Raw genomic sequence first — 144,179 nt, 5'->3', positions numbered from 1 at the left:
CCACAGACAGCAGCCCACCAGGCTCCCCCGTCCCTGGGATTCTCCAGGCAAGAACACTGGAGTGGGTTGCCATTTCCTTCTCCAATGCATGAAAGTAAAAAGTGAAAGCAAAGTCGCTCAGTTGTGTCCAACTCTCAGCAACCCCATGGACTGCAGCCTACCAGGCTCCTCCACCCATGGGATTTTCCAGGCAAGAGTACTGGAGTGGGGTGCCATTGCCTTCTCTGAAAAAAAAATTCATATAATTCACTAAATACTTATTACGGGCCAGACACTAACCGAAAAACACTTCTGCCAGCATTATTTTTGTTTCATCCTCAAAAACAAACGCCATAATTCGACACCCCCTCCATATTTGTAGGGAAGAGCCATGTTTTTAACTAACGTTCATTCCCCTTAGTTTGGAAACACCACCAGTTTCATTGAAAGACCCACTTCTCCCTTATACTTACTCCTTGGGGTGTCTCTGGCTCTAGCCTTGGACTCTGGTTCCTTGGTCATACATTTGAAATTTCGGTGGCGGTCCCAGATTCCTGGTGGTGCCTTCTGTCCTGGTTTGGCGTTCTCATCTCATCTAATGCATGGTTCCCACATTAGCCAGCATAAGGATCCCCTGGAAGACGTGTTAAAACCCAAGTTCCTAGACCCCGCCCCCAAAGATTCTGATTGGTAAATTCTGGCTTTCAATTTGCATTTCTAACAAGCTCCCAGCTGATGCTGATGCGGCTGTGGCCTTAGGAACTGAGCTTGTTAACCATATACTAAGGCCCAGAAACTATCTTATTTACAATCCACATTTACCCAAATGGCAACCCACTCCCGTATTCTTGCCTGGAGAATTCCATGGACACAGGAACTTGGTGGGCCACAGTCCATGGGGTCGCAGAGAATGGACACGACTGAATGACTAACACATACACTCATGGGGGAAAAAAAACAAACACTGAGGCTGACAGTTACCCCATTTTATTGGACCTGGAACTGCCTGACTCCCAAACCCAAGTTCTTTTCTATGCTGGGTTCTCAATCTGATGGCACATTAGAAACACATAAGGAACATTTAATTTACACAAATCTCATCAGACTAAAGGAATCTAGGTCTCTCGGGTGGGTTTGGGCATTTATTCATTGTTTTTACTATTCCCCATGATTCTGATGCATGTAAGACTAAGAGCCACTGTCTCACAGCATTGTTTCTCATATATACCTATTTTTTTAAAATTAGTATTTATTGGAGTATAGTTGCTTTATAAATGCTTCCACTGTACAGCAGGTGAATCAGCCATATATTTACATGTATTCTTTCCCTTTTGGGCTTTTCTATTCAGGTCACAGCAATGCATTAAGCAGAGGTCCCTGTGCTATACAATAGGTTCTCATTAGTTAACTATTTTATGTAGTATAACTATATATTTTATCTAGTACTGATAACATGGTATCAGTGCTATATATGTGTCAATCTCAATCTCCCAATTCCTCCCACCTGTGTGGCAGTCCTAACACAGGTTGGAAAAGAATTTTCAGACACAGAATATTGCAGAAAGGATTGAGTTTATTAAGAACAAAGAGCAGAAATAATGTGGGCACTGCTAGTGCAGTGGGCTGACACCTCCTGACAGGCCAGGGAGAGTCGATGTTTTTCCTGGATTCCTTGAGGCTGCCAATTTTTATAGCCTCAAGCCAAAGAAAATTCCTGCTGGCAGATTGGCATTACGTGATTGGTTATGGTAATAGGGTGAGTACCAGGATGAGAATTTTTGCCTAATTTGGGGTCAGGAAGCTGGCTGGTAAGGATAGGGGAGGGGGGTGGGGCGGCAGGGGGGTGGTATTTTGAGCAACAGTTACAAAGGGGTTTGCTCAGTTCCAGAGGTGGGCTCCTCTGGAGCCCTCTGGTTTGTTCTTGGCTCCATGTCTGTGGCCTTGGCGCAGGACTCCGTATCACCACCATCCTTTTCCCCTTGGTATCCATATATTTGTTCTCTATGTCTAGAAAAACACTAAAGGTGATCTTACTCGCAAAGCAGAAATAAGAGACGCAATCATATATACCTATTTCTGAATTCCCTTTTCCTTTTTCGGTTTTAGCAGAATCACTTTCTTCTCCTTTTGTTACCTCTCCAAAGTCACCCCTAAAATTTCAGATGGTCTGGAGTGTGTTTAGCCAGAGCACAGTAGGGACCAGGTACATGATGACAGGACATTACATCCAGAGACTAAAATGCTTTCTCACTGCAGAGAGGAATAATGAGGAATGGTATGAAAACTGTCTTTTCAGAATGTCAGAGCAGAGTGTGTATGAGTGCAAAGGATAATGACACAGTTGGAAGGCCACTGAATCAGACAGCACTGTTGAATGTGGTTAGATGGATGTTTCCTTATAATAGGCTTTTCTTTTGGTTGACAGAGATGGAAAGGAAAGATAGTGTATCTTTGTCCTCTGGGAAGTCCTGATGACCTCTGAGAAACGGAGTTCCAGAATTGATGAAGGGGCCCCATGGGTAGTCACGCACTGCAACCACACTTGTTCTAACAAAGACTGTGTCTTATGTGCAATGAAGTGGACACTCTCAATACCCCCAATATGTACCCATTGTCATTTTACCACAATCGGAATAATTCATAACACAGTGAAGAGAGAAGTAGTCAATGATTTTAGAAGCATATGAAATAAACAATTTTTCAGTTAGGATACATGATATTTTGCCAATCAAACGTATTTCTAAGTATTTCTTCCCTTTCACCAAAATATAAGATTCTTTTTTCTAACAACTGGTTATTTCCAAATAGCAAAGTGCTCAAGGAATAAAGTTTGGAGCTATGTATGTGCTATGCGCTGTGCTGTGCTGAGTCACTCAGTCACATCCGACTCTTGCAACCCCATGGACTGGCCCATCAGGCTCCTCTGTCCATGGGGATTCTCCAGGCAAGACTGCTGGAGTGGGTTGCCATGCCCTCCTCATGTATGTGCTACATTGGCAAGCAAATTTAAACAGTCCCTATTTTGTCACACAATAAAGAAACAGTGTGATACTGACAGTCATGAGTTAGGAAGGCTAGAGACCCTGGAATACGGGTGATTAAAATAATAGAGTTCATTCCATCCAGTTTGATTCATTCATTCATTCACTCACTCACTCAACATTTAGTAAGGACCTAGGTGCTAGAAATGACATCAAGCACTACTGGAAAACAAGGGTAAAATAAAACCGTCGTCTTTGAACTTTAATCAAAGAAAAGCCTGGTGATAACTAGCGTGTAAAGGTACTTTATGAGGAATCGATGAGACATACAAACCCTAGTAGTTCCCTGGTGGGATAGTGGATAAGAATCCACCTGTCAATGCCGAAGATACGGGTACGACCCCTGATCTGGGAAGATTCCACATGTCAAGGGCCAGTAAAGCTTGTGTGCCACAAATACTGAGCCCGCACTCTAGAGCCGTCAGGGTGCAACTCCTGAGCCCACGTGCTGCAAGTGCTGAAGCCTGTGTGCCTAGAGTCTGTGCTCTACAGCAAGAGAAACCACTGTAATGAGAAGCCTGTGCACTCCCAGGAAGGGTAGCCCCCGACTTGCAACAACTAGAGAAAGCCTGCGTGTAGAAACAAAGACCCAGTGCAACCAAAAATTAACTTACTTTTAAAAAAACACTGAATTATTCTAATCAGGGATGCTACCTACCTGCCCAGATGTCTGGGCTTGCCATCATTCTAACAGGCACAAACATGGACAACATATGCTAACAACAAATATGACTCTTCTAAACATCCATGCGATTCCCAGATAATTTCCTTTCATGGCCTGCTCTTCCTGAATACAGAAAACTTTCTAAGTGCCAGTATGGACATTGTTACATCACACAGCTAAACAGCACCACGCTCATATTGCTCACCATGTAAAATACTGACATTTGCTAATTCGGTTTTGGAGATTAAATATTTCATTACCTAGGGATTATCATTTTCACATCAAGTTAAACAAAGTATCATTGTACAACAGTTACAGAAAATGATGATCATTTGGAAGATGTATCTTTTCAGGATTTACTACCTGTGGAAAGGTTTAGATAATTTGTAACTTTTTGACAACTGAAAGGAACAGATGGTATTTTTCTGACTGCATCAGGGAGTGGCTAATGAGCATGAGCAAACTGGCAGAGAGCCACTTTGGATTCATTTCTAGGACAAAAAGAAATGAAACATTACCACCCAAAGAGCTTGCTGGTAATTTTTTTTCCTTTAAAGAAACTGGAAACAATTCATACATTTTTTTTTTCTTCTTCTTTAGCTGCTCCTTTAAAATATTCAGAGCACAGAAATATATTTTGTTCAATTCACTTGGTTGTATGACTAATTCATGAATAAAAGTATGTATTGTACACCTGTTGTTCAGTCGCTGAGTTGTCTTCAACTCTTTTACAACCCCATGGACTACAGCCCACCAGGCTCCTCTGTCCAACTGTAGTGGGTTGCCATGGCCTACTCCAGGGGATCTCCCTGAACTGGGGATTGAACTTGAGTCTCCTGCATTGGCAGGTGGATTCTTTATCAGAGTCATTGTATGGTAAAGAATGTACCACTGGATGTACCACTGGGAAGTCCACTGTATACTTTTGTGCAATACTTTTTAACAGTTTTACTGAGATATAATTCACATAGCACAATTCACCCATTTAAAGTGTACAGATTCAAGGATTTAATATGCCCACACTGTTGTACATCTAATCACCATAATCAACTGTAGAATATTTCATTACTCCAAAATCCTGTACCCCTTGCCTCCATCCTCTCACCTTTTCCAGCCCCTAGGTATCTACTTTGCCTCTATAGATTTGCCCATTTTTAACATTTCATATAAATGGAATCATACACTATATGATCCTTTGTGACTGGTTTCTTTCACTTAGCGTATTTCCAGATTCATTCATGTTGTAGTATGCATAGGTATTTCTTTTTATTGCCAAATAAATTATATGGATATTTTTATATATATATCACATTTATCCATTATCAGTTAATGCACATTTGGGTTGTCTTCACTTTTTGGTATTACGAATAATCCTGCTATGAATTTTTATGTTCAAGTTTTGTGTGGGCACATGCTTTCATTTCTCTTGGGGATATACCTGGGAAAGAATTGCTGGATAATACGATAATGCTATGTTTAAGCATTTGAGGGATTGCCAAAGCAGCTGCACCATTTTACACTCTCACGAGCAATGTATGTGGGTTCCAATTTCTCCACATCCTTAACAACACTTGTTATTTCCTGTCTATGTGATTATAACCCATCCTAGTGAACGTGAAATGGCATCTGATTTCCATTTGTCTTTTCACTTTCACAATGATTTTATTTGGGCTATTTTTATATGGGAGAAGAAGGTTGTGAAAACTTCTCATTATCTTTAAAGATTACCCTCATATTCAGATGTGATTTTTTTGCCTGATCCCTCCTCACCTCTCTTTATAATAGTGTCCCATTTTTCCTTTGAGGAGGACTAAACCTTATCCAATCTCAGTCTATACAATTTGAGTAGAGCTGACCCCTTCACCTCTAGCTCCAGAATGAACACCTGAATCAGGCCTGGCTAATTGGAACCCTTAGACTGGGGACTAGTTGGGAGAGAAAAACCACACCAGTCATGTGAAAGAGATAATTTAATACAAACACATATTAATCAGGTATCAAGTTGTTAACCAGGACACTAAACAGTAGAAAGAGAACCCTAAAAATTCTGGAGGTAGCAACTGCAGGAACCAACTTCTGCCCTTAAAGCAAGGGGATAGAGTGAAGAGGTTAGAATTATTAAAACAGGACTTCCCTGGTGGCCCACTGGATAAGAATCCATCTGCCAATGCAGACTGGGGACATGAGTAAATCTCCAGTCTGGGAAGATTCCACGTGCCTCAGAGCAACTAAGCCTGTTTATCACAATTGCTGAAGCTCTCGCACTCTAGAGCCCACATGCTGCAACTACCGAAGCTTGCGCTCTACAATGAGAGAAGCCACCGCAACGAGAAGCCCACACATCTCAACAAAGAGTAGCCCCTGCTGGCCACAACTGGAGAAGGCCCACACAAAAAGCAGCGAAGACCCAGAACAACCAAAAAAAATTTTAAGAAATTTTAAAGATTATTAAAACAGAACACGGAGAAGGAGCCCTTGGAGCTGAAACAGCTGAGAAGGCAAACTCCAATGTCTCTCAGCTCAGAATGGGCTCCAGCCAGCTAGTGCCGGCTTTCTGGTCAGGGGTAAGGGGTGCAGGCAAGAAACTGCAGCAGCTAGAGTGAAGAAGTGGCACTCTCAAGAACCCCAGGCACTCAAGGAGTCTATAGTAAGTTCACAGGAAGAAGCACACCCTTTCTTCTTCCATGCTCCTTCCAGGTCCTGCCTTAGTGCCCCTCATTGGCAGAATCTAAGAGAAAACTGCCACCAGACAACTGTGGTTTGCAAAGCTCCAGCGCCACAATACAGAGCACAGAAAGGTGGACTTGGAGCTGCCTCACCTTTGGCTACTCAGCATTCATGTGTACCCTTCTTTACACTTTAAATTTTCATACAATAATTCAACAACTCCCAGTTGTATGATGCAACTGTCCTTCATACAAAAGAAGTTATTCTCACACTTCACAAAATCAGAAGATGCAAAATACTAATGGTCATTGCAGCTACACAGGCTATGCTAATTACCCCTTAATTTCAATCTCAGTCCCAGCTGAAATTCTGTTACCAAAAGATTAAATGGTAAAGTTAATCTCAAATAAGAAAAACTTGTAGTGGGTGGGAGAGCAAGGGCCTGGGAGTTTGGGGTTAATAGATGGAAACTATCACATATAGAAAGGATAAGAAACAAGGACCTAATGTATAGCAGATGGAACTATAGTCAATATCCTGGGATAAACCATAATGGAAAAGAATATTAAAAAAGAATGTATATATGTGTAAAACTGAGTCACTGCTGTACAGAAGAAATGAATACAACACTAAATCAACTGTACTTCATTAAAAAATAAATTTAAAAAACATGTAAAAATTAATTAGGAAAAGGAAGAGATAGTATTATGTGTGAATGTATGATTCTTTTATATATATATTGTACATTTATACATAATGTATATGCACATATATTTATATATGTATAACATTTATATAATGTATGCTACTGCTAAGTCACTTCAGTCGTGTCCGACTCTGAGCAACCCCATGGACTGCAGCATCCTAGGCTCCTTCGTCCATGGGATTTTCCAGGCAAGAGTTATATAATGTATATGTGTATGCATATTATATATACATATACACATATAGTTATTGGGCTTCCCTGGTGGTTCAGATGGTAAAGAATCTACCTGCAATGTAGATCTGGGTTCGATCCTGGGTTGGGAAGATCCCCTGGAAGAGGGCATAGAAACCCACTCCAGTATTCTTGCCTGGAGAATCCCCATGGACAGAGGAGCCTGGTAGGCTGGCTACAGAGTCGGATACGACTGAGCGACTAAGCACATATAGTTCTAGACACATACACACATAACAAGAAAGAAAATACTCATAGCTGTTAGAGGCACAATTTATGTAACTGGTCACAAGGTCATATTTGATATTTTAAACTTCATTATATTAGTTGTTTTGCTACATAACAAACTATTGCAAAATTTATTTGCTTACAACAGCAAACATGTATTTCACATAGTTTCCATGGGTTAAGAACTCATGAGTGACTTAACTGAGTGGTCCTGCCTCACATGAAATCAGCCAAGATGTTAGCTGAGGGCTTCCCTGATGGCTCAGTGTTAAAGAATCTGCCTGCCAATAAAGGAGACACGGGTTCAGTCCCTGATCTGGGAAGATCCCACATGCCGTGAAGCAACTAAGCCCACGTGCACCACAACTACTGAGCCTGAGAACTCTAGTGCCTGTGCTCAGTAACGAGAGAAGCCACTGTAATGAGAAGCCTGCGTGCAACGATCAAAACCCAGTGCAGCCAAACAAAAATAAATGTTTAAAAAAAGAAGCCCCCAAATGACCTGGTGGCAGTCTCATCTTCCAAATTAAGGGAATTATTGTTCTTCCCTTGGTAGAAGCATTTCTCCTTTGGGTACTAGACCCCCCCAAGCCAGCAACGCTCAAAGTTTGAGGGCAAGTAAAAATTCTGAGTGGGTTATAAAACATAATAGTAAGAGGAAGTACTCCGACTTCCATTCTTTAATTTCTGGACCCATATATTCTAGCTATGGAAGTGACACACCATATGTTGACCTCTGGTTCAAATCTTATACTGTGTCTTGTAAGATATTCTTCTAAGAGAATATCCATCCTTTCAAAGTCTTGTCTCCAAAATAGCATTACTTACATAATGACATATTAGAACAAGACCACTTAATACCACAAATTCCTTGATCAGAAGCAGTGTTGACAGAATACCACGTTGGCAAATAAGGCATTTTGTTAAGTGATACTGACATAAGCATAATGGGAAAGAAAAGAAGATTCATATATAGAATAGGCTCTATTCCATTAAGGATAAATTTCTACTCCATCCATGATTGAAAGGATCCAGTGTAATCAACCTGCCACCAGGCAGCTATGACTGGTTCCTTTTAGAAACGGCTGTAGCGCTTTGAAAATACAGGGAATATAGAATCTGAAATCTGGCAAACTTCAGAGAATGCAAAAGCACATGTATTTTATCCCCAACAACACAAGTTGCTAACCTGTAAAGAGGTTCTTAACATTTTCTTTTCCAAACCACAAAATGGATTATATGTGCGTACTCCTACGGCCCACCACTTCCTTCTCTAATTTGTACAGAGAAATAAAGCAAGTAGCACTAGCAATTTTCAGGTGGTGGCAATGGGTAATATTCACTGAAGAACTAGTACAAAGATATGAGATCCTTTTGTTACATTTAGAGTAAACTTTGCCAAGAAAAAATACATATGACTAATCAAAGTTTTAAGATATTAAATGTTTTATAATGCATTGTACTTTTTATATTTTAAAAATTACTATTTTATAAAAATGACTTGACTTTCCCAGCTCACCAACCCACTCCAGTACTCTTGCCTGGAAACTCCCATGGACGGAGGAGCCTGGTAGGCTGCAGTCCATGGAGTTGCTAAGGGTCGGACACGACCGAGCAACCTCACTTTCACTTTTCACTTTCATGCATTGGAGAAGGAAATGGCAACCCACTCTGGAGAATCCCAGGGACGGGGGAGCCTGGTGGGCTGCCATCTATGGCGTCACAGAGTTGGATACGACTGGAGCAACTTAGCAGCAATCAAAATTTTAAGATATTAAATGTTTTATAATGCATAGTACTTTCTATATTTTAAAAATTACTATTCATTAAAAATGACTTGACTTTCCCAGCTCACCAGTTCTATTAATAGGCAATCAAACCTTGTTAAAAAGAAAAATACCTAAAATTTATGCATTTGAGAACGTTGAAACAAGTATTATCAGTGTGCATTTCACTTGCTTTATCAGTTTGTCTACATTTAGTAATCTCAACTCTTGTCATTACTGACAAATGTTTTCTCCTCACAAAACTATAGAACTATATTCACCTTTTTCTAGTACTTTCGCTTTCCTTTTAAAAAAAATGTTCCCACATAAACAATTTAAACAGAATCATGAAATGACAACAGAAAACACTCACCTGGCTTGAGAGGTAATACAGCCTATGTGGTGCTCCTGGTGTAAAGCTAAAATTCCACTTTCCATCAAAAAAGCATCTCTGAATTCAACTTAGAATATTTCTATAGGAATAAATTTGAATTGTCTCATATTTTTAAAGTCATTTATTTTAGCCATGAATAAGAACTTATTCATGAAGTACTTCATACATGATCATGATATTATAAGGATACAGATTAAGAACCACTATTTGAAGGTATCACAGACTCTTAAGTCAGGAACTACTGATTAATCTAAGAACTTCATACTTCAATCTTACAGTGTAAAAACATTTTAATTTTGGCCTGATTGATGATTGAAACAATTTGGGAGGGGCCTAAAAAAGAAAAGTTAGATTATTCAATTCCTAATTGAACTATTAAGACATTTTAAAAACAATATTTAAAGCCAATCTGAGAGAGTATTATTCCAAGAATGGAAGAGAATTCTTGTCATTGAAGTGAACATGTATACCTGAAAGAAAATCATCCTCTCCACTGGACAAATGGAACTCGAAATGAGTAAAGGGATTTTTCCCCCTAGGGTCTTATAAACAATTAGGAATAGAGAATTCTTTATCTTGCTAGATTATTGGTACAATAAATATAGGTTTAGACACACTGGTTGAGCCTCAAAAAATGTACCTCCTGCACACTCTATGCTCCACCACAGAAGAGGAAACCAAGAAGAATCTAGGCTACAGAATAGATTCTCTGGATAAGGACAGGAAATACCTAGGTGATAGCTGAGGAATATACCTGGCAGAAAATGTTTCCACATTGGAGGTCAGAGAGCTGGCTCCAGAAGTATCACCAGGGGAAAGAAATTACCTGATATTATGGTTTTTCCAGTAGTCATATATACACATGAGAGCTGGACCATAGAGAAGCTGAGCACCAAAGAACTACACCCGTGGCAGATTCATGTTGATGTATGGAAAAATCAATACAATATTGTAAAGTAATTAGCCTCTAATATTAATAAATAAATTTATATTAAAAAGATACTTTCTAATCATGGTGCTGGAAAAGACTCTTCAGAGTCCGTTGGACTGCAAGATCAAACCAGTCAATCCTAAGGGAAATCAACTCTGAATATTCATTGGAAGGACTGATGCTGAAGTTGAAGCTCCAATACTTTGGCCACCTGATGAGAAGAGCCAATTCATTGGAAAAGACCCTGATGCTGGGAAAGATCGCAGGCAAAAGAAGTGGGAGGCAGAGGGTGAGATGATCAGATAGCATCACGGACTCAGTGAACACCAATTTAAGCAAATTCCAGGAGATAGTGAAGGGCAAAAGAGCCTGGTGTTCTGCAGTCCATGGGGTTGCAAAGAGTCAGACATGACTTAGCAACTGAATAACAACAATCATATAAAAAATTATGAGATCCTTTCCAGAATTATTGAATATGGCAAGATCAAGTCAGATGCTAGAAGAAAATAAGCCCATTATTAACTTCTGAAATAACAAAAAAAGTAATATAAGAAATAACGTCAACCACAGCATGCTACTTGGTTCAGTAGTAAATTAAGTTGGTAGTCTTCATAATGAAAATACTGAATTTGGGATGTAAAAATACTGAAATATTAATATACTAGAAAAATGGTTAAGTAAAATAAGCAAAATTTTCACTCTTTCTAGTAGAAAGTTAATAAATAATCAGCAGATCAAAAGATAGCAACATATTCATATTATTTGGAAACATAAATTCTACAACCACTATATAAGTTGCAAGAGTAAGTTGCTTCTGTGAACATGAAAGAAGGATGAGAAGGATTACCTCTTTTTTAGTCACAAGCATTTTGGTACTATAAACCATCTCCACATAATGTTGGAGGGTGGGGGACAGCACTAAGACAGAAAAAGATTAACAGTTTTACATTAAAAAAAAAACCCTCTAAGTTCTGTAAGAAAAGTAAAAATGATTACACCTAAATACATCCACTGGTTTTTAAAAAATAATTTTATAAAGGCTTGTGGGTCAATATTCATTTATAAAAATAAGTACTTTCAGTTTCTAAAAGAAATTTATTTTCATATTTGAAAGTCTTTAAAAGTAACCAAAGGACTTATTACCCTTCTGCATTCTGCTTCTCAGAAAGTACTTTTGAGGTAGATCTGTTTCGGATTCTTTTTCTTTTCCTTTTCTTTTCCGAGGCAGATGAGTTCGTATCCTGTGTTTTTTTCTTTTTCTTCAAACAGCTAAGAGGATTGGGGCCACTTACTTTCTTGCGCTTTTTTCTTCTTCTCTGTTCTGGGTCTTTTACTAAACCCTGTTCCTCTTTGAGTTGCCTGATACTCTGTTTCTCATGCACTGAGACAAGCTGACCGGACTCTACTGCTTTAACAAACGCGATCGTTTTGGGAGAAGGTTTGTCCAAGACTATAGTGTTCTGAATAATAAACATGAGAGGAATTCCAGGCTTTTTCTTTACTTTCATAGACAAATTCTGATCCTATTAAAGAGAAAAATAGAATTATTTAGTTCAAATATAATAATTAGATACCTTAAATAGATTTCTAAGAACTTAAAGAGGACTATACTAAAAATAAAAGATCACCGGTTTTACTTCTCAAATCAGTATGTCCCCCTAACGGTAGTATATTTTATGACAAAAGAAGAAAAACATAAAAACTGAGCACAGTTAAGCATCAACAATGTGAACTGGAATTATCAATATTCTATACTGATCAATATTCTAAGACCACTAATTTTCTAGGACCTCAAAATACAAACTAATGCAACGGTAAATATGTTAAGTGATATCCATCATTCCTACTCTGATACATGTTTCAAGAAGGCTCACAGAGATCGAAAGAATAGAAATAAAGTAGGAACTAGCTGACTCAGATTCTTCACTTAGCTCTGCCTCTAACTGTGTAATTTTAATATTCCACAAGCATATTTAAGGAAATCTGTACGTATGTGAACTTATTAATATTCACCCAGAGAGTCTCTCCTCCCCTGCATCCCAGTCTTTAAAAGCCTGAAAGAGTTCCATACTGGTGGTATGGTCTTAAATAATATGAAACACAACTTTCTGAATATATGTATTCATATGTAAATATGAATACACATGAATATATAAATACATATATACATAAATAGTATGAAATATAGACACATGAAAAAACATGTATAAACATAAAATGTAAAATCTTTGCTCTACTTACTTTCCTTTTAAGAGCCCTAAAACATATCATCACATCTCTATGTCAATAATTTTTTATTTAAAAGGATATTTTAGTAATGAAGAAGAAAACCATTATGCTTAATCCATCTAATTTCTTCTAATGACAAATAGCTCCACATAAAGTATAAACAGAGATGATTAAAATTGACTCTGGTTTTAAAACGTGTCACCTGTGTTGCCAGGAAATAATGGTGAGGATTTCCATCTTCCACCATGGAAAGCAGACATTCTGATCCACTCACTGCATTCTTGAAATGGGGACAATTTCGAACCTGGCATTTCTGGGCAATCAGCTTTGCCCCATATAAGTCCTTTCCCAATGTTTCCAACTCTTTTAACACACATCTGGAAAATAAAATGTTATTAGCAGCTCACAATTATAACAGATGCATATCAGTTATTCACATAAAGCAAGTATAAAAAACAATCTCAGTTCTTTTTCAAAAACTACAAGCCATACAGTAACCATTTCACTCTCAAAAGACCTGGAAAAATGCATACACCAAGTAGAAGGAACTTAATGAATAGCCGAAATGTACTGAGCATTTATCATATGCAGGCAGCATGCTAACTGCTCTTGACATAAATTCTCCCTTATCTCAAAACAGCCCTACAAAGTCGGGCAGCTTCCTTTAAAATTATCCTTATTTTAGAACAGCTCACTCTGGGAGATTTCAAGTAACATGCCCAAATTCAAACAACCAAAAGTGGTAGAGTGAAATGTGAATCTAAGTAGTTTGACAACAGATGCCCCAACCAGAGTGCTAAAGGCTTCTGTTTCAAGTACAAATCGATAAACCTTTAATTTAAAGTATTTTCAGCTCAGAAAAGTAAACATTCTCAACTCACCAGCTTGTTTAAAAGCAATCACAACTTTCTTTCACTTTGCATTTTCATATTAAGGTGCTGTTTTTCAAACTGTTACCAATGTGTGTGTGCTCAGTGATTCAGTCATGTTCAACTCACCCATGGACTATAGCTCACCAGGCTCCTGTGTCCATAGAATTTTCCAGGCAAAAATACTGGAGTGGGTTGCCATTTCCTACTTCAGAGGATCGTCCTAACCCAGGGGTTGAACCTGCGTCTCCTGCACTGGCAGACGGATTCTTCACAACTTTACCACCTGGGAAGCCTAATTTCTCATCCACAAATCTGAACCTCTTATGGAGGAGTCAAATATTAGCATTTTAATAAGATCCTCAGGTACTTCCTCTATCCCACTTAAAAATTATGAGAAATAGTGAGTCAAAAGGTTCTTCAACCTGAGCCAACCCTTGCCTGTCTCTACCTTGCCTCATCCCTTTTATCATCCCATTTGAAGAGATTTTGCTTTCTACAGTTACCCATTTTGAATGCTATTCTGAATTTCAGGAGTAAATTGGCAAACATTTACTGAATATTTCCCATGGATGGCCTACCATCAGCTCTTCATCAAATTCACTATGTCTAAAATCAAACTACTTTCCTGTCTCCAAACTTCTCCAGGGCTTGCTAATGCTTTGAATTTATTATCTTCTCAGATACCTTGTTTAGAAATCCGAAATCCTATTTGATCTTCGCTTTCTCACTCCCACCTCTACCCTGTCCCATAGGTGGGTAGTTCTATCTCAGCTTGGTATTTACTTCTGTGACATCTCCTTGTAAAACCCTTGGGTTCCTGCCTTTCCTCTCTCCCATTAGTTCTTGACTAGACAACCAAAAAATGGGTTTACCTGTTTTCATTCTCTTGCTTCTCCAACTCACCCCTTACATAGCTGCAGTTATCTTTTCTAGAAGATATTTATCATGTCTAATGCATTTACCTCTTGACACACACCAAGAATTAACAGAACAATATGCTTTAAAATAACCTATCAATAAGGTTAAGGGGGGGTGGGGGAAATAAATGAGTAAGAATAGTCATGTCAATAACTGCAAAAGCTGGGTGGTAGATATTTTGTCATGCTATTCTATTTTTGTGCATGAAATATTCCAGAAGTTCAGAAGCTAAATTCTTTATGGGGAAAAATGGAGCAAAATATAATTTCACCCACTACTTTTCAAACACATGTATATTACAGACTGTATTAAAAATATTAATATTTATGACAGACAGAGCTAAATGGACAAGGTTTGTAGACAAAAGAAATCAACTCTGGAGCACAGGCCATTAGGATCTGGCAGTCCTGAAGGAAAAGGGGATCAAAAATTAAGGATATCTATGTCCCATCTGAAGCTCTCTAACTGGATGAAATCTGTATGAAGTTCTGAATACAGAAAGCTGTTTATGGAGTACTATTAGGTGAGAAGCGGAGAAGGCAATGGCACCCCACTCCAGTACTCTTGCCTGGAAAATCCCATGGACAGAGGAGCCTGGTAGGCTGCAGTCCATGGGGTTGCTAAGAGTCGGACACAACTGAGCGACTTCACTTTCTCTTTTCACTTTCATGCACTGGAGAAGGAAATGGCAACCCACTCCACTCTTCTTGCCTGGAGAATCCCAGGAACGGGGAAGCCTGGGGGGCTGCCGTCTATGGGGTCACACAGAGTCGGACACGACTGAAGTGACTTAGCATAGCATAGCATTAGGTGAGAAGGGCAGGCCATTAATATCATATGCAAAGTAAGAGCCCATTCTTATGTGTGTGTGTGCAAAGAACTGGATGAATGACAGTAGTAAGTCACTGGTGTGGTCTTATAGTCATTTAAAATTTCTTTTTTCACTTTTTAAAGGAAATATTCTACAAACGAAAAAAAAAACTACTGTTTATGAATAGTAGTTCTTTGTTATGCAGCCTCTATCTTCTTCCCAGCTTCTTTCCTGAGTATACACTGTGCTCTAACCTCTTTCCCTTTCATTTCACAACTTCACTCCTTCGTTCAAGAGTTCTACAAGGGATCTTTCACTCAAAAAATGTCCTTCCCTTCAGAACTGAACTGTGACTGAGCTCAAGTCACTTCCTCTATGAAACCTTCCTTGATTCCACCCTCTCTCTAAACAACCCCACATGGTTTCATCTTACATGCTTCCACACTTTGAGGAAATGGGGAAACTACACTTGGAGTCAAACGTATCAATTAGCGGTTGATTTATGCAACCCACTCCAGTATTCTGGCCTGGAGAATTTCACGGACAGAGAAGCCTGAGAGGATACAGTCCATAGCGTTGCACAGAGTCGGACAGGACTGAACGACTAACACTTTATACACTTAGCTGGCCATTCGGTTTGGGAGATCATCCTGTTCATCCAGTTATCCTCTGGCTAGAGCAGTGCCTGGCATATTGTTGGTGCTCAAAAAAGGCAGCTGAATAAACAGAGGACCTTGCACAAAGTTCTTAACATCGAGTCTGGCCTTATCTTTCTGGGAATCGAAGATGTTACACCATGAGGCAGTTGTGAAGCTTGAAAAATTCTTAAACTGGGAAAAGCTTTGCAAACAACCAGCAACCACTTCGAGAAGATAGGTTTTGAGATACCAATAAACGATCCCCAAATACTATACCTCGTCAGACTTCTATAGCAAATGTATAAGTAGTTACGAGCTTTTTTTTTTTTTTTTTTTTAACAGATGAGTAATTCTAGGCTCAAGAGATTAAATAACTTGCCGGAATCACAAAACCGGTAGCACTGGGGTCGGAAGCCAGGTTGAACTGCAAAGGACATGCGCTTGTCCTCCAGACTAACGACAAGCAAATACCCCCACGACACTACCATCTGTCTACACGGTAGATACTCGCCCACCCTCCTCCGCGTCCCGGCTGAACGGTCAGCTCCTACTGGGCGGGGCGCTTTGCCCCTGCAGGGCTCGCAATGGATGCCTGCGAGCTGCGGCCCGGCTGCTACCGCACTCGCGGGTCCCCCGCGCCTCCACCCGGACCGTCCAGGCCCACCTGGTGGTGCACAGCTGAGTCTCCGCCATGAGGTAGCGGGGCAACTGCTCTCGCAGCTGGATGCGGCCCCGTAGAGCCGCCTGACAGAAAGTGCCGTCCAGCAGTATCTGGTATGGCTCGCGGACTCCAAAATTATTGCGGAAGAAGCCAAGATGCTTCTTCGCATGTTTCTGCCTAGTGATCTTCATGCCTGGCTTCCCGGACCCAGGCCACCCGACCAGGAGGCAGCTTCGAACCAAAAAACTAACCCACGACCGGCAATATCTATTTCCCCGGAAACAAATACCCTTGGCCCCGGAAGCAAACGCCCTATCTGTCGCCCCGATTTACGTCACACCTAGTCGAGCGCGCGCTTCATCGTGGTGCCCGCGCTCTAAGGGACACGCCCTCGGAGGCGGAGCTTGCACTTAAGCGGGAAAACAACTAGATGTGCGATTAGGAGCGAGCATGCGCAGTCGGGTGTCAGACTAAAAGTACTACACGCTGGTGGCGCTAGTGGTAAAGAACCCGCCTGCCAGAGTGACATGAAGACCAAGGGAAAAGAACCAAGAAAGAAGACACAATCAGATGCTACAGGATATCAAGAGGAACAAGAAAGAGTAGAAAGCAGAGTTGTAAACAGAAAATAGTACTGTACCAACCTAGAGGGGTGGGATAGGAAGGGAGGTGGGAGGGAGGTTCAGAAGGGAGGGGATATATGTATATCTATGGCTAATTCATAGGTTTGACAGAAAACAACAAAGGTCTGTAAAGCAATTATCCTTTAATAAAAAATAAATTAAAAAAAAAAAAAAAAAAAGAACCCGCCTGCCAATGTAGATGGATGTTAAGGGACGACGGTTCAATCCCTGGGTCGGGAAGATCCCCTGGAGGAGGACATGGCAACCCACTTCAGATTCTCAAGAATTTGCCTTGAGAATCCCATGGACAGAGGTGGGCTACAGTCCATAAGGTCGCGAAGACTCGATCACGACTGAAGCGATTTGGCGCCCGCGCGCGCGAGCACACACACACCCCCCCTCTTGCGTGTTATTTGGTGCAGCAGCTGAAAAATTGGCGTTATAGTAATCAATGAAAATATTGAGACTTAATATAGCCTAGGCACTGTTCTAGATAAGTTACTTTGTATTTCCTCCTTTAATGTTCAGTTCAGTTAAGTCGCTCGGTCGTATCCGACTCTTTGCGACCCCATGAAACGCAGCACACCAGGTCTCCCTGTCCATCACCAACTCCCGGAGTTCACCCAAACTCATGTGCATCGAGTCCGTAATGCCATCTAGCCATCTCATCCTCTGTCGTCCCCTTCTCCTCCTACCCTCAATCTTTCCCAGCGTCAGGGTCTTTTCCAATGAGTCAACTCTTCCCATGAGGTGGCCAAAGTATTGGAGTTTCAGCCTCAACATCAGTCCAATGAACATCCAGGACTGGTCTCCTTTAGGATGGACTGGTTGGATCTCCTTGCAGTCCAAGGGACTTTCAAGAGTCTTCTCCAACACCACAGTTAAAAAACATCAATTCTTCGGCACTCAGCTTTCTTTATAGTCCAACTCTCACATCCATACATGACCAATGGAAAAACCATAGCCTTGACTAGACGGACCTTTGCTGGCAAAGTAACGTCTCTGCTTTTGAATATGCTATCTAGGTTGGTCATAACTTTCCTTCCAAGGAGTAAGCATCTTTTAATTTCACGGCTGCAATCACCATCTGCTGTGATTTTAGAGCCCCCCAAAATAAAGTCTGACACTATTTCCACTGTTTCCCCATCTATTTCCCATGAAGTGATGAGACCAGATGCCATGATCTTAGTTTTCTGAATGTTGAGCTTTAAGCCAACTTTTTCACTCTCCTCTTTCACTTTCATCAAGAGGCTTTTTAGTTCCTCTTCACTTTCTGGCAGAAGGGTGGTGTCATCTGCATACTGAGGTTATTGATATTTCTCCCGGCAATCTTGATTCCAGCTTGTGCTTCTTCCAGCCCAGCGTTTCTCATGATGTACTCTGCATATAAGTTAAATAAGCAGGGTGACAATGTACAGCCTTGACGTACTCCTTTTCCTATTTGGAACCAGTCTGTTGTTCTATGTCCAGTTCTGACTGTTGCTTCCTGACCTGCATATAGGTTTCTCAAGAGGCTAATAATTCTCAAATGAGGGAAGAAAGGGATCAAAGTGTTTTGGATGACTGTGATTGGGCCGGTTTGCAATGGTTACCTTCCTATAAAGAAGCTGAGCCTGAGTACTAAGGACACCTGGTCCTATAGTGTCAGAACTACCAGTGGAACCCAGGTCTCCTGACTGAAGTTCAAGTGTTCTGGCACCCCTCCACATCTCCCCCATAAGACCACTGTCTCTAAAGAGGCAAATGTCAGGGCGGAAAGTACTACCATTTTGCATTTCTTCTGGAGACCATCCTAAATGACTTGCAAGGAACGTTTCAGGAGGACTTCTCAAGAGCTTCCTTTTCCAAGAGTCAGTGTCCCTAACTAGAGTTCTCATTCTTTCCCTAACCCAAGTTATTTGACCTTGAGCAACTCCCCACAAAAGCTGGGTTCAACTTCCTCACTGGCAAATAGGTCGGCAGGACTAGATGACTTTTAAGAACCTCTTTTATGTCTATAGTCTCTAAGGTAGGAAGATTACCTACTGGGCTACTAACAGAGAGGTACGAAGCAGACCAAAAGTTTAGAAATTACTTGGTCAACTTGATTAATGAAGAGGGTGAATCTGAAAATTTTGAGTCCCGATGACTAATTGCTACATATCTACTTCAATTCTAGGCAAAATAATTAGAGAGTGGGAGTATGGGATTTTGCATTTTGACCTGGATCTGTCCCAGATCTAGTTCTAGCTGAAGATTGAAAGAACCAACGCAGAAGAATAACTTACAAAATGATAGAGATGTGTTATTTGCATTTGCGGTTTTATTTGAAGACACAGGTTTATGAAACTGAAATTGAAATTTATAATGCAAACCCTGTCTTGATTCCCAGTACAACATCATTTAAATGGCTGCATCTTTTAACCGAAAATAAATCTAGGAGTTGGAAGCCATGAAGAGTTACTGTGGGACTGGAATCACAGTTCTTGAGTAGAATTCCTCATGACCTTTCAATCTGAATACTCTCTTTATCCCTGTGTGCCAACAACCCCACTCTGACTATAATCCCACCACAGACAGAGAAAATATACTATCCCAGTCCTGCAAAACAGTTAAAACAGTTTTAAAAACAGACTCACAGATTTATCTACCATCCTGTTGGCCACATTTCACTAGTAAGAAATATGTGGTTCAGGACTAGGGTTGAGTCATATTATTTTTTTGTATTTTTTTCAATTTAGTAAACTGTAGCAATTTTTTTCAAGGTCTGTGTATGTGAGTGCTATTTACACAACCATCCCTTATTTCACAAGCAAGAAGACAGTAGATACTGGTGATTATCAAGTTTAAAACGGAATTTTCTGTTACATCAGTGTTTCTCAAAACATGATCCTGGGACATGCAGAAAGGCTGCAAGTATGCTTGTTTAATATGCCCATTTGATTCAGAACAAGTATTGAGGGAGAAGGATACTATTCAGAGAGGAGGTGACATTTATTACAATCTCCTGCAAGTCATTTATTATGCATATTAGTGTTCCAGAAGGACTATCTTCAGTAAAGTGTCACTGTTTGCCCAATGGGACGTTTTCATTAAGTGGTCTACTGAGTATGCTGCTGCTGCTGCTGCTAAGTCACTTCAGTCATGTCCGACTCTATGCGACCCCATAGGCGGCAGCCCACCAGCCTCCCCAGTCCTTGGGATTCTCCAGGCAAGAACACTGGAGTGGGTTGCCATTTCCTTCTCCAATGCATGAAAGTGAAAAGGGTAAGTGAAGTTGCTCAGTTGTGTCTGACTCCTAGCGACCCCATGGACTGCAGCCTACCAGGCTCCTCCATCCATGGGATTTTCCAGGCAAGAGTACTGGAGTGGGGTGCCATTGCCTTCTCCGGGTCTACTGAGTATATCTTTGCCTGATACCAAATGACCTAGTATTGAAAAATCAACATTTGGCCACAACAAAGGCAGGAACCAAATATTGCCATTATTGGACAAACTATTTGGATATAAGTTTGAACCTGAAATTTTACTTTGAAAATTATTATAATATTATTAACTTTTAAAAATAATTATTGAAAATTCTCTTGAACTTAGAGTGCAGGAACAGTAATGTCTCAGCATTGCTAGCTGCTGTTTTTTTTTCCCCCTCAGGTCACTCAAACACTGGACATTTTCCAGGCCAAATAGACATTCAGTTGCAGTAGGGGATTAATTTATTTTTCTTTATTTTTTCATAGTCTTCATATTCTTTATTACACCTGGATCAAATATAATTTATATGTTGTTGTACACAATTGTGAAGCTCTTTCTTCATGAAATTTTGATGAAGCCAAGTTGACATAAGTATGATTTATTCTTGCAAGCTATGACTAATTCCCAAACCAGACTTTTCATGAAAGATTCATGTCCTAAATGGAATTAAATAGGTAAATATTAAATACAGTTCATAAAGCTTATTTTGTTTAATTTCATAAATGCTCATATTCCAATAATTCAGCAAAGATATCTGTCATGATATTATTCTTCCTTATATTCATATTTAAATATTTACAAACATTTGTTAACATCCATTAGCTCCAAAGGAATGCAATGTTCCCCTACTTTTACCCAGCTAACATATTCCTTAAATAAGTAATTTCCCAAAATAAATAATTTAAAGCAACTCAGGTAGACTGGTTTGCATTGAGAGACTATTAGTCCTTCACTAAGATCCTCTAAACTCCATCTGGGACCTGCTTACTGTGAATTTTTATATATAAAGGAAGGTGTTACAAAGGTTGGTTCTGCTGCCATATTTTAAAAAAACATTTTATGGTTTTCAAATTATAAAAATAACACAGGCCTACTATAACAAGAGGAACAATAGAACAACACAAGACAGTCATCTCCTCTTCCTTGCCAAAATAATACATAATAATCTACTGGGTACCCTTCTGTGACTTTTTTCATATTCACATACTCATTTGCATGTACACTGCATACATATTTAGAGATTTTTGTCACTTTGCTATTCAAAAATGAAATCATATTTTATAACTTCTGTCTATTTTAGTTTTCTCACCTAATGATCTTCGTAAAAATCCTCTCCACGCATATTCCAAGTTAATTGGCATAGTACTTTTTCATTATTTTTAATGACTGCATGAAATTTCCCACAAAATCCCACATGTAACATAATGGATGTGACACAAATTGTGAATTGACAATATCTCTTCTCTTTTCTTTAGTAATAGGATCCTAATTTCATTCTGGACAGTAGTGCGCCCAGAAAAGAGAATCCATGTCCCAGACTCTGTGGAGTTAAGTATAGTCATAGGATTAAGTTTTAGCCAAAGATATGTTAAGTATAAATGTTACAAGGGACTTCTGGGAAAGCTGCTTAAAGGAAATTGGTTTCATTTGGTGGTGGGCACTTCCGTTTGTTTTTTTTTTCCATCATCTTTCTAACCACTCCCAGGATTTGGATGTAATAAAGGGGACTTTGTAGCCTATTTTAGAGCAAGAGGTAAATGAGAGGATGGAGCCCACGTGCTAAGCTAGCAAAGTAGAAAAGAGAAAGAGCCTGGGCCATCAGTGACTATGAAACTGCCTTTCCAAATCTAGCCTTTTTACCTCTGAGCTTGTTTTACATAAGAAGAAAAATAAACTTATATTGTAGTTTAAAAATATTATTTTTGATTTCTTTTCATTTTTGAAACTGTATTTTTTTTTAGAGCAGTATTAGGTTTATAGCAAAATATAAAGGAAAATACAGAGATTCCCCATGTAGCTCTTGCCTCCACACATGCAGAGCCTCCCCCAGTATCAATACCACTCACCAGAATGGTACATTTTTTTCACCCAAGAAGAACCCTATATCGAAACATTTTTTCTTTTATATACAGCCATAACCAAACATTGACAGACTAAGTTAAAACTTAGTTAAACCAAGTTAAACCTAGTTAAACTAAGTTAAAACTGTGTGTGTACTCAGTCCCTCAGTCCAAATGGACTCTTTGCCACCCCATAGACTGTAGCCCACCAAGCTCTTCTGTCCATGGGATCCTCCAGGCAAGAACACTGGAGTAGATTGCCATTTCCTTCTCCAATGCATGAAAGTGAAAAGTGAAAGTGAAGCCGCTCAGTCATTCCGACTCTTAGCGACCCCATGGACTGAAGCCTGCCAGGTTGCTCCGTCCATGGCATTTTCCAGGCAAAAGAGTGCTGGAGTGGGGTGCCATTGCCTGCTCCGGTTGTAAGGGCATGCAAGTATGCTGTTGTTTGTTGTAGCTGTTGTTTAGTCACTAAGTTGTGTTCGATTCCTACGATTCCATGTACTGTAGCCCTCCAGGCTCCTCTGTCCATGAGATATCCTTGGCAAGAATACTGGAGTGGGTCGCCATTTCCTTTTTCTGGGGATCTTCCTGACTCAGGGATCGAACTCCCGTCTCCTGCATTACAGGCTGGTTCTTTTACTTTTACTGAGCCATCACAGAAGCCCAAGTTAAAGCTACTTGCCAGAATCAGAGAATTTTATCTTGGCAGATGTCTTTGATGAAATTTCGATGTTGGTTAGTTTTTGCCAATATAATTACCCTTTCTTTGAACAGTTTCAAAATCCTAGTTTATAAGTTTTTTGTTTTTGAAATGTAAAATCACTTCAGTCCAGTTGCTAAATCATGTCCAACTTTGTGATCCAATGGACTGCAGCACACCAGGCTTCCCTGTCCATCACCAGCTCCTGGAACTAGCTCAAACTCCTGTCCATAGAGTTGGTGATGCCATCCAACCATCTCATCCTCTGTTGTCCCCTTCTCCTCCTGCCTTCAAACTTTCCCAGCATCAGGGTCTTTTCTAGTGAGTCAGTTCTTCGAATCAGGTGGCCAAAGTATTGGAGTTTCAGCTTCAGCGTCAGTCCTTCCAGTGAATATTCAGGACTGATTTCCTTTAGGATAGACTGGTTGGATCTCCTTGCTGTCCAAGGGACTCTCAAGAGTCTTCTCCAACACCACAGTTCAAAAGCATCAACTCTTTGACGCTCAGCTTTCTTTATGGTCCAACTCTGACTACTGGAAAAACCATAGCTCTGACTAGATGGAACTTCGTTGGCAAAGTAATGTTTCTGCTTTTTAATAAGCTGTCTAGGTTGGTCATAACTTTTCTTCCCAGCAGCAAGCGTCTTTTAATTTCATGGCTGCAGTCACCATCTGCAGTGATTTTGGAGCCCAAGAAAATAAAGTCTGCCACTGTTTCCACTGTTTCTCCATCTATTTGCTGTGAAGTGATGGGACCAGATGCCGTGATCTTAGTTTTCTGAATGTTGAGTTTTAAGCCAACTTTTTCACTCTTCTCTTTCATTTTCATTAAGAAGCTCTTTAGCTTCTCTTCACTTTCTGCCATCAGGGTGATGTCATCTACGTATCTGAGGTTATTGATATTTCTCCCAGCAGTCTTGATTCCAGCTTGTGCTTCATCCAGCCTGGCATTTCGCATGATGTACTCTGCATATAAGTTAATAAGCAGGGTGACAGTATATAGCCTTAACGTACTCCTTTCCCAATTTGGAACCAGTCTGTTGTTCCATGTCCAGTTCTAACTGTTGCTTTTTGATCTGCACACAGATTTTTCAGGAGGCAGATAAGGTGGTCTGGTATTCCTATCTCTTTCAGAATTTTCCACAGTTTGTCGTGATCCACACAGCCAAAGACTTTGGCATAGTCAATAAAGCAGAAGTAGATGTAAATGTAAAATACTTTTTCAAATAAAATAAACTAAATCTTTTTACATTCTATAGAGGCTATCTTGACATTTGCTTATTTTGAAAGTATAAACAATTTGATTTGAACTAAGAGTGTCAGTGGGATGTATCTCCTGTTTGGAAAAGTTAGCTAAATATGAAGACCCTTAGCTGCTTGGGCAAGAAACATCAAGGAAATGTTTGTGTCACCCAGCTGTCAATTAAAGGAAGCAAGCAAAATTTCTGTCTGTTGGCCTAGCTAGTACCATGGACTCTTCCTGAAATGATGAAGGAGAAACTGTGTCTTAGAAAAAAAATCACAAGGGATTGCTCTTTGTCAAGGATATTTCTAAACCAGACAGTGATCAGCACATAATTCACCATTGGTTATCAGATGGCTGTTGTCAGGTGGGTGTAAAATTAGACTAGCAAATTTGCTTGCTAAATAGTTTATTTGAATGAAATTATACAGAGAAAAAATACTGCCATGTGAGGTAAGTTAAAAGGAATTAAGTATTTCACAATAGGTCTGAATAATGCTCTCCACTGGAGTTTCACTAACAAAGTGTTCAGTGGTATTAATTAAAGTAGTAAAAACATACAATGGGAGAGAAAAGCAAAAAGTTGAAAAGCGGTAGCAATGTGCAAAATGTTGTACTTTGATACATGCGTAATAAATAAACCATCATTTGAAATTTAATGAAATCATAACTGAAACTGCCAGAGAACTTCATGCTGTATGGGGTCATTTTTTTTTAACCTATCAAAGCATTTTTAGAAGATTAATGAATCCTTATAAAATTACTCTAGGTAAGCAAATATTATTACTATTACCTAAAGGAGTTTAAAATTGAGAATTATGTCAAATATGGCATTAAAGGATTTTCTAAAAACATTATCTATTTATATTAAACAAAATTTTGAAGACAACCCTTTCACTCACGGTTTAGTATATATTTTTAAGCAGCAGGGAGACTTCAGGGCAGAAACTGAATTTCTGGTGGCAAGAAATTAAACAGGCTTTAAATATTTCAGTAGAATACTATTTCAAAGTCTTGTATTTATAACTGAATTACACCAATACAAGGTATTAATTGCATGATATTATACCAAATAAAAGTCACTCTTAGAATCTGTGCTAATGTTTTCAATGGGACTCATTTTCTTTTAATATTAGTTGGTAGGTCATACATCAAAATACTGGGATGAGAAGATCAAATATCATTTAAAAAACTATTATTATTTTAACAAACATATAGAAAATACCTACATGCTGATTCATAGGTAATATAATTCATAGTATTATTTTCTTTTCATTGGCTCTCTCTTTACCCTCTCTATTGTGACTTTTCATAATACTGAACAAACCATTTGGTTCTTCAAAGTATAACCTCCCTTAATCTCATTCCACATAAGTATACAGAAGAAGGCATATGATTTAAATCAATCTAAGATTAAAGAGAAAGACTTTTTTCCCCATAGTTGGGGAATAGGTTTTCTTTTTCTTACAAGAATTATAAAAATGAAGTGTACTGTGTTCTTTAGTACTAGCAGCTATTTTGAGGTTATAGGGGTGGCTAGCCAATTCGTGTTGTTGTTCAGTCGCTGAGTTGTGTCCAACTCTTTGAGACCCCATGGACTGCAGCATGCCAGGCTTCTCTGTCCTCTAATATCTCCTGGAGTTTGCCCAAACTCATGTCCATTGAGTTGGTGATGCCATCCAAACAAGAGATCCTCTGTCATCCCCTTCTCCTCTTGCCTTCAATCTTCCCTAGCATCAGGGTCTTTTCTAGTGAGTTGGCTCTTCCCATCAGGTGGCCAGAGTATTGGAGCTTCAGCCAGGGTGTGGACAGAACCAAAACATGACAGAAGACAGACAAGAGACTCATAAAAATGTAGAACTGGAGTCTTTATGCTGCTTCATTTGTAGTGTGCATACCTCTAGACATTTAATTGTGTGGCAGAATACATCTCCTTCTTTTTTAATTAATTTATTTTTTAATTGAAGGATAATTGCTTTACAGAATTTTGTTTTCTATCCAACATCAGCATGAACCAGCCATAGGTATACATATGTCCTTCTTGTTTAAAATAATTTAAACTGTTTTTTGTTTACTCATTTATTTTTGGTTGCTCATAGCCCAAACCGATGGGCTAACCTAACTGATGGACTGTTTGTTAAATCTAGACAACAAAATCTATTTTTAAAGGAAAAATAATACTACCTGTATAATGTTTTACCTTAAAGACATTTAGGATGTTCTGTATATGTTCTTGTTTTATCCCAGATACCATCGTGAAGAGGCTGAACGCAGAAGTGTTGCTATTAGCTGTTTTCAAGTATCTCCCAAAGGCATCTTTTCCATTCTAGTTAAATATTAAGCCAAGTGTTGAGCGTTTTAAGCCAAATGATTTTCTTCGGTCAAGCAAATATTTATGAACTTCTAAAGAGTGTGTGAATTTAATTCACAACTTCAGTTTTGCCCCATTTGTATGTTTTTTTTTTTCTGGCTTTGCTTACGTTTGATTTTTGTTCCCCGGGCCTTGTTCAATTGTGATGGAACTATGTGTTCTTTTAGAGGGGAGGAGATGAGACAGCGCTTGCCCTTTCCTCTCATTTCCAGAGTAGCGTGTTTCTGATCCTTCCTTATAACTGAGTAGTGTTAAAGTAGACTTTCTGTTTCTCTATATACCTTCTTACTTATGACACCCTAACAATGGAGTTAGGGTTAAAAAGCAGAGACGTTACTTTGTCAACAAAGGTCCATCTAGTCAAGGCTATGGTTTTTCCAGTGGTCATGTATGGATGTGAGAGTTGGACTATAAAGAAAGCTGAGCACCGAAGAAGTGATGCTTTTGAACTGTGGTGTTGGAGAAGACTCTTGAGAGTCCCTTTGACTGCGAGGAGATCCAACCAGTCCATCCTAAAGGAGATCAGTCCTGGGTGTTCATTGGAAGGACTGATGTTGAAGCTGAAACTCCAATACTTTGGCCACCTGATGCGAGGAGCTGACTCATTTGAAAAGGCCCTGATGCTGGGAAAGATTGAAGGCAGGAGGAGAAATGGACGACAGAAGATGAGATGGTTAGATGGCATTACTGACTCAATGGACATGGGTTTGGGTGGACTTGGGGAGTTGGTGATGGACAGGGAGGCCTGGTGTGCTGCGGTTCATGGGGCCGCAAAGAGTTGGACACGACTGAGCGACTGAACTGACTAATCTGATATTTGGGGAGAACTTGTAACCATCCCGTAACAGGGGATGAAAGGAGAAAAGGAGATTTTTCTGTTCCTTTCCTAGAAAATAATCTACACAGATGAGATAAAAGCATACACCCTTACAGGCTCCCACTGAAAATTTTATTAAAAATGGTGGTTTCTTTGTTCCTAATGGTTACCAAAGAAGAACCATCCTTCACTTGTATGTCATGAGCATATAGTTACTTCCCAGAGAGACAGTAAATAGAAAGGTCAGAGGACTTTCTACCCTCTTCCTTCAAACCAGGGCTGGAACCGATGCTAAGTTGGCTCTATAGAGGTTGCCTAAAAGCCCTTGCTCAACTCAGACTGTCAAGATGTCCAAAGGAAACTTGCCTTCCGTAGAGGGCTGGAAAAAGCCAACAACTGAACAGGAATAAATTGACGTTCAAAAAAAAAACAACAACAAAAAAAAACACAACCCTTTGGCTCATCCTAATACTGAGTAGGAATAAAGTGACATTTTAAGAAATTCTTTGCTTCAACTTTGGTGTCTATTTTATTGCATTGAAGGGTATTTAGGTAAGTCTTAGCCAACTGAGAGGAAACAGCTCTAATACTGTATTAGAAACAGCTCTAATGCTGGGTCTAAGGCATGGACTGGTCACAGTCTGACATTCACTGGGCTGTGTTTTCTGAGTGGGTTGAGTTACCATGCCACAAAAGCAGACCCAGTCAGACTGTTTATTTTTTCATTTTTTCACTCATGTATGGCAGGCTCTCCTTTGGTTCCTGTCCCCATGTGGTAATCAACCCACAGCTTGCTTTGGAAGGTCCTTGCCATCCTCTCTCTGTGCCTCTGACTAAATCTGAAATATTTCCAGCAAATATAGAACTTTGCTGAAAACTTTAATTCCTTGGATAGAGAGAATGAAGAACATACTGTTGGGAATATAGGGTAAATTTGTCTTTTCCAGTATATGAATATCCATAGTGAAAATAACAACCACAACATCAAAACTGCCTTTTGGAGGGCTGCAAAAGTACAACTGAATGGTTGTGAGCAACCTTCTTTGGATGATCAAATATGTTTAGTGTTGTTTAATTTCTTCTGCATGTTGCAGGCTTGTTTTGGTCTTATTTTTTTAGGATCTTGAAGAGGAAGATTAGGTTATTGATTTGAGATATACCATCTTTTATAAAGTTCAGTTCAGTTCAGTCACTCAGTCGTGTCCGACTCTTTGCGACCCCATGAATTGCAGCACACCAGGCCTCCCTGTCCATCACCAACTCCCGGAGTTCACTCAGACTCACGTCCATCGAGTCAGTGATGCCATCCAGCCATCTCATCCTCTGTCGTCCCCTTCTCCTCCTGCCCCCAAGCCCTCACAGCATCTGAGTCTTTTCCAATGAGTCAACTCTTCTCATGAGGTGGCCAAAGTACTGGAGTTTCAGCTTTAGCATCATTCCTTCCAAAGAAATCCCAAGACTGATCTCCTTCAGAATGGACAGGTTGGATCTCCTTGCAGTCCAAGGGACTCTCAAGAGTCTTCTCCAACACCACAGTTCAAAAGCATCAATTCTTCGGTGCTCAGCTTTCTTCACAGTCCAATTCTCACATCCATACATGACCACTGGAAAAACCATAGCCTTGACTAGACGGATCTTTGTTGGCAAAGTAATGTCTCTGCTTTTCAATATGCTATCTAGGTTGGTCATAACTTTCCTTCCAAGGAGTAAGTGTCTTTTAATTTCATGGCTGCAGTCACCATCTGCAGTGATTTTGGAGCCAAAAAAAATAAAGTCTGACACTGTTTCCACTGTTTCCCCATCTATTTCCCATGAAGTGATGGGACCAGATGCCATGATCTTAGTTTTCTGAATGTTGAGCTTTAAGCCAACTTTTTCACTCTCTTCTTTCACTTTCATCAAGAGGCTTTTTAGTTCCTCTTCACTTTCTGGCATAAGTGTGGTGTCATCTGCATACTGAGGTTATTGATATTTCTCCCGGCAATCTTGATTCCAGCTTGTGCTTCTTCCAGCCCAGAGTTTCTAATGATGTACTCTGCATAGAAATTAAATAAACAGGGTGACAATGTACAGCCTTGACGTACTCCTTTTCCTATTTGGAACCAGTCTGTTGTTCCATGTCCAGTTCTAACTGTTGCTTCCTGACCTGCACACAGGTTTCTCAAGAGGCAGGTCAGGTGGTCTGGTATTCCCATCTCTTGAAGAATTTCCCACAGTTTATTGTGATCCACACAGTCAAAGGCTTTGGCACAGTCAATAAAGCAGAAATAGATGTTTTTCTGGAACTCTCTTGCTTTTTCCATGATCCAGCGGATGTTGGCAATTTGATCTCTGGTTCCTCTGCCTTTTCGAAAACCAACTTGAACATCTGCAAGTTCACGGTTCACGTATTGCTGAAGCCTGGCTTGGAGAATTTTGAGCATTACTTTACTAGCGTGTGAGATGAGTGCAATTGTGGGGTAGTTTGAGCATTCTTTGGCATTGCCTTTCTTTGGGATTGGAATGAAAACTGACCTTTTCCAGTCCTGTGGCCACTGCCGAGTTTTCCAAATTTGCTGGCATATTGAGTGGAGCACTTTGACAGCATCATCTTTCAGGATTTGAAATAGCTCAATTGGAATTCCATCACCACCACTAGACTATCCCCGTTGAAAAGAAATGCAAAAAAGCAAAATGGCTGTCTGGGGAGGCCTTACAAATAGCTGTGAAAAGAAGAGAAGTGAAAAGCGAAGGAGAAAAGGAAAGATATAAGCATCTAAATGCAGATGTATACATTTAGCTATAAACTTTCCTCTCAGTACTGTTGTAACTGTGCGCCATGAATTTTGACATTTTATATTAATATTTTCATATTCATTCAGTTTCCTCTGAATAAATTCAGTGTGTTTTAAAAGTTCCCTTAAGATTTCCTCTTTGATCCATGGGTTATTAAAAGCATGTTGTATACAATGTTATAAAGCAGTTATCCTTCAATTAAAAATAAATTTTAAAAGAAGCTTTTTGTATAGTTTTCAAGTATTTGGAAATTTTTCAGTTACCTTTATATTTTGACTTCCAGTTTGAATCCATTCTGCTTGATGAACATGCTCTGAATGATTTTTTGAATAATTTTAATTTCTTTAAATTTGTTGAGGTTGGTTCCTCATTCAGGATATGATTTCTGTGTTCCATGGGGTTCTGTGTATATTGTTGCTATTGTGTGGAGTGTTTTATAAATGTTGATTAGATCCTTTGATTGATGATTTTGCTGAATTCCTTTATATCCTTGCTGATTTCCTCTGTAGTTGTTCTATCAATTGTTAAAAAAGGAGAGTTGACATCTCTAACTATGACTGTGAATGTGTCTATTCTTTGAGCTCTATGAATTTTTTCTCCACATAGTAAGTTCAGCTTTGTTGCTAGAACATACACATTTAGAATTGCTGTGTTTTTGGTGATTGACCATTTCATCATTATATATGTTCCTCCATCTTTGCTGATTATCTTAGCTCAGAATTCTCTTTATCTGATATTAATACAGCCAGTTCTGCTTTCTTTTGATGAATGATATATTTTTCCATCATTTTACTGTCAATGTGCTTATATCATTATATGAGTTTCTTTTAGACAGCCTATTAGGTTGTTTTTATCCATTCTACCAGTTTTTTTTAAAACAATTTTTCTTATTTATATTTGGCTGCTCCAGGTCTTTATTGCTTTGTGAGGGCTTTCTCTAGTTGTGGCGATCAGAGGCTACTCTTCATTGTGGTGCATGGGCTTCTCATTGCAGTGGCTTCTTTTGTTGGGGAGCATGAGCTCTAGGGCCCACTGGCTTCAGCAGTTGTGGCGCATGGGCTTAGTTGCCCTGAGGCACATGGTATCTACCTGGACCAGGGATTGAACCCATAGCTCCTGCACTGGTAGGTGGACTCCATCCACCGTGCCACTCTATCAGTGTTTTTATCCATTCTTCCAACTCAGTTCAGTTGCTCATTTGGGTCTGACTATTTGTGACCCCATGAACCGCAGCTTGCCAGGTCTCCCTGTCCATCACCAACTCCTGGAGTTTACCCAAACTCATGTCCATCGAGTCAGTGATGCCATCTAACCATCTCATCCTCTGTCGCCCCCTTCTCCTCCTGCCTTCAATTTTCCCAACATCAGGGTCTTTTCAAATAAGTCAGCTCTTCGCATCAGGTGGTCAAAGTATTGGTATTTCAGCTTCAACATTAGTCCTTCCAATGAACACCCAGGACTGATCTCCTTTAGGATGGACTGGTTGGATCTCCTTGCTGTCCAAGGGACTCTCAAGAGTCTTCTCCAACACCACAGTTCAAAAGCATCAGTTCTTCGGCGCTCAGCTTTCTTTATAGTCCAACTCTCACATCCATACATGACTACTGGAAAAACCATAGCCTTAAATAGATGGACCTTTGTTGACAAAGTAATGTGTCTGCTTTTTAGTATGCTGTCTAGGTTGGTCATAACTTTCCTTCCAAGGAGTAAGCACCTTTTAATTTCATGGCTGTAATCACCATCTGTGATTTTGGAGTGATTTTGGAGCCCAAGAAAATAAAGTCAGCCACTGTTTCCCCATCTATTTGCCAAAGCAGAGATATTACTCTGCCCAGCGTTTCTCTTGATGTACTCTGCATATAAGTTAAATAAGCAGGGTGACAATATATAGCCTTGAATTACTCCTTTTCCTATTTGGAACCAGTCTGTTGTTCCATGTCCAGTTCTAACTGTTGCTTCCTGACCTGCACACAGGTTTCTCAAGAGGCAGGTCAGGTGGTCTGGTATTCCCATCTCTTGAAGAATTTTCCACAGTTTATTGTGATCCACATAGTCAAAGGCTTTGGCATAGTCAATAAAGCAAAAATAGATGTTTTTCTGGAACTCTCTTGCTTTTTCGATGATCCAGCGGATGTTGGCAATTTGATCTCTGGTTCCTCTGCCTTTTCTAAAACCAGCTTGAAATTCTTCCAATAGTTGTATTTTAATATAGAACATTTATATTAATCTAATTATTGATATGTTTAGGCTTAAGACTATTTCATTTTATTTATTTTTTAAGACTATTTCATTTTAAAAATAATTTTGTTTATTAATTTTTGGTTGTGCTGAGTCTTCACTACTGCCTGGGCTTTCTCTAGTTGCAGCGAGCAGAGGCTGCTCTCCAGTTGCCCTTTGAGGCTTCTCATTGTGGTGGGTTCTCTTATCATGGAGCATGGGCTCTCGGGCACCTGGGCTTCAGTAGTTGCAGCTCCCAGGCTCCAGAGCACAGGGTCAATAGTTGTGGCACACAGGCTTAGTTGTCCTGCAGCATGTGGGGTCTTCCCGGATCAGGGATGGAACCAGCGTCCCTTGCATTGCAAGGTGGACTCTTAACCACTGGACCACCAGGGAAGCCCTTGAATACATTTTTAACATGGAGTTTACACAAGCTTCCAATGAATCACTGGTCGAGTGTGAAGGATACAGAGGAGTCAAAGATGTCCCAAAAGCTTTGTTCTTATCAAGTAGAAGAAAAGAACTGCCATCTAATGACTGGAGAAGATTGGGGAAGAACATTTTTTTCAAGAGGGGGAGGTATCTGGAGCTCAATTTTTGAAAGGTTAAGTTGGAGCAAGTGCTTGTGGGACATTTAAGTGAAGATGTTGAATAGATAGACATGCCATTGTGGAGTTGAGTGGAGAGGTCTGGGTAAATATAAATTCAGGAATCGTCGGCATTGCAGGAGGAGTATTGAGATACAGAGTAAAGATAAGGGAATGAAGATGTACAAGGGCTGAACATGCTCCAGTTCTTAAATTAAAAAATTTAATTAAAATTAGGTGTTCAAGTGAAGGACATGTCATTCCTTCTGAAACCCGTTAGGCGTCAGGGCTCCAGAAGAGCTTCAGTCTCACAGTCCTTTATGTCTCAACGCAGAAAGGAATTTATCGAGAGGCAATGTGATAGATGAGAGGTGATTTATTTGAATAGGATGCTTGTAAGATTCACAAGCATGCAGGCAAATGTTGCACTGCCCTGAGTGCTCAGTGGGTTACATTTTTATAATGAGAGGAAGAGGAGGGGGAGAAGATCTTTGTTTTTCTTAACTAAGCTTCATGTTTGGACACCAGTTCCTACCTGGGTAGGGCAGGGAAGTTTATTTGTCCCTCCCCATATGGTCAAGCCAAGACTGTCACAGCGCTTTGGAAACATATTTTTAGGTTTCAGTATATTGGTGACTTTCATTTTGAGAACACATCTTCCCATAAATGATTTTGTGTGTGTGTGTGTGTGTGTGCAGATCCTGTTTTGGAAGTCATTAACTTGATAGCACTGGACAGATTGTAGTTATTTTCTACAATTTTTTTATTATTTGGGGGGAATGGCACAAAGAACATGTCTTAGGGGCCAAAGAACAATGTTTTGGGGGGTTATTAATTCCCTTAGCTTACTGGGCAGGATGCAGGTCTCATGGCACCATTGTTTTATTGTTTTGGGGCATGTCTCCTGTTTTTGTTGCATGGCTTTGTTGCCAGCAGGTTAGCTTGATTTTATCGTTAAGCAAACCAATCTGACTTTGATGCTAAGTGACTTGCTTTGCTTTATGATTCAAGTAGGCTCACATTGTTTCAGAAAGTTTTCCATTACTTTCTTGAGCAGTCCTTAGTCTTACTGTAGTCTCCCAAATCCCCCTAAAGTTCCCTCTCTATCTACAATTCCCTAATGGGGTTTCTAAGCTAACTATTTGTTCATCTTATTGGGCTTCCCTGGAAGGTCAGCTGGTAAAGAATCCACGTGAGATGCAGGAGACCCTGGTTCAATTCCTGGGTTGGGAAGATCTGCTGGAGAAGGGATAGGCTACCCACTCTAGTTATTCTTGGGCTTCCCTGGTGACTTAGCTGGTAGAGAATCCCGCTGTAGTGCGGAAGACCTGGGTTCAATCCCTGGGTTGGGGAGATCCTGGAGAAGAGAAAGGCTACCTACTCCAGTATCCTGGCCTGGAGAATTCCATGAACTATCTAGTCCATGGGTTCACAAAGAGTTGGACATGGCTGATCGACTTTCACTTTCACATTCTGTCCCTGAGCTTCCCATGTGGCGCTAGCTATAAAGAACCCACCTACCAACGCAGGAGATGTAAGAGATGTGGGTTGGATCCCTCGGTCGGGAAGATCCCCTGGAGGAGGGCATGGCAACCCACTCCAGTATTGTTACCTGGAGAATCTCATGGACAGAGGAGCCTGGGGGCTACAGCCCACAGGGTTGCACAGAGTTCAATAGGACTAAAGCAATTTAGAACACACGCACGCATTCTGTCCCTATCACTTCTAGGCCCTTTCTAGTTAGGGTTAGATTACAAAAACCCAGTGGTAGGGACAGAATGACAGGATAAAATAGGTGATTAAATAGTTAATCCCACTAGGGATTTTCTATAAGTAGAAAAATATGGGAGACCCCTGTAAGTTAATGATTACTTGAGAAAGCAGGTTTGCCTCACCACAAAACCAAGCAGGCTTGCTTAGCAAGAAAACCATGCAGGAGAAGCATGGGACACACCAACAAACAATAAAACAATGGTGGCAAGAGACCCACATCCTGCCCAATGATCCCTCCGAAATGCTCCCTGCATGCATAAAAAGTAATTTGTGGACCTAGCTTGACCACACAGGGACAAGAAAAACTCCCCTGCTCAGCCTAGAGGAGCTAATGATGAAAACATGATGTCTACTCAAGAAAGACAAGGGAGGTTATCTCCTCTTTCCCTCTTTTCCTTTGATTATAAAGCTGTAGCCAACTAGTTCTTGGGGCATGGCATTTCTTGCCCACCTGCTTGTAAGCCTCACAAGTGTTCTACTCTAACAAATCACTTTTTATCTACCACTTTGCTCTTGTTGAATTCTTCTGTGTACTGAGACATAAAGGACTATAGTACTGGAGCTCTTCAGAGCCCCCCTGAAATGACACCAATCAGTTTCACATGTAGTGTGATTAACATACATGACTGGAAAATCTTAGATATTGCCAAGGACAAAAATTGGAAAGAAATTAAAAAAAACCTTCAATATAAGCTCGCCATTAATGAACAGAATGACGTTTGACAAATCATGTCTCAATTGCCAAATATGCTATTGAAGTAAGTACAGCTCTTCATAGTTTGTCACATTGGGACTACCGATTAATTAAAAAAATTAGAAGTGAAAGCACTTTATACGAATGACACGCTACATGAATGCTAGCTATAAAGCAATTATGATTCACTACCTAGTGAATACCGATTAAACATAAAGGGGAAAACACTTTCAAAAATTTCTTTTTGCCTTTCTTAAAGTTTTCAATACGAAAGAAGCCCCCAAAAGCACAATGCACATGCGCAAGGCGTTCCACTGCCGAAGAAAGGCTGGAAAAGAGAAGGGAGCGGGGCCTGCCCCGCCGGCCTTTCCTAACAGCCCCGCCCGCCTTCCCTAACAGCCCCGCCCGCCTTCCCTAACAGCCCGGCCCGCCTTCCCTAACAGCCCCGCCCGCCTTCCCTAACAGCCCCGCCCGCCTTCCCTAACAGCCCCGCCCGCCTTCCCTAACAGCCCGGCCCGCCTTCCCTAACAGCCCCGCCCGCCTTCCCTAACAGCTCCGCCCATCGAACGCCAGACTGCGCCTGACGTCAAGTGAAACTTTACTTCCGCTTCCGGCAACTCACGTTTCTCTTTTCCTGTCCGGCTGGAAAGATGGCGTCCCGCAAGGAAGGCACCGGTTCATCTGCCACCTCTTCCAGCTCTACCACCGGCGCTGCAGGCAAAGGCAAAGGCAAAGGAGGATCCGGAGATTCAGCCGTGAAGCAAGTGCAGATAGATGGCTTGGTGAGTGGGGTTCCTTTTCTCCCGGCCCACGTGGGGAGCTCAGTTCCCAGCCCGGTCTTGCCAGGCGTGCTCTCCGGCAGTCTCCCCTCTGGGCTTGCTGAAGCTGGGCCAAGGATTTCCTGTAAAACCTTCTGTCTTTATCTTCACTTTATGTTCGGAAGACGCGGCCTCCTTCTCTGCCGTCTCATCGGGGAGTTGAGGACTCAGAAAGTGGACCTGGGCTCGGGTGTGTGTGTGTGTGACAGATTTCTTGGGGGCTTGTTTTGAGATGCTTGGGACAGGGTATTTGGAGAATGACTATTCTGGGAGGCAAGTATGTGACGGAGGTGTCGATACGGATATAGGGCTTTTGGAAGGGAAGAGTAAACTTTGTTTCCCTGTTGGGATCTGACATCTGTAACTTTCCAAGTGGAGATTAGTTTGTAGCCACTTTTGAGCCTGTGGTTCAGCGGTTACGTGAAACCGCGTTATTGGAATAAATACCTTATGTTGACTTCTTTCCCTCTTTGTGAATATTGGAGTGCCTTGGGATTTGGGTTTAGGCGTCCTTCCACCTGGTCTCTGCTTGACAAAGCAGATGAAAGCGCAACTTTGATGTCAGACGGCTTGGCTTGAAATCCAGCGCTAAAATTAGCTGAATGACGTCGGGCATATTATTAATCTCTTTGTGCTTGGTAAGTTAAATGGTAAAAGGTGTTAACATGTACTTTTAGCTGCTGCTGTTACATTTGCAACAGTTATAGTAGTAGACTTTCTTTAAGGCCCTCTTTTCAAGATTTTAAATATTAAATTTGTATTCTGATAACTCGTAGGTTTATGTTTCTTGTCAGAGGTGGTTCTTGAATGCTACTCTTACGCATCTTGCTGTCACTGTTAGGATATCTCATAGGAACTTCAAACTTAATGTGTCCAAAATAAAATTTTTGACTCTTGCCCTGCTTCTCTTCCACGCATCAATCTTACCTCACTCTTTCCTATCTTAGTAAATGGAACTGCTATCTACCTGTTTGAAAAGTCAAAACCTGAGCATTAAGGTATGCTTGTTCTTATTTTACCCTTGGCGTCCAGTCCCTCAGCAAATTCTGTTGGTTCTATGTCCAAAATATATCACATTTCATTTGCTTTTCTTCTAGATTCCACCAACCAGATCCACTTAAAATGTAGTATTCTTACTCAGTCTTCAAGGCCCTGCTATTATTGTCTCTTTCTTCAGACTCACCTACTTTCTTCTAAGCCTCAGTCACAGCCAGCTTTCAGTGTTTTATTTTCTCAGCCTGAAATACTGTCTGAAATATATCTTCCTACTCCGTGGCTTTTTTTTTTTTGAGCCTTTAAGGTATTGGCTTAAGTGTCAGCATCTCAAGAGAGGCCTTGCCTAACTACCGTGTAAAACATAGCTTCATTCCCATTACTCTCCATTACATCACCTTCATTTCCTTTATAGCATTTTCCACTACTTGCAATTGTTTTGTTTGTTTTCTTGTTTTTCTCCCCCAGTAGAATGCAAGCTACTGAGGGCAGACAGGTATTACGACTTTTCATCTGTTATGTTCCAAAACTGAATTAGTTAATTGAGATAGATAGGATAAATTGATGAAAAAAGTATTTTAGTTTCTTTTTGTAGTACTTCCATTTCATGTTCTGATATCTTTTTCTGTAGATTATTTTCATAGCGTCTTTAATTGTTCTCTTAGCCTGCTTCAGTCCATCCTTCATACTTTTATTAAAACATGCACTTTAATGTGAAAGTTCAGACATGGTTAACTTCCCTCTTGAAATGTTTTTAGTGCCTTTGCAATGAGTTCAAGGCTGACCAAGATGTCCTTGGCTTTTGTGTTCAGGTTAACATGCCACTATTCCCATGCTTCATAGGAATGGCTCATTCCAGCCACCCAGGACTAATTTGCTTAGTCTGATGTTTAATCACATTTGTTTCTGGCACCTTGGTGATAGCCAGGACCAGATTTCCTTTTCTTCTTGAGCCTTTCTTTTCGAACCTTTAGTTTTGTTTCATCAATCTTTACTTATACCTTTCTCTTAATACGTGGCGATTGTCAGGCTTTTCCATATTAAAATGTCCAACCCTGTCTCTTTTTACTTAGCACTTTGCATTCATTCTTGGGCTTCCCTGATAGCTCAGTTGGTAAAGAATCCATCTGCAATGCAGATGCAGACGCAATGCAGAATTGAACCCTGGTTCAATTCCTGGGTCGGGAAGATCCACTGGAGAACGGATAGGCTACCCACTCCAGTATTTTTGGGCTTCCCTTGTGGCTTAGTGGGTAACGAATCCACCTGCAATTGTGGAAGACCTGGGTTCGATCTCTGGGTTGGGGAGTTCGCCTGGAGAAGGGAAAGTATGCCCACTCCAGTATTTTGGCCTGGAGAATTCTGTGGACTGTGGAGAATTCCATAGTCCATGGGGTTGCAAAGAGCTGGACACGACTGAGCGACTTTCACTTGTGTTCATTCTTAGTCCCCACTTCTTCTTTTTTTTTTTTTTTCTTTTTTTTTTTTCCCACTTCTTTCCTTTGATGTCAGTGGTTAAATAATTCATCTGTATTTGTGGTCTTCCAATCTTTCTTCAACTCAATGCTACTAGAATCTGCCATCACCAGTTTCTTGATTTAGTTTTTAATAAGATCATTGGTAACATTAGTAAAAAACTGTAAAACAACAGGATATACATGTAAAATAATGTCTTTAATACATAATTTAAGTAATCACAGAATAAATATCCATTTACCTGGCTTTTAACTTGAGAAATAGAATTTTTAGTCTCTATGAAGTCCTTTCCATTTCATGCTTTTCTCCCATCCCTGTTTTATACCTGTAATCACTCTTGTGAGCTTTGTTTCAGTAATTTTTTGGTTTTCTTTATAGCTGTATCACACAGAGTATCCCCGAATGCCTTGTTTACTTTGGTGTGTTTATATTAATAAAAAGGATGAAGTGTTAGTTAAATCATATTGCATGTTCACCTGTTTCTTGAATCATAAATATATGTATCTCACACCATTATCTTGAGATTATTCTGTTCCAGAGTGAGGAGCTCTAATTCATTCATTGTCATTACTACTTAGCATTTCATTGCATGCGTAGAACATAATTTTCCTCTTCTACAAGTTAATGGACAGTGAGATGACTTGCTTTCCTTGTGTGAAATGGTATCCCTCGGTAATGTTAACTGTCCATTCCAATAGACTTGACAGCCTGTTTTTTATGTACGTTGTGCCGTCGGTACTCAGTGTATCCTTATAGAATGGACGAGTTAATTGTCATTGTAGTCAGGTGATCTCTTTATTCCTAGGTAAGATCAAGCTAATTCTTCCTATTGGACTTTTCACGTAAAAACCCTCTTTGATCCCCCTAAACCAGTCTGAATCTTAACCTTCCTTATGTATATTACACTTTTGATACTCCAGGTCTGGTCCAAGGACCAGCAAGACAAGCAGAATTGGCCTTGCCTGGTAGCTTGTTAGAAAGACAGAAACACAGTATCTCAGAATTTCTCTTGATCTGTTGTTTCAGGTGATTTATAACATTTAATATTTGAGCAGTGCTGCTCTGGGCCACATCAGTCTCTTCTTTTCTCTGAACTTTTTATTTTTATGGTGAGAACTTGTGTTACTCATCTTGGCATGCGATCATATGGTGTTAATGAATGATCTACGTATGTTAAGGAGAGTCAGGAAGAGTACTAGTTCAGTTTAGTTGTGTCCGACTCTTTGCGACCCCATGGACTGCATGCAGCATGCCAGGGTTCCCTGTCCATCACCAACTCCCAGAGTCCACCCAGACCCATGTCCATTGAGTTTGTGTTGCCATCCAACCATCTTACCCTCTGTTGTCCCCTTCTCCTCCTGCCTTCAGTCTCTCCCAGCATCAGGGTGTTTTCCTGTGAGTCAGTTCTTCACATCAGGTGGCCAAAGTATTGGAGTTTCAGCTGCAGCATCAGTCCTTGCAATGAACATTCAGAACTGATTTCCTTTATGTACTGGTTGGATCTCCTTGTAGTCAAAGGGACTCTCAAGAGTCTTCTCCAACACCATAGTTCAAAAGCATCAATTCTTCAGCGCTCAGCTTTCTTTATAATTCAATGCTTGTATCCATACATGACTACTGGAAAAACCATAGCTTTGACTAAACTAACCTTTGTTGGCAAAGTAACGTCTCTGCTTTTTAATATGCTGTCTAGGTTGGTCATAGCTTTTCTTCCAAGTGTCTTTTAATTTCATGGCTGCAATCACCATTTTGGAGCCCCCCAAAATAAAGTCTGTCATTGTTTGCACTTTCCCCACCTATTTGCCATGAAGTGATTGGACCAGATGCCATGATCTTAGTTTTCTGAATGTTGAGTTTTAAGCCAACTTTTTCACTCTTCTCTTTCACTTTCATCAAGAGGCTCTTTAGTTCTTCACTTTCTGCCATACGGGTGGTGTCCTCTGCATACTGAGGTTATTGATATTTCTCCCGGCAGTCTTGATTCCAGCTTGTGCTTCATCCCGCCTGGCATTTCGTGTGATGTACTCTGCATCTAAGTTAGATAAGCAGGGTGACAATATGCAGCCCTGACGTACTTCTTTCGTAATTTGGAACCAGTCTGTTCTTCCATATTGTTCCATGTTTCTTCTTGACCTGCATACAGATTTCTTAGGAGACAGATCAGGTGATCTGGTATTCCCATCTCTTTAAGAATTTCCCACAGTTTGTTGTGATCCACACAAAGGCTTTGGCATAGTCAATAAAGCAGAAATAAATGTTTTTGTGGAACTCTGTTGCTTTTTCGATGATCCAGCGGATGTTGGCAATTTCATCTCTGGTTCCTTTGCCTTTTCTAAATCCAGCTTGAACATCTGGAACTTCTTGGTTCATGTACTGTTGAAGCCTGGCTTGGAGAATTTTGAGCATTACTTTGCTAGCAAATGAGATGAGTACAGTTGTGTGGTCGTTTGAACTTTCTTTGGTATTGCCTTTCTTTGGGATTGGAATGAAAACTGACCTTTTCCAGTCCTGTGGCCACTGCTGAGTTTTCCAAATTTGCTGGCATATTGAGTGCAGCACTTTCACAGCATCATCTTTCAGGATTTGAAATAGCTCCACTGGAATTCCATCACCTCCACTAGCTTTGTTTGTAGTTATGCTTCCTAAGGCCCACTTGGCTTCACATTCCAGGATGTCTGGCTCTAGGTGAGTGATCACACCATTGTGTTTATCTAGGATGTGAAGATCTTTTTTGTACAGTTCTTCTGTGTATTCTTGCCATCTCGTCTTAATATTTTCTGCTTCTGTTAGGTCCATACCATTTCTGTCCTTTATTGTGCTCATCTTTTCATGAAATATTCCCTTGGTATCTCTAATTTTCTTGAAGAGATCTCTAGTTTTTTGCATTCTATTGTTTTCCTCTATTTCTTTGCACTGATCACTGAGGATCTTTCTTACCTCTCTTTGCTATTCTTTGGAACTCTGCATTCAAATGGGTATATCTTTCCTTTTTTCCTTTGCCTTTAGCTTCTCTTCTTTTCTCAGCTATTTGTAAGGCCTCGTCAAACAACCATTTTGACTTTTTGCATTTCTTTTGCATGGGGATGGTCTTGATCCCTGTCTCTGTACAGTGTTATGAACCTCCATCCATAGTTCTTCAGGCACTCTATCAGATCTAATCCCTTGGATCTATTTGTCATTTCCACTGTATAATGGTAAGGGATTTGATGTAGGTCATATCTGAATGGTCTAGTGGTTTTCCCTACTTTCTTCAATTTAAGTCTGAATTTGGCAATAAGGAGTTCATGATCTGAGCCACGGTCAGCTCCTGGTCTTGTTTTTGCTGATTGTATAGAGCTTCTCCTTCTGGCTGCAAAGAATACAATCAATCTTGTTTTTGGTATCCACCATCTGGTGATGTCCATGTGTAGAGTCTTCTCTTGTGTTGTTGGAAGAGGGTGTTTGCTATGACCAGTGCGTTCTCTTGGCAAAACTCTATTAGCCTTTGCCCTGCTTCATTCCGTATTCCAAGGCCAAATTTGCCTGTTACTCCAGATGTTTCTTGACTTCCTACTTTTGCATTCCAGTCCTCTGTAATGAAAAGGACATCTTTTTTTTTGGTGTTAGTTCTAAAAGGTCTTGTAGGTCTTCATAGAACCGTTCAACTTCAGCTTCTTCAGTGTTACTGGTTGGGGCATCGACTTGGATTACTGTGATATTGAATGGTTTGCCTTGGAAACAAACAGAGATCATTCTGTCGTTTTTGAGATTGCATCCAGGGACTGCATTTCGGACTCTTGTTGACCATGATGGCTACTCCATTTCTTCTAAGGGATTCCTGTCCACAATAGTAGATATAATGGTCATCTGAGTTAAATTCACCCATTCCAGTCCATTTTAGTTCACTGATTCCTAGAATGCTGACGTTTACTCTTGCCATCTCCTGTTTGACCACTTCCAATTTGCCTTGATTCATGGACCTAACATTCCAGGTTCCTATGTGATACTGGTCTTTACAGCATCGGACTTTACTTCCATCAGCAGTCACATTCACAACTGGGTGTTGATTTTGCTTTGGCTCTGTCTCTTCATTCTTTCTGGAGTTAGTTTCCACCGATCTCCAGTAGCATATTGGGCACCTACCGACCTGGGGAGTTCATCTTTCAGTACTCGTAGGTATCCCTAAGTGAAGTTACCTGCCACATGTAGGCAAACCTAAGTCCATCTGACTTTTTCATCTCAGGTTGCTTTCAAGACTTGGATGACCCTGCAGACATCCTGGCCATAGTTTCTTGCCCTTAAGGTCAGAGAGCTTGTTGAAATCCATTGCCTTTTTATAAGGTTGCTTCTCTGTCTTGGCTAGTGTCAGTAGTGTTGCAGTGGAATTTTTTTTTGGAGTGTAGTTGCTTTACACTGCTGTGTCAGTTTCTCCTATATTGCATAGAATCAGCCATATGTATACATACACATGTCCCCTCTTTTTTAGATTTCTTTTCCATTTAGGTCATCATGGAGCCTAGTAGAGTCCCTGTGCTATTCAGTGGATTCTCATTGGCTGTCTATTTTATATATACTAGTGTATATATGGGTTCTCAGGTGGTGCTAGTGGTTAAGAATCACCTCGATCTCTGGGTTGGAAAGATTCCCTGGAATAGGAAATGGCATGGCAGTCCAGTATTCTTGCCTGGAAAATTCCTTGGTGCAGAGCAACCTGGTAGGCTGTAGCCCATGGGATTGTAAAGAGTTGGATGTAACTGAGGGACTAAACGCAAAGCGCAAGTGTATGTACGTCAGCCCAATCTCCCAATTCATCCCACTGCCCTTCTCCTTTGTTATTAATAAGTTTTTTGTCTACATCTGTATGTCTGTTTCTGCTTTGCAACTAAGGCATCTATACTACTATTCTAGGTTCCACATATATGTGTTAATATGTAATATTTGTTGTTTTTCTTTCTGACTCTGCTTGTATGACAGTCTCTAGGTTCATCTACTTCTTGGCAAATGACCCAATTTCATTTCTTTTTATCACTGAATAACATTCCATTGCATGTATGTACCACATCTTCTTTATCCATTCCTCTGTTGATGTCTGTTTAGGTTGCTTCTGTGTCCTGACTGTTGTAAATAGTGCTGCAGTAGACAGTGGGGTGCTTGTATCTTTTTTTGCAAATAATTTTTTTAAAATTAGTTTTAATTGGAGGATAATTGCTTTAAGTGTTGTATTGGTTTTTGCCATACAACACTGTGAATCAGCCAGAATTATACATATGTCCTCTCCCTCTTGAACCTCCCTCCCAGCACCTCTCAGGCCCCAGCCATCTGACCCCCTAGGTTGTCACAGAGCATCAGGTTGAACTTCCTGTGTTATACAGCAATTTTTCCAATGGCTATTTGTTTTACATATTGTAATATAAAGCATTCTGTGTAACAGACTTTAGGTTCATCCACCTCAGCTCAGCTGACTCACATCCATTCCTTTTTATGGCTGAGTAATATTGCATTGTCTATATCTACCACAGCATCTTTATCCATCTGTCAGTGGACATCTATGTTGCTTCTGTCCTGGTTGTTGGAAATAGTGCTGCAGTGAACATTGGGGTTTATGTGTCTTCTTTTTAAACGTCTTTTTTGAATTATGGTTTTCTCTGGGTATAATATGCCCAGTAGTGGGAATGCTGGGTTATGTGATAGTTCTGTTTTTAGTTCTCCATAGTGGCTGTATCAGTTTACATCGCCACCAACAGTATAAAAAGGTTCACTTTTCTCCACACCCTTGATGGCATTTATTGTTTATAGAGTTTTTGATTATGGCCATCCTGATTGGAGTGAGGTGATACCTCATTATATTTTTGATTTGCATTTCACCAGTGATTAGTGATATTGAGCACCTTTTCATGTGTTTGTTGGCCATCTGTGTGTCTTTGGTGAAATCTCTCTTCACATCTTCTAAACATGTGATTTGGTTGGTTGTTTTTTTTTTTTTTTTAATATTGAGCTGCGTGAACTGTTTGTGTATTTTGGAAATTAATCCTTTGCAATGTTTTTTCCCATTTTGAGGGGTTTCTCTTTGTCTTGTTTATGGTTTCCTTTGCTTTTAAGTGCAAACACTTTTAAGTTTAATTAGGTCCCAATTGTGTATTTTTGTTTTTATTTTCATAACTAGGAGGTGGGTCAAAAAAAGATCTTGCTGTGATTTATGTCAAACAGTGTTCTGCCTATTTTATCCTTAAAGAATTTTAGAGTGTCTGGCTTTATATTTAGATCTTTAATCTATTATGAGTTTATTTTTGTGTATGGTGTTAGAAATGTTCTAATTTCATTCTTTTACATGTAGCTGTCCAGTTTTCCAACCACCACTTATTGAGATTGTCTTTTCTTTGTTCTTCTATTCTTACCTCCTTTGTTATAGATTAAGTGACCATAGGTGTGCAGGTTTATGGCTGAGCTTCCTAGCCTGCTCCACTGATCTTTCTCTCTTTTTTTTTTTTTTGTGCCAGTACCATGCTGTCACGATGACCGTAGCTTTGTAGTACAGAGAGCCTGATCCCTCCAGCTCCATTTCTTTCTCAAGATGATTTTGCTGTTTGGAGTCTTTTGTGTTTCCATAAAAATTGTAAAATTTTCTGTTCCAGTTCTGTGGAAAATACCATTGGTGGATTCATAGGGATTGCATTGAATCTGTAGATTGCTCTGGGTAGTACAATCATTTTCAGAATATGGGTTCTTCCAGTCCAAAAAGATGGTATATCTTTGTGTCATCTTTGATTTCTTTCATAAGTATCTTAATAGTTTTCTGCATAGAGATCTTTTGCCTCTTTAAATAGGTTTTTCCTAGGTATTTTGTTCTTTTTGTTGCAATGATAAATGGAATTGTTTCCTTAATTTCTGTTTCCAGTCTTTCATTGTTAGTGTAGGAGTGCAAGACATTTCTGCTTATTAATCTTGTATCCTGCAACTTTACTGAATTCATTCATTAGCTGTAGTAGTTTTGTGGTAGCATTTTTAGAATTTTCCGTGTATACTATCATGTCCTCTGCAAACAGTGACGGTTTTACTTCTTTTCCAATTTGGATTCCTTTGATTTCTTTTCCTTCTTTGATTGCCGTGGTTAAGACTTCCAAAACTATGTTGAATAGTAGCAAATGTGGCACCCTTGTCTTGTTCCTGATCTTAGAGAAATGCTTTGTTTTTCACCATTGAGGATGATGTTTGCTCTGGGTTTGTAATATAATATATGGCCTTTATTTATGTTGAGGTAGGTTCTCTCTATGCCTACCTTGTGGAGAGTTTTTTTTTTATCATTAAATGGGTGTTGAATTTTGTTGAAAGCTTTGTATGCATCAGCTGAAATGAACATACAGTTTTTGTTCTTCAGTTTGTTAATATGGTCAATCACATTGATTTGTATATCTTGAAGAATCCTCACATCCCTGGGGTAAATTCCACTTGATTATGGTAAATGATCCTTTTAATGTGTTGTTGGATTCTGTTTTCTAGTATTTTGTTGAGGATATTCGTGTCTATGTTTATCAGTAATATTGGCCTATAATTTTCTTTTTTTGTGATAGCTTTGTCTGGTTTTGGTATCAGGGTGATGGTGGCCTCCTAGAATGAGCTTGAGAATGTTCCTCCCCCTCTGCAGTTTTTTGGAAGAGTTTGAGAAGGATGGGTGTTAGCTTTTCTCTAAGTATTTGATAGACTTTGCCTGCAAAGTCTTCTGGTCCTGGACATTTGTTTGTTGGAAGATTTTAATCACAGTTTTAGTTTTATTACTTGCGATTTATCTGCTCGTATTTTATATTTCTTCTTGATTTCGGTCTTGGAAGTTTGTACCTTTCTAAGAATTTGTCCATATTTTCGAGGTTGTTCACATGTATTAGTCTCTTATGATCCTTTGTATTTCAGTCGTAACTTTTCCTTTTTCACTTCTAATTTTATTGATTTGAGTCATCTCTCTTTTTTTCTTGATGAGTCTGACTAAAGGTTTATCAATTTTGGTCATCTTCTCAGAGAACCAGCTTTGCTATTGTCTTGTTTCTATTTCATTTATTTCTGCTCTGATCTTTATGGTTTCTCTCATTCTTCTAACTTTAAGTTTTATTTGTTATTTCTCTAGTTGCTTTAGGTGTAAGGTTAGATTGTTTATTTGAGACTTTTCTTGTTTCTTGAGGTAGAATTGTATTGCTATTATATAAACTTTCCTTTTGGAACTGCTTTAGCTGCATCCCATAGGGTTTGGTTCATTGTGTTTTTTTGGTCGTTTGTTTCTAGGCTTTTTTACATTTCCTCTTTTGATTTCTTCAGTGATCTCTGGGTTGTGTGTGTTTGTGTGTGTGTATGTTAGTCACTTAGTCATGTCTGACTCTTTGCGACCCCGTGGACTGTAGCCGGCCAGGCTGTTTTGTCCATGGGATTCTCCAGACAAGAATACTGGAGTGGATTTAGTAGCATATTGTTTAACCTCCATGTGTTTGTGTTTTTTACGGTCTTTTTTCCCCTGTAATTGGTTTCTAATCTCATAGCAGGGTGGTCAAAAATGATGCCTAATATGATTTCGATTCTCTTAAATTTACTGAGACTTGACTTGTGACCCAAGATGGGATCTGCCCTGGAGAATGTTCCATGTGCCCTTGGGAAGAAAGTGTATTTTGCGTCTTTCAGATGGAATGTCCTCTAAACATCAATTAAGTGTATCTGGTCTAATGTGTCTGTTAAAGCTTGTGTTTCCTTATTATTTCTTCCTGAATAATCTATCCATTGGTATCAGTTCAGTTCAGTCACTCAGTCGTGTCCAGCTCTTTGTGACCCCATGGACTGCAGCACTCCTAGCTTCCCGGTCCATCATTAACTCCGGGAGCTTACTCAAACTCATGTCCATTAAGTCGATGATGCCATCCAACCATCTCATCCTCTGTCATCCCCTTCTCCCGCCTTCAATCTTTCCCAGCATCAGGGTCTTTTCTAGTGAGTCAGTTCTTCACATCAGATGGCCGAAGTATTGACGTTTCAGTTTCAGCATCAGTCCTTCCAATGAATGTTCAGGACTGATTTCCTTTAGGATTGACTGGTTGGATCTCCTTGCAGTCCCAGGGACTCTCAAGAGTCTTCTCCAACACCACAGTTCAAAAGCATCAATTCTTTGGCGCTCAGCTTTCTTTATAGTCCAACTCTCACATCCATACATGACTACTGGAAAAACCATAGCTTTGACTAGACTGACCTTTGTTGGCAAAGTAATGTCTCTGCTTTTTAATATGCTATCTAGGTTGGTCATAGCTTTTCTTCCAAGGAGCAAGCATCTTTTAATTTCATGGCTTCAGTCACCATCTGCAGTGATTTTGGAGCCCTAAAAGATAAAGTCTGTCACTGTTTCCACTGTTTCCCCATCTATTTCCCATGAAGTGATGGGACCGGATGCCATGATCTTTGTTTTCTGAATGTTGAGCTTTAAGCCAGCTTTTTCACTCTCCTCTTTCACTTTCATCAAGAGGCTCTTTAGTTCTTCTTCACTTTCTGCCACAAGGGTGGTGTCATCTGCATATCTGAGGTTATTGATATTTCTCCTGGCAGTCTTGATTCCAGCTTGTGCTTCATCCAGCCCAGCGCTTCTCATGATGCATATAATCTAAATAAGCAGAGTGACCATATACAGCCTTGACGTACTTCTTTCCCAATTTGGAACCAGTGTGTTGTTCTATGTCCAGTTTTAACTGTTGCTTCTTCACTTGCATACAGATTTCTCAGGGGACAGGTCAGGTGATTTGGTATTCCCATCTCTTTAAGAATTCCCCCAGTTTGTTGTGATCCACATAGTTTAAGGCTTTGGTGTAGCCGGTAAAGCAGAAGTAGATGTTTTTCTGGAACTCTTTTGCTTTTTCGAAGGCCCAGAAGATGTTGGCAATTTGATCTCTGGTTCCTCTGCCTTTTCTAAATCTAGCTTGAATGTCTGGAAGTTCACGGTTCACGTACTGTTGAAGCCTGGCTTGGAGGATTTTGAGCATTACTTTGCTAGTGTGTGAGATGAGTGCAGTTGTATCCTTTGGTATAAGTGGAGTGTTAAAATCTCCCAGTGTTACAGTATTACTGTTGATTTCCCCTTTTATGGCTCTTACTAGCATTTGCCTCTTGTATTGAGGTGCTCTCCTGTGTTGGGTACATCAATATTTATAGTTGTTTTATCTAATTGGATTGATGTTTTGATCATCATGTAGTGTCTTTCCTTGTCTCTGTAATAGTCTTTGTTTTAAAGTCTGTTTTATCTGACATGAGTGTTGCTATTCCAGCATTCTTTTGATGTCCATTTGCATGAATTATCTTTTTCCATCCCCGTACTTTCAGTCTGTATGTGTCCCCAGGCCTGAAGTGGGTCTCTTGTACACAGCATATATATGAGTCTTGTTTTTGTGTCCATTCATCCAGTTTGTGCCTTTTGGTTGGAACATTTAACCCATTTACACTTAAGGTAGTTATCATTATGTATATTCCTGTTATTGGAGGAGGAAATGGCAACCCACTCCAGTCCTCTTTCCTGGAGAATTCCAGGAGCCTGGTGGACAGAGGAGCCTGGTAGGCTGCTGTCCATAGGGTCGCACAGAGTCGGACATGACTGAAGTGACTTTGCATGCATGCATTGGAGAAGGAAATGGCAACCCACTCCAGTATTCTTGCCTGGAGAATCCCAGGGACAGAGGAGCCTGGTGGGCTGCTGTCTGTGGGGTCGCACGTAGTCAGACACGACTGAAGCGACTTAGCAGCAGCAGCAGCAGCATATTCCTATTATGATTTTGTTAATTGTTTTGGGTTTGTTTTTGTAGGTCTTTTTTTTTTTTTCTTCTTGTCTTTCCCACCTGGAGAAGTTCTTTAGCATTTGTTGTAGACTACTGGTTTCTTATCTTTTGCTCTCTTGTCACCTTTGGCTTCAACCAACTCTGTTATGATCAGAATTTCTGATCTTAATGTACACGATTTCACAAGGTTATCCAGCTGTTTTCAGCCTTGGCAACCCTTTTTTGGGCCTTTAGCCCCAATGTTGGGAAGAAAAGCCTCTATAAAGTATTAGGCTTTGAAGAGGGTGTTTGTCAGTTCTTATTTTTTGTGGTCAGATTCTCTTACCTTACCAAGCTGACTTTAGATAGTCTTCTAGATAAAAGTTTCTGATTTTGGCACTCACATAAAAACTTGGTTGCATTTGCTTTTCTCTGGGTAATTAGTTCATAATTTTCTTGTAAAATATCATATTGACTCAGATGGTAAAAGCATCAGCTTGCAATGCAGGAGACCCAGGTTCCATCCCTGGATTGGGAAGATCCCCTGAAGAAGGAAATGGCAACCCACTCCAGTACTCTTGCTTGGAAAATTCCATGGATGCAGGAACCTCGTAGGCTACAATCCATGGGGTAGCAAAGACTTGGACAAGACTGAGCGACTTCACTTCCACTTATCATGTATACCTGTGGCCAATTCATATTGATGTATGGCAAAATCCATCACAATATTTTAAAGTAATTATACTCCAGTTAAAATCAATGAATTAAACTGTGTAAAGTGAAAATAAAAGAGAAAAAAATAAATTGTGCTACTTGAATATTATTTCATTTGGCTCGACATGGGAAAATAGAGAATAGCTTATTTTTTTCTCTGCAAACTACTGTTCGTACAAGATCATTCTATAAAATGGTTATCTCCTGTAAAGATTAGACTTGACAGCAAAGTATAGTATAATTTACAAAGCCATCTATTTGATGAAAACTACTTGTTTCATCAAAACTGAAAGGGCTAAAGTGATACTGGTATATACAAGCACCGTATTCTGGAGTTTATTGATTTTGGTATCAAGCCCAAGCATACAAGAAAAAAAAAATGAATTCAGTGAAATAGTGGTAACTGAGTATTAACTTAATAAAAGTATAAAGCTTTTTCACTCTTTGGGTCTGAATATTAACCGTATTTTGACATAAAATTTTAAGGATTTATTTTTCTCTCAAGTACCTAAATGCTATAGGTATTCATTGTATCCTGATGATTAATATGAAACTTTTTTTTTCTCAATACCGTTACCTTCTATCCTTGTCTCCAGCTAGTTTTCATTTGATACAAGTAGCAGATGTTTGTTGTATATATGGGATAGCAATAATTACTAACATTAGATGTTAGTAAAAACATATGTTCATAAAAATCTGGAGAAATATAAAAAACACAAAGGTAATTAGTTTATAAGCTCATAACTTGAGGGTTGTTACACCATTAAGAGTTTGTAATTTAACATTTCTGTTTTTCCAATGCTTTAATAAATTGGATAAAATGAAATACCTATAAAAATAGGTTTTTAATAAATACCTATCACTGAAGTTAATGAGTTAAAGAAGGTTATGCATGTTTTTAAGCATAGTAAGCACGTTGCCAAACTGCTCTCTCAAATAGTTGTGTGGTTCCGTGTGCTTTCCTACTTACAGAGTATCAAGTGCTGTTGCTTGGCACCATTGCCAACTGAAAGTTATGATTTCTTAATCCTTCTTTTTAAAATTAAATATGCCTGTTAGTATGCTTGTTACAGTGTGATTCATCAGTTCAGTAAATATTTCCTGTCTGATAATGATAACACTCACATGTATGCCCAGGTCACCCAGTCTTCTGGTGTTATCTTTGTCCCTTAGAGTTTCCCTTGGATTCTCTTAAGATCACTTACTTAGTAGCAAAAGCCCTTTGGAAAAAAAACTCATTATACAAAATAAAATCAAAACTTTACTCTTTATCTTTTGTTTACAGCCTTCAAACGAGGACTTGTAGGTATACTGCTTTCAAGTTTGGTTTAATGGTAACCTTTAAAACAAGACCAGCATCTTTTTCTTTGGGATAGAAGAAGACCCTTTTTACATTTTGTACAGAAATGCATCATCTTCAGTTTTGTTCTGTAGGACCTCTTGAGGATAAAAAGCATAAATAATCACCTCCTCCTGGGGTTATTGTGGTATACTTTTTATGCTGGAAAATTGAAGTGTTTTTAATGTATTAAACCTATTTCATTAAACAGCCATTTTGCTGGGTATGCATGGTTCACAAATCAAAAGGCCAAAAAGAATAGGTAGTGAAAAGAAATTGTCACTTTCATTTCCTAAGGGAAATCCTATTTATTCTTTTTTAATGTTTCTTTCTGGACCTATTTTAGCAAATATTGCATCCTGTTAAGGAAGCAGAAATAAACTATTATAGAAGCACCTAAAGATCACCTTAAGGCTTGCTGATGAAGCAGTGGTTCATGCTTCTGAATATAATAAAATTAAACTGTTAGGAAGCAGACAGCTTATAAGAACTTTGAAATTTTTTTTGTTTTGTATGAGAGGAAATTTTGTTCCATCTAAGCCTTTTACTTTAGGAAAACTATCTTTTAGCTATATGTGGGGAAATTTGCTGATTGGTTATATATATTGAGTTGGTAAAGTATAAACTTAATGTTATAAGTTAAACATCCTTATCAGTTAACATTTAATTGAAATTATACATTTGTATGTTCAATTGCATCATTGTACTTTCTCATGACTCGTTTTTATGATGAGAGCAGAGCTGCTCTGTTGACTTTCTTGAGGTTGCATTGTCCTTCTTCCCCCTTGCCCAACACTTATTAGTTGATTTAACTTTAATACTGTGGGCCATCAATGAACGTAGATACAAGAGAATAATTACAAAATGTGTTTTTTCAACTTCAGTATTATAAAAATGATATTGATTAAGTGTATTGTAATGAATCCCATATGTGTCAGGAGCAAAATATCTTTTTTTTCTCTTACTGAAGTTACTTGAATTTCTTTCACATCAAAACTTAACAGCAGTGATTTAAATCCTATTTATTATTTGACTCAGCCCTTTATGAAATAGAACCCCATCCCACTTGAGCCATAAAATGTGTTAAATTTAAGACTAATGCTGCTTTCTGCTTTTTGAATTTACATTTTGGCAGTAACTACCTTCTTTGTTCAGTGCTAGAAAAAAATGATCCAGGCTTAACCAAATAAGAAATCTGCCAAGTTCACAGATCAGTCAGTGAGAGAAGCCAGAATTAAATGAAAGTCTAGATATTGACTTTACTGAATATGCTAAGGGGAGATTCTGTGGCATTACAATTTCTCTGAGACTTAAATTCTTTTACTGTAATAGTTGTTCTTTGACGGTGATTGATGTGAGAAATTCAGGCTGTGGACCTTACCTCCCAGAATCTTCACAACTGGAATAAAGCCAGCTAAGAATCATGCATCCTGTCTGACCTCTTCTGTCTGGCCAGCAACTGGAACAGTTTGGACTTTGCCTTTTTTGTTTCAAACTTTTAAGAAACTCTAGTAGTGGATCTAGTATGTATTTTTAGTGGGGATAATGATGTTTTTAAAGAAACTTAACATCTGTTCATACACATACACGTAGACGCAATATTTTGAATAAATCAGTTTAATCAGACCATTGACTTTTTAAAGCAGATTAAAAACAGTATTGTCCTGAAACCCTGTGGTATTGATTATTATAAGAGATGGTTCCAGGTACCATTGGACAGAGGAGCTTGTCAGGCGACGTCCTTGGGATCACAAAAGAGTTGGATATGACTGAATAACAAACAACAAAGAATAAAGCTCTAGGTACAAGTGCGTTATAAGTCTTAATAGAAAATGGAAGTTTGGTGTCGGGTGGCTGATTTTTAATAAGTCATATTTGTTTCTTATAATGCTGAAAAAGATCTCGAAGGAATAGACCAAACATTCTGAGGAGACAAGTGTAAGCATCATGAGGATATTTGTCATATTCTAGTCACTCACTAAGTATTTGTGGGATAGATGAATGGATGAATGAATGAGATTGGTTGAAATATTTATTGTAATAATAGTAATTATAATAGTAGCTAGCATTCATTGAGCTTTAGTAGGCACAGTGTTGGAGAAGGCGATGGCACCCCACTCCAGGACTCTTGCCTGGAAAATCCCACGGACCGAGGAACCTGGTAGGCTGCAGTCCATGGGGTCGCACAGAGTCGGACACGACTGAGCGACTTCACTTTCCCTTTTCACTTTCATGCATTGGAGAAGGAAATGGCAACCCACTCCATGCTCTTGCCTGGAGAATCCCACGGTCAGGGGAGCCTGGTGGGCTGCCGTCTGTGGGGTTGCACAGAGTCGGACACGACTGAAGCGACTTAGCAGCAGCAGCAGGCACAGTATGCTAGATATTTTGGCTGAATGACTTTTTGGTCCTCATAAGGATGCAGGGAGATCAAACCAGTCAATCCTAAAGGAAATCAACCCTGATTAACTGGAAGGACTGATGCTGGAGCTGAAGCGCCAGTACTTTGGTTGCCTGATACTGGGAAAGATTTGAGTGTGGGAGGAGAAAGGGGCAACAGAGGATGAAATGATTGGATAGCATCACCAACTTAATGGACATGAGTTTGAGCAAACTTCGGGAGATAGTGAAGGACAGGGAAGCCTGGCTTGCTGCAGTTCATGGGGTCTCAGAATCAGACACTGAACAAAGGATGCTGTGAGATAGGTACTGAATGACTCATTTATCTTCACAGGAGAGGTGATGAATGAAAGTGAAAGTTGCTCAGTTGTGTCCGACTTTTTGTGACCCCATACCATGTAATTCTCTAGGCTGGAATACTGGAGTGGGTAGCCTTTCCCTTCTCCAGGGGATCTTCCCGATCCAGGAATCAACCGGGGTCTCCTGCATTGCAGGCGGATTCTTTACCATCTGAGCTATCAGGGAAGCCCAGGTAATAACCTGGGCACGATACAATAACCTGCCTACGGCCCCAGACCTGGCATTCAAATTTAATTTTGAATTCTAGTGCTCAGGCTTAACTATGCTGTATGATTTTCCAGTTTGTACAGACCAGAAACTCACATTTGTGTGTACTTACAAGAATTAAGTTTTAAGCTTTTACGAAAGTTTTCTCTCTCACTTGAGCATTATTCTTTTCCTGACAAAAATAAAGATTAGTTCTAGAGTTATTGTGTACTAGACAATAAGTGGAAGACAGCAGATCAAGGTTTGCACATTGGGGCTTCAGCTGGGCTTACGCAATAATAATTCACTATCTTAACTCTGTCTTACAGAGCATGTGATTCAAAGTGGGCTTCTGCTGCTGAAATGAGTTTTTTGTTTTTTACCTTTCTTAAAAAATACAATGTTCGGAATAGAATCAAAACTAAGGGTAGTGGTCAGAACCCAGCAGGTGCTTGTCTGCTTCTGTAGCAAGCAAGAGTTGGGGAAAGCTATGAATTTGATAGCTACACAGTTTAGAGCTCATATCTGTTGAGGTGCTGTTATATTTTGAGAGACTTCATTATCAGTGAGGTAAATTAGGAAGTGTTTGGTTATAAACTCTGAATGTTCCACTCCTGAAGTTGGGAGAGAACTGTACCTCCTAATGTTACAGGGCCTGTAAACCAGTGCTGTTGGAAGGTGTGAGGTGTGGTCCCTGACCTGTCTGTCCCTGGTCTGCCTGAGATAAGCATGGGATTGAGACTCGGTCTTTAGAAGCTTTGACAGCAGTTTAATATTGTTATGTAGCCAGGCTTGTGATCCCTGGGCTTGTATTCTCTTACGTCTGTTAAATTTGTTTTCTCTTTCTAGTAAATAATTTTTATTCTTTGACTGAAATTTTGGTCTGAGGTGGACTGGAGGAAAATGAATTCTTTGCCACTTGTAGTTTGAGAAGCACAGTTATAAATTAGTGACTTTTATACCTATTCTATATAATAGCATCTTCCTATAACCAGCATGTCAATAATATTGTAATTGCTAAATACCACTAGATTTACTTTTTATGATTCGATTCCATGGTAAACCATTTTAATGTCAGCATTTCTTGGTCTGTGAACTCTTTTAACAAGATGAACAAGTGGATTCACTGTTGACTCTAGGTGCACAACACAGGTTGCAACCTCTGAGCATTCTTTATGAGCTTAGCTTTGTAAAGGAAGGTTAAAAATGATCGATGGTGTAGTTCCAACAATTTGAAACTAGTTTGGTCCCGAATCATTTAAACTGGGCTTTCAACAGATCCTTTTTATGTGTATTACAAAGACAATGGGAAACCTACTGCTTTTCCTGGGGAAGAGTTATTGTGATAAGTTTGTGCAAAGTTTGAATTGATATTTTGCTGATTTATAACTGGCTTAGGTTAGACTTCTCTTAAACAGATCTCTCTGCTTGTTGAAAACTGGTCTATATATCTAGAAGTTACCTCTTTCGTCTTGATAGCATGTACATATGGGTATTTTCTGGTAATTTGTATATGTGTGTGCAGCGACATCTGTGAATTGAGTTGGGGAGTAACTATATCAGCAAGAGATTAGAATTTAAAGTCAGCAGGTGCTCAGGCTTATAGTGTGTGGATTTTTCCTTTTGCTCCCTTTTTCAAAGCCACTTAACCATGCTTCATTCAGTTCATATATTTTTTTAATATACCCTAAAGAACATACTAAAATCAAGACATACCTTATGTCCATAGCATTCCATCAACTCAGTAGCACTGTCAAAAAAGGAAATTAAATCAGTTCTTTGTGCAACTCCATGCAGTAAATTGCAATGATTGCTATAGATTAAAATCTTTTCCCTTAATTATTTCTTTATTCGGTGTTTTCTGAATTAAAAACAAATACTTGCTTAGTACTAAGTAAGTAATTAGAACTAAATAAATAAAAGTTCATAAAAGGTATGTCCTTCCACACCGTTGTTCACATAAACATAAATGCATAATGGCATATATATATAATACATTTTTAGTACTACTTAATTTTTAAAACTCTTTCTAACTTTTTGTATGTCTTGGGCCTCTGGGAATCTGGCAAATGCCATGGATTTTTTTTCCAAGAACATGCCCTTAGGTACATACACACAAAATATTGCATATGACTTTAAGAACTTCTTAGATCTCTTTTAGTTATTTGCAGCCTTCAGGTTTGAATGTTTGCTTTTAGTGTTTATGCACTTGGAGAAGTATACTTGTTAATGTAGAATTTTGGGTAGTGTGGATTTTAGACGTCTTTTTTTTTTTTGATGGGGCATGTGTGCGTGTTTGTAAACACTTAAATATCCAATTTGTGGTGAATTAGTTTTTCCTAAACAGGTATTTTTGGGTAACTGAAATAACATATTAATTACCTAATTAATCTTATTAAATTCTAAAATACTTTAAAGGAAAATGTCTAAATATTTACTTGGCTTCTAAAATAATACAGATTTATTTTGATTATTTAGACTTATTATAAACTTGAGCTTATATTTTATATGTGTATATATGTCAGAATGTAGCAGTGGTTCTTAATCTAATTTCTTGGACCTTCCTTGGGATCTTTGAACTCTGAAATTAAGAATAAAATTTGGAGTGGATACATACGAATTGTTTCTTCATCAAATAGGCTTTGTAAAAGTATGTCCAGTTTTTTAAAGTTAAGGTGTTATTTATACATGATAAAACTCACTCATTTTAAATTAACTTTTTATGTATTTATGTATGGCTTTGCTGGGTCTTTGATGCTGTGTGCAGGCTTTCTCTAGTCGTGGTGAGCAGGGGCTGCTCTTGTTTGCAGTGTGCGGGCTGCTCATTGTGGTGGCTTCTCTTCGTGTGGAGCAGGCTTCACTAGGTGTGGCACGTGGGCTCATTAGCTGTGATACATGGGCTTAGTGGCTCCCCGGTATGTGAAATCCTCCTGGACCAGGGCTTGAACCCATGTTCCCTGCATTGGCAGTCAGATTCCTGTTTACTGTGTCACCAGGGAAGTCCAAACCCACTCATTTTAAATGTAAAGTTTGATGAACTTTAGTGTTAATAGTTGTAAATAAATTGTATTATGGGCACCACAGTTATACAGTTATTAGTGCCCCTTTGCTCTCAGTATCTTCCCACTCACCTTGGCCCCAAGGCAACCACTTGTCAGCTGTGGTTTTACCTTTTCTAGAGTTCCATATAGGGAGAAGGCAATGGCACCCAGCTCAAGTACTCTTGCCTGGAAAATCCCATGGATGGAGAAGCCTGGTAGGTTGCAGTCCATGGGGTCGCTGAGGGTCGGACACAACTGAGCAACTTCACTTTCACTTTTCACCTTCCTGCATTGGAGAAGGAAATGGCAACCCACTCCAGTGTTCTTGCCTGGAGAATCCCAGGGACGGCGGAGCCTGGTAGGCTGCCATCTATGGGTCGCACAGAGTTGGACACGACTGAAGCGACTTAGCAGCAGCAGCAGCAGCAGCAGGATTCCACAGAATGGATATGCAGTTGTTTATCCATTTGTGTTTAGTAGACCTTTGGTTTGCCTCCAGGTTTTGGCTATTACAAATAGTACTGCTGTGAACATTTGTGAGCATATCTTTGTGTGAATATTTTTTATTTTTCTTGGGTAAATTCTGAGGAGTCAGAATTTGGGTTATATAGTAAGTTTATATTTAATATTAAGATACCGCAATTACTGTTTTCTCCCTTCCCACCAACAATTTTTAGGGAGCTCTAGCTTTTTGGAAAGATCTCAGTTTCCACTTTTCTGAGTCAAACAAGGCCAACACCCCATTTCCTGACCCAGGACTGAAACTGGGCTGCAACCCAGCTCCTTGCTCTCGGGGATTGTATCTAAGTGTGATGTACCTATGGATATTGCTGTATTAACTCAGAGAGTTAATGCTCTGGTTTGTGAGTTCTCTCTTCTAGCTTGGTTGGCTAGTTAAGCTTTTCAGAAACGCAGTTTATTTCACATTTCTACCTGCACACAGGATAGAGAAGGTTGAGGTACTTCATAGGCCTGAAAGTTCCAGAGACAGTTCTTAAATTGCTTCTTAACTCTGAACTTCAAATTGCCACTTTCATTAGAGGAATCTTGGGTGGTAACTTCATAGACATATATTTACCAAGTAAAATAACCTTGACACTGCTCTTAGAAATACTGCTGATTATAAAAGTCATGGCAAACCTTTTCTGAAAGGATTTTATTAATATATTGACTCATAATTCATCAACAAAAACGATATGAAATTATTAGTTTTGACTTATGCAGTAGTATCTGTGTCTGCCAGCAGATTGGGTTTCTTAATGGTGTAACAGTACTTTTAGCAGAAGCCTGAGAGTGTATTCCTGCTGCCCTCCTGTTCGTCTATCTTTAGGCCCTTTTGTACCCTTAAAATACAACTTGTATATTTTATGAAAAGCAAATATTAGTATTCTTTGAAACTAGTATTTTTTTTATCTCAGTTTTATTTATTTATTTTACTTTACAATATTGTATTGGTTTTGCTGTACATTGACGTGAATCCGCCTGAACCCCTCTCCCACCTCCGTCCCCATCCCATCCCTCTGAGTCATCCCAGTGCACCTGGACTGGCGATTCGTTTCACATGTGATAATTTACATGTTTCAATGCCATTCTCCCATATCATCCCGCCATCGCCTTCTCCCACAGAGTCCAAAAGATTGTTCTATACATCTGTGTCTCTTTTGCTAAACTAGTATTTAAAATCATAGTTAACACATACTCTCTTCACTCAGGTCTTCACAGGGCTGAGTGCTTATTCATCAGCCCTCGGCGGAGGTGTCATCTGAGAGAGGCCTTTACCAGATCGCCCCAGCTTAACAGCACATTTCTCTGTCTTTTTCTTAGTGCTTTAAACAATCTATAAGCACATTAACTTTCTTAATTTTCATTTTAAAATAGTGGTTTTTAAAGTGTGAACCCCCAGCAGTCTCTGAGGTTTAAACTATTTTTGTAATAATGAGTAAACATTATTCATCTTTTTTACTCTCATTCTTTCATGAATGTCTAATGGAGGTTTTCAGATGCTCCATTGTGTGTTATATAAGAGATTGAATGCAGAAGCAGAATGAGAAATCCAGTTGTCTTTTATTAAAGTAGACATTAATAGAATTTACAAAACTATGAACAATGTCATTCTTTTATCCTGATTAAAATTTCTTTTTGAAAAGGTAAATGGTTTACAGAAGTGTGAAAATGTCGTAATTTAAGTTAGTGTCTGATGCATTTTTTTAAGTGAATAAAGTATTTTGAACATTTTTTTGGTTTGAATTTCAGTATGAAATATCAATGTAAAAGTTCTTTGAGGTCCACAATAATTTTTGAGTGTTAAAAGGCCCTTTGACCAAAAAATTTGAGAACTGGTGTTCTTAAAAGTCCCATGGAAGTAAAAGACCTTATGTATTTGATTTGGTTTCATATTCATAGGGCCTGGCAGAGGTAAAACTGGCCTGTGGAAATCACTGAAGTATCTGGGTGAACAGATTATGAATGAATGAAAGAAAATGACAGTTGTAGAATTCTGGTGATTCTCCGCAGGGCTTTCAAGTTTTTCTATAGTAACTGGTTTTTGTAGACATCATATTTGATAGAAAATTACTCCAGTTCATCAGAAAGCATAATCTTTATTTTGGCCAGGTTTAATTGTTCCCTGATATGGAACTGAAAGTTTTTGATGTGATTTTGGTTAGAGATTCTGTTAAATGTTCCTTTTCTAGGAAGGATGGAAGATTTTACCCATCATGCTTATTAACTAACTCAAAGTTTAAGTTGATTGACTTCTAGTATAATTTATTTGGATATTTTAGATTGTTATTTATATTTTATCTTATAAAATACTTTCTGTATTTTATAATAAATACAGAATACTTTATAATAAAAATATTTTCTGTTATGGAAGTTAAATCCTTTGTTGCTTTTAGCCTTTGGACAAAGGTTTTCATTTTTTTTTTAATGCCAGACACTTAAATAGTATTTTGTTCATTGTAGATTACAGATAGTCTGTTTTGCTTTTTCAGATTGCCCACACTGAATAATAAATGATAGTAAGGAAAAAAAAATTTATTCCTTACAGGTATTTTCAGCAGACAGGAAATCTGTTTACTGTCCTGCAAGTTGGAATTCTTTACTAAGATTTGCCCATCCTGAGAAGATGCAGACTTCAGAAAGCTAGGAGATAGTTCTAAAGACTGCTGACCTATTCCAAGAACAACACTGATTGTGGAGGTCACATCAGGGAAGTTATTTATAAGCATTTAGACCCAGAATATGACAGTGTTAGGGAGGTGTAGAAGAATTTGGTAATTTCAGATTCCGCTGGTTAGTTTGTTTCTGCCCCTTAGGGCATAATTTATAGAAGACTTTTCATTTACCCACTGATAAAAAGGATAAAGTAACCTGGCCGGCACAAGTTCATAAGTAGTTGTAGATTAGGGGGTCAAGCTATAAAGAATAAGTCTTAACTCTGATAGGGCACTTGGGTGCTTCTCAGTTGGACTGCTCACTTTATCTTTCCTCTCATTTCTTTACTGTGGAGATCCTTCCAATTAGGGCTTAAGTTTCTCTTTATGCTTTTGTAAATAAAAGGTTCATTCTTGGATCTGTATTTCTCAGTGTACCCAGTTTTTAGCGACACAAGGAGTCTTAAACAAAGAAGGAGACTTGTGGTTTAATCATTTGAGTTCATTGCAATCACCTGAGGTGTTAGAACAGAAACAAAGGCTGGTCCATGCTACCTCATTAAAAATTAGAATGAAGTAGGATGTTAGGCGGAGAAGGCAATGGCACCCCACACCAGTACTCTTGCCTGGCAAATCCCATGGACGGGGGAGCCTGGTGGTGGGCTGCCGTCTCTGGGGTCTCACAGAGTCGGACATGACTGAAGCGACTTAGCAGCAGCAGCAGGATGTTAGAATCACCTGGAGAATATGAAAATGAAAATAGAAACCACCCCCCCCCCAAAAAAAAGAAATCCCACATCCCCCCAAACCCTAAAATACAGGATAAGGAGCCCCAGGCCAGGTTAATTACCTCTGATTTTCAGAGATTGGGTTTCAGGCATCTGTATTTTTTAAAATACTGATGGCTGTAATATGTCACCAGAGTAAAGACCTCTCTTCACTTATTAAAAAAAACTCCCCTGGTCATTTTGATAAGCTAGGAACAAATGATATAGAGCTCCTGAGCATGTGGGATCATTTGTGACACTTATAAACAAAATAGAGGAGTATGCTTTTGTTTGGAGAGCTATTAAACTCCCGTGTATCTTGTTTTTAAGAATAGGGAGCATGACATCAATAAGCAGGGTTAATTAAAAGTCTGTCAGCACTGTTTTGTGGACAGAAGCATATGAGTGGTTAGGGGGAGAGAAAATGAAAGGCCAGTAAGCAGGACTAGAGCAGGACTTGTGTGGTGGAACGTTCCCATCTTGTGGCTTAGTGAGGACAGTGCCGCTGAAGTACAGAGCTGAACCTCACTTAGTTATGGAAGGATTTACACAACCAGTGGCAGTTGTTCATGCTATCAGACGTCTCGTGATTAGGGCACAAAAAATGTGACCACCAGCACCATTCCGTCAGTCTTTTTGCTGCCTGTCCCTGTAAACCCTTCACTGAACTTTTTTACTCCATGTAGTAACCCTGTTTCTACAACTTTGTTATGGAGACTTCTTCTGGAGCTGTTGCCACCACATTCTGTTTCAGCTCTGTTACAAAAAACCTATTTGAAGCCTCAAGTTACTCAGTTATTGTGAAGTAATTAAATATACCTTGGTGTCGGAAGTCAGATCTCACCTCCCTGCTATAATAAATCTATGTCAGATTATCTGTTTCCTCTTCTGTAAAATGGGACTATAATATTACTGACTCTTTAGAGGGATTGTGAGGATTTAATGAGTAACTGCATTTGAGGCACTTAGTGGAGTGCTTTTGACAAAAGTGATAGACCGGTATTTACCATTCATTCCTTTAGCAAATACATTTTGAGTATCTAGACCATGAGCAGTACATGGATTCTGTCTTACTCATAAATATCGATAATCTATGGAATGTTTTTCTAGATACAGTAAGTTCTTCATTATTTGTATAGAGTAGCAGAAGCCTATGTGTCTATGGGTTGCTTCTGCTCAAGAATTTCCTTCTGACATCTAAATGTCCTCTGAAGTTTGTAATGCAATTCCACTACTTTTTTTTGAACTAAAGAATTGAGATGTTAGTGTGTATGTGGGAAATAGGAAGGCTATAAAATGTCAAAATGAAGAATGAGTTTGCTTAGTTTTGTTAAAAGTTTTTTGTTTTCTGAATGCTTTATTATATTCGACTTTATTAAATTGGCAAGATCATAAATGTTAGAGTTGGAAATTATTTTAATGATCACTAGGACTTTCCTATGGCTTTCTGTTTTGGTCACCCAGAAATGCTAGAGAGAATTCATCCTTAAAATGGATACCCTGTTTCCTGAAACTCACCTGTGGTCCTTACTTTGCTTTTCAAAGTAAGACACATCCTCTGCTGCCTCACTGTTTGGACAGTGCTCTTTGTGATTGTCCCCAGCCTGTAGAGAGAGTTTAATTCATTGAACTGGTTCTCATCACAGGGTTTTAAACTTTCTCTCTTATAATTAGTCCTTTAGGGGGTACACTTATTCATGTTGATTGTCTTTAGCCAATGAAGTTAAACCACTGCTTTTTCCATTACTCAGGTGAATACTGTTACTGGTAACTTTTCTCTTGGTCATTGTAGAGAACTGGCTGTAGCAGGTCAGTGATGCAGGAAAGAGCGGGATGATAATCTCTCTTACTTGGAGGACTGCGCTTCCGTGGATACTGTATACATTGCACTGATTCTTGGGGCAGGCATACCAGGCTGCCGTGCCGTTCCATTACTTTGCTCTCAACCCCTTCCCAGTTTACTTTGTTTAAAGTAAGACGGTGTTTCAGTATAAGCTATTTTTGAACTATGCTAATTCATTTTTAAAGATAATAATTGTTTTTTCTCACTTCTATTTTCTTTATAAAGGGAAATAAAGTTATTTTGGTCTGGCTTTTGGTGAAATTGTGCTGGGCCCTAGTCATCAGTACTCCGTTTCCCACATGTAGGAATCAGCTGTTAGGAATCAGTTGGTGCAGAGATATACACTGAGCTCAGATATCTTCTAGCATCTCTCATTTACTTTGATTTCAGCTGTGGTTCATTAATAGGGTTCAGTATTCAGGAAACTAGGTAACCTGGGCAAGCTGATAGGTGTGTTTGTAATAACTCTTTATCAGTTTTGTTTAGCCCTTCTTAGTCACCGATGTTTCTTTTATTTTTTAATTGTGAAAATGGTTGTTGTTGGTAAAGTTAAGTTGAATGGGAATTAAACAGTTTTCTTTTTATTGATAAAGTCAATAATATTGATTATTGAGCATTATTTCAGGGCAGATCCTGTGTGACATCTTTACTGTACAGTTTTCTCATTTTTAATAGTCTTAAGTAATGCTGTGAAACAGTTCCATTTTGCAAGTCAGAAATCTAGGACTTGGGAAGATTAAATAGTTTTCCCAAGGTCACAGCTAATAAATGCTAGAGCTGGAAACCATTCTTCCTCTTCCTGCATGACCCCTAGAGCCTATTTTTGTGCCTTTCAAGAAACGGAGAGGTCTTTTATACAGAAATGTGTAAGGCTTATGCACGTTCTCCACTTCACAGTGTTGAAGGTCTGCCAGTCTAGTTGGTGTCCTTCTGTGTTGAGCTCTTCCCTGCTGACTGCTTGCTGTTCTTAGGTCTGGATCTTAAACTGGTGTAAAGTCTTTCTGAGTCCATTCATCACAGAGTCTTTGCTTCATGTCTGTTCCTAACTCATGGTTTTAATGATTAAGCTGCTGATATGAGAATCATCTTGTTAAAATATGCCCATAAGCTTTGGAGTTTAAATCTTGGTTCTGCCATTTCCTGGATGTGTGATCTTTAGCCATTTACTCAACTTTTCTTTGCTTCAGCTTTCTTATTTGTAAAATGAGTATAATATAGTGCTTTCTCCTAAGGTAGTTACAAGGATTACATGATTGATAATACAGGTATAATAATTAGAATACTGCCTGGTACATGATGTTCAATAATTGTAACCTGTATTATTAACTGGTTACTGATGATTTATTTCTATCAATAATATACTTGTTTTAAGTTAAACACTAATCAGTAAAACTCTAATTCCCATTTTGTTATTAGACTTATTTTTCCCTCTGATAGCTTTCCACTGTATTTTAGACTGTATTACCCTTTAGTCTCAGGCCATATCCTTGTACTGAATAATACAGACTACTACTGTTAATACTACTATGTGCCAAGCACTGTTCAAAGCCCATTAATATATTAAGAGACTCATGTTGTAGGAATTATTATTGATTATGACTGTTACTGTGAACTTTTAATTGCCTATTCAGTCATGCAGTGTACCTCTTCATTTTAATGGGAATATTAAAGGAGAGAGTAAATAGAAGAGCTGGCTATTCCATTAGAGGTTATTTGGTATATCCTTATTGTTGAGAAAAATTAGGTAGTGCTGGTGCCTGGGCTGTCGTTATGTTCTCTGTTACCAAGCAAGTTCTTGGATACATGTTCCTGTTGTTGCTTCCTCTGATTAATGAGATGCTCTGTCCAGGAACCGTCTTGAGGTGTTGAGAGTATGTCAGAGGGTTCTGTATTTAGATGTTCAGATAATTGATATCTTTATCTCTGTGTCTTACTGATATTTTTATCTTTTGTGACAGGATATTGCTGTTAACAAAGGTTAACGGGGTCACTTTCTCTGTAATAGTCTCAGGTTGAAGTGGTAATGTTAGATTCAACTGAAGGAATTCTTGGATGCCAGACCTTTATGCATCTTTGACTTAAAGGTTGTGAGTGTTCTACATGGACTTTTAATTTTATTTGCTTATTTTTAATTTATTTTCGGCTGTGCTGGGTCTTTGTTGCTGCACGGACCCTTCTCTAGGTGTGGTGAGTGGGGGTTACTGTCTAGTTGTGGTATGGGAGCTTCTCATCTCAGTGGCTTCTTCTGTTGCAGAGTACAGGCTTTAGGGCACGCAGGCTTCAGTAGTTGCAGCTCTCCAGCTTAGTTGCTCCATGGCATGTGGGCTCTTTCTGGATCAGGGATCGAACCTGGGTCTCCTGCATAGGCAGGCAGATTCTTTACCACTGAACCACCAGGGAAGTCCACATGGACATTTTTGACACATCTTCAAATTCTAAGAGTTTCAGGTGTACATTTAGACTATGTAAGATTTTTTTTATGTAAGGGTAAAGGAAATGGTTTGTAAGAAATTTGGTCAGTTCTGTCATATAACTGTGGGTTCATCAGTATAGTTTTATTTTGTCTTTGAAATAAAGGAAGTGTAAACTATAAGAGTGATATTTAAACTTCTATTTTTTTCTTTTAGGTGGTATTAAAGATTATCAAACATTACCAGGAAGAAGGACAAGGAACTGAAGTGGTTCAAGGAGTGCTTTTGGGCCTTGTTGTAGAAGATCGACTTGAGATTACCAACTGTTTTCCTTTCCCTCAGCACACTGAAGATGATGCTGACTTTGATGAAGGTAAGGGTACTCACACAAATGGTTATTGATCCAGTGTTCACCATAACCTTTCATAATTGTTACCAGGAGTTCATCAGAGTAACCTAGTTCTCAGTCTCTTGAAAAAGATTCTACAGATTCTCTGAAATGAAGTTATATTATCAAAAACTTGATTAGTTTGGCCTTTAGTTATTCGGGATTTGTGATTCTGATAATTTGGATAGGAGCTGTGCTGATTTCTCATTGTGAAAGCAGCTTACCAATTACAGTCTGAAGGACAGAAATCGTCGCTTTGTCCCACACCCATTTCCTTCTGTAGTTTTTTGACTTACTGTTTAAGAAGAGATGAGTTGTCTACTTGAGAAAGAAGATACTCCTTAAGCATTTCAGAATGTTTGTGCTGCAGGTGTAATTGCTTTGTTAGCAAAGGCCAATAGTAGTTAAAAAGATCCTACCAAAGGCCAAGGTCAGCATCCTAAAGGATTTTTTTTTTTTAAATCTAGTTGAAAATTAGGTTGTCTGAATTCTCACATTCTTGTCAGCATTTGTTGTCTTGTTGATGATGGCCATTCTGACAGGTGTGAGGCAGTCTCTCATTGTGGTTTTGATTTACATTTTCTTAATATTAGTGACGTTGAGCCCCTCTTCATATGCTTGTTGGCTGCTTTTATGTCTTCTTTAGAAGGTGAAATGTCTTTTCAAGTCCTTTGCTAATTTCTTGGGTTTTGTTGAAGGAGTTCTTTATATATTCTGCATATTTACTCCATATGGTTTGCAGGTATTATCTTTCACACTTTTGGTGTTTCTTTTGTTGTACAGAAGCTTTAATATAATTCAGCTTGTCTATTTTTGCTTTTGTTTCCTATACTTATGGTGTAATCTCCAAGAAATCATTGCCAAGACCAGTATTTTGAAGGTTCTAGTATTACAAAGCTTCTTCCATATATTTTCTTCTAGGAATTATATGCTAGTGCTGTACTCTTTTGATTATTGTTGCTTTGTAATATGTTTTGGAATCAAGAAGTGTGAGTCTCCAAATTTGTTTTTCTTTCTCAACATTATTTTGGCTATTAGGGTCCTTTGAGATTCCATAAGAATTTTAAATAGTTTTTTTTCCTATTTCTGCAAGGAAAAAAAAAAGAAGTGCCATTGGTATTTTGATAGGGATTGTATTGAATCTGTAGATCACATCGGGTATTATGGACAGCGTAACGGTATTAAATCTTCCAGTTCATGAATACTTGATGGATGTCTTTTCCTTTTGTTTTGTCTTTCAGCACTGTTTTGTAATTTCCAGCATACAAGTGTTTTGCTGCATTGGTTAAGTTTGTTCCTAAGTATATTATTCTTTTTGATGCTATTGTAAATGTGATTGTTTTTTAAATTCCTTTCATTCATTGATCACTTTTAACTTTGGTAAAATGTTATCTCATTTGACTTCATGTCCTCATAGTACCTTGAACGTGTAGTAACACAAAGTATATTCTGAATGAGATTGATACCTTGATATTGCAGTTTGGTCTGCACATCTTTTTTTAATTGAAGTAGTACTTTTAGAAACTAACCAAGGCTGTTTTATTCTAGGCACTTAAGTATTTGAATTTTTTAAAAAACTTTTTTTTTTCATCTTAAGCCAGCCAGAGTCTCCCTGTTTCATTTGAACGGCTATAATATGCCTATTAAATGTGTGTAAAACACAAGATTATGGTTGGGATTTCTCTTCAGTCTATTCTGGCAGTATTTGGATATCTCTATTCCCAAAGAGTCGGACATGACTGAGTGACTGAACTGAACTGAACTGATAGGCTTCTTAGTTAGGCTTCTTTAGTTTTGACAGATATTTTTAATCCTTTATTAATAGATTTCAGGAACTAAAAAGCCTCTTGATGAAAGTGAAAGAAGAGAGTGAAAAAGTTGGCTTAAAGCTCAACATTCAGAAAACTAAGATCATGGCATCTGGTCCCCTCACTTCATGGGCAGTAGATGGGGAAACAGTGGAAACAGTGTCAGACTTTATTTTTCTGGGCTCCAAAATCACTGCAGATGGTGACTGCAGCCATGAAATTAAAAGACGCTTACTCCTTGGAAGGAAAGTTATGACTAACCTAGATAGCATATTCAAAAGCAGAGACGTTACTTTGCCAACAAAGTCCGTCCAGTCAAGGCTATGGTTTTTCTTGTGGTCATGTGTGAATGTGAGAATTGGACTGTGAAGAAAGCTGAGTGCCGAAGAATTGATGCTTTTGAACTGTGGTGCTGGAGAAGACTCTTGCGAGTCCCTTGGACTACAAGGAGATCCAACCAGTCCATCCTAAAGGAGACCAGTCCTGGGTGTTCATTGGAAGGACTGATGCTGAGGCTGAAACTCCAATACTTTGGCCAGCTGAAGCGAAGAGTTGACTCATTGGAAAAGACCCTAATGCTGGGAGGGATTGGGGGCAGGAGGGGAAGGGGACGACAGAGGATGAGGTGGCTGGATGGCATCACCGACTCAATGCACATGAGTTTGGGTGAACTCCGGGAGTTGGTGATGGACAGGGAGGCCTGGCGTGTTGTGATTCATGGGGTCGCAAAGAGTGTCGGCCATGACTGAGCGACTGAACTGATTCCCATATTCACCACCCTATCTAGAGATGAACAGTTATAATTCAGTAATAACTATTTTAGATTGGAAGACCATGGCTTGCTAGCATACTTTCTTTGATTTATAAGTGAGCCTAAGAGGTTCATTTGAAGTGAATTATTCAGTTTCTCTGTTAGTGGCACAGTTGGAAGCAGAATCCATTCCTGGATAGTTTACATTGTCTCGTGGTTTTCTCAAGTAGTTAATTTTGTTTTATAAAATCCTCAGTTTATTTGTTAATGAATTCTTCTTGGCTGCACTGGGTCTTCATTGCTGTGTGTGAGCTTTCTCTAGTTACACAGAGTGGTTGTAGTGTGCAGGCTGCTCATTGTGGTGGCTTCTCTTGTTGCAGAGCATGGGTTCTAGAGCACAGGCTCAGTGGTTGCGACCCCGTGGCATGTGGAATCTTACCAGACCAGGGATTATACCTGTGTTCCCTGCATTGGCAGGCGAATTCTTAACCTCTGGACCACTAGGGAAGTCCTAAAATACTTAATTTGAAATGTGAGCAAGAAATAATGTTTAGTGCAATTATGTGACCAGGCATTGTGGAAAGACAGTGATATGAGGCCAGAAAACTCAGGTGGAAATCTCAGCTCTATAGTTAGGATCTGTGTGACTCTGAATAACTCACTTCTGAACCTGTTTTTATCTGATTGATCAAGCACATATTAATTGCTCACTTACTGAATACTCGGAACATAGCTGAAGGAGAATTTGCATTTGAGGTTAACATTTTGGGTAGTGCTAAAGTGGATTTATGTTACAATAAGGTGATTCAGAAAATAAGAAACTGTTGGCGTGAAGTTTCACTCTTTTTTTTTTTGGCATATGTGATAACTCTCATTTGAATGGTTTAAATCTTGATACACTTTTATGTTACAGAATTTACTTTCTAGAGAGATAATGTGCTCATATTAGAGAATATATGATTTTTAAAAAATTAAGTAGGAAAACTCATATTAAAATTCCCATTAGGGGGCACTATTATCAAGCTTAGGAGAACTAGAGACTAATTTGTTTTCTCAGACACGCAACCCGAGGCTTGCTAAAAGGGAAAAATATTTTCATCTGATAAGATTCAGATACTTTTTATACAATCAAATTCCTTAAATATGGTTATAAAGTGCAGTGAATTAAACACAGATCCAATAACTCACTGTCTTGTTTTTCAGTCAACTAAATCAATATAATATTGCAGGTGATATAAGAAGCTTACTTTATTCTGAATCAGAGCCAAATCCATAATTTTCATATTTAGAATAGACAATTTTGAAAATTTTGCTCCTATTAAGTCAGTCACAATGGATGATCCTTGGCCTTCAAATAAGTTTCTTAGAGAAATGAAGCATGAAGACTATTGTGCTACTAAAATGGAGTCAGGGGAGTGAGCTGATGCCTAGCTGAGACTGTACTGACTGTAATTACTGAAGTCATTTCACACAGTGAAGCAGTGTGCACACACACAGAGCTCTTAACCTTTCTGTTTATTTTCAGGCACTTGAAAATTATTTTCTTTTTTGTTATTCAAGTTTAGTGTTAGAGCAAGAAACACTACTTAACACTGTGCCGTACACTATCACTTTATCATCAGGCTTCCAAAAGAAAGGTAGTAGTGTAGCCTTCAACAGACTTTTTAAAGACTAAAGTATGGATTGGCCAAAATGTAATTAAAATGAAATGTAATCACAGTAATTTTTCATGGCATAGGTGTTATTTTGGTATCACTGGATTTGGAGAGAGTGGGTTTGTATAGTTACATTATTTTCCATACTTTCTACCTGGCTAAGCCGCAGTTTACATTGGAGAAAGTCTCTGCTTAATTACTTGCTTCCTGAAGTCTCACCTTCTCCTTTGCTTGCGGCCCACACGGTGAGGGCAAAATGGCTTTAAACCTAGCCGGTGGTTACTGCTTCAGCTGTGTATTGCTTTTGAGTTCAGGAAAGCACTGAGTCAGAACAGAGAAAGCCTTTCATACTTTCTCAGACCGATGGGGACATTCTGTGAAAAGACATGATGTTTAGTTATTATTTTGTATTATCTTCTATCTGTATGAACAGTCAGCGATCACTGTGATCTGTTTGACAAATTTAGTTTTTTAAAAAAACCCATTTCTTTTATTGCTTTATTTTTTCTCCCAAAGAACTTTTCTTAGTAGAAATATTGAAGGTTTATGTAGACCGTATTGGAATGTGTTTTGAAACTTATTGGAGAAGTAGGAGCAAATTTACTTTGTGGCCTCAGATCATTAAGTGGAGGAGGTATGATAAAAATGTTTCAGATATCTTAGGAAAAAATTTCTTTTCAGCTTTTATCCAGCAAATTACATTGAGTGGGTGGTGAAAAAGATACAGATACGAAATCTAGTTACTGCTTTGAAAGATTTTAGGTGGGAGAGACAAGTGTGTAAAGAATTGTGAAATAGAATTGATGTAAGTTTAGAGTGAGAAAAGGAAAAAATGATGGCAACACTCAGATATGAGCTACTCATTCCTTTTGGGGGAAGACTTTACAGTTACAGGGGAGGTAAAGTTGATTATCAGTTGCATTTTAAGTAATTTTTAAGGGAGTTATGTCTTCTGAGTTTGTTTAAGTTATTCACATTTTGGGGCCCTCATATATAACACAAGCATCTCTAGAAACAAAGAACAAACTAATATATATTTAATTTGGCATCTTTATTATTCAGAGCTGATTATGTCCCTTGATAGTATTTTTCAAATTTTGTTGCTGATTTTCTATCAGGTAGTGAAGTTGTCTTTGACATCTAGGCTCTTTTAATACATAAAAAGATGCCTGACGGTAGTTGAGTGCTTTGTTTATAGAAACTCAGGACCCTTGCTTCATTTAGCTCTATTTAAAATATTTAATAGGTATTTAAATAGAATGCTTAATAAATCTTAAATATTTAATAAACTATTTCATATATGTGTCATTTTCAATGAAATACTGTATAGTCAGGTAACTGGAGAGACTCTGTCCTCTGACTTACGCCGCAGTTCTCCAGGGTACTGATGCTTGGTGGTTATTCACGGTGGTGTTTTGAAAATGTTAAATCCTTCACACTGAGTGATTTATTGCTGAATATTCAGGGTAATGAACTTTAGATTATTGCTTACTTAAATTATTTTGATCACTCATAAAGCTATGGTTTGTGATTTGAAACTAACTTAATAACCTTAACCATATTTTATATGTTTAGTTTTTTTGGCTTATTAAGGTGATTAGAATATGAGAAGTAAAATCCAGATATAAAGCCTCAATCCTGATGTTTGTATGCCTTTTTCGTTCTTCTAGTTTGGGTGTCTGCAGATTTTAAAATACAAGAGTAGGAGCAAAGTCTGCTTCTTTTTAAAAGCTTGAAAAATATTTTTTGTGTTTACTTCGTGTTTTAAAATTTAGGATTTTCCCCTCGCTTTTTAAGTGAATTGAGAAACTCCTGTGCGTGGAAGGATATACTATTGAAAATGTGGTCAAGGGAAAAGATTTTTCTGCTTTCAGAAATTAAAGCGCTTTACACTGTACCCTCCCTTGGTCCCTGAAGCGTAAGTGCTATGGTTTGGAGAGAAGCCAAGTAAAACCTGTTCAAATTTTGTGCAGACTTAAAGTAATACTTTAAGATTTGAAAATTACAGGTGGATACAATACTTAAATAGTATTTAAAATTCCTGTTTCCCAAGTCTAAAAATGTAATCCTTAAATTACTATTCCCAGTGGTTTAAATTTTAATTAAATAAAAATAGCCTTACTTTTGAACCACAATGACATTAGGTATAGATATTTGAATTCATTATTAAACTTTAAGATAATAACCATTAAAAATGAACTGTCTGGGCACTAATTAAAATGTCAAAAAGTCACAGTTAGTGTGTAACCAAAGATCCTTGCTATTTCTGTTTTACTAAAAATTGTCCTAATCATCACATTTAAAGCTAGCTTTCTATCTTACCCAGGAGAAGTGTTACCTGGCTTCACTCCCCCAATTCAATATATTATCTGACCTGCAAGTTTTGTAGATTGATAGATTAATTATAGTTAGGTTTGATGTTTTGGTGCTAATATTGTATTTTGCAAACTGCCCTTTTTATTAAGAGTGAAGTGTTCTGTTTGTTTTGTATTCGTCTCTCTAGGTGAAACTTTCATAGCTCTTGAAACTTTTATCTGTTTGAGATTACTCTCCAAGACTTACCTATTACCAGTTTTAGATTGATCTTTTCATATCTTTATCCCGTTTCAACATGAGGATTATTTGCTGCCTTTTTTTTTAATCAGCAATTTTTACTCAGTACATTTTAGATGCTTTCTAATATTTCTGAAAACAAAGGCAATATTTATTTCGACTTAAGTAACAGTATAATGGCTGAGTTTATAATGCAACCCTGCATCGCCCCTCTTTTCACCCTCTGCACATTCACCCTTTGTTTTCTCTAATATTTAACCTACAGACATTTTAATGTACAGACAACCTTTCTCTCCTCCTTGAATGGTGAGAGGATTATAGCTATTTCAGTGGTCTTTGCAGAAATATATCTGTCTTGTTTCTGTTTTGTAGAATTGGATGGGTGAGGACCTTGAGCACATAGTTTTAGGTGGCAGGCTACTAGTCCCACAGGCAGCAATAATGGTCGTAAGAGTCCCGCAGCAGAGTCCTCGTGGGGGCTTTGGGCTTGGGGCACACGTTAATGACCCCAGCAAGCAGTAAAAGGCGGCAGCAGCAGTTCCTCCGCAAATAGCATTTGTCCTCAAGCTACTGTAGCTTCCAGGCTGCTCTGTTCTCACTTTACCTTCTCCTTTTCTTTTCTTTCTTTATCCCTTTGTTATTCACTCATCAAGTCAGTATTTCAGGGGGAACTATGTGCCAGGCATTTCCAGTGGCCACTTCGTGTCTATACCTGCTAAGGATATTTTCTGCGGTGTTCATTATTTCAAGAACCTAGCTGTTCTGAGCAATGTTTGTGACTTGAAGCATGGGGAGATTTGTTAGCACATTATTTAGTGAAATCAGATTGTTAGTATACTAAGTGAAGATTATGTTGCTATTCAGGTGCAAGTCTCTGGAAGGTTTTTGTGTAGTTGAAGAATAGCTTAGAATTATAAATATGTGTCTGTAAATCTACACATCTATGGATTTGCGATTCAGGGTAATTCCATTATTTTGTAAAATAACATGGTTCCTCAAGATTTGTAAATTACCATGTTTTTCATTTTTGTATTAGAAATATTTTATATTTATTTTTGATATCACTTGGGTGGGGTTCCCAAATCTGTAGGTAAAACTTCCTCTGTCAATAATTTAATCTGTAAACAAAAATACTCAGTTTTAAAAGTCTGTGAGCAAGACTTGCTAAGGTGAATTATTTCTCCTTAATTTAGAAATTTCTTCTTTTCCTCCTCATACCACTCTTACCACCATTCCTACTTTGAAACACAGATAAAATAAAACATTGCAAAGATTCATTATTAGAAGAGGGTGAAGGGTTATATGAAGAGTGGTGACATAACACCTTTGTGGGTATTAGCCATTTTTTCTGACGAATGAATGAGGAATGGGATGGTATTAGACATACTGTGAACTGTTAAAATCACTGTAAGCATGTCTGGGTTACTTCCCTGCTCCTTTAGGAGATGTTTGACATGATTAACCATGAGACTAATGTATTGCTAGAATCCAGATTTGTATTTCTTTGTTTCTTGTCTCCTCATCCTATAGGCAGCTTGATAAAAAATAAGTTGCAGCCAGTTCCACATGTGTGGAAATGGTGTGTGTATACATTTACCGTTATAGCTCTTGGTTGAGAAAAATTTTTGAATCATTTATATACAGACCTTGCAAACGTTCTGAAAGACATAAATTTAGATGGAGTTCTGGTAAAGTTCTGGTTTATTACTAATTGTAATCATGGGTCTCTAGTCTCAGTTTTCACATTTGCAGAGTGGATCACAAGAGGAACTTTTGTGATTGTTTTTGTACACTTTGGAAGCTGAAGCCTAGAGAGGCCCAAGTTTAGAATAAGTGGCTAATCTAGAGCCTGAAATTCCAACCTGCTCATCTATTATGTTAATTCACCACAGTTTAGGAGGGTTTTCCATATTCCCAGTGTTTTGTTGAAATCGTTGTGAGTGAGGGAGAGATAGATGCATGTAGTTGTGACATGTAGGCATGACGTATTTACTTAAAGGCGACTTTTTGGTGTTATCATTACTATTAGCACAGCTGGATTGTTGAATTTAACACTAGATTCAGAAAGTTTCTTAAGTCTGTGCCTGTATACGAGGTATTAAATAAAAATGAAGGGCAATTCTAACCTTCAGGTCAACAGAAAATTAGTGATGGTTGAATATATACAGTCAGCTCAGGCACTCTTAAGCCCATTTCAATGCTAAAAGGACCTAATTAAAAGTATAAATTGATCTGGTTAGGTTAAGGGAGGGAAAATACATTCTTATTAAATGCTGTCAAATGCGGTTACAAACAATAGGTTGAATAGATGGTTTAATTTAACTTTGGAGATCAATCTGTGACTTGACACAGGAAGACTTTCTGGAATACATCGCTTTGTAGATGCCTTAAACAGACAATACTGATAAAGCCTGTCATGTGAATTTCCTTCTTTACTGAGTACACAGTATGCTTAAGTGGTATGCTGTGCAGTGCTTCCAATCTGCTGTGCCTGCCATCTGCGCAAGCAGAGTGAAAGAGAAGAGAGTGTGGAAAGGAAATAGATCTGTGAGTTGTAAGGAATCTGTGTGAACACTGGGTGCCACTCATGAAACGCTGAGTGGTGAGTGGTTTTTCTTTGTACCCAGTACAGCCAGCTGTCTGTAAACCAGAGGCTTGAAACACATTCAGCTCTCAACTTCACCTTTTGGATATTGTGGTACCTATGCTTGAGACCAAGTAGAAAATCCAAAGACAGTAACCATGATCTTGCCACCCTGTTATATTTTTCTCAATTTTTTTGTGGGGAGGGGGATAGAATCTTTATGCTGCTTTAGGGTTTGACACCATTGTTGAGGTAGATGTAATAATGCTAGCATTTTTACTTTGCCTAAATGGAATCTTTTTGGAAAGAAATTATACTATAAAACAAGTTTCCTGAGAAACATTTAAATACTCTTTTAAAAGGTCAGTAAGACCTATAAATGGGAAAATTGCTTTAAAATCTTACAAGTTGTAACCATGTGAATGATGGAGAAGTTGTATATGGGTAAGAGGAATTGACTGGCAGAATCTAACCTATATAGCTTTGTCAGTAGGTAAATCTCTTGTTTGAATCTGAGGCTTAGAACTTGTAAAGCCGTTCTTTGCGTATGCATATGGTTACCTTTTTGATGTAAACATAGGAGCCCTTATAAAACTGTGTTAATCATAAGTCATCTGGTACCTCCTTAGGAATTAACATAACCTTATATAGATGACTAATAATACAAAGCCACTGTGGTTTCTGTGGTTTTTACCAGCCATGGCTCTAGTTCTGAAACATTTAAAATGAGACTCGCTCCCTCTTTTAAAAATTTTTTTTGGACAAAGAGCTGTCTTATCAGAAAACTGCAGTAACTTAAGCAGATCCATAACTGGAGGGAATTAATAACAGAAAGTTTTTGTTGACACCAGGAAGTAGATTAAATAGTGCAATTGTGGTAATGAGTACCATATATGATAAGCTTGAGCCACCTGGGTTTTATTAGGCTGCTTGATACTTTGATCACAATATTATTTCAAGGCTTGTCTATTTAAATTGCTAAGGTTTCTTGTCATCTTTGTGATTTAGACCATAATTTCTTTCATTGCAGAGAGATTTTTGAAAAGAAAGGCCCTGGCCAAGCTGAGCAAGTTCAACAGCTCAGCAATCCTTAGAATGAGAAAAGCTTTTAAACAAAATTAAAAGCTTGAAAGTACAGCAGTTGAGTATCAAGTTCATCTGACTTTGCTTCTCTTTAGATTTTTACTTGGATCATAATTACACTTTTGTTTATCATATAGTAGTGGGGCACTATAATGCTGTTTGGCATAATTCAGTTAATTATTGTTTGATATAAATACGTGCATTTAAAATATATATTTCATGTTTTGAGAATGTGGTACTGCTATTGGTTTCCCTTCAGCTGGTATTAAGTGGTTTTGATGAACATCTTTGAGAATTTATGGAAAGATTTTTTAACTACTTCACCCATAATGAATAAATTATACTAATCACAGAATTTGATAAATTGTCTTGCTTTTTGTCTTTGAACTTGAAAAGTTAAACTTTAGTTAGCCTGTTGATATAGATGAATGAAATTTTTAGTCATTAAAATCAACAGATATTCCTTCTACTAATTTTAGAAATAGTCTTTCACAAGTACCTAATAGTATCTTTGTTAAGTACCATCGTTAAGCAAATGTTTTGGCCTAGGGACATAAATATTCATTTTGATTAGTAAAAAGAAGACAGGGGAGATTTAATAATTTAAGATATTATTGTCCTTAGCATATTAAAAGTGCTGTTTTGAAAGTTTACATGTAAAATGCTTTGTACATTTATTGATGTGCTCATTAATTTTCACTGTCTTGAGTTTTGAGTACTCTTACAACTGTTGTTAGCTTGGCTTGAAGTTTCCATGTCCCAGAATAACTTTTAAGCCTTAAGTGGTTAAAGGCACTTAAGAATATAATGGTCTTCTTTTACTATACCTGATTTGCCCTTGGTATTGAAAGAAGCGTATGGAAGTGTTAATCAATCAACAGCCTTTTTGTTTTCCATGGTAAGACAAAGGAAAAACTATTAAAAATAGGAAAATATTTGATCATTGGAAAAATTGCTGACCAAGAGCTTTGTAACATTCTTATTTTAGAAAGTAGGGTAGTGCTTTTAAGTTTTAGAGGTTTGTGACTCATTGATTGAGGAAAGGTGAACTCATAAAATGCAGAGCCATAGATTTAGAAACAAGCAGGTGATACAAGCAGGGAAATATGAGGCCTGTCACTTAGAACAAAGACTTAGTTTGGGGGAATGGTCTGAAATAATAATAGAGTCAGATTATGGAAGACAGAATCCTTGAAAAAAAAGAGGCTTAAACTTGAAGCAGTTGTGTGTCATTCTAGGTTCCCCAGCAGGGGTGTGAGGATATAAAATCTGTCTGTCTATCTTGGTCTAGAAGCAGGAAAAACAGAATGGATAATGGAGGTTTGAGTGAAATGTGGGCAGTAGCAATAAGAGTGAAAAGGTGATACCAGAGAATTGGAAGAAATGGCAAAAGGTTGAGTTCAGGTTTATACACACATTTTGAGGGCTTGACCTCCTGTATCAAATAGCTTTAGTATCTGACATATTCTAGAAGAATTCAATCCTGTTTGTCATCCCTTTTCCTCTTGCATAATTTGTGAAAAGCATCTGTTCTTAGATACTGGTGTGTATCACAGAGCAGGTGGGTAAGACAAATGTGAGCTGTTGATAACCAGCAGGGCATAATAAAAGCTTTACTAAAATATTAAATATTTTTCAATTCAGGGAGCTTTGGGGGGCATTTTGAAAAGTACACATGTTGTTTGGAAGAGTCAGTGTGATATAGCTATGGATTGATATTTTCAGGGCTGTCTTAAGAGAGGATTAAAGCTCCAAGGGACAGAACTATGATCTACTAAAAATAGAAATAAAGAGTAAAGAAGATTTACTTCACTATTCTGACAGAACTGTCCATTCATGGGATGGAATTCTTTAGACAGTCATGTCCTGTCTTGAGAATAGTTTTTACAAGTTGGTAGATTCATTCATTCATTCATTCAAAAGATATTTACTGAGTCCAGCTGTTTCAGGAACTTTGCCAGATATTTAGAGACAACCTAGTGAACACCTAGAGGAGAGAAACATAAGATAGTTAACCAGGTGAAATAATTATACATTGTGTTAAGTAGAGTGGAAGAAATGAACAGATACTTTAGCAGTTGGCACCCCACCTTAAATGGGTCCCTGGTCCTGAGATGTATTCAGCTGTTTGAGAACCAGGACTAGAAGAAAACCAAGTGCAAAGGCCATCTCTGAGGTGGGAATGAGCTTGCCGTTGTCTAGCAACTCTCAGAAAGCTTGGCTATCTGAATAAATCCTGCTGAGTGAGAAATAAGGGGCTCTGTCATTTAGAGCCTTATAGGAATTTGGGTTTTGTTCAGTAAGTAGTAAGAAGTTACTGAACTGAAGAGTCTTAAGTTAATGTAGTTGAGTTAATGACTGTCATGTTCTTTATAATACTGTGACTTAATCTCAGATTTTTCTTCTTGGTGGTGTATTTGAAATATTTATGAAACTTAGCTTGGTGATTGAATGCATTAGTGATAGTGTTCATTCCAAGAAAGTTTATCTGTGGCTACTGGATAACTTTTTTTTTTTAACTTTTTGTTTTGTACAGGAGTATAGCCAATTAACAATGTTGTGATAGTTACAGGTGAACTGGGAAGGGGCTCAGCCATACATGCATGTATCTGTTCTCCATCAAACTCCCCTCCTATCCAGGCTGCCACATAACACTGAGCAGAGTTCCATGTGCTATACAGTAGGTCCTTGTTGGTTATCCATTTTAAATATAGCATTGTGTACATGCCCATCCGCAACTCCTTAACTGTCCCTTCCCCCCAAGCCCCCCACACCCCTGGCAGCCATAAGTTTGTTCCTAGATAACTTTTATAAACAAGTTCTTCTGGAGTTTTAATTTTTTTTTATTACATTTTTTATTTTGAAATAATGTTGGGTGTACTGAAAACTTGCAGAGATAATTTAGAGAGGTTTCTATAGACCTCAGCCAGGCTTCCTCTAATGTTATCATCTTAACATTCCTGTGGTACATAAGTCTAAGAAACCAACATTGGTGCATTACTGTTAACTGAACTCCAGACTTTATCCAGATTCCACCAGTTTTTCCATCAGTGTCCTTCGCTTTTCCAGATGCGGTCCAGGATCCCACGTGACTTTTGGTCGTCGTGTCTCCCGTAGTCCTTTCTGGTCTGTTCCATTCCTCAGTCTTTCGTTGTTTTCCTTCATCTGGGTAGTTTTGAGGAGTACCAATTAAGTGTTTTGTAAAATGTCCCTTAGTTTAGGTCTGTCAGATATTTTTCCATGATTAGACTAGAGTTTTGAGGAGAAAACCCAGAACGGTGAGTGCTCTTTTTACTGCATCCTGTTGGATTAGAATGTTATCCACATGACATCACTGGTGATGTTAACTTTGGTCACTTGGATAAGGTGGTATCTGATACCCTTTTTGAATTATCACTCTATCTTGGAAATCTCTATAATTTACAGAAACGATAGAACATTGATATTTCAGCTGAAAAAGAGTTTCTCTCTTGGAAGAAACAACTCAAGTTAACTTTGCGACTTTACTGTCTACTCCTAATGGTTTAATATCTAAGCAACATGGGCAGAGTTGTATATTATGTGCTGTAACTTTTCACATAAGTTAGATAAACTTTTTTACTTTTATGCTGTGCCATCTCAGACATACTATTGAGTATCTGAATTCATTCTGGCTGATTCAGATTCATCTCTTAATGGAATATGAATTGGGTGTTGGAGAATATTCATTATAGCCCACCAGAACTTCAATATCAGGAGTATTTGATGCAGAAATTAACATTTTCCCATGTGTGGTCCCACACAGTATTATTGGCAATAGTTTGTATACACTGCAAAATACCTTGTGTACAAAGGACCTCTTCAAACTTTCACATTTGGTGTCAACACAACTTTGACCACCAGCATAGCGTATACTACCACTGTGCCACTGTGAGAGCTTCACATGGACATACAATTGGTAAAATTAAGAGATGAAGAAAAAAATGCTTGAAATAATTGAAAACCAGCCTTAAATAGCTTGTTTTTTTCTTTGGGATGTTTGAAACATTTCAGATATTTAACTTCCCAGTTAAGAAAATAAGAAAGGATGTACGGCTGTCCCTTGGTACCCAAGGGGGATTGGTGCTAGGGCCCCTGCAGTCAGTGAAGACCAGAATCCACGGATGCTCACGTTCCTTATCTTTTATATTCTTATTTTGGAACTTTTGGAAGTTTTGTTTTCCCTTCCTTGAATGCTATCAGTCTGCAGTTGATCATATGTGAAACATGGGAGATTTGGAAGCTTGATTATTTTGAAATTTCGGAGACATCCCTTTGATTTCCTCATTCTGCAGTTCTTAAAGTTCTATTTGATTGTTGACTCCAAATATCTCTTCATATCTGTTGACTAACTTTATTATGGCTCTTTGTATGGGGAAAAAAGCAATTGTACATCAAAATTTTGCTATTATTAATAAAATAGGTATTTTTCCTAGCTATTAGTAAGCACATAGCAAGAAGTTTTTGTTTTTCTCTTTTTAACTGGGAAAGATCACTAAAAAGTAAAAGTCTTGAAAACTAGCCATGGGGAGGCAGTAATCTTTGAATATTGTCATTATCATCGTCATTGTCGTCATTATTATTGTATTGGTGATGATAACATTACAACCTCAGTCGTAATGGTTAACATTTTTTGAACACTTATTGTGTTGAGCACGTGGCTACTTTATGAAGTTAAGTTCTTTACTATTCCCAGGTGGTGCTTGGTTATGTACAATTGGCTGTATAGGAAGTGATTTCAGAAGAGGAAGCCACTTAAGCACTAGGTTGTAACTAGTTGTAACTAGTGGGATTTGAGCTAAATCTTGAGGATACGTGGTTCCTGCTTTTCTCTCTTGCGACATTACCCTCAATTCCTGCCCCCGCCCCCCGCCTTAATGCCAGCTTACTGAACCACTTGTTTTCTACCCAAACCAAAATCTGCCTTGTTCCTGGATAGTGGATTATTCTCTTCTCTTAATTTGAAATAATTTTAGATTTATAGAAATTGCAAAGAGTCCTTGTTTAACCTTTACCTAGTTTCCCTTATTATTAATATCTTTTATAACCACGGTGCATTTGTCAAAACTAAGAATTGGCACACCACCATTAAGTAAACTACAGATTTCATCTGTATTTCTCTAGTTTTCCTGCTCACATCCTTTTTCTGTTCAAAGGTCAGTTCAGGATACCTGTTGCATTTAGCTGTCACGTTTCTTTAGTCTCCTGCAGTCCACCTTTTCCCTGTTTTTCCTGACTGGCATTTTGGAAAGTATTGTCAGGCCTCTTGTCCACTGTCTGTCAGTTTGGTCTGTGTGTTGCCTTCTCATGATTAGATTGAGGTTATGGAATTTGGGGAAGAATACAGGAGAAATGCCTTTCTAATCACATCATACTGGGAAGGACATCATCTCAACATGTCTTAGTACTGGTGATACTAACCTTGGCCACTCAGTTTAGGGGATGACGGCCAGGTTTCTCCACTGAATAGTTACTATTTGTCCCTAGAAGTAAGTTACTGCTTAAGGGGAGAGTTAAGTTCTACCTCCTGGTGGGAAAAGTAGCAAAGAATTTTTGGAGATAAATGAAAATGCTTCAGTAACTAGTAAATATTATGAGGACTGTCAGACTTAATCTTAATTACCTCTTTCTCTTATTCACTTTTATTAGACTGGTTGTTTACTGAGCTCAGGAGCGAAGATGTATTGTTTCCCTTATATGTAGAATAGTGACACAGGGTAAATGCGCAATAAAATGTTTGTTGAATGGCTAGAACCAAAAAAGGGAGATTGTAAATTACATACAAAGCTAAATTAGTTTAAGTGATCCTTTAGGTAGTGGAATAGTGTTAACAGTGTTTGAATAATGTAACAAACATTTTTAGTGTTTTAGTTTCCTTAGTTTTAGTTTTGTGATTAAAGAATATATTTTTCCCTGATTTGAACATATTTAGAAAAAGTATTTTTTCTTCTTAGCTTTGAAGGACAACTGATTAGAATAAAGAAATTTAACAAAGTAAATTTAGACCAGAAGTCTTATTATATGATTAAAGGTAGCTGGTTGAATGTTTTGAGCATACTCTGTATTTAGAAGGGTGGATTTAACTTGGGAAAGCATGTAATTTCTAAGTAAATTAGCAGTGATAGAAAAATCCCATCCCATTTCTCAAAAAAGGTGTTTAAAAGTACCAGTGTTATGTTTAACCTAACTTTTACCTTATAAATGGACTCTCTGAACTCCAAGCATGCTAAATTTAACTTGCATATTAGATTCCAGTTTTACTTATGGATGCTCTGGCTTCCCTTCAGACTGTATAAGTCTTTTTTTTTTTTTAAGAATGTTGGTTGATTCACTAAAAACAGGAACAATAAACTATACTTGCTTTTAGCCATTGATGTTTTTGCTAAGTAGTGACTAAAAAGTGAAGAGGAGTTTTCTTTAAGAAGTTGAAGGCTTAAGGAAATTGATAGTTGGTTTTAGTCTTTTGTTTTAGCTGCTGTTGCACCATCCTACTCAGGATGAGTTTTGTTACCTTCTAGACAGTTAAGCCGGAGAAGGCAATGGCACCCCACTCCAGTACTCTTGCCTGGAAAATCCCATGGATGGAGGAGCCTGGTAGGCTGCAGTCCATGGGGTCGCTAGGAGTCGGACACAACTGAGCGACTTCCCTTTCACTGTCGTGCATTGGAGAAGGAAATGGCACCCCACTCCAGCGTTCAGCTTTAGTTTCCACCTCTGTAAAGTGGAGACAGTCGATACCTACAACACAGGGTATATTAGTTTTGATCATTTTGTTGAAGAGTTTGACCTTTGTACCACTGACAGTGGGCAACTATATAAGGTTTTTGTATTTTAACAATATTCAGATCTGGTTTAAGAAAAAATATTAAACTGCAAGAAGACCCGTTTGAGCATTGGTAGTGGGAATGACCAAAGGGATAGAGATGAGAAGTTTGATGTCTTCTGGGTAATTTGCATTAGTGAGTGACAGCTAAGTCTAAACTTGTAGACTAGACTTACATGATGATCTAGAAAATTGCACCTTAAACTCAATTTTGAATTAAATGTGTAGGAAATGTATAGGTTTACTTTTTTGAATAATCAGCCATGTCGAATTTATTTTATATCACATCGATCAACATGTTAAAGCTACGGTAATAATAACTGCTCTTAGAATTATTTTGCATGTGAAACCATAGATACCTACTAGCCATGATCATACCTCTCTAGTATAGGGGTTCAGGGATAGGATCTTGCTGCAGTCGAATGTGATCTGCTCTTGACTGTGGTGATACCATCTACCTTTAGGGTTGTTCTGGGGATTAAGTAAGAATGCATGTAAAACATTAAGACAGTACCTGATTCATAGTAAACACTTAATGAGTGGTAGATACTGTATTTTTCACAAAAGCGTAACTCTGGGTACATTTGGGGTACAATTTAGAGTTCATTATAGCTTGGAAGCATATGAAATATGTAAAGTCTATCTTCTGTGGTAGCATAATTTAACTTAATCAGTTGCGATTATGTTTATTGCATTTCAAGATCAAGCCTTGTTGAGAGGTCTAATTTGCATTGTATAATTCAGACTAATCAGGGCAAGTTGAAATTTAGAAGATTTTTAAACAGTGTGATATTTAATAGGAACAAATAAAGATGTAGGCCCTGAGGGAAGAAACATAAACCATTAGTACTAATTCAGTGTGAGGAGGATAGGCTCAGAAAGAGGTTCCTAGTAAAGGGGGTAAAAATGTAACCTAATGCAGAAGGAGCCCCACCTCTTTGAAGTGGTGCTGTAAGGAATAGGGAGAGTGACTTATGTATGGACAATAGAGGGCTGTGGGCATTCTGTGTACCTGCCTGTGCTGTGTGCTCAGTCATGTCCGACTTTGTGACCCTGTGGACTGTAGCCTGCCAGGCTCCTCTGTCTATGGAATTTCCAGGCAAGAATACTGGAGTAGATTGCCATTTCCTTCTCCAGGTGATCTTCCCAGCCCCAGGGATCTAACCCATGTCTCTTAGGTCTCCTGAATTAGCAGCCGGATTCTTTACCACTGTGTCACCTAGGAACCATCCTGATTCCAGTTTAATTCATAAAGCTCACTGGTAGAGTAAAGCCCCATATTGTTCCCAGTCTGTAGCAAGGTATTTACTGGTAGTAGAACAAAGGAGGAAAGTGAGCAAATTTGCCAGCCTTTGGGTTGGTGAAGGCAGCAATAGATCTTCAGTATCCAGATGTCTTCAGTATTCAGTATCCACCAGGGCTTCCCTGGTGGCTCAGTTGGTAGAGTCTGCCTGCAAGGTGGGAGACCTGGGTTCAATTCCTGGGTCAGAAAAATCCCCTGGAGAAGGAAATGGCAACTCACTCCAGTATTCTTGGCTGGAGAATTCCATGGACAGAGGAGCCTGGTGGGCCACAGGCCATGAGGTTACTAAAAGTTGGACACGACTGAGTGACTAACACACACATCCAGGTGTATATAAATAGGCATGCATTTTTTTTTAAAATGCTTTTCTAAAATCTTAAAATTCTATCCTTTTTTAATTCTTTCTTATAAAAAATTTTCATCCAGGTTAAGCATTTCCCTAGGGGTGATCTGGAACTCCTTGGAAAAGCCACAGTGAGACTACTGTGTCTGTACCCTTATTGTAACACAGGGAGGCTTGGTATCCTAGCCTTTTTTGTTTGGCTGCATATGCTGCCTTAACTGTTCCTGTTTTGTTTCATTTGCTTTGTTTTCTTTAAAAAGGTTTTTTTTTTTTGTTTTTGTGCTTTTCATTCTATTTTTGGAGCAAGGGTGTTCTGCCTCACATATTTTATAGTCAGATTTACACTTCATTAATTTTACTCTTAAATTATATGGATTTTTTTCCTCAAGAAGACTAAGCAAGATACAAGGATTAAGCATGATATGTAGTAGAAATTTGGTATCATGCTAATATCACCCCAGCCCTCTCCATTGTGTAAGTATTCTGAAGCCCTAGTCATTGGACCCTGTATTTCAGGCAGAAATAATAAACTATTTCAGAAACAATTTGTATAGTGCTTTGGGATCTCATTCTTGATGTAGTCATTGAAATATGCTGATCTTTTATCAGGTCTTAATTATTAATTATTATATCAAGTCTTTATTATTATTATTCATGACTATTGCTTATTGGGCTTCGCTGATAGCTCAGTTGATAAAGAATCCGTCTGCAGTGCAGGAGACCCCGGTTGATTCCTGGGTTGGGAAGATCTGCTGGAGAAGGAATAGGGTACCCACACCAGTATTCTTAGGCTTGCCTTGTGGCTCAGCTGGTAAAGAATCTGCCTGCAATGCGGGAGACCTGGGTTTCATTTCTGGGTTGAGAAGATCCCCTGGAGAAGGGAAAGGTTACCCAGTCCAGTATTCTGGCTTGGAGAATTCCATATGCATATACGACATGTGTATGCTATTCAATACATGAATATGAATATGGAATTTTGTGGAGAATTCTACCGACTGTACAGTCCATGGGGTTGTAAAGAGTCAGACATGGCTGAGTGACTTTCATTTTCAAAAACCAGGAAGAGTGGTGATGTCAGAGGTCATAGGAATGAGAGGTACTCATTAGAGTCTCAGAGCTACTATATAAGATGTATATTCAGTGTGGGTATCAGGTAAAGGACTTTTTGAAAAACAGATAGTACTTTTCCTGAGTCCTCCTTAATTGTGGTGTGGAATCCTGTCTTGATTCTTAGTCATTTATTATACCAATACATTCTCTAAATGTTTTGCCTAAGTTCCACTTAGGTTAGATTTTAAAGCAATATTTACTTTTAGTACAAGATAATAAGTGAGGTGGTCTTTTCTATAAATCAGCAATTTAATTGGCCCTTACTGCATTGATGCCTTATATGTAATTGAAGTCCTGAAAAAGTACATAGTTTGTATGTTTGCACATCTAACAGTCTTTTCGAATGCACTGAGAATTTGCCATTAAGAGGAATCTTGGGTAAGTTTTATGAAGGGAATTGTTCTTTTCTCCAGTTTCTATTAGTTTATTTCATATTATTGACATCATTGTAAACTTTTATTGGATTTTGAGAGCCTTTCAAAGTGTTTGCACAATTATATGTTTTTATCTTTCTGTGCTTTTATCCCTCTAGTCCTTTAGATTTAGTTCAGTCCAATAAGTAAAAAGGGTGGTGTCAGAGTGGGATGCTAGGAGGATTTCTTCAGTTCAGTTCAGTCGCTCAGTCGTGTCCCACTCTTTGCGACCCCTTGAATTGCAGCACACCAGGCCTCCCTGTCCATCACCAACTCCCAGAGTTCACCCAAACTCATGTCCTTCGAGTTGGTGATGCCACCCAGACATCTCATCCTCTGTTGTCCCCTTCTCCTCCTGCCCCCAATCCCTCCCAGCATCAGAGTGTTTTCCAGTGAGTCAACTCTTCGCATGAGGTGGCCAAAGTATTAGAGTTTCAGCTTCAGCATCAGTCCTTCCAATGAACACCCAGGACTGATCTCCTTTAGAATGGATTGGTTGGATCTCCTTGCAGTCCAAGGGACTCTCAAGAGTCTTCTCCAACACCACAGTTCAAAAGCATCAATTCTTCGGCACTCAGCTTTCTTCACAGTCCAACTCTCACACCCATACATGACCACTGGAAAAACCATAGCCTTGACTAGACGGACCTATGTTGGCAAAATAATGTCTCTGCTTTTCAATATGCTATCCAGGTTGGTCATAACTTTACTTCCAAGGAGTAAGTGTCTTTTAATTTCATGGCTGCAATCACCATCTGCAGTGATTGCTGCTGCTGCCGACTCTGTGCAGCCCCATAGACGGCAGCCCACCAGGCTCCACCATCCCTGGAATTCTCCAGGCAAGAACAGTGGAGTGGGTTGCCATTTCCTTCTCCAATGCGTGAAAGTGAAAAGTGAAAGTGAAGGCGCTCAGTCCTGTCCAACTCTTAGCGAAACCATCTATTGCAGCCTACCAGGCTCCTCTGTCCATGAGATTTTCCAGTCAGGAGTACTGGAGTGGCTTGCCATTGCCTTCTCCAATTATGGAGCCCCAAAATATAAAGTCTGACACTGTTTCCACTGTTTCTCCATCTACTTCCCATGAAGTGATGGGACCAGATGCCATGATCTTTGTTTTCTGAATGTTGAGCTTTAAGCCAACTTTTTCACTCTCCACTTTCACTTTCATCAAGAGGCTCTTTAGCTCCTCTTCAATTTCTGCCATAAGGGCGGTGTCATCTGCATATCTGAGATTATTGATATTTCTCCCAGCAATCTTGATTCCAGCTTGTGCTTCTTCCAGCCCAGCGTTTCTCATGATGTACTCTGCATAGAAGTTAAATAAGCAGGGTGACAATATACAGCCTTGACGTCCTCCTTTTCCTATTTGGAACCAGTCTGTTGTTCCATGTCCAGTTCTAACTGTTGCTTCCTGACCTGCATATAGGTTTCTCAAGAGGCAGGTTTTAGAAAGCACTACTATGAACAAAGCTAGTGGAGGTGATGGAATTCAAGTTGAGCTATTTCAAATCCCGAAAGATGATGGTGTGAAAGTGCTGCACTCAGTATGCCAGCAAATTTGGAAAACTCGGCAGTGGCCACAGGACTGGAAAAGGTCAGTTTTCATTCCAATCCCAAAGAAAGGCAATGCCAAAGAATGCTCAAACTACCACACAATTGCACTCATCTCACACGCTAGTAAAGTAATGCTCAAAATTCTCCAAGCCAGGCTTCAGCAATACATGAACCGTGAACTTCCAAATGTTCAAGCTGGTTTTAGAAAAGGCAGAGGAACCAGAGATCAAATTGCCAACATCCGCTGGATCATCGAAAAAACAAGAGAGTTCCAGAAAAATATCTATTTCTGCTTTATTGACTGTGGAGGATTTCTTAGCAGGTTGTTAATTTAGAAAACAGGACCTTGTCTGCCAGTGTTAAAAAGTGAGCACTGGGAAGAGGGAATTTTCTATTGGTGATTTCACTAGCTATGAGAAACCTTTGTTCCAAGAGAAATAATGTCAAAAGTAATTGTGTCTAATCTCCCAATGTCCAGTTCTATTCTCTCCCTTCTATTTTTAATAGAAGGGCATGTCTTTTGTAGCCGTTAAAAAGTTTGTTTTTAATAAAAGTTCCTGGTAGTAGTGTTCTGAAGCAAAATTAAAATTCAAATAACTGAAAAGTGCATAAAGTGTGGCAGGCAAGAAATGCAAGATTATTTAGTACATGTTAAACAACCAAAAGAAAGAACACTTGAATACATTGTTCGGAGTGCCCTTGGGGCTTTTTAAGCATGTGTCTCCCTTCTCCCCCCTCCACCCCGCCTCCCCCAACCCCGACTACCCATGCTGGGTTTGTAGGGAGCGGAGAGGGAGTGATAGTCAAAACCAAAAGGTGGCATTTGGTCTTGAACTGGAGTCTGCTCTGTGCACTGTTAGCAGCATTTCTTTCAAAGTGTGGTATGTATGTGTATCGTGGATGCAGTTGTTTAAAATAGAAAATGAAAGTTTTGCTTGTACCTCCTAACTTAAATATTTGCTCTCATTAGGAGCTGCCATCAAGCTTATTATGTAATAAGTCATGCTTGCACTAAGATTGTTTATTAAGTGCCTCTTGGGCATTACTTTTCCAACAAAGGTCCATCTAGTCAATGCTATGGGTTTTCCAGTGGTCATGTATGGATGTGAGAGTGGACAATAAAGAAAGCCCAGTGCTGAAGAATTGATGCACTTGAACTGTGGTGTTGGAGAAGACTCTTGAGAGTCCCTTGGACTGCAAGGAGATCCAACCAGTCCATCGTAAAGCAGATCAGACCTGGGTGTTCATTGGAAGGACTGATGTTGAAGCTGAAACTTCAATACTTTGGTCACCTGATGCGAAGAACTGACTCATTTTAAAAGACCCCGATGCTGGGAAAGATTGAGGGCGGGAGGAGAAGGGGACGACAGGGGATGAGATGGTTGGGTGGCATCACCAACTCAGTGGACCTGAGTTTGAGTGAACTCCGGGAGTTGGTGATGGACAGGGAGGCCTGTCGTGCTACAGTCCTTGGGGTCGCAAAGAGTCGGACATGACTGAGCGACAGAACTGAACTGGGTCTGTGAATACTAGGCAACAGTGTTTATCTGAACAGTGAACATTGGGGTTGACTCAAAGATACAACACTGTCACTAATTTGGGTGTAAATTCCTTGCCTTAGCTATGATACTTGTTCATATCATTCTCACATTTGTCAGAGCCATTAATATGTTAAGAATGGTGGCTTTCTTCTTAGTCACTTGCTTAATTTAGCAAATATACTTAAAGCATTTTCTACCTGTATTTTAAATTTTCTTTAATGTGAATACATGGAGCAGAACTAATCTTTGAATATTTGCTGCATCTATTATGTTAAGACATTTTTCTTTTACACACTGAGAATAATAAAAGTAGGTTATAATTAGACCCTAATATAAGTTAACCTAGAAATGGTAGTCAGAATCAAAAGTAATGTTAACAGCAGTCGGAAGAGTTAATAATTTCAGTACACCCTTTCCTGGGCTTCAGTGTCTGCAATACTTAGCAAGCAAAGTAAGTTGCCTCTGCTCAGTTAGAACTTCTTTTCAAATTTCTTGTCCCCCTGAACCATTTTGTATTTTAAAGTGCTGTCGTGGTGGAGTTCAGGGATAAAGAAAGAGATGAGCTATTTTTCTTTTTAGTTATATTGCCCTCCATCTGATTGTTTCAGGTTGCTGTGTTTTCAGAATATAGACAAATGACTTCAGTAGTTAGTGATGTGTCAGAGAATTGTCAGCTCCAAGTTTCTAGGCTGACTTTTTGCTTCTAGGAAACAACAACAAAAAGGAGTGGGGGCCAGTAAGAAGAAGGTCCTGCCTGGGCTTAGTATTTTCTAAGAACTAGTAAGACTGACTTTTAGTAGTAATTGTGAAAATAGAAATGTTTTCAGCAGTTGTTAAAGTGATAGTGATTATTTTAGGTAGAAATATATTATCACATGTGGGAGGAGTAGATTCGGCATTAAGATGTCAGACCCCCCTGGATTTTCTGAGATATGTTCATGTTATGTATACTTTGCTACTGGTGTGATTCATTTTACCTGTAATAGTTTTAATTAAAATACAGAGAATCCTGCTTTTTAATGTGATAGGGCCTCTGGCTGTATTTGAGTTTTTAAGAATATGTACAGTTTTAAAAGCCTGTAGAAAGGCCCTAGATTAAAGAAATCTCTCCTAGCCCTTCTAACGTAAAAAAACAATTAAGAGCCAAGTAGAAAATACTTCATAAAACTCATCAAATGGCTGGGTCAATTTCTCTTGAATTCCTACACCTATTTGCAGGAGAAGTACATAAAACAAACACAATTTGATGAACAATTATAGAGCAAACATCCACGGAACTGCTACTTTGGTTAAGAAATATGATATAACCCCTCAAATCTCCCTGATCACAACTCCCTTGCGTTCCCCCTAGAAATACCTAGGATTTTGACTTTTCGTGAAGCTTTATCTTGCATAGTTTTACGTGTTTTTATGTATTATTTATTTGATTTTGTCTGTCTTTGAACTTTATAAATGTAATGACAGTTACGATTTCTTTGTTTTGCTTCTTTTAGTCAGCCTTATATTTCTGAGGTTCATCCTCTGTTGCTCATTCATTTTTTAATTGCTATATCCTATTGTGTGAATATCACATTTTATTTACTCATTCTGTCCTCAATGGGCTATTGAATTGTTTCCAATTTCTATGTAAGATGTCTTGGTTTTTAAAAGCACTGTATCTGTCAAAGTGTTTTGTTTGCTGAAGTTGGCCGTATAGGACCTTTCCTTAAGATATGGGTACCAGAGAGAGTAGACACCGTTCTGTGTTTAGAGCTAGTACTGGAGCTCATTCAGAGAAAGGCATTTCCCTACTCTCTCACATATTTATGGTGAGTTTGATGTTGCTTCTTTCAGAATTTTTGAAACTTTTCCCTTGGTATTCAAATGTTTCTTTAGTTTTTCCAAGTTATGTGACTATCATACAGATAAAAGTGAGGAAAATTATGGGTTAAATTGGGCTGACTAAATATAGTATTTATTTATTTATTTATTGCTTTGCATTGACAGTAACATTTTCTTGTGTTACATTTAAGCTGTGGTCAGAAGGTGTCTCTTGGCTTTCTGAAGCACTATATTTTTAACTAACCTTAACTTGTGTTATCCTCATAGCTCAGTTGTAGAGAATCTGTCTGCAGTGCAGGAGACCTGCGTTCGATCCTTGGATCGGGAAGGTCTTATCCCTTGGAGAAAGAAATGGCAGCCCACTCCAGTATTCTTGCCTGGAGAATCCCACAGACAGAGGAGCCTGGCAGGCTATAATCCATGGGGTTGCAAGAGTCGAACGTGACTTAGCGACAAGAGAGAGAGAGAGCTTGTAGTATAAGTATGTGTAGGCAGTAGTCAGGCCTGATTCCTGCCAGATTGGTGTCTTGGGCATTTTAGGTTTCTTACTTGAATGAATGATAGATTGTTTTTGTGACCAAGTTTTTGTTACAAGTATCTTTAAAAGGAATCATAAAGTACATAAATAACTTTGCAGTCCTCATTGTTAGAGATTTTTGTAAATTTAGGTGATTTTCAGTATATTTGAAAATCATTCCAGGAATGAAAGCAGTCATGGGAAAAGCAGTTTGGAAATGATGCTGTTTTAAAACCCTGTAAAAATGCCCCAGATTAAACAAAGTTCTCCTGGCCCTTCTCACTTAAAAGGAAAAAAAAAAAATTGAGCCAAGTAGAAAATACTTCGTAAAACCCATCAAATGGCTGAAACAGTTTCTCTTGAATTTCTACATCTATTTTTCTCTAGGTAGTATAGTATAGTAACAAATAATGTAATTACAAATTATAGCAGTTATTTATTTGGAATATTTTAGGCTGCACTGTTGATTAATGTATTTTGTGATAACAGTTGGTAATTTGTGTCTTTTACTGGAATGCCAAGGTTGGAAAAGGCACAGTGTGTATTTCTAGTCCTTTTCTTGAATGTGTAAACTTTGATTCTTACTAATTAAATTGTTTTGCAGTGTTACTTTAATGCAGTACACAGCCTAAAATGCCTTTTGGAATTTTGATGTTTTACTTGGTGGCTCATGTAAACTTTTTGCACAAGCCCCTTTTAAAGTCAACATGTAAAGTTGTTGAGCATATTCCATTTTTCATATTAACTACTCTATCTACATTACTACCTAACTTCGGGCTTTCATTATCATCTCTTGCTGGAATTATTGTGGTAGCCTTTTAACAGGTTTCTTGCCCAAGTTTTTCCTTTTTAGTCCATTCTTCCCTCCAGAGTGATACCTTAAAAAAAAAAAAAAAATCTTGAAGTCTCAGAGTGTCACTTTCCTACTTTAAAACCGTTGTTTGGCGCCTCTGTACCCGCAGAGTAAAGCCCATGTCCCCCTGGCCTGTGACACTTTGAGATTTGGCTCAGGTGTGTGGTTTCCACCTTATTTCTTCTTCCTTTCCCTGTGCATATTATATAGTATGAGATTGTTTATAGAGCTCCTTAAAAATTTGGAGTCTTTTATACTCTATACCTTGCATGGTAGTTTGCTCAGGCTCAGCTATAGCTCTTAACTTTTTCTGCCTGGCAAGCTCTTACCCATCCTTCAAAACAGCACAGGTTTTGAACCTCTGTAGAAAGTTTTCTTTGCCCGTCCCTGTATTCCCCTTTGTGTTAACTCTGCAACCCACACACCTTCAGTTTATCGTGTGGTATTGCTAATGGGATTTCCAGGTGGTGCCAGGGGTAAAGAATCCCACCTGCAATACAGGATATCTGGGTTCAGTCCCTGGGTCGGGAAGATCCCCCGGAGAAGGCTTGGCAACCCACTTAAGTATTCTTGCCTGGAGAATTCCGTGGACAGAGGAGCCTGGCAGGCTGCAGTCTATGGGGTCCCAGTGAGTCGGACACGACTGAGCGACTAACACAAACATTTCTAATGTGGCTTTCTTACTTACTCTGAGCTGCTTTAAGTCAAGGACTATGTCTTGATTTAAAGCTGGCTGTCAACTTTTACCTTTGTATCTGTGAATTGAGATAGGTGCTCAAGAAATAACAGGCGGAAGTCATCTGGAACTGGAGAGCTGGGATTCACTCTGTAGTGATGTTTGAGTATCTTTTCACATCCTTCTATTTTTAGTGTATTATGGATGATTTGAGCCCATTTGGTCACACATCTTTTATTTTCCAGGACCTGTAGACTTTGTTATCCTTTCTGATTAGTAGGTAGTCAAGATATTTACAGAACCATCACAATAATATGAAATTCCCTCCATAGGGCTTTATCATCGTCTTTGAACTTGGTGTAAAATCAATTCCTGATGTGATGCTAAATGTTTTATATTTTAAGTAATATGTTTTTAATTCAGAATACGGAACCCTAAACAAGCTTCATAAATAACACTTGTAAACTCTTCCCTAAGGCTTTTGTGATTCGTTGTTTAGTCCAGTAGAGAAGCGGCTGAAATGGGAAGTTTAGTATTCATTTTCTTCATTGATGACTTCCTGTGTTTAATAGTAGGATTAGTCTGTAATTGTGTTCTCTTTTCTACTGTCAGTAAAGTTTATTGTATTAAAATGCTGAGTAAAATCCATGTCCCTTTCCTGGATACTAATGGAAGTAGCTGATAGTGTGAGGTGATGGAAACATTTTATTTCTAAACACTTTTCAGTTTGCATTTGATTTCTGTTACTCGAGGGGACTGATCCTTCACAGCTGTTAGAAAATGTAAGTGGGTTCCTCTCCTGCTGTGCAGATCTTTCCTTGTTTGGGAACCTTTGATGGCACAGTAGGGGCTTTTAAAAGTGTCACAAATGTAAGGCAATTTATATTGCAGTAAGTGTAGAATTTTGTTGTTGCTGTTTATGGCAGAAAATTGAAAGTTAAAAGTAAATGGAGGAGGAAGGCTACTGAGCATGGTGTGCTCGTGAAAGCGGCTCTTTTTCGAATTAATAATGCCATAGCTCCTGGTCACCTGGACTTTCTCTCAGTTTTCCTCTTCCATTTCTTCTCTGGGTTCTCTTATTGGTGAATTGAAAAATAAAAGCAGAATAGATTGATGGATCACAGACAAGAAGTAGCACACATTTTGACTTGATTAATGCTGAGGTTAAAATATGTGGGAGAGGGATGCAATCAGCAACCCCATGGTGAAAGCAGTCTATTGAATGGTCTGTGTTTTGAACTGAAGGGTGTACTTATTACAGAAATAGTTCTCCGAGTACTCTGTGAGGCCCAGTTGTTAGCACATTGCTGAGAAAAAGAACGCACTCTGTGGTTGAAGAAGATGCCTCTTCAGTACGTGAGGCTTTTACCACTTAGCGTGGAGATGACAGCCATCACATTGGAATACTAACCTTAGCAGCAGATGAGATCCTGAAGCATGTACACATTTTACCAGATGTTCCATTTCTCTTTAGGGCAAACTTCTGGTTAGTTTCTTATATCAGTCACTCTTTAAGAAATCAGAATTTGAAGTTCATTTTATGCAGACTGTGGCTATTTATAAATAAGAGAAGAGGCACAGGCATTTATAACCTGAAAGACTGGGTGATTTGCATAATATCAAATAAATTGTCCTACAGCCACATTTTATACTTTTGTCATTGATACTGTGTGTGTATATTCTGCACGAAAAGGTTTGGGAAGATGCATATTTCAAGAATATACTTCTTATGAAATGAACAGTAAAGTAGTGTTCTTTGTTGGTTGTGCAACAACTATTTATGATTTACATATTCCTTCCCAAAAAGTATTTGAAGCAAATATGAGTTTCTTGCTAATTTGACAATTTAAAACATTTTATAATTGAACAAATTGTAGATATTCTTAATCATAACATCTGCAGGATGTTGATTTATAAACACTATAAAATGTTTTCATGCTATGCATACTTCCTGTAGTGTATGCTTACAGTTCAAAAGAATTATTTTCTTATCTATTTCCTTCAATCTTTGAATTTTAGCACTGGTCATAATTCTGAGTCTGGAAAAGATTTCATGATATTCCAGATTTCTGTGTTTTTCCTTCCCATCCATAATGGTTTAGCAGTTTTATGTTAATGTTAGGAGTGTTAACTTTGTAAAAGTAGTGATCATGTTGAAGAATGCATCATCTTGTTTCTTTGGAATAATATGAATATAATAGCTGCAAGGTAATTAAAAATGAGTATTAATTGAAGAAAGGGAGGAATCTGGCATCTTCTCTTTTGGAAACTTTGCTTTACTCGTGTTCATTCTACATCTTCACTTTAGTGGGGGATCCAGCAAGGACAGTTTTATAGTGCATTTAAGAAGATACACTCTGTTTCTTCCTACTTTCAATCAAATATTTTGGAAAAAGCCCTCATGTCTGCAGGACTTCCATCTGGTGAAAACTTGATCCTTTCTGCCCAGTTTCATCTTGGCTCTCTCCAGTGGTTGTAGCATAATAGCTTCTCTTTGAGATTAAAACACAGAACAAAGACAGGCTCTTTTTATTAATAGTTAAGTGAAAGGTTACAGATTTGTGAATAGTCCTTTTTCCAGATAGAGAATTATTAGAGACAGGTTTTATTTTCTTCTTTAAAATTCTACATTCTAAAGTTGTGCTACCGTAATGGACGGTTCTTAAACTTTCCTTGTCTGTAAAATGGGGATAATAATACCTACACCATAGAACTGTTGGGATGGCTACTAATAAATGTAGACTATTATTATTCATCTTGTGGCTTCGGAAGAATAAAGATGGCAAAAATTAAAAGAATTCAATGTATGTAACCTGCTTGGGTTGTATAATCATTGAGCACTGTTTTGACCAGAGCATTTACAGAACAGCATCTTAGTGATAATCAGAGATTTTATTTTTTGCTTCTGCCCAATTTTGGTATTGTTTCCTTACAGTTCTTTTTATGGATATTAATATCAGTCTTTTTTAATAAATTTTTTATGATTTAAATAAACATTTTTGCATTTGTCATACATCCCTATCCACACGCACCATTTACAAATTGAGAAATTTAAATAGACCTTGTTAGGGACTGAATGTCTGTGTGCCTCCAGAGTCCATATGTTGAAACCCTAACCCCTGTTGTGATGGTACTTAGAGATGGGGCCTTGGGAGGTAATAGGTTAGATGAAACCATGAGGGTGGGACTCTGGTCTGATAGGATTAGAGCCCCTATAGGAGCTTGCTGTCCTTCTCTGTCTACCATGTGAAGGCCCAGGGAGAAGGCTGGCAAGCTAGGAAGAGAGCCCTCACCAGGAACTGAATGAGCCAACACTTTGATCTTGGATCCCCCGGCTTTCAGAACCATGAGTAAGTAAACTTCTCTGGTATTTTGTTATAGCAGCCCGAGCAGATTAGTACACAAGGAACACTCAAAATTGCAGAAGTTATGTAAGGAAGTAGGCTGATCTCTGATACTAAAGAGATAAATTCGGTATTTAGGGCATTGTGACAATGTCTGGAGTATGGCCCTATCTGTTCTTATTCCTGATAGGAGAGCAGATGTGTATTGAAATTTTTATTTTATGACACCGTCTGTAAGATGTTACTGTTTGTGGATGGTAGGTGTTCTGAGATATTTTTGACCTTCAACAATCATATGAGTGTAGTTGATTTTCTCTGGACAGGCACTTAGTGTACTAGTCATAATTCAGTGTCAGATGATTATCATCTAAGCAGAGGTCCTGGGGAAAGTTTGTGCATCACAACCATAGCAAACAGCATATCAACATTTCGTTTTTATATGTTCTCTTGATTAGGTTGTTGAATCGAAGTAACTGGCAATTGGAAGCTAAGACTTATTTCCAAGAAATCAAACATTTCCTGCTCAAGTGGCTTCATGCCACCCTGCAGGTCTTTAGTAAAATTCCATTTTAATTTTGTAGGAAAGGTAAATTTATTAGATACAGACCAAGCACTTAGAATAATGTTCGCTATTTACTTATTGCAGGTAATTTAGTCAGAGTATGCATCGTCTGCCCTCTTAAATGTGACCTGTAAAGTGTTTTGTGAGGGCATTTGATCCATGGTGCTTCTGACGACAGGGATGTCTTTTTTAAAAGAGTTTTTTCATTTGGTTTTGAGAAATCCTGGAGAAAGGATCGTAATATTACTTGATCTATAGAACAGTAAAGTAGAAGAGAGATGCTTAGGGAGAAAGAAGTAAAGTAAAGCTTCTACTGCTTTTTTGGCAGTAAAAACAAATAAAATGAATATTTGCTAATTACTGTTGGTAACTTAAGTTTTTTTATGGCCTCAAATGAGACTCTTCTGACCTCTGTGCTTGGACCCCATTGCGGAGCTTCCTTTTCCCAGTGACATGCTCGAGGAAGCAGTCTTCTCATCTTTGCACTGCTTTCCTACTCAACAGCCTTCGGCTGATTTTGAGTTTTGCTGAGAGCTTAGTGTGACTTGATCCCTTCAGTGTCTTGGACAATTCTGTAGCAAATGGACCCTATTTTTATGCTCTTTGATCTGAATGTAGCCTTTGACATTATGAATTTGTCTGGTGGACCCTCTGCTGAAGTTCCATAGTAGGAACATCTGGTTTACTTCTTGAAATGCTTCTGTTACTGAACTCAAAATCTTGCATCTCTTTTTTGCCTTTTCTCTTCCTATCTTATCTATATCTTTAAACTTAACTATCACTTTTGTGAGCATGCAAATTTTGTTATGAATTAGAGAACAGAATGTACTCTATTTGAACTTTCAGCCCTTGCTAAGTTTTTCTTGTTTTAAGTACACTCTTTGAATTGTAAAAAATTAATAGAACAGTATTTCAGAGAGTTTGGAAAAAGGAAAAATTATCCATCTTATATCTTTAATACAGTGATAGTTAATAATTTGGTATATTTCCTTCTAAGGTTTTAAAATGTGTTTAACATTTTTAATTTTAGAGTGTTTTTACCTTTTTTATCTTTCATATTATATTACATTAAATTCCTAACCCAGGGATTGAACCTAGGTCTCCTGCATTGCAGATGGATTCTTTACCAGCTGAGCTACCAGGAAAGCCCTTTTTATCTTTCATATTATATTACATTAAATTATTGTATTATTGAATGATTTCCCTCATTGTTGTTTAAGCTGTATTGCTTTCCAAAGAATTATTTCCAAGTATAATGAATCTTGTTGCTAACGATGGACAAGAGTCCCATCTATCAGAGCAGCATTCAAAGTAGCACTTCTTTGTTTTTTTTTTAAGTAACACAAGCAGAAGTCGCACTGTTGCAGAGAACCTTGTAAAAGTGACAGCAAAGTTAATGAGAAATGCTATGTTTGGAGAGAAGGTGGAGTACCTGTATCCTTCCCTTTACAAAATGACGGCTAGTTAATATTGTGTACTTTCAATTGTGTAGAATATGCAGAAGGACTTGCTGTTATATGTGCATGTTACTAGATACTCAGCTTCACTATTGATGTGCACAAAAGCATTCAGTCTTAGCATATATGTTACTCTTGTATGAAGGAAAAGTGCCAGGTGATTTTATTGTTTATCATGGGAAATCCATGATTAAAGAGAAGAGAGTTTTTACTTAACTATTTTGTGAGTTATATAGGCCAGAAAAAGTATATTAGGGTACTGATAGAATACAATTGTATTTTTGACAAGAAAAGAGCATTGCTGCCATAGTGCCTGCCCACACACTGCTTTCTTTACAGGTAACAGGTTCATTGGCTTTGCGTCTGAACTCTTATGAAATTAGGTGTCTTTTAATCCATGGTGTCTTGGAATTAAAATTGCCAACTCTCTTTCGTATGCTTAGTTTTAGACTTGATAAAATAATGCTATTATGCTTTCTAGCCTTAATTTAGTATGGAAGGAAATATTGAAAATAATAAAATTAAAATTTCAGTCTTTCAATATTTATCTTTATATTCAATTAAAAATGTGGGACAGGAGATTAACTCTGACCCTGCTTTTCTAACCTGCATGTAAGGAGAAAGATGCCTGCTGGAATCTTTGTATAGATGCCTTCTCTATAACTGTAGCAAGTGCCAATAAAAACTATTTCCATTTCTTCCTTCAAATAATTTGCTAAATGGCATGTTTTAGCTAAACATACAATACCATGAGAAGCTTTACAGTATTAATTTTGAGTAAAAGTATCACACTTTTAAACATTGAGATTATGATACTGGGATGAGTAAAGTGTTCCTACTTTACTGAGCTTTGATAGTTCTAGTTTATTAGAGGAAGAAATTGAAGAGATAGCTAGGCCTATTTTAAAAACTACATCTGTAGCTCTGGAACTTGGTGAAATCAAGGATTAGAATCTAGTCTGTTACATTCATTCATAAATGTAGGATCATCTGACAGTAAAAATACTGGCTGCTTTTCCTGATGACCTACAAGTCTGATTAAGGAACTGCTAATTTAGTAGAAACAGAAGGAGAGAAGAAACTTCTTAGATATATAACCTGTACTCCAAGTCTTCCATCTCCAGGCTGTATATTTAAGCCCCCGAGGTAAATGCAAATCATCTCTGCCACTGATATACAGCAGTTTTGTTTGTTTTTAATTTTATTTAAACTTTTATGTATGTAATTAAACTTAGGGTAACATTTTAAAAACTCGAAATCGGTGGTTTTTCTGAGTGCCAATATCCATTTAAATGTTCTACAAATGATTCACGTGTGAGATTGTTTCAGTGCTTCTTAGTATGAACTGAAATTGTGTAGGGAGGAAAATTAGTGTTTTTCGACCCTCTCCTCCTCACTTCAGAGATCAGCCTGAGGCCTGTTTTCTTTGTGAGCACCCACATACGCTCGGTAGTCTAGCACTCTTGTCACGTCTTAACTGGGATTCTTGTTACTTCTTCCCTTCTTCTGACCATTCTTCTTGTTAGGGTTTCGCGATTATATTTTTAGTGAAACTAACCCCGCTCCCATTTACCTCTGGAATGTTCGCACCCAAAGGCCCATTAGAGATAATTGATTCCACTTTAAAAACCTGGAAAAGGAGCACGTGAAATTTTATTCATGGAGGATTTTTAGCTGGTCCATGCCTTAACTCTGAAAATGTCAGATTTCTCACACGGGTAATCACTGCCATTTTGCCACTGTTTACTGTGATCACTGTCACCATGTGATAAGCATTAATCCAAATCATTTTTTTCATTTGAGGTAAATTAAAAATTAGATGATTTTTAAGCTGTATTTTTAAGGGCAGTTTGGTTATTTGGAGGTTTTCCTCTGCCTTATTTTATTGTATATAATGGCAGAGCCATTCAAGTCTGCTGTTTTCTCAGTCTGCAGCTATTCTTTCGCACTGTATTATTTTGCAAGGTAAGTAGCCAGGCCTTTGATTCCCAAGCTTGATTTCCTGGTGGTTATTAACAGAGCTAGTTTGTTCATTTTAAAGGCCCAGAAAACTGTATGGGATTACCCAGTTACTCTCTTTAGGGAACATTGAGCATTTGAGTAGACCCAGGAATGCTAGCTGTCCCCTTGTGTCATATCCGCTCCTCTCTACTAGAATGTCAGCTGCGGGGACCTGTTCTGTCTTTTTTGCCCTGTTTCTGGACAAGCATGTTATAGATTGCAGTGTGAATATATGAAGGGACGAATTTGCTATTCAAGATTTTTCTTCCCCGAAATAGAAGAAGGAAGCATCTATAAGCTGTTTGTATTGCCTTTATCTGACTATCATAGTCTTTTCTGCAAGGAATAGATACATATCCTTTGGGGATAAAAGAGGGCTTTTGTTGTTAAGGTGATACTACCTGGTTTGAAAATGCTTTGAAACATTGCAAATACTCTGATTAAACTTATTAGCTTTGTAAGTAGGTATTGTTTGATCTGCCTTTGGCACATTTTCTAAAGCCTCGGCACAAGCTGCGGGCTCTATATCTGGATACTGCAGTGAGGGACAGTTTTTTTTTTTTGGTGGTTTGAGTGAGGGTTGAACAATCAAGTTCAGGGAAAGTAAAACAAAGATAGCCTTTCCCTAGATAGTTATTTATGCTTCCCTAGATATTTATTTATAGTTGTGCAGTTTATTTCTATCAGTGTAGCCCATAGAGGTTAATTCTATTTCAAACATCTGGCAGGATCCTGCCTGCCAATTGTGGAAGAGAATTATTTGGTCTGTTTTGTAGCCTTCCAGCATCTTTCTATAATAAATTTTTTTTTTTTTTTGCCTTTCAATGATTTTTGCTTCTCACCTGTACTCTCTATTTCATCTTCTCTCTGAGAGGCCCACCATAGAAAACCATCTTCAGGAGCCTCAGATTACATAGTGGCATATGATTAGAGCAGCTTCAGTAATGGCTTCTAGAGGTTTCCTTGTGACAGCTGCCAAAGACAACAGGATCACTGGGTTGCTTGAGGAAGGCTTTCAGTGTGTGTGACTCTAGAACTGTATTCCAAGGGACGTTTGCAACATAGCAGAACACAGTTTATGCTAAGTTTATTTTTAGAATGTAACATTTTTACTAGAGACCAGCTTTCCCCAGAGTGTGTATTCATCTCAAATGAAGAAGGGTTACCTCTGTGTTGGGATCACCACTCCTTGCCTTTATTATTATTATTATTTTTCCACTCCTTACCTTGAGACCAGTCTTAGCTTACTATTAATAGCTCCAGTCATATCACCTGGTGGGTAAATGCGAGTATTTTCTCTCGTCTACCCTGGGAATTACTAATCTAAATTGCAGAGTCGTTTGGATGAAACCTCTGTCCACCTTTTCCCATGATGGACTTCCTGGTCTTGGTAGGACAGGGGTAAGAGTGACCATCTGGTGCATGTCCTGCTGAAAACTGGTGTTTGCTCGGGAACTTTGGCCTGTCATTTCTCCTTTTTCTGATGGTGTGTCTTTGGTGATCTGTTTGGCTGCCCCTGAACTGAACTGATTCCTGCTTCTCATCTTGTCTCTCCCTGCTGCCCACCACCCCCCACCCCACCCCCCGCCCTGCCCCGCCTCATCCCCCTCCACGGCATGCTTAGAGGAATGGTAGTTCTCTGAGAGCCAGGATCATGTTTGGCTCATTCTCCACTGTATCTCAGTGCTTGTTACTCTTTGTTGGATCTTATCCCCTTTGAGAATTTAGTGAAAGCTTTACACCCTCTCTCCACAAAAGCGTATATTCATATGGTTTTGGGAAAAGGAGATTGTAATAGGGAAGTAACAGGGCCTCATTGAAAACAAGCCACGAGAATCAAACCTCAGATTTATTGTGGTGGCTATGAGGGTTTCTGCTTGGTCATGTTCTCAGCATACACCTCATTATTCCTTACCATGTAAAAATAAGTTTGGATGAAGCTGAGCGTGTAGGGAGTTGGTGATGGACAGGGAAGCCTGGCGTGCTGCAGTCCATGGGGTCGCAAAGAGTCGCACACGACTAAGTGTCTGAAATGAACTGAACTGAGCATGTAGGCAAAGAGACAGGCAAGAAAGGGTTGGATAGGGGGTATGGTTATTTTGTTGATGTAACTAATCTGTAGAAAATTATTTCCTCTTCCTAACCTTTCCTTTTTTGTAACTCCTGTCACTTGCCATTCCTGCCAGCTTTCCCTTCTTTGGGTTGTATTTAAGGACACTCTTACAAGATTATATCCTTCAAGCTTTAGACCCCATGGACTGTAGCCCACCAGGCTCCTCTGTCCCTGGAATTCTCCAGGCAAGAACACTGGAGTGGGTTGCCATGCATTCCTCCAGGGAATCTTCCTGACCCAGGGATCAAACCCAGGTCTTCTGTGTTGCAGGCATATTCTTTGCCATCAGAGCCACCAGGGAAGCCCCTTGCTTCTGAGAACATCTTTAATACGAATTTTCTAATCCACTTGTCCTGACCTTTGAAGGTAAAGGAGTGGATCACCCCAGGAAGCAGTAGATGGCACATTGGAAAGGTGTGTGCTGTACTGAAATTGAGTCTAGTCCCGTCAGTTGGGTGGGCAGTATGCCCAGTCAGTGTCTTCTGTAGGGGGCACGCTGCTGCTCAGTCTCCTTCCCGTTTCCACTCCTGTTCTCAGTGTAGTTTGTAAAGTCACCTGTTGTGGGGTGGGGGAGGAAGCTGATTTCCTTCCTTCCTTCCTTCCTTCCGAAGAGTTACAAATGGAATCAGGAGATAGAAACTTATATAGTACAATGCAATTATATTGTTATATACACAGTAATAATAGAACACCCAAGATTACCTTTTCTCGAAATCTAATTTCTGTAGCTTGTCTCTTTCTTTATTGAATCTGTTCTTTATTGTACTGAATATAATTAGCTTATAGTTTTAGTATCTAATAAGTATTTTTTTCCTTTTGTAATCCTTTTTCATGGTAGGTTGTTTTTTGATCATATTCATATTTGCACATGTGAATTCTTTTTCATGAAGTTGATGTTACAAATTCATGGACTTTCTTGTCACATATACTACCTCTGATTCTCTTCCCCAGTTTCCTGATTTCTCTGTCTTCCCAAAATGCAGATGAAAATGGGGAATTTACTCAATACTTGGGGACCAAGTTAACCAAACCCAGTTCTCAAAAACTTTCGACTCAGATAAGTTCCATAGGCTCTAGATTGTAAATAGCATTTCTGAATAATAGGTGACAGTGCAAACCTGTTGAACTCTTCTTGAGGATATTCAGTAATCCTCAGAAGGCCTTTGCTTTGTTGTGAAGGCTTTCATTTAATCCTCTTTATGACTTCACGAGGTTGATACTGATTTATTCTCATTTTACAAGAGCAGACACCTCGGCTGAGATAATTTGTCATAGATCACACAACTAATGTGTGTTAAATTTAGACGAGGTCTTATTGGGTTTGGGCTGCCATGACAGAATACCATAGACTGGATGGTTTGAACAACAGGAATTTATTTTTCAGTTTCAGCTTTGAAAGTCCAAGATCAAGATGCTATCAGGGTTGGTGTCTAGTGAACACTGTCTCCTTGGGTTGTAGCCAGCTTCTCACTGTGTCCTCACACAGCCTCATTACTCAGTACTGCCCATGGATGGAGAGAAAGGAAAGAAGCTCTAAGGTATCTCTTCTGATAAGGGCACTTACTCCCTTCTTGTGAAGGCTTCAGTCTGATGACCTCAACTAAAACCAGTTCCTTCCCAAAGGCCCTGTCCCCACATACCATCACATTGCAGCCTTTAACCTACAAATTTGGGATGGCCACAGTTCAGTCCATAGCAGACAGGATTCAGACCAGGCTGGCTACTTCAGATTCTGAATAATCTTGTGCCGAATTCTCTGCTCCCACAGTTTAGGAGCTTTGGTATCCAGATTATTTGGTGACTCTGTTAAATGTAATAAGTTGGCCAGCAAAAGAAAACTCTTATTGATACATGTGTATGTACTCCTTTAATACGGCCCAAGTGGCATAGTGGTAAAGAATCTGCCTGCCAAGCAGGAAATGTGGGTTTGACCCCTGGGTCGGGAAGATGCCCTGGAGAAGGAAATGGCAACCCACTCCAGTATTCTTGCCTCAGAAATCCCATGGACAGAGGAGCTGGTAGGGTACAGTCCATGGGGTTGCAGGGAGTCAGACACGACTGAGTGACTAAACAGCAGCAGCAACTCCTTGAATATCATATGTATTTTACACTCCTTTTGCTAAAAACTAAGGAAAATAAAGGTAAGAATAAATAAGAAAACAGAAATCATCTCTGATCCCACACCCTGGAGAACTGTTGCCATTACCATTTCAGTGTATTTCTTGACCATTTCAGCATATTTCTTTCTAGTATTTCTCTTTAGGAGGAGGGAGCAACTTTCACATGTGCTTTTTAAAATTTTTTCTTCTTGGCCTCTTATAAGCAGTTTCCCAGTTAAAATTCTAGAAAACTTCTAAGTGCTTTTTGCCTTGGAGAAAACAGATTTGAGAGCTACTGAGCAGGTAGAGTATTATATGAGCTGAATATGGGAGAAGGTGGTCAAGATTGGTGACTCAGGACCTCTCAGGGAGGGAGAAAACAAAATTAGTAGGTGTGTGTGGAGGGTGGGATTGATAAAAGTCAGTGCATGCTTTTACAGAGTGCATTACCTATGGAACTCCCCCTTGAAAATGCTCGTTACAAGCAAGCAGTCGTCCGGACTGGAGGTACGTTTTTAAAATTGCCATCATCAGATGGTTGGAAGTTGAAACCACTGTTTTCTAGGTGAGGAAATTAAGGTACAGAGAGATAAATGCGTTATTTAACCAACAGCTCGTATTGAAGGAGGGACTGTCTTTAAAGATCGTGTCAGCATAACTTCATCAAGCTCCCAGCACAGGTGATGCTCAGTAAATGGTTTCAGAATGAACAGGTTTGCTCCTACACGGCAAACAGTACTTCCAAGAAGATCATTTGTTCTTTATTTAAAGCGTTTAGTGCTTACTCCTGATGCACCCCAGTCTGTTTTTTTACAGTAGTTCAGTAGGTAGTTTGTTAGGTAGTTTCTTATAGGATGAAACTGTTAATTCATTTCAGTAGCCCTTCTTTTCTTCTGCTGCTGCTGCTTCTTCTGTTGCTAAGTTGTACAAACTGTTTTCTGTTTTATGAAAAAATAATCATGAGACAGTCTCTCCTTGTTTTATTTTAAAAACCTAGATTTATTTTTTTAAAGGTAAATCAGTTGTAATTGTTCTATTAGAAAAATGTTTTTGCATCTCAAAAAGCTGCATAATAGTTTTCCTTTAAAACCCCACGTGAAAATTTTATTTTAGGGTTAAGAACTAGAGAAAATCTACTTTGAGATCTTGGTTTTCCCCCTTTTGGATAATATAAATCATCATGTTTTCCATTTTGCCTTGATTGCCATTTGTTTGTCTAGTCACTAAGTTGTGTCTGACTCTTTGCCACCCCATGGACTGTAGTCGGTGAGGCTTCCTTGTCCATGGGATTTCTCAGGCGAAAATACTGAAACAGATTGCCATTTCCTTCTCCATTGATTGCCAGTGCTCAGAGCTAAATTTGTGTGTTTTAACCAAAATATCTGTGGCTTGCTTCACTTTGTTCAGGTCTCTGCCTCACCTTTAATTTCCACCTTCTTTAATTTTACTTCCCTTAGATGTGATTTCACTGATTACATTTTAATGCAAGCTACTTCCTGTGCTCCATGAACATGCTAAGATGGAGATATATCAGTTTTTATCTGTCTGCCTATCTGGGGCTTCCCTGATGGCTCAGTGATAAAGAATCCGCTTGCCAGTGCAGCAGACTCAGGTTTGATCCGTGGGTTAGGAAGATCCCCTAGAGAAGGAAATGACAACCCACTCCTGTATTCTTGCCTGGAAAATCACATGGACGGAGGAGCCTGGCAGGTTGCAGTGCACGAGGTCATAAAAGACTCAGACACGACTTAGTAAACAGCAACATCTACCTATATATGTATAATTTTTTAATGATTGTGACCATTCCCTAGTACATTAACAACAATCACAATTTTGACATATTTCTGTTAGCACCTCACTTTGTGCCAAACATTAAACAAGTACATGGTATATATATCTGTAAATATGTTGGAGTGTTATTTGTCCTCATGAAAAGAGCATGAAATATTTATTTTTCTAAATCCAGAGATTCTCATTTGGTCTTCTAACATTTGTGCTCTTCATTGTAACAAGTCATATTCATAAGAGTATGAATTTGTTGTGTATATACATAGTATTTTCTGTGAAGAATCCTGTTTATTTCATAGGCGACTTCTTCTCCAGGTGGCGCTAGGGATAAAGAACCTGCCAGCTAATGCAGAAGGCATAAGAGATGCAGGTTCGATCCCTGGGTTGGGAAGATCCCCTGGAGGAGGGTATTGCAACCCACTGTACTGTTCTTGCCTGAAGAACCCCTATGGACAAATTTACAACTATATGAATTTGTTGCAGTAGTATTTTCTGTGAAGAATCCAGTTTGTTTCATAGGATACTTCTTGAGTTACATTAAAACCCCTTAAAAAACCCTCTGGCTTCCAATAGTTTTCTAAGCTCTTGCTGGTTTTAAAAGGTAGAGTAGCACACATATCCCCTTCCCCCCTTTCCCAGATTTGCATACAGAAGAAGTTACATGTCAGAATTCATAAATACTTTAAAGAAGAAATTAAACCACCCAGGACAAATGAACAGTTTAAAGGATATTTCTGGTAAGATTAAGAAAGTATTTTTGTTATTTCATTTTAAATAGAATAGATTCATGTCTAAGTAGAGTAGAATTTATATTGGACACTTTATTTTGAGAAACTGAGCTTTTACCATAATTCTTAAGCAATCCCAGAGTGATCTTAAGAACAGGTATATTAACTGAGGGGAAAACAGATGAATACATAAATGCAGACTTGGTGAAGAGAGTATGGACGTTTAAGAAACGTGTACTCCACCCTAAGCAGCTGCTGCTGCTAAGTCACTTCAGTCATGTCCAACTCTGCGCGACCCCATAGATGGCAGCCCACCAGGCTCCCCCATCCCTGGGATTCTCCAGGCAAGAACACTGGAGTGGGTTGCCATTTCCTTCTCCAATGCACGAAAGTGAAAAGTGAAAGTGAAGTCGCTTAGTCGTGTCCGACTCTTAGCGACCCCATGGACTGCAGCCCACCAGGCTCCTCCGTCCATGGGATTTTCCAGACAAAAGAGTACTGGAGCGGGGTGCCATTACCTTCTCCTACCCAAAGTAGACTCTTATTTGTTTTTTTCAAATGCACATTCTGTTTGCTTAAATCTACATCTGCTTCTAGCTTTGAACATTGCCTGAGACGTATGTGTCACTTGGCAGGAAATTGACATGAAGGGGAAAGCACCGAGTAGTTGGGGTAGAGCCTCACGGTTGATAACCCATCCGCACTCGCTGTGACCTGTGGCGCTGCTGGGAGGGAGCTTTGTGATAATTTTCTTACAAGCCGTCCTTAGGACAGCCCTAATGCCAGGACAGATAGGAAATTTTGATGTATTTTCCCTGTGATGCTTGTGGTAATCATCGATTTGTTTCAGAGTTGTGGGGTTTTGTTTGCTTGCTTGCTTTTAAAGCTGTTTGCATCTCTTGGCTGAGCTTAGTTTGTTCTTGCTGCAAAGAGCATGTATACTACATCTGGTCTCTCTTTGTTCCTTTTCTTGATGTGTTTGTGCATCTTTGATCTGAGCCAGTGCTTGGTTACAAAGTAATCTTGGCAGAAGTTTAAAATACTAACATAGAATGCAGTGTTTTAGGAGGTTGATTATATATTTGTGATAATTCTCAACTTTGACATTTAAAAATCCTTGATGGTAGTTTTATCACTTAAAATCTTACTGGTAGTGCTAAATTATTGGTTAATTTAGTGATCAAACATGCACACGCTATGGTTTCTGAAAACCTAGAAATTGTGTGTTTCTACTCTCTCTCTGTTATGCTTTATTGATTCAGAAATAATTCTCTCAACTTTACTAATAAGAAGAGATGAGATCCTGTAAATGGGTGGTTGCCTGGCTTCAGAGTCAGAAAGTCTGAAGTCCAGTTGAGTCCTGCCCCTTCACATGCTGTAATACACAACTTTTTAAAAAGATGTCAATAATCATGATTGCTTGTCTCATTAGAGTCATCCTGAGGAATAAAGTCAAGTACCATGTGTAGACCTCTTAACAGGAAGGCTGACTTAATAAGTGCTCACTAAGTGCTAGTTTCTTTCCTGTTGCTTAGCTCTCTCCCTTTTTCTCCACACTATGTCAATACATATGCACATTTTAAAATGTGGTTTTATTGTATTTTTTAAATGATTTAGATTTATTTGCTACAATGTTAAGTAGTCAAATAATAGATCTGTTGAATTGTTTTTAATTTTTAAAATTTAAATTAGATTATTCCTTGGTTCCTTAACTGTTCTCTAAAAAGACATCTGTAAGCTCTCCCCAGTTCACTGCGTGCCCACCTCCCCCCCCAAATCTGCCAGACAGATCGTTTTAGAGTATGTTTCAGTTTTCTTCTTTCAGCTCATCCCCACCTGGCCAACTGTGTTAATTCCTTGTTCCTGTTTTTTTGGTGATAAATTGCATTCATGAGGGCTCACTTAAAATAATAAAATAAAGATGATTTTTAAAATGAAGGTGGGAAATTTGAGGTGAAAAAAATACTAACTGATTATTCTGCTGAACTGAAAAGCTTCTAAGCCACCATCCTTCCCAGTGGTCTTAGGGAGAACTCAAAGTCTTATTTGGTTGTTTGCCAGTGTGAGTCCCAGCATAGCGTTTAAATAGAAGACTGCATATTATTTTCAGTGTTTTCATATTTGGAGATAAAAACTAGGGAAAGCCCTACAAATGTGATGGATTTTTGAAAGGAATAGTTAACTATTGGGCACCCTGCCTCAGTTAAGACAGTTTTAGCTCTAGGCAATTTAAAATTGCCTGTTTTGAAAAGAAGATATCTGGAAAAAGTGAATATGAATATACTGGTGCCAAACTGAACAGTTATTCAGTATTGTAAACCATGCTGTCCTTTGCTTGGGAGAGGCTTAACCAATTAAGATGATTGTAGAGGTTGAAGAGATTTATAAAACTTCATTTTTATAGCCTTCCAAGTTTTGTAGCACCACCTCAGTTGCATCTAAGTGTAATTTGTGTATTAGTAATTTGAGTTGGCTTAGCAGTAACTTTCAATTTGTCTTTGAAATTCATTTGCTATGCACTGCTTCTCCTCAGTTGAGAGGGTGTGTTTGCTTTTTAAATGAACAATGTTTAAAACATTCTTTCATAAACTTCTCACTACACAATTCTGAGCCTTTCTGTTGAGTATTATCATAAATTTTGAAGTATTTCCCTCTCCCAAAAGGTTTTTCCTTGCTATTCATCTTTGGGAAGTTCTCCAGAAATATTTAGCCATTAACTCAGAAGTGAGTGTCATTGGTTGGAGTTGCTGCCTGGGCTTCTGTTAAATCCGAGAACTTGGAGAACAAAAATGAAAGTGTCTGTAACCCTGAACCAACTCAGCAAAGTTGCCAGTAAAGGCTTGTTTATTATTTCATTAATCCGCATTAACTCCACAGTAGGGAGCTGTGGCACTTTATATCAAGGAACTTTTGGTTTTCTTTTCCTTCTCCTGTGTTTCTTTTTGCTGATTCTCTTCCTTCGGAGGTGTGAGGCAGTCCCTGGCTAGAAGTGAACCTATCTCCCTGTGTAGTCACATCTTTTCTACCCCTCTTTTAAAACTCCAGCGGGGGGTTAGGGGGTATTAAGTGAGGATGACCGGGAACGAGAAGGAAATGGCAGCAGTCCCCACTCGCCAAAGCCTGTGGGCTGGGACACCCGTCCTCACAGTCCCTTCCAGATAACATGAGCTCCTCTCATCCCAGTTCATCCAGTATCCTAGCTAAACTGGGTCTCTTGTTCATACCTCACCTACCCACCTCCGGTATCTCTCCCTTTCACCTCCAGCATAACTCCTGAGAGGGATCAGCAAAGCCACTAAAGCAGTGGCATTTGCCTGGGAGATGAGAATCTGGAATGACCATCCCTTATTTCCTATGTGAAGTTTGCTGCCGTGCCACTGTGTCACAACTCTCTTCCTTCTGTCAGAGGGATAAATGCGTGTCAGCTGGTGTGGCAGCTCAGCTACGTTGATTGGTGGGAGTGTTGGGAGCACAGTTTTGAGAGAGTTTAGCTTTTGTAGGGGTTGATTTTGTACTTTTTGAGAACCTGGGTTGGAGGAGGAAGGGAAAAACTGAGAAAGGCGCCAACAGTCTGTCATGTCTTGTGTGAACGTTAGAACAAGGACACGGACCTAAAAGACCGCAGAGATAAAAATTCACTTGGCTGTTTTTGAGTTGTCTCTTGCTTGCATATAATAGGGTAAATATGACTTCTTTAGAATTTTTTAAAATTAAATCAAAGTAACTTCTTTAAGCTTTGCTTCCCTGGTACCTCAGTGATAAAGAATGTATCTGCCAGTGCAGGAGACACATTGGTTTGATCAAACCCAAGGTTTGATCCTTGGGTCAGGAAGATTCCTTGGAAAAGGAATGGCAACCTCCAGTATTCTTGCCTGGGAAATCTCATGAATAGAGGACCTTGGCAGGCTACAGTCCTGGGGTTGCAAAGAGTCAGACACGACTGAGTGCCTGACCACCGCTTGTTTACACTGTGCGTTTCCTGGAGCCTCTTGTGTAGTTGCAGCAAGGACTGGGCCTCAGTGCACCACCCAGGTTCACTTTGGAGCTCTGGCACCCCAGCCTCACCTTTTCAAGGGTCACTTGCAGTCTTTTTAGATCCTTTCTTTCCCTGTGATACCTCCAAGAAAACATTCATTTAAAAAAAAAATGTGTTTTTTAATTTAAAAAATGAATGGTTTAAAGTCTATAAACCAAGATGAAGAATGACCTGCAACTTCACATATTTTTTGTGTAATAGTGAAATTTCAGTTCATTGTAGATTTTTCAAGAACAGTTTTATTAACTCCCCTCTCATTGTTCTTAACCCTTAAATTTGTTTTTTCATCATATGAAAGCTCTTGTGACCTTAAAAATAAATTTTTATTACAATGGTAAATCCATAAGGCAACAGGCTTCACTCATATCTCTTAGTCTCTTTTCTCGCTGAGAGAAATACTTCATTTTCCTTCTTATCCTTATTCAAGGGGCTTTGAGGAAGGTAAGACTCTGTATAAAGAAGGAATCTGGATGTTTGCTACCAATTGTAAGATGTTTTACTTCATGCTTCCTGAAAATGCTATTATTAAATCTGTTGTATTCAGGCTGTTTGACTTATTAGTAAGATTAAATATTTCTTAGAGATAGGCATTTTTATTTTAATTATTAATGCCTGCTAGAGGCCTGGCTTTAGTTTATAGAAAAATCATTACTTACAAGTAGCATATCCAGTGAGCAGTGTGGAGTCAGAGCAGTTTGACTGGGATGAGCTCTCAGATCTTTTTGGAGATAGGAAAACTGAGCATCAGAGAAGGACAGCAAGATCCCCCATGAGAGAAATCCCAGCGCCAGCATGAAAACCTAGATTGCTAGATTCCAAGTCTTTTCTTTATTATTATTGCAAGTTGGTAGAATCTGATTTGTGCTTATTTTGTAACTAAATTGTACGTTGACAGGTGTTTAAGAAGGACCTGTTTTAAAAACAGCTCATACCATACAGTCGTGTTCTGCACTGTCAGTTGCTTGTAATTGATCTCTCTCTCTACTTTCCTGTCCGTTTAAAACAAATACTAAATTTAGCTCTGGCTCCTGTTTTACTGGTAATGTTAGAATTTTTCATTCATAAATTACATTTGATTAAAATTTACTAGCCGAATCAGTGATTTTACTTTAAAAGAATTGTGAAATTTTAAAACAGAGATCATAGTAGTGGTTCTATCCCAGTTTTATGTGGTTGATGGAAATCTCTTAACTGGCTAGGAAGGGGATCTCTTATATGCTTGAGAGTGAAAAAATTAAGAGAAGAGATATTTGATACAGGATCACCGTATTAATTTTAGACTGCTGCTTCTTGAGACCATCATGTTGTATATAAAAAGAAAAATTCAAAAAGCACTTAATTCTGAATAGTTGATGAGTTGGCTGCCATCTTTTATCATGAGAAATACAACTTTCGTTGGAATAAGCAGATTTATAATTTCTTTACCTAGTAACAGGCGTTGAAAAGACCATGTCCATCTGAGGAAGTTTCTTTTATATTCTTTGATCCTAAATTTTGTTTGATTTGTAAAACCATAGCACTGTGACCAAGGAAATGACATTTAACCCACTTTTGCTGAAACCTGATTAAAAATTTAAAAAATGAAATGGTTCGATTTGAGTTAAACAAGTATGTTTAAGTGCGTTTATTATACAGAAATAGCTTGACTATTACACTAACTATAAAATTTTCTCCTGTTTTACGTATTTGCTACTCATTATTGGGCTATATTGCTTTTTAAAATACATTATTTATTGTATTGTCAATTTGCACCGATTTTCCTGGTAATACGGCTTTGAGTTAATAATGTATATTATAGTCATTGACAATAAAAGTTAATTCAACTGTTCCGTTCCATACATGGTGATTAGCATATGACTTATCTAATAAGTAATATTGATTACTTAATGTAAAGGAACTCCCAGACAAGAAAAAAATTCTTTTTAAAATTTAGCACATGCAGCAGGGGGCACCAGACGAAGGCAAAAATGAATTCTTATATTTTTAATCAGCTGCAGCTTGTGTCCTATTCATACTTAAATCATGTGGTAGTTAACTGTTTCCCCATTAGTTTTCTTGATGGTTTTAACTTCTTAGTTCTAAAAGCTTTGTTGAAAACAGTGATAACTACTCTCAACTTATTCATTCAAACAAAACTTCTTACAGCCAACCAATTTAGTAATTCATAAATTTCTTCTTAAAAGAGACCACATTTAATAAATAATTACTTGTTTGCAATAAAGCATTATTATTACTGTTAATATTACTATTAAAATTATTACTATTATACTATATTATATTACTACTAATATACTATCATTACTATTAATATTATTAGTTTTTAAATACTGTTTCTACAGAATGTTTTTTGGCTAATGAGAAAAGGAATGCCCTAATGATTTGAAGGCTTAATTTGTTTTCTTTATTGTAAAGTGAGTGAATTTAAAAATCTGGAAAAATGTTCCCTGTAGATAAGAAATAGCTGTATAGAAATTTGTTTCCAAAAAGGCTTGTTTTTTCATATAGGTGATGTCATTAAACAGTTGTTCTTTTGTCCCCCTCGTGCCCATCATCTAGTCCAATATCAGATGGAGATGATGCGGAGCCTGCGCCATGTAAACATCGACCACCTCCACGTGGGCTGGTACCAGTCCACATACTACGGCTCGTTCGTCACCCGGGCCCTTCTGGATTCTCAGTTCAGTTACCAGCATGCCATTGAGGAGTCTGTCGTTCTCATTTACGGTTAGTAGGAGTTTCCTTTATTATTCTTTTCTTCCCTTAATATTATTGCTACTACTATTTTTGCTTTCTGTCTTTTGCCTCTAAGAGCAGCCTGGCAGGCCTTCCCAAGTAAATACCAACCCTGTTTCTGCAGCAGCCTCAGCAGCAGCTAAGTCTAGACAGGGTTTCCTTCTTTCTGTTTATTTTTCTTGCTATCAGAGCCCTGATGTGTACATTTTGGAATGCTGGAGTAGCTGCTTCATTTTTATTCCTCCATCTCCCCTCCCTCATTTGAAGGGGCTGGTGGAACTAGACCAGATGTCTAACAAACCCCGATTGCTAGAGTGTCTGGCTCTGTACGTGACTGACCAATCATAACACAGTGTGCCAAGTTTTTTTTTTTTATACCTCTGACAGCAGCGTACAAAACCTGGACTGTTTCTTAGCACAAAGATTTTTTTCTTTTCGGCCAATTTAATGGTGTTTCCTCAAGCTCTCCAGACCAGATGTTCTGTGCTGTATCAGAACTGTAGGCAATTTAACAGCTTTATAGCCTTCCCCCTCCCCAAACACTCACAGTTGGCCATATCTGGCAGACTTGCATATAGTTTCCAGCTGAGAAGTAAATGTAACGTCCTGAGTATCTGTCAGAAAAAATACTAATGAATACGATCAATCTTATGAGCTGCCCCCAAATTGTTTCAGTATGTTAACAATTGGATTACAGTAAAGAACAAGTTGTTAAAGTGTACTTATATTGGCTGGAAACATTGCATCATCAGACCTTGATGAATTTTCCACTTGTTTCAATCTATTTTGGTTTTCATTTTATCACCTATTGCTAAAAGTTTCACTGTGTTAAGTTTCAGGCAACATGAATGTTAACACAGGTTTTAGGCGAATATTGGCATGCCGGAGCCGTTATCATGCAGCAAGTGCTAAGCTCCCTTACTCTTGGAGTGTTTAAGCAGTTAGTTTTGACAAAATTAGTTTCTTTAAAGCTAAAAAGACACTTGTGATTGCACCTTGACTTTAGTGGTTTTGTTTTTAGAATTTGCTTTAACTAAAAAAATGTGAGCAGTGATTATTAGGATGGATAAAGTGTTTGCAGGGCCATTCATTTAAATTAGGGATAGAGGAAATACACAAGTGCATCCAGGGAGTTTTCATATTTAATATTAGTATTTTGCTTTTAATTATGCAAGATATATATAAGATGTATGGAACATATGCTGTATTTAATTTTTGTGAAGATTGCTGGTTCCAGTTGAGTAGATCTGAAAATAACTGTATTTTGTATCTTATATTTATAGTTTCAGGTGGAAGTTATTCTGCCTAGTATAAGTAGGATGATAGTTTTTCACTTAGCGTTTGCTATATTGCTTTGAATCTGCTTCAGATTGTGCTCTGATCTTCATTGATTTTTATTTTATTCTTCATTTATGTTTATTTTGATCTTCATTTTGCTAAGATTGTACAATAATTAACAGAATGTGCTCAGAACCAGTGTCATTTGAGCACTGGTAGTGACAAAATTCTTAGTAATTTCTTTCTCTTTTCTTTATTTGAGATCCCATAAAAACTGCCCAAGGGTCTCTCTCACTAAAGGCATACAGACTGACTCCTAAATTGATGGAAGTTTGTAAAGAAAAGGATTTTTCTCCCGAAGCGTAAGTGTTTGGGGGCCTATAAGGCATATGTTAAGGACTGGGCATTTTTCTTTTAAGATACTAGTTTGCCACACGAATTGAGTCCTCGGCGGTGGTGCGGTAATGCTTCTGACATGTGGACGGTAGAAGTGTCTGCATGGCTGAGTGCCCCTTGATCTCTCCCTTTCCATGTTTAAACTGTTCTTTATGGAATGTCTCATCTGTTGTTCTCACCATGGGTGAATGCAGTTAGAATGAGAATTAATTAGCTACTGGATTTGAAGAAATACATGATTAAATAAAAGGAGATGGGATGGGTATTCAGCGGCTGTCAGTTTGTAAGCTCTGTGTCAGAACAGTTGTGAGCCGTTTGTCTTATTTTCTGACCTCCTGTTTCATTGTGGGGGACGGGGTGTGGAAAGACAACGTTTTAAGGGTTTAGTAAGGAGTGTGGCTTTTGGGAAATTTTATAGGTGACAGGAATGCAGAGAACTAATTATTAAAGCTGTTTTGTGATCCTGCATAATGGCACTGGGATATTTACATTAAAATTTTTTTAAATTTCGAATTCTTTCATTTTCTGTTAATTATAGGAATATGTATTTCTTAATAAATTAAAGTTAGTGGCTTTGACTTCATTTGGGACAGACAGTTCATGACTAATTTCCCATTTGGCTCCTAAAGAAATTAACATACAAAGAATTTTAAAAGAAAAGCTAACTCATGAACATCTCCTTTGTATGGTAATTATAATTAAACTGTGAGAAGTTGTATTCTTGCTGTGTTTTCAACCATTGTGTGTGGAATAGCCTGTGAGTGTCCTGCTCATTGTTCATCTCTTTGAGTTCAGTTGGTTTTTAAAGTGAACTTTCCAAGAATGAGAGTATTTCTCTTTTCTAGCTGTTTGTTTTAAATATTTTAGATATAGATTATATAGCATAATTTCATATGACATTTGCATTTTTTAGTATGTGGAATTTCAAAGATACCTGATTATGAAGAAAGAATTGTTTCTGTGGCCAAGAGTCTTATTTTCTGGTCTTACAGCTCCAACTCAGATCATTTTCCGAATTGTTCAAATCACTCAACTTGTGCTTGATTCTGTAATTCTCTCCCTTTTTTAAAGATTGCTAATGAAACAAACAAAAACCCTGAAGAGGGCCTGTAATTAGGAAAAATGTAAAATGTATGAAATAGTCACTTTAACACTTACTTCTGACCACCAGACTATAAAGTATTTTTAACATGCTTTGCAGATTGAAAAAGGGAAATATCACCTTTGAGCACATGTTTGAAGAAGTGCCGATTGTAATTAAAAATTCACATCTGATCAACGTTCTAATGTGGGAGCTAGAGAAGAAGTCAGCTGTAGCAGACAAACATGAATTGCTCAGTCTTGCTAGCAGGTAAGCAACCCTGTCTCATGAAAAGTCCCCCCCTTTTTTTTTAAATCACTTTCTGCAAAAGATTTTTTAATTTAGACATTACCTGTGAAACAAGGGGAAAAAAATGACTTAAGCATGTTGGGAGGTTCTTAAGACATAGTAACAGCACATAGTACTTGTCCTGCTGCTGCTGCTGCTGCTAAGTCACTTCAGTCGTGTCCGACTCTGTGTGACCCCATAGACGGCAGCCCACCAGGCTCCCCCATCCCTGGGATTCTCCAGGCAAGAACACTGGAGTGGGTTGCCATTGCCTTCTCCAATGCGTGAAAGTGAAAAGTGAAAGTGAAGTCGCTCAGTCGTGTCTGACTCTTAGCGACCCCATGGACTGCCGCCTACCAAGCTCCTCCGTCCATGGGATTCTCCAGGCAAGAATACTGGAGTGGGTTGCCATGCCCTCCTCCAGGGGTCTTCCCTACTCAGGGATTGAACCTGCAGTGCCAGGTCTCTGGCATTGCAGGCATTCTCTTTACTGTTTGAGCCATGAGGGAAGCCCGGAAGAGCACCATGGTTATTGATAAAGTGAGATGAGGTTTGAATACTAATTACCTCTTGTCATTGTAGCTGACAGCTGCCTTGCCGTGTCATTTTTGCTTTGAGATGGTAAATGCCCATGGAGGAGGGGTTTTTTGATGTGGCTCAGCCTTATTTATTGTACACGAACATTAGAGGCTATGGTATTATGTCTGGATACTTAATAATGTGTAGGAGAAAACCAGAAATGCTTGTTTGTTTTACTGTGGCACTTGCCCTTGTTCAGATGTAGACTCTGTATAGCAGTAAACTTTCCACTTGAATTTTCAATCAAAATTAGAATTTTCTGAACCTGACACTGGTTTTTGCTCTCTTAGCCAGTGGTAACATAATTTGCCCCATCCTGACTGCCTTAGCTATCTAGTTGCTAAGATACTATTTATTATATTGGTAAAATGCTGACTGAGGTGTGCCAAAACAGGGTATTTCCTTTATGGAATTAATGTTTCATTTCCCCTCATTTATTGCTTTTAACAGAAATATGAACAGAGTCAAGTATGCTGCTGCTAAGTCGCATCAGTCAATGTCCGACTCCGTGCGACCCCATAGACGGCAGCCTACCAGGCTCCCCCGTCCCTGGGATTCTCCAGGCAACAATACTGGAGTGCGTTGCCATTTCCTTCTCCAGTGCATGAAAGTGAAAAGTGAAAGTGAAGTCGCTCAGTCGTGTCCGACTCTGTGCGACCCCGTGGACTGTAGCCCAGCAGGCTCCTCCATCCATGGGATTTTCCAGGCAAGAGTACTGGAGTGGCTCCTCCTAAATGCTCTTTAAGCTTGATGCTAGTGATTGTTCTCTGTGGCGGGAGGAAGCTATCAGCAGGTAGGTGTAGGTAAACTATGAATATGCAGCTGCTGAATGAAAAACAAGGTGTGTTTTCTTAAAGCAGCCAGCTTGGAACAGAAGCTCAGGTATTCATCAGATTTTTAGTTATCCCAGATAGAAGCTTTACAAAAGAATATACAGGCTTTGTGCTTCCTCAGTCTAAGCCAAGTGAGGATAAACCCGGAAGCACAGTGTGCCCAGTGCTCTTGTCCATGCACCAGGACGGGTGGGGCTGTGGTTGAAGAACCACCTTCCCATTGCTTGAACTCATCACAGAGACCATTAGAAAGTCTTTACAGAGGAAGGAGATGGAAACTGGATGGTAAACGGAGTGCTAAGTAATACAGCCAGGTTGTAAGGCTCATTTGGCACTAAAGAGTGTACTGTTTGACTGCAAACATACATTCATAATAGTCCTTTAATTTGTCTCTTTTAGAAGGTCATATTTTTCTTGATTGCTTTCACAAACACACTTGGCACACCTGTATTTAAAGCACTGAGCTAAGAACCTTTTTCAACATGCAAGGTTACAATTTGATGTATTAAGTATATAGTTATATAATAATTTTAAATTTACTATGTGAAAGCTTTTGCTTATATAATTTATGTCTTCACCTTTTCCCAAGCTTCCTTTATTGATCATACAAAACAAATACAGCCCTTCTCTGCTTTCCCATTACCAGTGAGCTGGTCTGCAATGTCTGTCTGTCCAAAGCAGCATTTGTAATAGCCAAGAAACTGTTCCTAGTTCACCATAGCAACTAAGATCAGGACAAATATTTATTTTATTATAGTTTTTATCTTCTGTATTTTATGTGAAATAGGAAAAGGCCTTTGCTTTCCATGTGAAGCTATTTAAAAGGGTAAATTGCTATTCCTTTGGGGAGAAAAAAAGAAGCAACCCTGAAGCTGTGCTTATATTAATGGACTGCTACATTGACCCGAATTGATAATACTAATTTAAAACACTGAAATAAATGTAACCTTCATGCCTCTCAGATTTTAATTTCTAACATTAGTAGCACGATGATGTTAATCATCATTTGCCATACAAATTTTTTCTAAGAAACTGCCTCAGAAATCATTCTGAAGTAGCTCCATAAACACTTTGCTTGGTCTTGCTTTTCACAACCCATATGTGTATATCAGTTTTTTGATTTACCTGATAAATTTGCTCTATGCTATGAATAAAACATACTACATTCCCTTTCATTTGAAAAATTCTGATTCTCAATTTTATTAGATGGAAGTTTTGGTGTGGTTATTTCATAACAGCCTTTATTAATTTTTAAAAATGTGTTACACAAGCCTTCAGTTTTTCACACATGAAAAAAAATCTGTTTTTTTTTCCTCTTTAAAAAATAAACTAAGTGCGGGCATCATACATGAAGGATAGTAAGGACAAATTGACACTGCAGCCAGAGCAGGCCTATCACTGTGCGTCCTGGTTCACATCTGTTTAAGTTATCTGTTTCCAGTTCTTTGTTTCCTGGGCAATAAAAGAAAAGACTGTATTATTGAGACTCTGAGGAGTAACTCTGTTTCAGTATTCTGGTTGCACTGGTACTGAAAAGATCCCCATAAAGTTGCTCTTGGTAATGTACCTGATTCCCTGTGAACGTTATCTGTGAAACAGTTCTGTATTATTGTTAATTCCTTTTAGCCTTCAAGACCTGAACTGTGCAGATTTTCAAGTATTTCTTGCTGGTTAGGTTTCTGAAGAGCATTCTTGTAACAGACTGTTACGAGATGTTTACAGTCCGCATACCTGTGCTTGCGCTCTTCCAGTATAACATTCGCCTATATAACACGTGACGCTAGTACTTTACGTGAAAGACAGTTTTTGGTGGTGAGGGAAGGTCTGTTCTGGTAGTACCTTTCTTGTTGCTGAAATCGGCGCAGTCAGACTCCCGGATACAAGATCTGGAAACAAATACTCGATGTTTCTCTGCAGTGGCAGTAATTCTCCTCAGTGGCTTTTTCCTGTCTCTCTACCCTCTCCTCCATCACCCAGTCAAGGATTGGGGCTGACCTTTCCCTTCTCTGAATTTCTTTGCACTTCAGGATATAAATGACTTATATAACAAATAATCCTGTAGTGAATTACAGTATTTCGTATTTCTTTGGGCTTCAATTCTTTCACTGGTGAACATGAGAGTTCAGGGTCTCTCTGAGGTCTCATCTGGTCTCTCTTTTTCTGCACCCTTTTTCCTGAGTATCTCCAGTTCCTCTTTGTACTGATTCTTTTCTGTTAAATTTGTTGACTGGCTTTCTCCATTGAAAAAAAATAAAAAGTTTTTTTTTAAATGCTTGACTCTTGAGAAAAATTGAAAGAATGTTAAGTCATACAATAAACATGCATAAACCTTTACTTGTATACCTTTGCACCCACTCTCTTTGTAGACATAAATGGGTTCTTCCCTGAACCATTTGAAAGTAAATTACAGACCTGATACTTAACCCCTAAATACTTGAACGTGCATCTCCTAAGAATAAGTAAGGACATTTAAACTTGTTTAAGCTTCTCTCATCTTAAAAGACGAAGTTCCAAAAAGAACAGCTTTTGACCTTGTATCAGTTTATCCATTTCCTTTCACCATTTACTTCATTTTTTCCTTTACAAACTTTTTAATAGGATTTTCTGCATGTCACTGTCTGTATTTACTCATTTCCCACTTATCCTAAACACTCAGTGTTCCATCTATTCTGTGATAGAGTTTTTGCTCAAGCCACACAAGATGACTTAATCACGATATTGCTGGATATGGTAGACTCTTAAGCATTTAAAGTGCTGATAACAGATTCTTCCTGAAATATTTTGAGTCTAGGATTCTACTACTGGGTTTCTTGTCTTTCTCCACAGTCAGCCTTCCTCTGCTCATCCCTAAACTATGTGTTCCTTGGGGTCTGTCTTCCTGTATGTGATTCCTGGGGTGATCTCATCTTCATCCTTGTCTGTGGCTACCTTCGGTCAGGGGCTCATTATTTCTTTTCCTGATTACTTTCACAGTCTCTTAATTTCCTGCTTCTGACCTTTTCCTCTTTCATTGCAGTTATCTTGCTAAAACTAAAGTGTATGATCACATTACTCCTTTGCTTAGAATTTTGGCTGAGACCCCTTTGTCTGTCCTTAGAATAGAATCCAGACTTCTAGCCCTGGCTTCCAAGAGTCTCTGCTGTGTGACTGTTTGCCTCTTCAGGTTCATTGCTCTCTTTTTCCCCTCATCTTGCCCTTCTTCCGAGGAGCTTCTGATGTACTGAGTTAATTGTGGTTCTGCAGATGTGTCACACTTTTCATGCCAGTGTCTCTGAACAGGCTTCCTACACACAGTATCTGAAGTGTCCCTCCCCGTGTTCCTTGTCTTCAGCTCCCGTCTCCAACTTCTTCAAAAACTCAAAATACAGCTGTCACATAATCTAGAGGGTCTTCATCTGATCCTATCAAACTATCTTTTATGCTTCTCTTCTATTATAGTCTCCCACCACTGTGTTGCACTTCTCTCTTTGTGTTCCTTCTCAGTAGAATGTTCTGAGTGTGACTGGGAAAGTAAGTATGTACTTAGTAATGTATATTGAAAGAATGCATGCGAGAGGACACAGTATTGTTAAATTTCAGAAGTTATTTGGAAAGCAGTGTAAATAATCAGTCGATCTGGACATTTGATTAGATATTGGGGGAAAAATATTTTTAATCCTCATCTTGCACTATCAGCTCAAATTACAGATGAATTAAAATCAGACTATTAAGAAATTGGAAAAAAAACCAGAGTGAATACTTAATCTGATTTCCAAGGAAGAAGAAATATCTGAAAGTTAAAGGTGATTCACAAGATTATAATAAGATAAATATTAAATAAGATTTAATTTGCAAAAAGCACTTGATTTTTAGGTTAAGTCATCAGGCCAAGCTCTCAAGGTAAGGTAGGCAGTGCCAAACCTAGAATTAAAAGATTGATTTATACACACCCACAGAGGCCAGACCTGTGCTCTGTCTGCTATTTAAGATGAAGAGTCAAAGTGTTCTTTTTGTTTAGGTTACAGATGGAATCCATATAGAATTCATGTTTTAGCTGGATCTAGTTTTACTCATTCCCAGGATTCCCATTCTGTTTCTTCCTCAGGATCTTTTCTGTCTTAAGTGCTGTAACCAACCATGCATCTGCTCAGGCATGGAAACTGGGAGTCACCCTTGATTCCTCTCTCAGTTCTGCCCGTTTTCCTCCGTGCTAACTGCCACGGGGCTAGTGCATGCCACTGCCACTACTGTCTAATACCACAGTGTATTTCGTGTGTGTGTGTGTGCAGTTTTAAAAGCAGAGATAAACTCACAGAAAAGGAAGGCACCATTTTAACCATTTTTAATATATTTGCAGTATTGTGCATTCAGTACCAATTCTCATCCCCCGTCCCCTTGCAGTCACTTGTTACTTTCTGTCTCTATGGATTTGCCTCTTCTGGACATTTCATATAAATAGAGCCATATGATAAGTGGCATTTGTGTCTGGTTTCTTTCACTTAGTGTAATGCCTTTAAGTTTCATTCATGGATCAATACTTTATTCTCTATGATGCAGTAGTATTCCATTATATGGATGTATCACAATTTATTTATCCTTTTCTTGTTCCCACTTTCTGGCTGTTTTGAATAATTCAGACATTAACATACACGTACGAGTTTTTGTACGAGCATGATTTTTCAGTTCTTTTGAGTGTGTGTGTATGTATATATTTATATACACACCTAGGAATAGAATTGCTGGGTCATGTGATAACTTTGTGTTTAACTCTTCGAGGTACCACCAAACTGGTTTCCACAGTGGCAGCACTGTTTTACATTCTCACTACAAATGTGTGAGTGTTCTAATTTTTCTTCATTCTTTCCAGCACTTCTGTCAGTTCAGTTCAGTCACTCAGTCCTGTCTAACTCTTCGTGACCGCGTGGACTACATCACACCAGGCCTCCCTATCCATCATCAACTCCTGGAGCTTACTCAAACTCATGTCCATTGAGTCGGTGATGCCATCCAACCATCTCATCCTCTCTTGTCCCCTTCTCCCACCTTCGATCTTTCCCAGCATCAGGGTGTTTTCCAATGAGTTAGTTCTTTGCATCAGGTGGCCAAAGTATTGGAGTTTTAGCTTCGGCATCAGTCCTTCCAATGAATATTCAGGACTGATTTCCTTTAGGATGGGCTGGTTGGATCTCCTTGCAGTCCAAGAGACTCTGAAGAGTCTTCTCCAACACCATAGTTCAAAAGCATCAATTCTTCAGCGCTCAACTTTCCTTATAGTCCAACTCTCACATCCATACATGACTACTGGAAAAACCAAAGCTTTGACTAGATGGACCTATGTTGGTAAAGTAATGTCTCTGCTTTTTACTATGCTGTCTAGGTTGGTTATAACTTTTCTTCCAAGGAGCAAGCATCTTTTAATTTCATGGCTGCAGTCACCATCTGCAGTGATTTTGGAGCCCAAAAAAATTAAGTCTGTTACTGTTTCCTTTGTTTCCCCATGTATTTGCCATGAAGTGATGGGACCAGATGCCGTGATCTTAGTTTTCTGACTCTTTACCATCTTCTGGTTTCTACTCTCCAGTGTATTCTTTGTATAGCAGCCAGGGTGGTCATTTTAAAATTTAAGGCAAAACGTGTCACTAGGGTGGAGAAGGCATTGGCACCCTACTCCAGTACTCTTGCCTGGAAAATCCCATGGATGGAGGAGCCTGGTGGGCCACAGTCCATGGGGTCGCTGAGAGTCGGACAAGACTCATCGACTTCACTTTCACTTTTCACTTTCCCCGCATTGGAGAAGGCAATGGCAACCCACTCCGGTGTTCTTGCCTGGAGAATCTCAGGGACGGGGGAGCCTTGTGGGCTGCCATCTATGGAGTCGCACAGAGTCGGACACGACTGAAGCGACTTAGCAGCAGCAGCAGCAGCAGCATGTCACCAGGGCACCATTCATGTTAGAGTCACAGGTCTCATTTGCACTGTGTTCTTGGAGTGTTGCATGGACAGCCAGCAGTTCCTCATACGTGCTTGTCTGACCTCCCTAACCTGTCTCTGTTCCTCCCACATCAGGCCCCATATTTTAAAATCTGTCTAGTTGTTGCCCATCTCAGGCCTTCAGCACTTGTGCTTTCTTCCACCTAGAATACTTTTTGCATGGCTGATGCCTTCTAATCCTTTGCTTTCAACCTGTCGTCTTTTAAAAGAAATATTCTGACCATACTATCTAAGTGTCTATCTCGTCTCTTCCCTTCTTCCTGTCAACTGTAAGCTAGTGAAGAGCAAGACTAGGAACGTCTCATTCACTGTCGTCTCCTCATTAACAGCGCTCCTTAGTAACAGCACTGAGACTGGAACAGAATAGTCATTTAGTAAATAGTCTTTTGGAACGAATGAGTGAATCCTGTTTGTCAGCTAGTTATTTTTAGATTACATCTGTGTGTAGTGGGCCTCACCATGGTAGGAGATTGTTGCAGGAGGAAATCAGTGAATATGATGGGCATTGTACAAGCCGTTAGCATCACTTTATAAGAAGATTTTGGTAAGTAAGCTACAGTTGAAATTTCTGGAGAGGAAAAGATGAAAAATGACTGTATTTCAGATTCTAGGAAGGGTAGAGGGAAAGGAGCCCTCTTCATTTGGCCTTGCAGAATAAATGCTGCTGTTACTCTTTCAGAACCTGCCAGGTAGAGAAATCACGTGCCAGAAGTGTCAAGTCTCTTTGCCTGGTTCTTCCTTTCTGTGACTTCTAATCTGAATGTCTGGAGCACAGTTAGGGAGGGCCGTGGTGGGGATAAGGAAGTGTAAGGAGTAGTGAGCTTAGGTTAAACTTGGTGTTCCAAAAGTACACGTTTTAGATAACCCTGCCGCTGCTACGTTTAACTGTTTACTGTTTTGACGTGTGTATGCTCTGACAGTAAGAAACTGAACTATTTCAAATACCATTGTAGTTACAGTTGTGGGTTTGATACAGAAAGTTTAATAACGTGCTGACTCACATTCTTTCCTCCACCCTTGCTTTCTTGTATGTGTGTGCTTTTTTTTTTTTTAAAGCAAATGGCAGATCACATTAGAGCAGTGGCAGAGCTTTAACTTTAAAAGTTCGACATGTCAGTATCTGTACTTTATATTTCAGCAATCACTTGGGGAAGACACTCCAGTTGCTGATGGACAGAGTGGATGAAATGAGTCAAGATATAGTTAAATATAACACGTACATGAGGAACACGAGTAAACAGCAGCAGCAGAAACATCAGGTTGGTATCTGGGAAAATCAGCTAACATAGAATTCATTTCTAAGTGTGATGCTTCAAGAGTCAGCTTCAAAATGACCTAAATTAATAAATCATTGACTCTTAGCTGGTAACTCTGTATCGTATTTTAAAAGATTATTCTTTATATAATATGTTCCTAATAGATTATTTGCAAGTTGTACTTAATAATACCTATCTTGAAGAGAGCTAGTATTTTAAGCTCAGATGGTAATGCCAAGGTTATGCAAATAAGGGCTACATTTATTGAGAAAATCAGGCAGAGAGATTCTGGAGGGTCACAGCTCATTTCTTTACTAACTATAATTGGTCTGCTAGTGGCTTATTGCAGTACAGTTATCAATCTCCAGTTCATTTTAAGAACTGAGCAATTGTGATTAAGAGCAAGCAATTTTGATAGGAAATAACCTATCAAATAACGTATCACAGACCAACTGCTGTGAAACAGATAGTATAATACAGAAAAACCCTAGGATTACCTGGATGTTCTCATATGCACATCCATACTGCTCTGGCCAATCATACTTTTCTTTGTCAGTGTTGCCTGAAGGCCACATGATTGATTCTCACAGTTCGTGGAATACTGTTTTGGACTATATTGCTCCAGAATATTCTTAGCATTTGGTTCATAGATAGTTGATTCCAGGGTGTACATCCATGCGAGTGTTTGATTAGTCTGTTCATTACAATGTACTTTAGGTGTTGGTAACTATAGAATTCTAAGCACAACTAAGTTGTTCTGAGAGTATTTTATTTAAAAATTAATTTCAATGTTCATATATTTACTGAAATTTAAAATGTATTTTTTCAGCATACATAAAATACCTTTTTTTTTTTTTTTAACTGAAAAGATGGTGATGAAGACAGTAATGTTGAATGTCTCTGGGGAAAATAAAACCATCTTGATCCTTTCTCCTACTGGCCCTTCCTATAGTTCAGGCTCAACTGGAAGATCAAGTTGAGAATCTGTCACTAATGAGACAGTTGATTCTGGGAACCAATTTTAAGAGAGTTTTTTTGGAATTCTGTCATAAATTTTTACACTTGACATTTGTTCTTAGCACCATTCATAACCCTTTTTAGATTTGTCTAACTTCTGTTCTCATGCCTTATAGTAAATAGAAATCTTCTCAAGGCAAGTTACTTCCCTTCTTTAGGAATCTAAGAACTTAAAATTTTTACTAGCCTACCCTGGTTTGCCATTCAGTTCAGTTCAGTTGCTCAGTCGTGTCTGACTCTTTGCGACCCCATGAATCACAGCACACCAGGCCTCCCTGTCCCTCACCATCTCCAGGAGTCCACTCAAACTCACGTTCATCAAGTCGGTGATGCCATCCAGCCATCTCATCCTCTGTCGTCCCCTTTTCCTCCTGCCCCCAATCCTTCCCAGCATCAGAGTCTTTTCCAATGAGTCAGCTCTTCGCATGAGGTGGCCAAAGTACTGGAGTTTCAGCTTTAACATTTTTCCTTCCAAAGAACACCCAGGCTGATCTCCTTCAGAATGGACTGGTTGGATCTCCTTGCAGTCCAAGGGACTCTCAAGAGTCTTCTCCAGCCCCACAGTTCAAAAGCATCAATTCTTCGGCGCTCAGTCTTCCTCACAGTCCAACTCTCACATCCATACATGACCACTGGAAAAACCATAGCCTTGAATAGACAGACCTTTGTTGGCAAAGTAATGTCTCTGCTTTTGAATATGCTATCTAGGTTGGTCATAACTTTTCTTCCAAGGAGTAAGCGTCTTTTAATTTCATGGCTGCAGTCACCATCTGCAGTGATTTTGGAGCCCCAAAAAATAAAGTGTGACACTTGCCACTGTTTCCCCATCTATTTGCCAGGAAGTGATGGGACCAGATGCCATGATCTTCGTTTTCTGAATGTTGAGCTTTAAGCCAACTTTTTCACTCTCCTCTTTCACTTTCATCAAGAGGCTTTTTAGTTCCTCTTCACTTTCTGCCATAACGGTGGTGTCATCTGCATATCTGAGGTTGTTGATATTTCTCCCGGCAATCTTGATTCCGGCTTGTGCTTCTTCCAGCCCAGAGTTTCTAATGATGTACTCTGCATAGAAATTAAATAAGCAGGGTGACAGTGTACAGCCTTGACGTACTCCTTTTCCTATTTGGAACCAGTCTGTTGTTCCCTGTCCAGTTCTAACTGTTGCTTCCTGACCTGCACACAGATTTCTCAAGAGGCAGGTCAGGTGGTTTGGTATTCCCATCTCTTTCAGAATTGTCCACAGTTTATTGTGATCCACACAGTCGAAGGCTTTGGCATAGTCAATAAAGCAGAAATAGATGTTTTTCTGGAACTCTCTTGCTTTTTCCATGATCCAGCAGATGTTGGCAATTTGATCTCTGGTTCCTCTGCCTTTTCTAAAACCAGCTTGAACATCTGGAAGTTCACGGTTCACGTATTGCTGAAGCCTGGCTTGGAGAATTTTGAGCATTACTTTACTAGCATGTGAGATGTGTGCAATTGTGCAGTAGTTTGAGCATTCTTTGGCATTGCCTTTCTTTGGGATTGGAATGAAAACTGACTATTTCCAGTCCTGTGGATACTGCTGGGTTTGCCATTACCTGACCTTTTAAGGCTGTGCATGGGCTATTACTCCCTTTGCTGTTTTAAGCAGTTCACAGCTATTAGCATCTTGATTGTAATTCGAACTGTAAGTTTATAGTTGGTCTATGTCTTTATATATACTCCCACTTTTTCTGCGTTGAATCATAGAATCCAGAGTTTGAAAGTTTTTGAAGTGTTATCTGAACTAATACTCATTCTCAGCTGTGGTGGTTTATCTGTTGTTAAGAATAATAATAGTATTTACTATTATGATAATAGTATGTTGTTACAGTGATGTTATAATAGTAACATCATCAATATTATTGTTCTTTTGGTCAATAGAGATAAAGTTGAAAAAATTCTACACTGTGGTATTTCATTACTTAGTTCTGTAAGTTAGGATGCATCATACTTGTAGTGCTGTTATTACCCTGTTGTCATAAATGGTCAAGTTCCTCCCTTTTTGCTCACTCTTCTTGAGCTTCTTTGCCTTTGAAGCCCCCTCACATAACCAGTTTTGCTTTTCCAAATCATTAGTTAGATTAGACTCTTAGAACTCAGAATGACACTAGAGTTTATAACAAAGTTTTCTTTGATTGGCATGACTGTCGCAATATTTAGCCTCTTAGAGGCAAGGATTAGGAAGGGTTGCGTTTATAAAACCGAGATTGGAATCAAAGCAGTGGGATTTCTGCTTATCGCATAAGTGAGGGAGGTGTTATTTTTCTCCTTGGGTAGAGAACAGTAACCCAGCCGTCCCCCGTCTGAATTTTAGTATCAGCAGCGTCGCCAGCAGGAGAACATGCAGCGCCAGAGCCGAGGAGAACCCCCGCTCCCTGAGGAGGATCTGTCCAAACTCTTCAAACCGCACCAGCCCCCTGCCAGGATGGATTCTCTGCTCATTGCAGGTACTGCTGGCCGTGCAGAGCATGGCTGGTTTTCTTTATTCTTTAGGAAGCGGAAGACGGTGGGAGGTTCACTAACAGTAAGATAGTGTATTTCAAATGGTTGAATGATGAACTTGAATCTGGCATCTGTAATTTCTGAAATTTAAGAGTTTGTCAGTCCTTGTTATTTCTAAGGTCCTTTTCAGTGCTCCACTCGGTGTTTATCTTAACAGACACTTCTGAGGTGGGATTATATCAACTTTCTAAAATGAGAAAGTTTTTATTGTGGATCATCTAACATAGAAACCAAGAGAAAATGTTTATTGTCTCATAATGGAAACGATCATTTAGCTGAAACCCCTCTTTTGGTGCTCTAGCCTGATTGAGCCTGGCCTGAATGTGGGTATGTGAAATTAATTGTAGTTTTCGACTCGAAGAAGCATCTCCCTTACTTTGACTCGTATTGTAGCAACATGAGTGTAACTCTGGATGGAGTTTCTCAGGGGATACCTAACATTTAACACTGCCTTAAGGTAGTGGAGGCCTTTTGTCCTGTGCTAGGACCTGATGTTGAATATATAACATTCATGCTCTTACTGAGCTGTAATAACTTATTTCTATGTAAATGTGGTTGAATACTGTTTGTTTTAGTCAGCCAGTTGTCCAAGAGATTTGTTAGTGTGAAAATCCAACTCACAGAAAAGCTGATCCTCTACAGTTTCTCATTTCTGTTGACATATTTTAGAGCAGGAGAAAATTCCAAATTCCTTAAAGCTTTCTGGTACATGTATAAATTAAATTTGGGAAACTGAGACACATTTCTTACCTAAGGTCCAGTTTAAGCAAAATTGTATTTCTTACACTTTTAAGAAATGTGTAACTGTCACATCAGATCAGATCACTCATCTGAGGACTCGGGCAGTAATGGAGCCCTCCCCTCACGTGGACTCCCACTCTGGCTCTGTCTTGGCTCTGGAGGTGCAGCAGGAGGCTGTTAATACTTCCAGAGCATGGACTCAAAACTCCTGTAGTTGTTAGCATCTGGGGCAGGGGGATCTGGTCAGTTTCTGTTCTTTGGTTGGTGTCTCCTTTCTACCTGACTGAGAAGAGCTAGTGGTGTTTTCTCACTTCTCTTAGTTACAGTGTTGGTCTGATCTACACTGTCAGTACATTTTGATTGACAACTAACATGTGCTAGTAACTGCTGATTGTCTTTTAAAAAGTTGTCGTTTTTCTTCATTCTCCATGTAACCAAGAATGGAAGATAGCTTATCTTCAAAACAACTGAAATTGTTTATTATCCCTTATGAGAGAATAGAATTCTTAACTCTTTTAAAACAATTTTTATTGCTGTATAGTTGCTGTACAATATTGTGTAAGTAACAGCTGTGCAATCTAGCGGTTCCGTTGCTTTTACGTTTATACTCCATTTGTAGTTATTATAAAATGTTGGCTATATCCCTGTGTTGTGTAGCCTCTAGCTCACTTTATACCTAATAGTTTGTACCGCTTATTCCCCTACCCCTGTATTACGCCTCCCTCCTTACCTCTCTCCACTGGTAACCCCTAGTGTGTTCTCTGTATCTTTGAGTCTGCTTCTTTTTTGTTATTGATTCAAAACATAATAAAATTCTGTATTATGCTGAGTTTATCATGTGACTAGTATTCTAGGTCATTTTGCAATTTGTGGAACATTATGACTCTTTTTCACTTTCCTGAATGCACAGGCCAGATTAACACTTACTGCCAGAACATCAAGGAGTTCACTGCCCAGAACTTAGGCAAGCTCTTCATGGCCCAGGCTCTTCAAGAATACAACAACTAAGAAGAGGAAGTTGCCAGAAAAAGAAGTTAACATAGACTCTTGAGATCACACTGGGGTAGCTCTTAGAAGAAGCACATTGGAATACTGGAAAGTCTTTCTAGCAATTAATAAAATAAAAATAAAGGAATCTTGAGTGCTCACTCATTTGGTTTTAGACAATATGTGTGTGTATATATATACACATTATGTTTAGCTTCTTATTTTTCTTTTGCTTATACCTGTGTATTTCTGACGATAAAGCAGGCTCGACCAAAAGTTTCACCAGTTCACACCTACAGGCTTCATCACGTTTGTTACCTTTTCGGTGCCACATTTCAACCACCGGTCCTGTGCTGCTTGTCCCGACGCCTGACCTGGAAGCCCTGGCACCTGCTCTGAATTCTCGGACTTCTTCGCTTGCCAGTGAGCGCAGCTGGAGCCCAGGCTTCCTGCTCCTGCCCTGGCACCCCTTGTTCTCAGGCCTGGGATCGCTTGGTGTACTTCCTGTGGCTGGCTTTTCATTTCTTCAGATGATGGTTGGCCGGTCCCCATGCTCATAGGCCATTCACAGGGCACAAGAATTTAAAAAAAAAAATCATTTTGCTAAAGGACCATGTTTTGTATGAAAATGAAATTCATTCTGTGTGTGTGTGTATGTGTTTGAATTGAGGACTTCATGTTTATTTTTTTATACCATGAACTGTATTAATAATTCTGCTAATAGCAAGTTTTATGAGTGGAGAAAGAGGAATTGAGAAATAAGTACTACATTCAGTGGGAAAGGACAGTTGTAATAATTTTTCATTTTAAAGAAAATTTTTAAAAATCCTGCCATTTGTATAACACCAAAATCAGTGAGTCCCCAAAATGGTGGAGGTATGCCTGTGAGACTCTTGCTGTGATTTTCCCTTTGAAGACATGGCCCTAGAAAGATAGTCAGAAGGAATGGGTAACAGATAAGAAAAGAAATCCTTTTTTTTTTTTGCAACACTATTTTGGAGGCAGCACTGGGACCCTAGGATCAATCAGCTGGGTTCCACCCTGGCTCTTTTCCCTTCTTTTCCCTTTAGTGTGCCCTTAGGCAGATGGGCCACTTGATACGAAGAGCTGACTCATTGGAAAAGGCCCTGATGCTGGGAAAGACTGAGGCAAAAGGAGTAGACAGCGGCAGAGGATGAGATGGTTGGATGGCATCACCAACTCAACGGACATGAGTTTGAACAAACTCCAGGAGGCAGTGAAGGATGGGGAAGCCTGCAGTCCATAGGGTTGCAAAGAGTTGGACACTGCTTAGCAGCTGAGCAACAACAACACAGACAGGTTGTGCCTGACTCTCCTTGTCCAGAGGAGAGGAGAGAAGGAGACAGGTGTATTACTTACAGAGTGGTGTGAGCACCAGCGGGCTTGTGGGGAGCCGTGGTAGGTGTGGAGCAGCCTCCGTGTGAGCTGTGACCAAGGGTGTGCTCCGGGGCTCTCCATTGAGGATATTGGGTTTTTGCTCACATGTAATTTGTTTTCCTAGGATAAATTCCTAGAAGCAGACTTACTGGTCAAAGGGTATATACAGTTCTGAGGCTTTTTATTGCCATGTTACCTTCAGGAACATTATATATACTGCTTTGCAGTCCCTCCATGGTGATTCCTTGTTTGAGCGAGCATGTGTTTGAGTTTGACTCTTAGGCAGAGGGGATTATTGGTAGAGCCAGTCCCTGCCTTTGTGGGTGGTAGACTGTTGGTTCATTTCCCGAATTCTTGTTGCCTAGATTTAGAATTTCCTTGTGAATAAAAGCAAAGCGGCCTTGAAGGATCAGAGAGCAAACTGAAAAGAAGGAAAGTTGGTTCAAACATAGTCTCATGTAGTGTTTCCCTCGTGGCATATGGTTAACGGATTCATTCATTCATTATTGTATTTTTTAAAGATGGGAATCTTTCTGAAATTCTGTAGGACTATTTAGGTGCCCATAACTCAGTAATATGTGAGCATATACTTAACAGAAGATTTCAGTAGTTTTTGAGTTAGGAATTACTGTAGTGGGAAAAACTGTTTAGGAAAACATGTCAATGGAAATTAAATCTCCGCAGTATGTAGTGTTAGGGAATAGCTTCTGTTCGGCATTTGATTTGAGTGCTAAATTCTGACATTTTTCAGGAACAAATACATGTGGTTCATCTTCTATAAATATTTGCAGTTTCTTCAAGTTGAAATGAGAAAAGCTCATAAACTGAGTACCAGGTCTAATAAATCATTCACTTACCCAAGAACAAAAAGAACAGAAAAAGCTAGCATGTTAACCAATGGAAAATTAAATGTTATAAGCCAAGAAAAGCAAAGGCTGTTTGATATTAACCCCATAATCATAGATAATGTTTTATAAGGCTCTAGAAAAAGTAGCATTTTTCTTTAAAAATGCCCAAGAGAATGAATCTTTTAGCCTGCCCAAAGTATCTTGTCCTTTTAAAATGGGGGTAAAACTAAAAGAACTTTCTTCTTCCTTTTTTGAAGCTTGGAAATGGAGATGTGATTATCTAATGTTAACCTCATTAATGGAGCTCATGTACAGTAATTTCTCATGTGCAACATCTAAATATTTAAATTTTAGTGCCTTCTAAAATGTTACTACACTGTTCACAGTATGTTTTTATAACGTTTTTTGGAAAACCTATGTCAACTTTACTTTCAGACCATGCTGGCATTAAACTCGGGTGTGGATATGAGAATGTCATGAAAGAATTTTTTACTTAAGCTGTAAATTCCATCTTACAGTAAACATTTCTCATTCAAAATAAATATGTAATATACCATTCATAAATTTTTTCATTAGGTATCTTTTTCTACCATAATTCTATCAGAAATGGGGCTGATAATACTCAAATTGGGTCAAGATGAGGCTTCCCTGGTGGCTCAGATGGTAAAAGCGTCTGCCTACAATGCGGGAGATCCCTGGGTTTGGAAGATCCCCTGGAGAAGAGAACGGCTACCCACTCCAATATTCTGGCCTGGAGAATTCCATGGACTTTATAGTCCATGGGCTTCCCTGATAGCTCAGTTGGTAAAAGAATCTGCCTGCAATGAAAAAGACCCCAGTTCAATTCCTGGGTCAGGAATATCCACTGGGGAAAGGACAGGCTATTCATTCCAGTATTCCTGGGCTTCCCTTGTGGCTTAGCTGATAAAGAATCTGCCTGCAGTGCGGGAGACCTGGGTTCGATGCCTGGGTTAAGAAGATGCCCTGGAGAAGGGAAAGGTTACCCACTCCAGTATTCTGGCCTGGAGAATTCCGTGGACTAGAGTCCATGGGGTCGCAAAGAGTCGGACATGGACTGTGTGACTTTTAACTTTTAAAATGCTTCAGTTCAGTTCAGTCACTCAGTCGTGTCCGACTCTTTGTGACCCCATGAATTGCAGCACACCAGGCCTCCCTGTCCGTCACCAACTTCCGGAGTTCACCCAAACTCATGTCCATCAAGTCAGTGATGCCATCGAGCCATCTCATTCTCTGTTGTCCCCTTCTGACCCCAATCCCTCCCAGCATCAGAGTTGTTTCCAATGAGTCAACTCTTCGCATGAGGTGGCCAAAGTATTGGGAGTTTCAAATGCTTACTAGGGCTTATTTTAGTAAATAACTTAAGTGTCCATCTATAGAGAGCATATCCGAGTCATCTTTGCCAGCAGAGGATTCCTTCTTTATTTGGCATGTATGGAAGGGGTGGTTAATAGGTACGTAATGAAGGAGAGGCTGAAGATCTGAGTCTATCAGTATTAATAAAGACAGGAAAAGCAGTGAGTGGTTTCTGCTTCCTGTAGCCTGAGAATGTGCTGTGGAGAAGTTCGAACCTGCTTATCTGGCAGTGACTCCCAGACTGGAGTGTGAGCCTCTTTGGACCCATTGGGACAGGGATTGATGTGACTTATTGAGGTAGAAAAGGAGGCCTGGGGAGCTAGAGCTGTTGGGAAATTACTGATTGTGGAAGCAAACAGCTGTGGCCTAATACCCGTTGCCTTGAGCTTTCTTGCTACATAGATGCACACTCCCTATGTGTGTGTATGCTAAGTCACTTCAGTTGTGTCTGACTCTTTGTGACCGTATGGACTGTTGCCCGCCAGGCTCCTCTGTCCGTGGGATTCTCCCGGCAAGAATACAGGAGTGGTTGCCATGACCTCCTCCAGGGGATCTTCCCAACCCAGGGATCAAACCCATGTCTCTTAAGTCTCCTGCATTAGCAGGTGGGTTCTTTACCACTAGCGCCACCTGGGAAGTCCCCAGACGCATCTTAAGCCTGCTTGGCTCTGCAGTGTAACCCACAATGGCTATACTGAAACCTCAGTCATGATTTTAGGAATACAGTCCCTGTATGTGGAATGGTTTCAAAGAGCTTCCACCCCCAACTTGCAGAGTTTGGGCCTTTCTATGGGGATTTGGTCTGTCCCAGATAATTCTTTAAATACCTACATCCTCCTTGTTCTCAGAGGCTGTTAAGCTGTCACATGAACTCATGTGATCAGTTTAATACAATCAGTGTGATTTGGTGGGCTTGATTTTGAAGTCAATTGCTTTTTTTTTTTTTTTTACAACTATGAGGTAGGCAGCCCATTTTCAGTCTTTTCATTAAATCAATGGCCAGCAGACTGCCAAAGACTGGGTGCAGCCTCAGAACCTCACTAACTTAAGTATTGCAAGGAACCTTTGTGAGTTGAGGGGATGGCAGTGGGATGCTGAATCCATGCTTACTGTAGGACTTGTACTCGGTTCAGTCACTCAGTCGTGTCCAGCTCTTTGGGAACCCATAGACTTGTTGAACTAAACGCAACCTATGAACAGATAAAGTTTCTTTCCATGTGCCTTCTCTCCTACCAACCCCTCTAATTCCTCTGTATAAAGAAATTGTAACACATGGATGCTGTACTGTGGAGAAACGTAAAAATGATTTTTCTCCTGTTTTAATCCAAAAATTGCTGTTTTTACATTTGGACAAAAGCAAAGGGCCACTTCATCAGACCCTTAACAATGCAGGGTGTCCGATTTCCGAGGGGCCTTGTTTACAGTCGATTGCAGTAGGAGAATGTTCTTCCTGCTTCTAGCATTTGTGTCAACCTCGAGGCACAAGCCCAGATGTCACTTTTATTTCCTTCAGTAATATTTTTTTTCATTGACCCTTTTCCAGGGCACAGCCATTTCTGGCATCTTCCATCTTCCTTTGTAGACCTGAAGGCAAAGGATTTGTTTAACTTTCAGCAGTGTTTACTGCTCCTGACGGTAAATGGTCCTTGCCTTTTCTTCTTGGGCCGGAGTCGTCTTCTTGCCAACGTTTTACTTTGTATGTATTGGAAACTGTTCTTATTTTGTCAGATCCCCTGAGTAATCTTTCCCCACCTTTGTTTATCTTGTCATTTGGCTTTCATTTCCTTAACCCATTCCTGGACTCAATCTGCTTGTGATTCTTTGGTTTTGATTTTTGCCCTTCTCTGTTTTGAGGCTTTTAAAATTGCACTTCATTCTTAAAGATTTTAATTTTTTTTTTCCCCTGACGGAATCACGCATCTCTGAATGTCATAATTCTCCAGTCAGGCAAGAGTCCCAGTAACCTCATCTCCTGGATCAAAATGGTGAGGGTCTATTTTTCTCATTGATGCGTACAGCCACCATTACTGCTAATGAAAGGTCTTCATGTGCATTAAGGGGAAACTAGGCCTCTAATGAGATACAGAGAGGAATTACAGCTGGTGATTCCCACTTCTTGCCCACTGTGCTATAACACAAATGCACTCTCAGGAGGCAGTGGGCGTAAGAAATACAAAAATGCATGTGCTACTACACAAGATACCTAGTCTGGTCTTAATCGTTGAGTGGTGGTGTTTTGGCTTCCAGTCCCTCTGATTTTCTGTGCCTGCCTGTCTGGAGGCGAAAGCCCCAGACACGTGGAAAAGAAAGTGAATAGACTGATGACATTGCATTTGAAACAGCTTTTAAAACAATTTCTTACATTAATAAATTGTTTTACAGTTTGCAAAGTACTTGTTCATGTGTTTTCTCATTTGGGATAGGAAAGGTGTTATGAAGCCAGTGTATCTGGTACTTGGTAGTTTTTGCTCAGGGATGATGAAATCAAGCTTGAAAAAGGTGTGATTAGTTAAAGCTCACATACTCCTAGGTGGCAGGACCAGGACTGGAGCTCAGGTCTTAAATTCTCTCTTGAGTACCTGGCACAACCTCTTTGCTCAGCACAACACTAAGGAAATTGTTCTCAACTCACGCAGCTTCCGGCTTGTATGGTATCTTCACTTCTGCTGTGGTAAGCCATTCTCTCCCCATCTTCACCAGTTTTGAGGAACTGTTTCCCCCTAATTTAGCCCACCCCCTAAATTCATAGGATCCCAGTGGTGAACCCCCAACATCCTTATAATTAGACCAGGCTGGACACCTCACCCAATTAGAGATCCTTTTCTGGTAAATAGTAATTGGGATGAAAGGATTCTAATGTCCATTTGGGCTCGTTTCTTCACAAGGGACTATCTAACCTCTTGTTAAACATTTTGTAGTATAGGTTACAAAACGGTGAATAGCAGAGAGGAGCTTGGGGGGAAGAAGCAGAAAGGTACAAAGGTGGGAAAGAGCTTCCAAGTTCCTAACACTTGGATTTTCTATTTCCAGTCCTTTTCTGAAGCCTGTTTGTATTCCTGCCCTTGGGTCTTAGAAAAACACTTTTGAATCTTAATAGCACTGCCTTTTTTCCCCCTTCAAATTTGAGTTGGTTTCTGTTGCTTTTAACCTCAAAATACCTAATCCAACTCGTGTATATACCAAGGCTTATTTGCTATTAGGCCTTAGTGGGTTTGAGAATGCCTTGCAAGGTAATAGAGGAATCAAAGTTCCTTTGCAGATACATTAGTAGTATTCTAGAACAGGAGGGAACCCAGCCTGAGCTGTTGGCCACCTCACACACTCTTATTTACCGATGAGGAAACAGGCTCCAAGACCTTTAAATATTGTTTCCAAAATAGCCTAGATCATTCACTCTTGTATTATTCTGTGTCTCAACAATTTTAAAAGAGCTTGAGTGTTAAGTGTTGATCCTGCATGTTCCCACCTTTCTGTTTGTGAGATGCTCTCTGCTGCCCCGTGGAGTTCACGTATGTCCTCCTGAGCATTTGGAGCATTATGGTCACACATTCTCGGGAACGAGCAAGATGTTAGGAACTAATTCAGAACCTCTGATAACTGTCTCTCTGCCGCCCTGACCCAGCTCAGAAAAGGATGGCAGAGGTGTGCTTTTGGCACTTGGTGGAGATGAGCGGTGTAAGCAGGTGGCTGGGGATTCTACAGTTGGTCTGAAATGAAAACACTTCAAGCAAACAAAATTAAGTTAGGTTCTTTTGACAGTGAAATATTTCTTTAGAGATGCAGATGTCAGTCTTATTAAAAGTACAAATCAGCAATAGAAAAGGATACTTGACAGGGCATGTGTGTGTGTGTGTGTATGTGTGTCTGTGTGTTTTAAACATGCAGACATGTTGGAACACCACAACTTAGCTTTGCTTCGCCTTCAGATCTTAGGGTGAAATGGCCTGAGGAGACCACTACCTCTTCTTCCCATACTTAGGGGAGAGCAGGGAACTGGAGCAATTTGTTAGAAACAAAGACATTTGCATTTGTGATGTTCATGTCATTCTGCTGCTGCTTCTGTGAATTCACAAATGTACAGAAATTCAGAAATCATCTGGGGTAAGAGAGGGAGAAAGGGAAGGTGTTGATCTTGCATTTTGACAAAGCCCTTATGTGACACATCTCAGATGACAATCTCCCATCTTGTGTGCACGGACTGTGGCAATTGTGGGCTGCTCTGCTAAAAGGGATCAGAGGCTGGCCATGCAAATCCTCCATAGCTTCCAAATATATTTAGTGTCAGCAGTAAGTAAATCACTGTTCCCAATTTAACCACACTCGGACAAATCGGACAAAATGATTTTTTTCTCCTGATGCTCTTATGTCCTGGATGCCTGCTTCATTACCTTTTGGAAGAAAAGTCAACCAGACAGCCAATTAAGAATGGCATTTTCCTTTAAAAGAATTGAGTGGTGCTTACTCCATCAGTTCAGCTCTTCTGCATCCCTCTTTGTGTCTAACTTTGTTGTTCAGTTGCTCAGTCATGTCTGCAAAACGCCAGGCTTCCCTGTCCTTAACTATCTCCTGGAGTTTGCTCAAACTCATGTCCATTACGGAGAAGGCAACGGCACCCCACTCCAGTACTCTTGCCTGGAAAATCCCATGGACAGAGGAGCCTGGTGGGCTGCAGTCCATGGGGTCACAAAGAGTTGGATAGGACTGAGCAACTTCACTTTGACTTTTCACTTTCATGCATTGGAGAAGGAAATGGCAACCCACTCCAGTGTTCTTGCCTGGAGAATCCCAGGGGTGGAGGAGCCTGGTGGGCTGCCGTCTATGGGGTCGCACAGAGTCAGACACGACTGAAGTGACTTAGCAGCAGCAGCATGTCCATTGAGTCAGTGATGCCACCCAGCCATCTCATCATCTGTCATCCCCTTCTCCTGCCTTCAGTCTTTCCCAGCATCAGGGTCTTTTCCAATGAGTTGGCTCTTCACATCAGTTGGCCAAAGTATTGGAGCTTTAGCTTCAACGTCAGTCCTTCCAATAAACATTCAGGGTTGATTTCCTTGAAGATTGACTGGTTTGATCTCCTTGCTGTCCAAGGGACTCTAAAGAGTCTTTCCCAGCACCACAGGCAAGTAGGTTTCAGAGTTATCAATGGAGCATCTCTGTGTGATGAAAGTGGAATCACAGACTTAACACTTTCCACACGGTGACTGTTGTGTGTTTCCTCCGTACTGAACATAATAACGTTGGAGCACTTTCTGGTGGTCATTCAGGCGACAGGGGTGTAGCACTTGGTGCTCAACCCTGGGGCTGGAATTGCAGGCAGTCCTGACCCTAAGGGACTTAGCCATGGGCAATAGTTCTCTAAAGTGTAGTCCCTGGAGGAGCATCACCTGTGAGCTTGTCAGAAATGCCAATTTGCAGGCCCCCTGCCAGATTTAGGAATTGGGAGTTCTGAGGGTGGAGCTGAACTGGTGTTTTAACAAGCATCTAGGGGCTTCAGAGCCTTGTGAAAGATTCCTCTGGAACAGTGGCGGCTGAATCTGGCTGTATGTCATTATCGCCTGGGGAGTTTAAATTCAGGTCTGAAATAGGCCTGGGGAACTTTTTTAAAGATGATTTTGGAAAAAAATAATGCAATAAATTTAGAGTAGCCACCTTTTTTAGAGGTTAAAAGTAATAGTCGTGTCAGGTCCTGGAGAAGGATTCTGAACAGAGCAGAGAGAAGCCAAGGCTGCAGGCATGCTTGGCCAGAACCAGCAGAGGAGAAGGTGGGAGAGAAGGGGAAGGAGGTGGTGGGGGAAAAGGAGGAAGAGGGATGGGGAAAAGCAGGAAGAGGGATGGAGAAGGCAAAGGCAGGTGAGAGGCACAGGGAGCTCAGAGGGTAGCAATAGCAGAGCTTGTTTACCTGACTCCCGATGGCAGCAGAGGCAGTGGTATTAACACTTCAGAGAAACAAGCCTGTGCCACCTAACGTCCTGAAACTGAGTGAAGGCTGGGTGACTGAATTCTGTTTATAATCCCAGCAGCAGGAAGTAAAAGAATCGTGATAATCTGTTTTCTACCTTCATCCCCAACTCCCCCTAATTAGGGTCAAGGAGTCAGATTTTTTTTTTCTTTTAATGTGATTCAAATATATTTTTCTAGCAAAAATATAATTACTGAACAGTGACCCCATAGTTGATGATGAAAAGCATATTGATGTTGGGGGAAAAAATAACCACCTTGTGTACTCTCTCCACGGTCAGTTGAAATCATGCACAATTCTGTTTGAGCTAATAGCTCCGAAATATGACCCATTATATCTTTTGAGAGTTGATGATATAATAGGTCATATTTAAGTGTTACACCAGAGAATGAGAAAAATTCAGCGTTTGGTGATGGGATTTCTTCTTCAGTATCTTTATAAAATTAGCCGGCAGAGTGCATTTTTAGCAACTGCCAATTGTAGGGTGCAAAGAGTCTTTTCTGGATGGAGACTGCATGGCCAGCGTGGGGAAGGCGTATCTACATGCCTTGGGGCCATTGAAGCAACTCATCGGAGACCTTGAAAGTAGATTTCTCATCTTGCTTGCTGCCAATATCCCTTTCTTCCTCTCTATTTCAACTTTTTTTTTTTTTTGCAGTGTTTTCTGAAATTGTCTTTTTTTTTTTAGAAAAGCATATAGGAATTTAATTTGTCACAGCTTGCATTTAAAACTCGGGAAAAATGAGAAGTAACTGGAAGATAACAGTGGCATCTGCCTAACCAGTTGTTTCAAAACATGGCAATAAAATATTACACTCGAGCCTTGCTATTTTTGTGCCCTGATGCCTGTCATTGGTTATGATAGATTTCTAACCTCCTCACCAAATTAATATTTTAAGAGGGGGCAGGGGAGGAACGCATGTCATAATTATGGACTTATATTATTCCTGAAGAAAATTTGTAATAAATGAGGCCCTGACTGTAAACTTTATACTATCCATTATTTTCTTTTAAAAAGCAGAAAGAAAAACTCCACTGAGCATATATACAATACCACATTGTTTGATTGACCTGGACTAAAAGGCAGCCTCAGATTTTGGATTCTGCCTTTGGAAAAAAGCCTGCAACTGATTCGGCACATAAATCCTATAAAGAATTTGGGTTTAGAGGGAGAGCAAGCAGTTTTAATGGAAGATGCAGTTTATTTGCATTACAAATAGGAGGTATGGGATGATGAAAGTGTATTAAATGAACATCCAACGTCACCCAAGGATGGAGCTTCACTGTTCTGCAAATGGAATTAGCAGCAACAGCAAGAACTATTCAGATTATTTTAGTGAAAATGAAGTTCCATTTGCCTGTGGAGCAAGGTACAGTGTGTCTTAAATTGGGCATGCCCGGAGCAGTTGTGTGGGCATTCTGGAGAGGCAGGAGGTAGCTACAGCCAGAAGACTGAGGAGGGCAACGCCTGTGAGGTGTTTGATGAGGATGGAAGGAGTGGAGGTGTTTCCTAAAATGTGTTTTGCCAAGCAAGACTAGTTTTGTAGGATGTTTATAGGTGCTACTTGGTGGCAGGGGGAAAGGGGTAAGATCCCAGAGCTTTTCTGGTCAAATAAATCTGAAAAAGCTTTGCTTAAGCAGCCTTAGACTAATTCTTTACTTCAGTATTAGCACAGCCTTTGGTACACAGAGTGTAGTTTTAAGAAGAAGTATAGCCAGTGGCTGCCCTAGCCAAAGAGCTGGTGAGTATCTGAACACTTACCTGAGTGCCAGTGGGCCCACTGTGCCTGTGTTCTCATTTTTAAAATGGAGAGTATTAGCTTGATGGACCTACGTGAAATTGCCAACATTTGACCTACAAAAAATGAGCAGTTTCATTGTGCTCAGTCCAGTGGTATTAGCATCACACGTCTTTATATAACTATGCATATGGCGCCAGTGGTAAAGAACCTGCCTGCCAGTGCAGGAGACAGAAGAGACACAAGTTCAGTCCCAGGGTTGGGAAGGTCCTCTGGAAGAGGTCCTGGCAACCCACCCCAGTATTCTTGTCTGGAGAATCCCGTGGACAGAGGAGCCTGGTGGGCTACATACAGTCCACAGGGTCACACAGAGTTGGACATGACTGAAGTGACTTAGCATGCACGCATGCATACCTCATAGCAGTTGGGAGAATTAAATAAGATAATGTGTAAAAATAAATAAATAGAACCCTCAGTTAGAGTCAGGAGGTCAGAAGAGGGGCTGTCACATCCAAGGACCATGGTCAAGCCTTCTCATAGAGCAACAGGAAGAAGAGGGACTTCCTCTTCTTGCCTGGCAAGAGTTCAGCCAATAAGACTGTCAAAACTCAGCCAGTGAAAAGCCACTATACTTTGAACTTTAACTTGCTCCAGTGGCTCTGTTCACTACAGCCCTTCCAACTTCCTTTCCCCCTCTGTAAAAGACTTTTCTCCTTGTTCTGTGGAGACTTGCGTACAGCTTTCTATGGTTGCAGAATTGCAATTCTTTGTTGATCCCAAATAAACCTATTTTTGCTGGACAAATAACTGGTCGTCTGTTTGTTTTAAATCAACGTGGGTAAAGCTTCTTGCACTCCTGGGAGCAAGCAATCCTGAAGGGTGGATTGACTGTGTGGGCTGTGACTGGAATCATGTGACCCCAGAGGCCTTGTCTCTACCAGTAACTCCATGTTGATCAGCCGCTCAGTTGTGTCCAACTCTGACCCCATGGACTGCAGCACGACAGACTTCCCTGTTCTTCACCATCTCCTGGCGTTTGCTCAAATCATGTCTGTTGAATTGGTGATGCCATCCAACCATCTCATCCTCTGTTGCCCTCTTCTTCTGCCTTCAATTTTCCCCAGCATCAGGGTCTTTTCCAATGAGTCAGTTCTTCGCATCAGGTGACCAAAGTATT

At 39.1% G+C, this 144,179-nt stretch overlaps 2 protein-coding genes across 3 annotated transcripts; one reads left to right on the top strand and one right to left on the bottom strand.

Moving 5' to 3' along the window:
- Nucleotides 1-11,619: 11,619 nt before the first annotated feature.
- Nucleotides 11,620-17,535, bottom strand: UTP23 (UTP23 small subunit processome component). 2 transcript variants are annotated; one of them, XM_086336336.1, is made up of 3 exons: nucleotides 17,077-17,535; nucleotides 13,039-13,213; nucleotides 11,620-12,130 (listed from the first exon to the last, which is right to left on the bottom strand). In XM_086336336.1, the coding sequence occupies exons 2-3, from the start codon at nucleotides 13,081-13,083 to the stop codon at nucleotides 11,747-11,749; spliced, it is 429 nt and encodes a 142-aa protein (XP_086192462.1). In that variant the 5' UTR covers nucleotides 13,084-13,213; nucleotides 17,077-17,535; the 3' UTR covers nucleotides 11,620-11,746. The 2 variants fall into 2 exon arrangements, with proteins under 2 accessions (XP_086192462.1, XP_086192461.1); XM_086336335.1 differs by lacking the exon at nucleotides 17,077-17,535 and adding an exon at nucleotides 16,740-17,019.
- Nucleotides 17,536-36,454: 18,919 nt separating this feature from the next.
- Nucleotides 36,455-131,832, top strand: EIF3H (eukaryotic translation initiation factor 3 subunit H). The gene is made up of 8 exons (XM_086336334.1): nucleotides 36,455-36,611; nucleotides 66,294-66,450; nucleotides 114,556-114,723; nucleotides 116,273-116,372; nucleotides 117,608-117,757; nucleotides 126,296-126,416; nucleotides 129,769-129,901; nucleotides 131,608-131,832. Exons 1-8 carry the CDS (start codon nucleotides 36,480-36,482, stop codon nucleotides 131,703-131,705), a joined length of 1,059 nt encoding a protein of 352 aa, XP_086192460.1. The 5' UTR covers nucleotides 36,455-36,479; the 3' UTR covers nucleotides 131,706-131,832.
- The last annotated feature ends 12,347 nt before the right edge of the window (nucleotides 131,833-144,179 follow it).

Source organism: Bos grunniens, chromosome 14 (genome assembly GCF_055505025.1).
Source record: "Bos grunniens cultivar Pamir isolate PY7600 chromosome 14, Bosgru_T2T1.0, whole genome shotgun sequence".
NCBI classification, from domain to species: domain Eukaryota; kingdom Metazoa; phylum Chordata; class Mammalia; order Artiodactyla; family Bovidae; genus Bos; species Bos grunniens.
The sequence above is the reverse complement of the archived record's forward strand: the minus strand, read 5'-3'. Positions and strand labels throughout refer to the sequence as shown.

What these genes read in the sequence shown, in the direction of transcription:
- EIF3H (XM_086336334.1), top strand. Translation starts at nt 36,480, where the DNA reads ATGGCGTCCCGCAAGGAAGGCACCGGTTCATCTGCCACCTCTTCCAGC. An exon ending in TGATGCTGACTTTGATGAAG is followed by an intron (nt 66,451 to 114,555) that starts GTAAGGGTACTC and finishes CCCATCATCTAG; the next exon opens with TCCAATATCAGATGGAGATG. An exon ending in GGATTCTCTGCTCATTGCAG is followed by an intron (nt 129,902 to 131,607) that starts GTACTGCTGGCC and finishes CTGAATGCACAG; the next exon opens with GCCAGATTAACACTTACTGC.
- UTP23 (XM_086336335.1), bottom strand. Translation starts at nt 16,927, where the DNA reads ATGAAGATCACTAGGCAGAAACATGCGAAGAAGCATCTTGGCTTCTTC. An exon ending in ACTCAGCTGTGCACCACCAG is followed by an intron (nt 13,214 to 16,739) that starts GTGGGCCTGGAC and finishes TTTATTTTCCAG; the next exon opens with ATGTGTGTTAAAAGAGTTGG. An exon ending in ATTATTTCCTGGCAACACAG is followed by an intron (nt 12,131 to 13,038) that starts GTGACACGTTTT and finishes TCTCTTTAATAG; the next exon opens with GATCAGAATTTGTCTATGAA.